The sequence below is a fragment of the Bos mutus genome, chromosome 9, assembly GCF_027580195.1.
Source record: "Bos mutus isolate GX-2022 chromosome 9, NWIPB_WYAK_1.1, whole genome shotgun sequence".
Taxonomy (NCBI): domain Eukaryota; kingdom Metazoa; phylum Chordata; class Mammalia; order Artiodactyla; family Bovidae; genus Bos; species Bos mutus.
In genome coordinates, this window is record NC_091625.1 from 53666932 (window position 1) to 53811110 (window position 144179).

At 38.6% G+C, this 144179-nt stretch overlaps 1 protein-coding gene across 1 annotated transcript; it reads right to left on the reverse strand.

The window, feature by feature from the left end:
• Positions 1 to 101653: 101653 nt before the first annotated feature.
• Positions 101654 to 105163, reverse strand: FUT9 (fucosyltransferase 9). Its single transcript, XM_070377131.1, has one exon. The coding sequence runs from the start codon at positions 105161 to 105163 to the stop codon at positions 104084 to 104086; it is 1080 nt and encodes a 359-aa protein (XP_070233232.1). The 3' UTR covers positions 101654 to 104083.
• Between the last annotated feature and the right edge of the window lie 39016 nt (positions 105164 to 144179).

The window sequence follows — 144179 nt, forward strand, 5'->3', positions numbered from 1 at the left end:
AAAAAGGTATGACACTGAAAGATGAACTCCCCAGGTCTATATGTGCTCAATATGCTCTTAGAGAAGAGTGGAGAAATAACTCCAGAAAAAGTGAAGAGACAGGGCCAAAGAAAAAATAGTGCCCAGTTGTGTATGTGACTGGTGATAGAAGTAAAGGTCAAAGCTGTAAAGAACAATATGGCACAGGAACCTAGAATGTTAGGTCCATGAATCAAGGTAAATTGGAAATGGTCAAACAGGAGATGGCAAGAGTGAACATTGACATTTTAGGAATCAGTGAACTAAAATGGACTGGGATGGGTGAATTTAACTCAGATGAGCATTGTATCTACTACCGTGGGCAAGAATCGCTTAGAAGAAATGGAGTAGCCCTCATAATCAGCAAAAGAGTTCGAAATTCAGTACTTGGGTGTGATCTCAAAAATGACAGAATGATCTCTGTTCATTTCCAAGGCAAATCATTCAATATCACACTAATCCAAGTCTATGCCCTGACCAGTAATGCTGAAGAAGCTGAAATTGAATGGTTCTATGAAGACCTACAAGACTTTCTAGAACTAACACCCAAAAAAGATGTCCTTTTCATTATAGGGGAATGGAATGCAAAAGTAGGAAGTCAAGAAACACCTGGGGTTACAGGAAAACTTGGATTTGGAATACAGAATGAAGCAGGGCAAAGGCTAACAGAGTTTTGCCAAGAGAACAAACTGGTCATAGCAAATACCCTCTTCCAACAACACAAGAGATGACTCTACAATTGGACATCACCAGATGGTCAATACCAAAATCAGATTGATTATATTATTTGCAGCCGAAGATGAAGAAGCTGTATACAGTCAGCGAAAACAAGACTGGGAGCTGACTGTGGCTCAAATCACAAACTCCTTATTGCCAAATTCAGACTGAAATGGAAGAATGTAGGGAAAACCACTAGACCATCCAGGTATGATCTAAATCAAACCCCTTATGATTATACAGTGGAAGTGACAAATAGATTCAAGAGATTAGTCTGATTGACAGAGTGCCTGAAGAACTGTGCCCAGAGGTTTGTGACATTGTACCGGAAGCAGTGATCAAGACCATGTCAAGAAAAAAAAATGCAAAAAGGTAAAATGATTGTCGGAGTAGGCCTTACAAATGATACCTAATGGTGAGCAATGTCAGATTCGTGACCTCCAAAGAAGAAGATTTAGGTCCGAACTAGGGACCAGACTTGATCACTCAAGAGCTCTTGTGTAGCAGAATCATATTAAAGTTAAAAAGGGAGAGAGAAACCTTTTGACATAGGCATCAGAAGGGGGATGGAGAATGCCCCATCCCTAGTCTTAGCAAGGGAATTATATACTTTTTAATTGGTTATTAAAATAAATCAAAAGAATGTCTCAAGGTTGTAACAATCTTACTAGACCCATTTCCATAATATACATTTTAAGATAACAGGATTAGTCAGAAGGTTTTCAGGAAGGAGAAACATGACCTCAAGCAGGATACATTATTGTTATATAATCCTTACTAAAGAATGTAGAAAAATAGTTTATCCTTTCCTCCTCCTTGAGAATTCCAGGCCCCTATCTCCTCCTTGAGAGCCCCAGACTCCTTTCTCCTCCTTGGAGACCCCAGACTTTTTAATCAACCTGCCTAGGAATTGACTCTCTCATTCCCCCTTTGCTTCTAGGAGAATTATGTTGCCAAGGGAAAGGGGCATCGTTTTCATTCCATAACTACTTCCTGCTTTAGAGGTACATGGTCCCTAAATTGTTGAGGCAACATGTTCTCCTAACTCTCATAATGAAGGTCTCTGATTCAGGGACCCCAAGTAATAGAGGAGGCTGTAGCACTCGTAGGAGCCTGGACAGCCATTTGTAACTATATGGTTAGAAGCAAACCACATTTTGCAGTTACAGATGTAAGGCCAAATAATGGTTAAACCAGGTTAAAATGTAATCAAAATTAAGTCACATTATGTCCATAGTTAAGGTACAATATGTCATAGCAGTCCATCTTAGGATTGTTAGATGTCATCAGATCAAGAAGAGGGATCATATATGATTGTTGTTGGTGAAGGTATTTGCCGAGTTGAAGAAAGTCCTTTCCTTGAAGTGGAGAAATTCACCATGTGAAGCCTTCAGTTGATGATGATGAGGAGTGCTCTGCAGACCCAGCAATTAAACCCATTTTGGAGGGTCATCTCCCAGAGTTTTCTAAATGTCTGTTGAAAAGCTGAAAGCTGAGTCACATAGCTAATTCCAAGGTTAAGGATGTATGATAATCTCTGTGCACAAAAATGGTCTGTCATTGAGATAATCCCATTTTTGGGGGACAGTTCGAGCCCTCATTAAAGGTATGGGTAAAATTTTAAGCCAACTGTCTTGTGTTCCCTGAGTTAGCTTATATGAATGTCTTTTAATAATGTCATTAGCCTTTTCAACTTTTTCTGAAGATTGGGGTCTCCAGGAACAGTTTAAGTGATATTCTGTTCCTAGAGTTTTTGACACCCCTTGAATTACAGCAACTTTAAAGATGGAGCATTGTTGCTCTGAATTATAGAGTTTAAGATCCCACTTACACCATGAAAAATCAGTGCACTAAGATTTTGCCCATTAGTAAACTTATGAGCTTTAGGCATTAGCAAAACAATAGTAGCAATTACCCTCAAGCAGTGTAGCCATAGCCTTTTTTCAGTAACAAGCAAACTAAACTCTGATTCATTTCAGTTCAGTTCAGTTCAGTTGCTCAGTCGTGTCTGACTCTTTGTGACCTCATGAATCACAGCATGCCAGGCCTCCCTGTCCATCTTGAACTCTTGGAGTTCACTCAAACTCATGTCCATCGAGTCGGTGATGCCATCCAGCCATCTCATCCTCTGTCGTCCCCTTCTCCTCCTGCCCCCAATCCCTCCCAGCATCAGGGTCTTTCCCAATGAGTCAACTCTTCGCATGAGGTGGCCAAGTACTGGAGTTTCAGCTTCAGCATCAGTCCTTCCAATGAAGACCCAGGACTGATCTCCTTTAGGATGGACTGGTTGGATCTCCTTGTAGTCCAAGGGACTCTCAAGAGTCTTCTCCAACACCACAGTTCAAAAGCATCAATTCTTCGGTGCTCAGCTTTCTTCACAGTCCAACTCTCATATTCATACATGACCACTGGAATAACCATAGCCTTGACTAGACAGACCTTTTTTGGCAAACTAATATCTCTGCTTTTCAATTTGTTATCTAGGTTGGTCATAACTTTCCTTCCAAGGAGTAAGCGTCATTTAATTTCATGGCTGCAATCACCATCTGTAGTAATTTTGGAGACCCCCCAAAATAAAGTCTGACACTGTATACACTGTTTCCCCATCTATTTCCCATGAAGTGATGGGACCGGATGCCATGATCTTCGTTTTCTGAAAGTTGAACTTTAAGCCAACTCTCTTTTTTCATTTTCATCAAGAGGCTTTTTAGTTCCTCTTCACTTTCTGCCACAAGGGTGGTGTCATCTGCATATCTGAGGATGTTGATATTTCTGCTGGCAATCTTGATTCCAGCTTGTGCTTCTTCCAGCCCAGCGTTTCTCATGATGTACTCTGCATATAAGTTAAATAAGCAGGGTGACAATATACAGCCTTGATGTACTCCTTTTCCTATTTGGAACCAGTCTGTTGTTCCATGTCCAGTTCTAACTGTTGCTTCCTGACCTGCATTTAGGTTTCTCAAGAGGCAGGTCAGGTGGTCTGGTATTCCCATCTCTTGAAGAATTTTCCACAGTTCATTGTGATCCACACAGTCAAAGGCTTTGGCATAGTCAATAAAGCAGAAATGTATGTTTTTCTGGAACTCTCTTGCTTTTTTGATGATCCAGTGGATGTTGGCAATTTGATCTCTGGTTCCTCTGCCTTTTCTAAAACCAGCTTGAACATCTGGAAATTCGTGGTTCATGTATTGCTGAAGCCTGACTTGGAGAATTTTGAGCATTACTTTACTAGCGTGTGAGATGAGTGCAATTGTGCAGTAGTCGGAGCATTCTTTGGCATTGCCTTTCTTTGGGACTGGAATGAAAACTGACCTTTTCCAGTCTTGTGGCCACTGCTGAGCTTTCCAAATTTGCTGGCATATTGAGTGCAGCACTTTCGCAGCATCATCTTTCAGGATTTGAAATAGCTCAACTGGAATTCCATCACCTCCACTAGCTTTGTTCGTAGTGATGCTTTCTAAGGCCCACTTGACTTCACATTCCAGGATGTCTGGCTCTAGGTGAGTGATCACACCATCGTGATTATCTGGGTCGTGAAGATCTTTTTTGTACAGTTCTTCTGTGTATTCTTGCCACCTCTTCTTCATATCTTCTGCTTCTATTAGGTCCATACCATTTCTTTCCTTTATTGAGCCCATCTTTGCATGAAATGTTCCTTTGGTATCTCTGATTTTCAGAAGTGAGCAGGCTGCGATGGACTGCGCAGAAGGGTGGCCAAAAGGAGCTACCCCTTACCCAAAGTCAGGGGAGGCGACCGAGAGTGCCAGTCTGTGTCAGCACAGGAGTGGCCAAGAGGAGCTACCCCATGTCCGAGGTCAGGGGTGGTGGCTGTGAGGAACTACCCCATGCCCAAGGTCAGGGCAGCGGCCAAGAGGAGCTACCCCACGCCCGAGGTCAGGGGAGGCTGCCGAGGAGAGCAACCCCACATCCAAGGAGCAGTGGCTGTGCGGGCGAAGGTGGGCCAAGAGGAGCTACTCAGTGTTCAAAGTCAGGAGAGATGGCCGTGAGGAGATACCCCTTGGCCAAGGTAAGGAGCAGTGGCTGCACTTTGCTAGAGCAGCCATGAAGAGATACCCCACGTCCAAGGTAAGAGAAACCCAAGTAAGATGGTGGTGTTGTGAGAGGGCATCAGAGGGCAGACACACTGAAACCATAATCACAGAGAACTAGCCAATCTGATCACATGGATCACAGCCTTGTCTAACTCAATGAAACTAAGCCATATGCTGTGGGGCCACCCAAGATGGGCAGGTCATGATGGATAGGTCTGACAGAATGTGGCCCACTGGAGAAAGGAATGGCAAACCACTTCAGTATTCTTGCCTTGAGAACCCCATGAACAGTGTGAAAAGGCAAAATGATAGGACACTGAAAGGGGAACTCTCCAGGTCGGTAGGTGCCCAATATGTTACTGAAGATCATTGGAGAAATAACTCCAGAAAGAATGAAGGGATGGAGCCAAAGCAAAAACAATACCCAGTTGTGGATGTGACTGGTAATAGATGCAAGGTCCGATGCTGTAAAGAGTAATATTGCATAGGAATCTTGAATGTCAGGTCCATGAATCAAGGCAAATTGGAAGTGGTCAAACAGAAGATGGCAAGAGTGAACGTTGACGTTCTAGGAATCAGCAAACTAAAATGGACTATGCTATGCTAAGTCACTTCAGTCGTGTCAGACTCTGTGCGACCCCATAGACAGCAGCCCACCAGGCTTCCCCGTCCCTGGGATTCTCCAGGCAAGAACACTGGAGTGGGTTGCCATTTCCTTCTCCAATGCATGAAAGTGAAAAGTGAAAGCGAAGTCGCTCAGTCCTGTCTGACCCTCAGTGACCCCATGGACTGCAGCCTTCTAGGCTCCTCCATCCATGGGATTTTCCAGGCAAGAGTACTGGAGTGGGGTGCCATTGCCTTCTCCGAAAATGGACTGGAAGGGGTCATCTGAGTTAAAAATGGACTGGAAGGTGTGAATTTAACTCAGGTGACCATTATATCTACTACTGTGGGCAGGAATCCCTTAGAAGAAATGAAATAGCCATCATGGTCAACAAAAGAGTCCGAAATGCAGTACTTGGATGCAATTTCAAAACGACAGAATGATCTCTGTTCATTTCCAAGGCAAACCATTCAATATCACGGTAATCCAAGCCTATGCCCCAACCAGTAATGCTGAAGTTGAAGGGTTCTATGAAGACCTACAAGACCTTTTAGAACTAACACCCAAAAAAGATACCCTTTTCATTATAGGGGACTGGAGTGCAAAAGTAGGAAGTCAAGAAACACCTGGAGTAACAGACAAATTTGGCCTTGGAGTATGGAATGAAGCAGGCAAAGGCTAATAGAGTTTTGCCAAGAGAACGCACTGGTCATAGCAAACACCCTCTTCCAACAACACAAGAGAAGACTCTACACATGGACATGACCAGATGGTCAACATCGAAATCAGACTGATTATATTTTTTGCAGCTGAAGATGCAGAAGCTCTATATAGTCAGCAAAAACAAGACCAGGAGCTGACTGTGGCTCAGACCATGAACTCCTTATTGCCAAATTCAGACTTAAATTGAAGAAAGTAGGGAAGACCACTAGACCATTCAGGTATGACCTATATCAAATCTCTTATGATTATACAGTGGAAGTGAGAAATAGTTTTAAGGGACTAGATCTGATAGAGTGCCTGATGAACTATGAACAAAGGTCGTGACATTGTATAGGAGACAGGGATCAAGACCATCCCCATATAAAATATTTGCAAAAAACCAAAATGGCTGTCTGAGGAGGCCTTACAAATAGCTGTGAAAAGAAGAGAAGCAAAAAGCAAAGGAGAAAAGGAAAGATATAAGCATCTGAATGCAGAGTTCCAAAGAATAGCAAGGAGAGATAAGAAAGGCTTCCTCAGTGATCAATGCAAAGTAATAGAGGAAAACAACAGGACGAGAAAGACTAGAGATCTCTTCAAGAAAACAGGATTAGTCAGAAGATATTCATGAAGGAGAAATGTCCTCAAGCAGGATACATTATTGTTGTATAATCTTTACTAGGGAATGTAGGAAAAAATATTTGTCTTTTTCTCCTCCTTGAGAATTCCAGACACTTATCTCCTCCTTGAGAGCCCCAGACTCCTTTCTTCTCCTCAGGGACCCTGGACTTTTTATCAACCTGCCTAGGAATTGACTCTCTCGCAAATAGCTGAGAAAAGAAGAGAAGCTAAAGGCAAAGGAGAAAAGGAAAGATATATCCATTTGAATGCAGAATTCCAAAGAATAGCAAGGAGAGATAAAAACTTCTTCAGTGATTAATGCACAGAAATAGAGGAAAATAATAGAATGGGAAAGACTAGAGATCTCTTCAAGAAAATTAGAACTATCAAGGGAACATTTCATGCAGAGATGAGCACCAATAAAGGACAGAAATGGTATGGACCTAACAGAAGCATAGGACATTAAGAGGTGGCAACAATATACAGAAGGACTGTATCAAAAAGATCTTAGTGACCCAGATAACCACAATGGTGTGTGTGATCACTCACCTAGAGCCAGACATCCTGGAATGCGAAGACAAGTGGGCCTTAGGAAGCATCAGTGCAAATAAAGCTCGTGGATGTGATAGAATTCCAGTTGAGCTATTTCAAATCCTGAAAGATGATGCTGTGAATGTGCTGCACTCAATATGCCAGCAAATTTGGAATACTCAGCAGTGGGCACAGGGCTGGAAAAGGTCAGTTTTCATTTCAATCCCAAAGAAAGGCAATGCCAAAGAATGTTCAAACTGCTGCACAACTGCACTCATCTCCCATGCTAGCAAAGTAATGCTCAAAATTCTCAAAGCCAGGCCTCAACAGTATGTGAACCACGAACTTCCAGATGTTCAAGCTGGATTTACAAAAGGCAGAGGAAACAGAGATCAAATTGCCAACATCCATTGGATCATCAAAAAATCAAGAGAGTTACAGAAAAACATCTACTCTTTTCTTTACTGCCTATGCCAAAGCCTCTGACTGTTGAATCACAACAAACTCTGGAGAATTCTTCAAGAGATGGGAATACCAGACCACCTGACCTGCCTTCTGAGAAATCTGTATGCAGGTCAAGAAGCAACAGTTAGAACTAGACATGGAACAACGGACTGGTTGCAAACTGGGAAAGGAGTACGTCAAGCCTGTATATTGTCACCATGCTTATTTAACTTATATATTGAATACATCATGCAAAATGCCAGGCTGCATGAAGCAAAAGCTGGAATCAAGATTACTGGGAGAAATATCAATAGCCTCAGATACACAGATGACACCACCATTATGGCAGAAACTGAAGAAGAACTAAAGAGCCTCTTGATTAAGAGGAGAGTGAAAATATTGGCTTAAAACTCAGCATTCAGCAAACTAAGATCATGGCATCCGGTCCCATCACTTCATGGCAAATAGATGGGAAAACAGTGAAAACAGTGACAGACTTTATTTTCTTGGGCTCCAAAATCACTACAGATGGTGATTGCAGCCATGAAATTAAAAGACGCTTACTCCTTGGAAGAAAAACTATGACCAACCTAGACAACATATTAAAAAGCAGAGACGTTACTTTGCCAACAAAGGTCCATCTAGTCAAAGCTATGTTTTTTCCAGTAGTCATGTATGGATGGAAGAGTTGAAGTATAAAGAAAGCTAAGCACCAAAAAATGGATACTTTTGAACTGTTTTGCTGGAGAAGACTCTTGAGAGTCCCTTGGACTGCAAGGAGATCAAATCAGTCAAACCTAAAGGAAATCAGTCCTGAATATTCATTGGAAGGACTGAGGCTGAAACTGAAGCTCTAATACTTTGGCCACGTGATGTAAAGAACTGACTCATTGGAAAAGCTCCTGATGCTAGGAAAGATTAAAGGCAGGAGAAGGGGATGACAGAAGACAAGATGGTTGCATGGCATCACTGAGTCAGTAGACATGAGTTTGAGCAAGCTCCAGGTGATGGTGATGGACAGGGAAGCCTGGTGTGCTGCAGTCCATTGTAAAGAATCAGACATGACACAGTGACTGAACTGAACTGAACTGAATTCCTTGGCCATAGCTACTTCATCAGTTGTTGCTCTCAAATGTTGTAGTGCTAGATGGTTTTACTGAGCACATCAAGTTTCTGAGGAGCATATTTTCCATTTCTCTATATTCTTCACAGTTTCTCTTGCAGATGCAAATGTAGACTTCTCTCAATAGACTCAAATAAATGTTAAGATAAATGCTGAATGTGACTCAACTAGTTGGTAACAGGCTTACTGGGAAATTTTCTGTGAAATACTGATTCAAATATTTTATAATAAGAATCAAAAGAATAATGAATGATCTTAACTGAATTTTACTGTTTGTTTCTCTGAATCCTACATGGAAGAAGATTGTTCAGAACAGATCACTTCAAAACCTGTAAAAAGACAATAGGCAATCACAGGTTTCCCTCCCAGCCACATAACTCAAGGTATAGACTCTTCTTATCTTAATCTCTTATGTCTCATTCCAAGATGCTCCTTTTTAATCTACAGCCTGCATTCTTGATTTTGATGTTCTATGATTTGTAAGCATGCTGTGCATGACACAGTAATATTATTCTGTGTCTCTTATTCTCAAAGGTGCAAATGGAGACCAGTACTTATTTCCCCATAGGTTGATCTCAATATTTGCAAATATTTTAATAATAACACCACCAAAGTTTCCATAAAATATCTTCTATTTTTGTTGTAGTGTTTTTCTAGTTTTTCCCAGCTAGAAATTTAGTGGTGGGTTTTACCTGAAATGTACAAGTAGATCTTATTTTTTTTTTCACCTGCTTATTTTTACTTAATATTAAATTGCATTTATACTATTTTCAGTGAGAAAATTACTTTAAACAGTTGCTCATTAAGGTTACCATTTATAATCCCCCTTACTATATTATATTTGCACCAGAAAATGATAACCCAGAAATGTTTAGCTATAGTTGGCAAGAAAAAATTTACATAATAGCTGGGCCAATAAAACCCTTCATTTTGGTCCATAAATAGACAGTTTTAATAATTAACTGATTTATGAAATAAGGCACATTATTTTGTAGTTAAAATCATCAGATATTCAACTACCATAAGGAAATTTTTGGTTGATTTGAGCTTGCTTATTTTATCTTAAAAAACATATTTATGATTATATGAATTTTTCAATGTATACTGTCAAGGTGTATATCACATATTATGTTTAAACCCTTGTAAACAAAAGGAAAAAATATACACAATAAGAATTATGTAAGTGAAGTGAATATCTTTAAGCCAGTAGCTAAAAATAACTGAGTTACACAAAGCCACTAATCAAAATCTAAGGAGAAATACTTTCTCAGCACTGTTCTCATTTTCTCCTGGTAATTGGTTTTCTTTTTTCATACCTTTGGAATTAGAGGAGACTTAACAGTGGAAGAAGAAAAGGCACACAGAGAAAATGAGAACTTGACAGACCCACAGGATTAACATCAGCTTTCTCTTCAGTCTTGTTAATGACAGACTTGCTCATAATGCCTGTAACTCTAGGAAATCTCATTCGTTGGTGAGCCACTTTTGGATTTCTTTGTATTTGTGGCAGATCGTATATATTTGACTGGTTTTCTTCCTTGTATTTTCTTCTTTATGTTTGTGTGAAATACTAGTGTTGGATGACAAATATTGAAATAAAAGTTGTCTTTCCCTGGTTTAGCCTTTAAAAAAACGAGAGAAACTTTAAAATGAGGGTAGAGCTTTGTCCTTCTCTAGTACCCTGCTCTGTGTATGTCTCTCTGTTTCCTTTCAAGCAATAATGAACTAAGCATTTCATAATAGATATCAGTAGATGCCTTGAGATGAATCATCACCAACAGAAAAGTCTGGAACTCAGAGTAGTGGAGCAGAAATATCTTTATACAAGGAATCTGGTCAAGTCTCTTGACTCTAGTTTAAAACTTCCTCCTGTGGCTGATTCATGTTGATGTATGGTGGAAATCATCACAATATTGTAGAATAATTATTTACCAATTAAAATTTAAAAAAAGAAACTTCCTTCTGTATGTCACTATTCTTTAATCACTCCAGAAAGCTAGCAATCAATCCTTTATCTATGATTCCCCAGAGCAAAAACCACAATTCTCTTAAACTCTGTAATTAGAATGGTCCCATTTCACTTCTTGAATTTTAATCCCTCATAATAATTATTGTATTGTTACTGTAATACTTGATGATGAAAGTAATATATTTTCTTTAGAGAAAATGTGAAAAATAAAGAAAATAGGGAGAGCAATTAATCCTATCTAAAGATGGGTCAGTAGTAATAATTTTGATACATATATTGCAAGGTTTATTTCTATGCATACAGGTACTTACTGCATATATTAATATCTTCAGGGTGTAGAGGAGTATAGTATATGCTCAATAAATACTTACTGAGTGGACCATTGAATGTAGAGATCATGCTGGGGCAAGGAGAAGTGAAACCAAAACATAGTGACTGTAAAAGGCATAGACCTAAAGAAAATGAACAATGAGGGAAATGATGCAATATTACATCCACAGAATTCCTTCTTTGCCTTACTTGCTAAATTACGTAATATATAGCATAAGGATTGTAGATTCAAATTCCAATCTATTGTTTAATTTCTGGAAATGTTCTAGGGCCATCTGTGCCAGAGGCTGTCTCATCTTCTTTGCACTGTGATCATTTTGTTTGAGGGCAAGATTCCTACTTTCCCTACAGGGTCTCTTTTTATCCTACTCTCTAAGCATCTGATTGGAAGGAGTTTGATATTGCTTCATACAATTCTATCACTTTGAGGAACACAGTAAAGTCTCTGGGGCTAATTTATAGACAGATACAATCAGTTTAAATCCACAGCATGAGATATTCAAATAGAGGTCCAAGTTTGAGTAAGTTTTGTGAAGGAAAACTTGTAAATCTTTTCAAGTACTTCTTAAATTTACTCTCAAGAGAATAGTCTCATTTTATATTCTCCACTGAGCTGCATAAATTTCCTCTGTCAATAAGAGGACCTTTGTCAGAAGCCCTGGTAACTGCCTCACTTTTTCTCCCTTGATCATATGTTTGCTTACTTTGTATTGTGAGCTCTATGCAGTGAATCAGGGATTACACAGAGGTTCAGTCAATTAATGTCTTAGATCAAAGGCATCACTCCACAGCTTCTTACATCATTCCATAAGTTGGCAGTGATTTTTATGGAGAAAGATTACTAGTTCTGAGATTACACAGATTTCAACCTGAGTACTTGGACAAGTTTTCTTTTCTTTTTTTTTTTAAATTTAAATTTATTTATTTTAATTAGAGGCTAATTACTTTCTTGATGCCATAGTTGAGTTCAAAGAGATTTCATTTCATAAAATGACCAGATATTGAAAAATTATAGGAAGGGAGTCAGAGAACTCTAACTGGATGGTATGGAGGAGCTCTCTATGCGGGAGAATATGAGGGAATTCTGAGAGAAGGAGGGTGAGAGGCAACTCTGAGAAAAGGAAGATGTGAGGGAATTCAGAGAGAAGGAAGCTGCTAGGAAACTCAGAGAGGGAAAGTGAGGGAATTCTAAGAAAATAAAGGTAAGAGTTAATTCTGAGAGACGGGGAGTAAGAGGGAATACTGCTAGAGGGAGAATGAGAGGGAAATCTAACTGAGGGAGAGTGTAAGGGAATTCTGAGAGAAGAGTGAGAGGACTATGAGAGGACAGTGGGAGGGAATTCTGAGAGAAAAGGGGAATTCTGAGAGAAGGCAAGTGAAGATATTCTCAGGAAAGGAGGGTGTGAGGGAATACTCAGTAACAGAGTGTGAAAGAAATAGAAGAGAAGGAAAATGAGGGAATTCTGAAAGAAGGAAAGTGAAAAGGAATTCTAAGTAAGGGAATTGTTGTTGTAAAGTCCCTAAGTTATGTGCCACACTTTTTTTGTTTCCAGGCTCCTCTGTCTAAGGGACTTCCCAGGCAAGAATATTGGAATGGGTCACCATTTCCTTCTTCAGGGCATCTCCCCTCTCCAGGGATCAAACTTGAATCCCCTGCATTAAATGCAGGCAGATTCCTTACCTCTGAGCAACCAGGGAAGCCCAAGTGAAGGAGGGTGTCAGGGATTTCTGAGAGAAGGAGGGTGAGGAAATTCTGAGAAAAGGAGGGGGCAGAGAATAGTGAGGTGGAGAGACAGTGTGAGAGAAAGAAAATGAGAAGGAATTCTGAGAGAAGGAAGGTGAGAGAGAATTCAGAAAGAAGGTGAGAGGGAATTCTGAGTGAGAGAGGCTGTGAGGGAATTGTGAGAGAAGGAGTGAGAAGGATTGAGGAGAGGAGAGTTTAGAGAGAAGAAAGGTGTGAGGGAATTCTGAGTAAGGGAGAATGTGTGGGAAGAGTGAGAGAAGGAAGATGAGAGAGAATTCTGAGAAAATGAGAGTGAGAAGGAATACTGAGAGAAGGAAGGAAAAGAGGAAATTCTGAATAAGGGAGAGTGTGAGGAAATTCTGAGTGGAGACTGAGAGGGAATTCTGAGAGGAGGAAGGTGTGACAAAACTCTGAGAGAGGAAAGGTAAAAAGAAATTCTGAGAGGAGAATGAGACAAAATTCTGAGAGAAAGAGGGTGAGAGAGAATTCTGAGTGAAGAACGATAAGAGAGAATTCTGAGAAAAGGAGACTGAAAGGGAATTCTGAGAGAAGAGTGAGGGAATTTTGAGAAAAGAGGTGAGAAGGAATTATGAGAGAGAAAGGGTGTGAGGAAATTCTGAGAGAAAAAACATGAGAGAGAATTTTGAGAGAAGGAACCTGAGAGTGAAATAATGAGGGAGGGTGTGAGGTAATTCATAGTGATGGAGGGTATGAAGGAATTATGAGAGAAGGGATAGGTGAAAGGAAATTCTAAGAAAAGGATGTATGAGAAAACTCTGAGAGAGGGAAAGTTAGAAGGAATTCTGAGAGAAGGAGAGTAGGGGAATTGTAACAGGAGAGTGAGAGGGAATACTGAAAGAAGGGTGAGCGAATTGTGAAAGAAGGAGAGTGAGAGGGGATTTTGAGAGCAACTCACATCCTGGAATGTGAAGTCAAGTGGGCCTTAGAAAGCATCACTACAAACAAAGCTAGTAGAGGTGATGAAATTCCGATTGAGCTATTCCAAATCCTGAAAGATGATGCTGTGAAAGTGCTGCGCTCAATATGCCAGCAAATTTGGAAAACTCAGCAGTGGCCACAGGACTAGAAAAGGTCAGTTTTCATTCCAATCCCAAAGAAAGGCAATGCCAAAGATGCTCAAACTACCGCACAATTGCACTCATCTCACAAGCTAGTAAGGTAATGCTCAAAATTCTCTAAGCCAGGCTTCAGCAATATGTGAACCGTGAACTTCCTGATGTTCAAGCTGGTTTTAGAAAAGGCAGAGGAACCAGAGATCAAATTGCCAACATCCGCTGGATCATGGAAAAAGCAAGAGAGTTCCAGAAAAACATCTACTTCTGCTTTATTGACTATGCCAAAGCCTTTGACTGTGTGGATCACAATAAACTATGGAAAATTCTGAAAGAGATGGGAATACCAGAACACCTGATCTGACTCTTGAGACATTTGTATGCAGGTCAGGAAGCAACAGTTAGAACTGGACATGGAACAACAAACTGGTTCCAAATAGGAAGGGGAGTACGTCAAGGCTGTATATTGTCACCCTGTTTATTTAACTTATATGCAGAGTACATCATGAGAAACGCTGGACTGGGAGAAACGCTGGACTGGAAGAAACACAAGCTGGAATCAAGATTGCTGGGAGAAATATCAATCACCTCAGATATGCAGATGACACCACCCTTATGGCAGAAAGTGAAGAGGAACTCAAAAGCCTCTTGATGAAAGTGAAAGTGGAGAGTGAAAAAGTTGGCTTAAAGCTCAACATTCAGAAAACGAAGATCATGGTATCCGGTCCCACCACTTCATGGGAAATAGATGGGGAAACAGTGTCAAATTTTATTTTTCTGGGCTCCAAAATCACTACAGATGGTAACTGCAGCCATGAAATTAAAAGACGCTTACTCCTTGGAAGGAAAGTTATGACCAACCTAGATAACATATTCAAAAGCAGAGACATTATTTTGTCAACAAAGGTCTGTCTAGTCAAGGCTATGGTTTTTCCAGTGGTCATGTATGGATGTGAGAGTTGGAGTGTGAAGAAAGCTGAGTGCCGAAGAATTGATGCTTTTGAACTGTGGTGTTGGAGAATACTCTTGAGAGTCCCTTGGACTGCAAGGAGATCCAACCAGTCCATCCTAAAGGAGATCAGCCCTGGGATTTCTTTGGAAGGAATGATGCTGAAGCTGAAACTCTAGTACTTTGGCCACCTCATGTGAAGAGTTGACTCATTGGAAAAGACTCTGATGCTGGGAGGGATTGAGGGCAGGAGGAGAAGGGGATGACAGAGGATGAGATGGCTGGATGGCATCATTGACTCGATGGACGTGAGTCTCAGTGAACTCCGGGAGTTGGTGATGGACAGGGAGGCTTGGTGTGCTGCGATTCATGGGGTCGCAAAGAGTCGGACATGACTGAGCAACTGATCTGATCTGATCTGATGAGAGGGAATGCTGAGCAAGGGAGGGATAAGGGATTTCTGAGAGAAGCAGAATGTGAGGGAATTCTGAGTGAAGGAAGGTGACAAGGAATTCTGAGAGGAGGAGAATGAGGGTGAATTCTGAGAGAGGAAGGGTGCTAAGCATAGCAGCACAGTAGGGTAAGAGGGAATCTGAGTGAGAGAGTGTGAGGGAGTTCTGAAAGAAGAAAGGTGAGAAGAAATTCTGAGAGAAGAAAGGTGAGAGAGAGTTTGAGTGAGAGAGGATGTGAGGGAATTCTGAGAGAAGGAGAATGAGAGGAAATTCTGAGAGAAGGAGAATGAGAGGGAATTCTAAAAGAAGAAAGGTGAGGAATTTTGAGTGAAGGAGAGTGAGAGGGAATTCTGAGAGGAGAGTGATAGGGGATTCCAGGAGAAGAAATGTGAGAGGGATTTCTGAGTGAGAGAGTGGGTAAAGGACTCTAAGAAAAGAATGTGAGGGAATTCTAGCAAGGCAGTGTGTGATGTTATTCTGAATGAGGTAGGGTAAGAGGAAATCTGAATGAGGAAGGGTGTGAGAGAATTGTGAGAGGAGTGTGAGGGAATTCTGAGGGAAAGAGAATGAAAGGAAATTCTAAGAGAAGGAGAGTGAGATGAAATATTGAAAGAAGAAAGATGAGGGAATTCTGAGAGCAGGAGGGTGAAAGGCAATTCTAAGAGAAGAAAGGTAAGGGATTCTGATGGAGAGAGTGTGTGATGGCATTCTGAATGAGGTAGGTAAGAGGGAATCTGAATGAAGGAGCGTGGGAGGAAATTCTTAGAGGAGAGTGTGAAGGAATTGTGAGAGGAGAGTATGAGGGAATTGTGAAAGAAGAAAGATGAGAGGGAATTTTGAGAGCAGAAAGGTAAGGTTCGATGCAGGATATGGATGCTTGGGGCTGGTGCACTGGGATGACCCAGAGGGGTGGTACGGGGAGGGAGGTGGGGGGGGTTTAGGATGGGGAACATGTGTACACCCGTGGCAGATTCATGTTGATGTATGGCAAAACCAATACAATATTATAAAGTAATTAGCCTCCAATTAAAATAAATAAATTTAAATAAAAAAAAAAGAAAGGTAAGGGAATTTTGAGTGAGTGTTTATAAGGGAATTCTGAGAGAAAGACATTGAGTAAACTCTGAGAAAAGGAGAATGAAAGGGAATTTAAAAAAGAGATTCATGTTGATATATGGCAAAACCAATACAATATTGTAAAGTAATTAACCTCCAATTAAAATAAATTTATATTTAAAGAAATAAACAGAGAAGAGCAGGAGGAAATTCTAAGAGTATGAGAGTGAGAAGGAATTCTGAGAGAAGAAAGGTCAGATGGAATACTGAGTCAAGGAAGGAGTGAGGGAATTCTGAGTGAGGGAGTGTGTGGTGGTATTCTGACTGAGGGAGTGGAGGAGGGAGGGAATTCTGAGTAAAGGATCTTAAGAGGGAATTGTGAGAGAAGGAGAGTGGGAGGAAATTCTGAGAATGACAGTGAGAGGGAATTGAGAGGGAATTCTGAGAGAAGGAGTGATAGGAAATTTTAAAACAAGAAGAGAGGAAATTCTGAGAAGAAAGTTAAGAGATTTGTGAAGAAAGGAAAGTGAGATGAAATTCTGAGAGAATGAGAGTGAGAAATTGTAAGAGGAGAGTGAGAGGGAATTTTGAGTGAGGGAGGGTGTGAGGGAATTCTGAGAGGAGAATGAAAGGGATTTCAGAGAGGAGAAAGGTGAGAGGGAATTCTGAGTGTCTGAGAGAAGGAGTGTGTGAGGGAATTCTGAGTGAAGATAGGTGACAAAGAATTCTGAGAGGAAGAGAAGAGAGTAAATTCTGAGAGAAGAAGAGTGTGAGGAAACTCAGAGAGACAAGTGAGGGATTTCTTAAAGAAAGAGAGCAAGAGGGAATTGTGAGAGAAGGAGAGTGAGAGGAAAATCTGAGAGAGGGAGGCTGTGATGGAATTCTGAGAGAAGGGAAGTGTGAGGAAACTGAGAGAGAGAAGAAAGGTGTGAGGAAATTGAGAGAGGAAAAGTGAGAGGGTATTCTGAGAGAAAGAGAGTGAGGAAATTTGGAAAGAAGAAAGGTGAGAGGGAATTCTGAGTGAGGGTGATTGTGAGGGAACTGTGAGAGAAGGAAGGTGAGAGGCCTTTCTGAGAAAAGGGGAATGAGGAAATTCTGAGAGAAAGTGTGAGAGGGAATTCTGAATAAAAGAATGTGAGGGGGAATTCTGAGTGAGGGAGTATGTGATGGTATTCTGACTGAAGTAGGTAGGAGGGAATCTGAGTGAGAGAGGGTGTGAGGGATTTCTGAGAGAAGGGAGAATGTGAGGGAATTCTGAGAGAAGGAGAGAGTGAGGGAATTATGAAAGAAGAAAGATGAGAGGCAATTCTGAGAGCAGAAAGGTAACAGGGAATTTTGAGTGATAGAAGGTATGAGGATATTGTAAGAGAAGGAGAATGAGAGGGAATTTTGAAAGAAGAAAGGTAAGAGGGAATTTTGAGAGGAGGATGAGAAGGAATTCTGAGAGGAAATTGTGAGATAAGAAGAGTGAGAGGGAATTCTAAGAGAAGAAATGTGAGAAGGAATTCTGAGTGAGGGAGTCTGTGATGGTATTATGATTGAGGTATAGAGTAAAAAGGGAATCTGAGTGACAGAGGGTGTGAAAGAATTCTGAGAGAAGGAGAGTGAGCACGGAATTTAAAAAAAAGAAGAAGAATGAGAGGGAATTCTGAGAGAAGAAAGGTTTGAGAGGCAATTTTGAGTGACAGAGGGTGTGAGGGCATTCTGAAAGAAGGAGAGTGAGGGAATTCTGAGATAAGAAGGGTGAACAGGAAATTTTAAAAGAAGAGTGAGAAGAAATTCTGAGAGACTACAGGTCAGAGGGAATTCTGAGTGAGGGAAGGTGTGAGGGAATTTTGAGTGAGGGAGGAGGTGATGGAATTCTGAGGATGGAATGTTTAAAAACTATATATATGTATCTCAATCTTTCCATGTTTTTGTAGATTGACATTGATATTCCTTTCTTTTTACATTTGCAAGTAGCACAACTCTGAACACTTTTATACATGTTCTTTGGTAAACATTTCTGTTGGATCTATATACAGGAATAGAATTGCTGATTTGTGAGGATTATATATGTCAAGTTTTAGAAGATACTGATAAGAAGTTTTCCCCAGTTATTTTACTAAATTAGACTGTCACCAGCAGAATAAAAGTACTTTTTACTACCACAACCTGTCAGCATTTGATATTGTCCGCATGTTTTTTCTTCTTTTCAGTCATTTTGCTAGCAGTTTTGTTAGTATTTTATTAGCATTTTCTTAGGAACCATATATATTGAAATGTTTAAAAAGTTAACTGTAGGTGATTTTTCACAGTATATTGTTGTTGTTGTTCAGTCATTAAGTCAAATTGGACTCTTTGCAACCTTATGAACTGCAGCCTGCCAGGCTTTCTTGTCCTTCACTATTTCCCAGAATTTGCTCAAATTCAAGTCCATTGAGTCAGTGATGCTATCTAACCATCATATTCTGCTTTTGCATTCAGTCTTTCCCAGCATCAGGGTCTTTTCCAATGAATCTCCTCTTTGAGTCAGGTGGCCAAAATATTGGAGTTTCAGCTTCAACAGCAGTCTTTCCCATGAATATTCAGGGTTGATTCCCTTTAGGATGGACTGATTTGATCTCCTTGTTATCCAAGGGACTTTAAGTGTTTTTTCCCAGCATCACAATTCAAATTCATCAATTTTTTGGTGCTCAGTCTTCTTCATAGTCCAACTCTGACATTCGTACATGACTACTGGAAAAACCATAGCTTTGACTATATGGACCACTGTAGGCAAAGTGATGTCTCTGCTTTTTAATATACTCTCTAGATTTGTCATAGCTTTTCTTCCAAGGAGCAAGCATCTTTTAATTTCATGGCTGCAATCACCATCCACAGTGATTTTGGAGCCCAAGAAGGTAAAATCTGTCATTGTTTCCCCATCTATTAGCCATGAAGTGGTGGGACCAGATGCCATGATCTTAGTTTTTTGAAATTTGAGTTTTAAATCAGCCTTTTCACTCTCCTCTTTTTTTTCACCCTCATAAGAGGCTCTTTAGTTCCTCTTCACTTTCTGCCATTAGAGTGGTATCATCTGCATATCTAAGGTTGGAATGAAAACTGACCTTATCCAGTCCTATAGCTACTGCTGAGTTTTCCAAATTTGCTGACATATTGAGTGCAGCATCATCTTTTAAGGTTTTTAAATACCTCAGCTGGAATTGCATTATCACTACTAGCTTTGTTCCTAGAAATGCTTCCTAAGCCCCACTTGACTTCACACTCCAGGATGTCTGGCTCTACGTGAGTGCCCTGGGTCATTAAGATTTTTTTTTTCTATAGTTTTGTGTATTCTTGCCATCTCTTCTTAATCTCTTCTGCTTCTGTTAGATCCTTACCATTTCTGTCCTTTATAGTGCTCATTCTTGCATGAAATGTTCCCTTGATATCTCTAATTTTCTTGAAGAGATCTCTAGTCTTTCTCATTCTTTTGTTTTCCTCTATTTCTTTGCATTGTTCACTTAGGAAAGCCTTTCTATTTCTCTTTGCTATTCTCTGGAACTGTGCATTCACTTGGATATATCTTTCCCTTCCTCCTTGGGGCGTTTCACTTTTCATCTTTCCTCAGCTACTTGTAAAGCCTCCTCAGACAACCACTCTACTTGCATTTCTTTTTCTTTGAGATGATTTTTGTCACTGCCTCCTGTACAACATCAAGAACCTCTGTTCATAGTTCTTCAGGCACTCTGTCTACCAGTTCTAATCTCTTGAATCTATTTGTCACCTCCACTGTATAATCATAATGGATTTGATTTAGGTCATAACTGAATGGCCTAGTGGTTTTCCCTACTTTCTTCAATTTGACCCTGAATTTTACAATAAGGAGCTGATGATCTGAGCTACAGTCAGCTTCAGTTCTTATTTTTGCTGGCTGTATACAGCTTCTCCTTCTTTGGCTGCAAAGAATATAATCAATCTCATTTTGATATTGACCATTTGGTGATGTCCATTTGTAGAGTCTTCTCTTGTGTTGTTGGAAGAGGGTGTTTGCTATGACCAGTGTATTCTTTTGACAAAACTCTGTTAGCCTTGCCCTGCTTAATTTTGTACTCCAAGGCCAAATTTCCCGTGACTCCAGGTATCTCTTGACTTCCTACTTTTGCATTCCAATCCCTTATGATGAAAAGGACTTTTTTTTGGTGGAGGGAGGTTAGTTCAAGAAGATCTTGTAGGTCTTCATAGAACCATTCAACTTCAGCTTCTTTGGCATGAGTGGTTGGGAGATAGACTTGGATTACTGTGATGTTGAATGATTTGCCTTGGAAATGAACTGAGATCATTCCCTCCTCTAGTGGACCACATTGTATCAGAACTCTTCGCTATGACCTGTCCATCTTGGGTGACACTGCACAGCATGGCTTATAGCTTTATTGAGTTATGTAAGCTCCTTCGCTATAAGGCTATGAACCATGAAGGTGATTTCACAATGTATACATTTATCAAAATATGAAGTCATACAACTATATGCAATTTTTGTTAACTATGCTTTAAAAATAATGGAAAAAAATAAAAAACTGACTATAGTGCACATCATTTTACCTATTAGAAATACATGGGTACTGAAATGTAGCTTTCCTTATTTTTTAAGCTGATTTCTTCTTTAAAGCTCCACTCCTTCTGTGAGTAGAAAAAGAGCTTAAGACAGCTTATTCAAATTAAGTTAGCCTGTATCATCTTAAACAGTTCTTTTCAGGTCAATATAAACTTTAAATCTTTCTCAGGAATTTCTGACCCCTCCAAATGTCTCCTCATCCCATGATGGTGTCTGTGTAGAAGAATGTGTCCTCAAGATAGCAGTGAATTCCTGTCTTTGCCTTGTCTCCTGGTCTGGAATAGTACTATTTCTTGTTGATCTCTGCTTGATGTGGCTTCACCTTGCCTTGTTTTAGAGGTGCTGCTATTTTTATAGTTTCATTAAAGGATGAAGTGTCAGGTTTATTCTTTCCCTGTGAGACAAACCTTGGAATTTTCTTTTCCTCCTTCTCTTTCTTCTTCCTTCTCCTTTTCTCCTTCTGTTTTCCTTCTTTTCTCCTTTCCACCCTCCCTTCCTTCCTTCCTTTCTTTTTCTTTCCCTGTTTATTTGTTTTCTTCTATCTCTATTCTATATTCCATATGCAATATGTGTTAAATTGCTTTTTAAAAAATGTTTGCATTGTTCCATCAATATTTATTAAATAATTTTTTCCTTGACTCAGTAATTCTATATAGATTAATCTTCCAAACAGTAAAAAAAAAAAAAAGATGTTCTACAAACATATATACTATAAACATATATGCACAGTGAAAAGCTGAAATAGCAAAATGTTTAAACAAAGTGAATGGCAAATTCATTCATACCATCTTATATAGTGAGTAAAAATTTTCCCAAGAATATCTAAGAACTTCATTAAATATTCACGATAAATTAGGTTAAAAAATTTAGACATAAAACTATGAGCTATACACACACACACACACACACACACACACACACACACACACACTATACACATACACACACTGCATAATTTCCTTAACTTTTCTTCCAAATCATCCAGTAGATCTTTTTCAGACATATGTTGTTTGAGTCTCCAAATGCTGTATTTTTTCCCATTACTATGCAATATTTTTTCCTTTATGTTCCATGACTACACTCTTTTCCCCATTACAGATGTTTTAAAGCTCAGATTGTAAGAATATAGAGTGAATAAGTCATCCTTGGTCTTGCTCCTGTTCAAGAGCAGTGGTTAAATCTTTTTCTCAGATTGACAGAGAATAGGTTGATTCAATGCATCCTTCTTATTTCATATTCCAAGATCCAGAACATATTCACAGATGCATCTCTGCTCAATTGGAGGTTTATCTTCCTATTGCCTGTGTCTCTGGCTGTCTGCTTTTCTCAAAGGTCATTAGTCCCTGAAAAATTGCACTATTCTGTATGCATGGCTACAGAGTTCTTCCCACATCTGCTTTCATTATAGTAATTTTGTTTTCTGATTGATATAGGACGTGGGTCTTTAAGTTAGAGATATAAGAAAATGTAAGAAATACGTTGCTGCAAGTTTTAGGCATTTTCTTTCCAAAGAAGCAGAACTTGGAATAGATGCAAAGTTCATTCATTATTGAATCCTATTTGTTTAACTAAAACACATTGCCAACTTGAGCAAATGGGAAGACATTGCTTAGGATGCTAATAAAGTCCTCAAAAACTTGAGAGTTTGGGAATACCAGACCACCTGACTTGTCTCCTGAAAAATCTGTATGCAGGTCAGGAAGCAACAGTTAGAACTGGACATGGAACAACAGACTGGTTCCAAATCAGGAAAGGAGTATGTCAAGGCTTTAACTTATATGCAGAGTACATCATGAGAAACAATGGGCTAGATGAATCATAAGCTAGAATCAAGATTGCCAGGAGAGATATTAATAACCTCAGATATGCAGATGACACCACCTTTATGGCAGAAAGCAAAGAAGAACTAAAGAGCCTCTTGATGAAAGTGAAAGAGGAGAATGAATTATTTGGCTTAAAGCTCAACATTCAGAAAACTAAGATCATGGCATCTGGTCTCATCACTTCATGGGAAATAGATGGGGAAACAGTGGAAACAGTGACAGACTTTATTTTGGGGGCTGTGGTGTTGGAGAAGACTCTTGAGAGTCCCTTGGACTGCAAGGAGATCCAACCAGTCCATTCTGAAGGAGATCAGCCCTGGGATTTCTTTGGAAGGAATGATGCTAAAGCTGATACTCCAATACTTTGGCCAGCTGATGTGAAGAGCTGACTCATTTGAAAAGACCCTGATTCTGGGAAAGATTGAGGGCAGGAGGAGAAGGGGACAACAGAGGATGAGATGGTTGGATGGCATCACTGACTCAATGGACTTGAGTTTGAGTAAGCTCCGGGAGTTGGTTATGGACAAGGGAGGTCTGGCTTGCTGTAGTCCATGGGGTCGCAAAGAGCTGGACATGACTGAGTGACTGAACTGACTCAAACTTGAGAGTATAGTGGAACATAGTAAGTCCCACTACTGTTCTTTGTCAAAATCTTCTCATCCAAAAGCTAGGAATGCATACTTTATTGAAAATAATCTGACTTTTAACTGTCAAAATTCTGGGTTATTGTACTATAAGTGTCCTAAGTAGAGGACATTCTACACAGAAGAAAAACTCAGAGTCTGGTCAAGAAACCCTCTATGAAAATTATACACAGTGTTTTCAGGAGACAGTTGTCATTTGCTAAAATGGAGGGGAAGTTGGGGGAAAGACACATAATAAGTGATGAGAGAGAGATTTGGGGCCAGGTTATGGAAGACATTAAGTGTTTTTATTTTTTCCCTTAATTGAAGCAAACATGGTGGTTTTTTTTTCCTTTGTTTTGTTTGTTTGTTTAGCAGGACTAGAGAGATTGAGTTTTATAAGAGATGGTCAGCATCTTTACATTGCATTTCAAATTGTATGTACAAATCCTGCATGAATTGGGATCTGTTAGCTTGTTCTTCAATATATGCCAAGATCTAGTCACTTTCCATCACCCTCATCTTCACTAGGTAGTTGAACTTACCATCATAGATCATTTCAATTATTACCTTGGACTTCTAACTGGCCTAACTAGATTTTTGGTTTCTTCTGAAAAATCAGAAGACTCTTTTTTTTTTTTTTTAATTTTATTTTATTTTTAAACTTTACAATATTGTATTAGTTTTGCCAAATATCTAAATGAATCTGCCACAGGTATACCTGTGTTCCCCATCCTGAACCCTCCTCCCTCCTCCCCCCCCATACCCTCCCTCTGGGTCGTCCCAGTGCACCAGGCCCAAGCATCCAGTATTGTGCATCGAACCTGGACTGGCGACTCGTTTCATACATGATATTATAAATGTTTCACTGCTATTCTCCCAAATCTCCCCACCCTCTCCCTCTCCCACAGAGTCCATAAGACTGATCTTTACATCAGTGTCTCTTTTGCTGTCTCGTACACAGGGTTATTGTTACCATCTTTCTAAATTCCATATATATGCATTAGTATACTGTATTGGTGTTTTTCTTTCTGGCTTACTTCACTCTGTATAATAGGTTCCAGTTTCATCCATCTCATTAGAACTGATTCAAATGCATTCTTTTTAATGGCTGAGTGATATTCCATTGTGTATATGTACCACAGCTTTCTTATCCATTCATCTGCTGATGGGCATGTAGGTTGCTTCCATGTCCTGGCTATTATAAACAGTGCTGCGATGAACATTGGGGTACACGTGTCTCTTTCCCTTCTGGTTTCCTCAGTGTGTATGCCCAGCAGTGGGATTGCTGGATCATAAGGCAGTTCTATTTCCAGTTTCTTAAGGAATCTCCACACTGTTCTCCATAGTGGCTGTACTAGTTTGCATTCCCACCAACAGTGTAAGAGAGTTCCCTTTTCTCCACACCCTCTCCAGCATTTATTGCTTGTAGACTTATGGATCGCAGCCATTCTGACTGGCATGAAATGGTACCTCAGAGTGGTTTTGATTTGCATTTCTCTGATAATGAGTGATGTTGAGCATCTTTTCATGTGTTTGTTAGCCATCTGTATGTCTTCTTTGGAGAAATGTCTATTTAGTTCTTTGGCCCATTTTTTGATTGGGTCATTTATTTTTCTGGAGTTGAGCTGTAGGAGTTGCTTGTATATTTTTGAGATTAGTTGTTTGTCAGTTGCTTCATTTGCTATTATTTTCTCCCATTCTGAAGGCTGCCTTTTCACCTTGCTTATAGTTTCCTTTGTTGTGCAGAAGCTTTTAAGTTTAATTAGGTCCCATTTGTTTATTTTTGCTTTTATTTCCAATATTCTGGAAGGTGGGTCATAGAGGATCCTGCTGTGATGTATGTCAGAGAGTGTTTTGCCTATGTTCTCCTCTAGGAGTTTTATAGTTTCTGGTCTTACGTTGAGATCTTTAATCCGTTTTGAGTTTATTTTTGTGTATGGTGTTAGAAAGTGTTCTAGTTTCATTCTTTTACAAGTGGTTGACCAGTTTCCCCAGCACCACTTGTTAAAGGGATTGTCTTTAATCCATTGTATATTCTTGCCTCCTTTGTCAAAGATAAGGTGTCCATATGTGCGTGGATTTATCTCTGGGCTTTCTATTTTGTTCCATTGATCAATATTTCTGTCTTTGTGCCAGTACCATACTGTCTTGATAACTGTGGCTTTGTAATAGAGCCTGAAGTCAGGTAGGTTGATTCCTCCAGTTCCATTCTTCTTTCTCAAGATAGCTTTGGCTATTCGAGGTTTTTTGTATTTCCATACAAATTGTGAAATTATTTGTTCTAGCTCTGTGAAGAATACCGTTGGTAGCTTGATAGGGATTGCATTGAATCTATAAATTGCTTTGGGTAGTATACTCATTTTCACTATATTGATTCTTCCAATCCATGAACATGGTATATTTTTCCATCTGTTAGTGTCCTCTTTGATTTCTTTCACCAGTGTTTTATAGTTTTCTATATATAGGTCTTTAGTTTCTTTAGGTATATATATTCCTAAGTATTTTATTCTTTCCATTGCAATGGTGAATGGAATTGTTTCCTTAATCTCTCTTTCAGTTTTCTCATTATTAGTGTATAGGAATGCAAGGGGTTTCTGTGTGTTGATTTTATATCCTGCAACTTTACTATAATCATTGATTAGTTCTAGTAATTTTCTGGTGGAGTCTTTAGGGTTTTCTATGTAGAGGATCATGTCATCTGCAAACAGTGAGAGTTTTACTTCTTCTTTTCCAATTTGGATTCCTTTTATTTCTTTTTCTGCTCTGAATACTGTGGCCAAAACTTCCAAAACTATGTTGAAGAGTAATGGTGAAAGTGGGCACCCTTGTCTTCTTCCTGACTTTAGAGGAAATGCTTCCAATTTTTCACCATTGAGGATAATGTTTGCTGTGGGTTTGTCATATATAGCTTTTATTATGTTGAGGTATGTTCCTTCTATTCCTGCTTTCTGGAGAGTTCTTATCATAAATGGATGTTGAATTTTGTCAAAGGCTTTCTCTGCATCTATTGAGATAATCATATGGTTTTTATTTTTCAATTTGTTAATGTGGTGTATAACATTGATTGATTTGCGGATATTGAAGAATCCTTGCATCCCTGGGATAAAGCCCACTTGGTCATGGTGTATGATCTTTTTAATGTGTTGTTGGATTCTGATTGCTAGAATTTTGTTAAGGATTTTTGCATCTATGTTCATCAGTGATATTGGCCTGTAGTTTTCTTTTTTTGTGGGATCTTTGTCAGGTTTTGGTATTAGGGTGTTGGTGGCCTCATAGAATGAGTTTGGAAGTTTACCTTCCTCTGCAATTTTCTGGAAGAGTTTGAGCAGGATAGGTGTTAGCTCTTCTCTAAATTTTTGGTAGAATTCAGCTGTGAAGCCGTCTGGACCTGGGCTTTTGTTTGCTGGAAGATTCTTGATTACAGTTTCAATTTCTGTGCTTGTGATGGGTCTGTTAAGATTTTCTATTTCTTCCTGGTCCAGTTTTGGAAAGTTGTACTTTTCTAAGAATTTGTCCATTTCTTCCACGTTGTCCATTTTATTGGCATATAATTGCTGATAGTAGTCTCTTATGATTCTTTGTATTTCTGTGTTGTCTGTTGTGATCTCTCCATTTTCATTTCTAATTTTATTGATTTGTGAAAAATCAGAAAACTCTTATGAGAAGCCTCAGCCAGCAGTCAGCTGGAGCTGACTCTGTACCAAGCTCTGTAAATGGGGCTTGTTTCACTTCATTTCATTACCCACTCGCTCTACTGTGTATCTGCTTGCTTCTCTTAGGGATGTTACCTGTCCCAGCCAGAAGAAATGTGTTATGGCCATGGCCCTAGCTGCACTTTTTACAATATGCCAATGCTTTTATATGAATATTTTTTTCAAAAAGCTTCTGTGAAAAGTCACCTAAAAATGTCATGTGTAATTTTGTAAATAAATTTAAATGACTATATAGCAACTTTTATGAACACTTAGAGGTTCCTGATCCAAATCACTTTGAGAATAGACTATATATGAATTGTTCTTTGTCTCAGAACTTCTCAACCGAAAGCTAGGAATGCATATTTTACTGAAAATAATCTTTTACTGTCAAAATTCTGGGTTATGGCACTATTAATATTTTATTTGTTATACTTTATCAAAGGCAGACACAGCCTCTTTATGCTGTAACTTAATTTTTCTTTCTCAGAGATCATATGGAGAAGTTGTTGGGAAAATTTCCCTTGTCTAGTACTGAGGGAGGATATCTTAGCAAGGGCACTCATTGGCTTCTAACTGTCTAGGATCTAAACTGCCAACTTCCTCAGGCTTTGCAAAAATTTGAATTTAAGTTTGGTCTGTCTTCAGCCTTCTAAAGGCTATTTGGCTACAATGGCACAAGAGCAAGAAACACGAGAACATGCCCTACTGATTGATTCCTATGAATTTAATCTAATTGGGTAGAATTGTGATGTTGTAAGGTGACTGGATATCTTTGCTAAAATGTAAAGACTAAAATTTACTGGAGTAGATTGTTTTATTTATGCTGCTCACATAAAGTGACAATAGGATGGTGTGACTGAATGAATGAGTAATTAGGCTTTTGGTTTTCAACAAGTGAATTTAAAAGCGAAAGAACTCCTAACTGACTGAATCTAATGGTAGCAGAAACACCTGTGCCAATCTGGAAGCCAGCACTTTATCTGAGTATGAAGCTTTATTTTAGGCACAATTAGACTAATTACACTGCCAGGTTTTCTACAGGTGATAGACTTTTCTGTAGAATTCAAATAAGAACTTTTGTAATATTGCCTTTTCTGTTTTATACATATCAATTTACCAGGAGATGGATGTGAATTTGAATAGGTTTTAGAAATATCTTCATGATATAATTGAAATAGCAAATAACATATAGTTTCTGTTAGGTCTGCAGAAGAAAGCTTTGTGTTTTTAAGCCAATAAGTATAAAAAATGAACTCTTTTGTCAAGTACCATGATAGAGTTACAGAAAGGTAAAAAATCATATTTAAGATGGCTGTCAGTTATATTCTAGATAGGGTGTGTTACTTTTGAGTAAAGAACAAAAGAAATGGCCAGCTATGTCATTCAATCATTTAAGATATTTCCTAATGTTAAAGAAAAGGGGAGGAAAATATATTAAAAGTAGGTGTTTGATCTGAAAAAAATTTTTCTTACTAATTTATATGATTCTGATATCATTTGCCCCAAATTTAGAGCTCCCTTGTATGTAGCACATCTTTTATTAACAATAAAAATATAATGTGCATCTTCTGTTTAAAGTACATTTAAACAGGATTTATGTTCATGTGCATACATAATTTTGGCTTAATATATCATTTAGTGACTAATTCAAAAGTACCAGTGATTAGAAGAGTCTTTTAAAGGCTTTGACTCAGAGTGAATTTTTGGCTGTCAATGAACCTTCTGAACATCTTTATAGATGTGGTCACTGTGAGGAGACAGAACTCAAGGGGTCATCTACACCTGTGCTTTCCAATATGGACTAACTGAGCTTATTTGTTAGGATTTGCTAGTATTTAAAGATTGCTGTTGGCACTCACAGCAGGCATGTGTGTCATATCTCAGCCCTCATGAGCTATCCTGAGAGAGGATTAGGTATCTTAAAGGTGTTAACACAAGTCCTCTGTGCATCCTTTTGATTTCAGTATATTATGATTTTTGCAATTTATTTGTGCCTGAATAGGTGGATTTGTAGATTGTATTAATTACTTTTGATGAAACTAAGCCTCTCAAATTGAACAAATGGTTTAAAAAATATACCTGCAAAGAAATCAGAGCTTGAATATATTACTAATAATGCAGGTGCAAATAAACCAGAAATGGTGAGCTTAGACTTCTAACACTGATTCCTCTTCAACCACACTTTGAGCTAAAAACAATAACGCCGTAACAATATTTGAGATGTCGATAAAAAATAATTGGAATTATCAGAGACCATTTGAAATTTATACATTCAGTGTATCATTAAGGATGAATCTTGTCCTGTTTATCTAGCCCTGAGTTATTAGCTAATCATGGTATAAAGCCATCATAAACAGCAGGATATTGAAAAAATAATCATTTAGAATTATAAGGTGATCATTTTTCAATAATGTTTAGGACCACATGATCCAGTACTTTATAAAATTTGTGTTTACAGACTCAGTCTCATCTCATCTCACATGCTAGCAAAGTTATGCTCAAAATTCTCTAAGCCAGGCTTCAACAGTACGTGAAACCTGAACTTCCAGATGTTCAAGTTGGATTTAGAAAAGGCAGAGGAACCAGAGATCAAATTGCCAACATATGTTGGATAATCGAGAAAGCAAGAGAGTTTCAGAAAAAACATGTAAGTTTTTTTTCTTATTGACTTTTTTTTTTTACTTTATTTTTAGTTTATTTTTTTACTTTATTGACTAGTCCAAAGTCTTTGACTGTGTGGATCACAACAAACTGTGGAAAATTCTCAAAGAGATGGGAATACCAGACCACCTGATCTGCCTTCTTAGAAATCTGTATGAAGGTCAAGAAACAACAGTTAGAACTGGACATGGAACAACAGACTGGTTCCAAATTGGGAAAGTACATCAAGGCTGTATATTGTTACCCTGCTTATTTAACTTATATGCAGAGTACATCATGTGAAATGTTGGGCTGGATGAAGCACAGGGCTGGAATCAAGATTGCTGGAGAAAAATCAAAACTTCAGATATGCAGATGACACCACCCTTATGGCAGAAAGCAAAACAGAACTAAAGAGCCTCTTGAGGAAAGTGAAAGAGGAGAGTGAAAAAAACTGGCTTAAAACTCAACATTCAGAAAACTAAGATCATGGCATCCAGTCCCATAGTTCAGTTCAGTTCAGCTCAGTCACTTAGTTGTGTTCGACTCTTTGCAACCCCATGAACCGCAGCATGCCAGGCCTCCCTGTCCATCACCAACCCCCAGAGTCCACCCAAACCCATGTCCATTGAGCCAGTGATGCCATCCAACCATCTCATCCTCTGTTGTCCCCTTCTCCTCCTGCCCTCAGTCTTCCCCAACATCAGGGTCTTTTCAAATGAGTCAGCTCTTTGCATCAGGTGGCTAAAGTATTGGAGTATCAGCTTCAGCATCAGTCCTTCCAATGAACATCCAAGACTGATCTCCTTTAGGATGGACTGGCTGTATCTCCCTGCAGTCCAAGGGACTCTCAAGAGTCTTCTCCAACACCACAATTCAAAAGCATCAATTCTTCCACACAGCTTTCTTTATAGTCCAACTCTCACACCATACACGACTAGTGGAAAAACCATAACCTTGACTAGATGGACCTTTGTTGGCAAAGTAATGTCTCTGTTTATTAATATGCTGTCCAGGTTGGTCATAACTTTCCTTCCAAGGAGTAAGTTTTTTTTTAAATTTCATGGCTGCAATCACCATCTGCAGTGATTTTGGAGCCCGGAGAAACAAAGTCAGCCACTGTTTCTAGTATTTCCCCATCTGTTTGCCATGAAGTGATGGGATTGGATGCCATGATCTTAGTTTTATGAAAGTTGAGCTTTAAGCCAACTTTTTCACTCTCCTCTTTCACTTTTATCAAGAGGCTCTTTAGTTCTTCTTCATAATTTCATGGCAAATACATGGGGAAACAATGGAAACAGTGACAGACTCTTTTGGGGGGCTCCAAAATCACTGCAGATGGTGACCACACCCATGAAATTAGAAGATGCTTGCTCCTTGGAAGAAAAGCTATGAGCAACCTAGACAGCATATTAAAAAGCAGAGACAATACTTTGCCAACAAAGTTCTGTCTAGTCAAAGCTATTGTTTTTCCAGTAGTCATGTATGGATGTGAAAGCTGGACTAAAGAAAGCTGAGCACCAAAGAATTGATGCTTTTGGGCTGTGGTGTTGGAGAAGACTCTTGAGATTCCCTTGGACTGCAAGGAGATCTGACCAGTCTATGCTAAAGGAAATCAGTCCTGAATATTCATTGGAAGGACTGATGCTGAAGCTGAAACTCCGATAACTTGGCCACCTGATGTGAAGAACTGACTCCTTGGAAAAGACCCTGATACTGGGAAAGATTGAAGGTGTGAGGAGAAGGGGACCACAGAGGATGAGATGGTTGGATAACATCTATGTACATGAGTTTGAGTAAGCTCCGGGAGTTGGTCATGGACAGGGAAGCCTGTGATGCTGCAGTCCATGAGGTCACAAAGAGTCAGACACGACTGAGCAACTGAACTAACTGATATCCTCATTCATGTCTAACTCCTTGTGACCCCATGGACTGTTGCCTGACAGGCTCCTCTGTACATGGAACTTTCCAGACAAGAGTACTGGAGTGGGTTGCCATTTCTCCTCCAGGAGATCTTCACAATCCAGGGATCGAAACCATATCTGCTGCAGCTCCTGCTTGGCAGGGGGATTCTTTATGACTGTACCACCTGGGAAACTGTATAAAATTTAATCAAATGTAATAAATGTTTGGATGGCAATTTTAAGGTTTCTTAATAGTGAAAAAAAAATGCTGTGTACTATTAGGGAAATGTTTATTCTTGCCCTGGTTAAAAAAATAGTTGAAATGTTATGTAGGAATTAATATGGGACAAACTAAACCACATTATTTGTCAGAAAATTCTACTGGAACATGCATGGGAAACACTGCTTAAAATAAAGTTTAATAAAAGATAAACTTAATGAAACTTCATAAACTTAATTTCAAACTCAATGAAACTATGGGCCATGCTGTGTAGGGCCACCCAAGAGGGATGGGTCATGGTGGAGAGTTCCGACGAATTGTGGTCCACTGGAGAAGGGAATGGCAAACCACTTCAGTATTCTTGCCTTGAGAACCCCATGAACAGTATGAAAAAGGAAAAAAGATAGAACACTGAAAGATGAACTCCCCAGGTCTGTAGGTGCCCAATATGCTACTGGAGATCAGTGGAGAATAACTCCAGAAAGAATGAAGAGAGGGAGCCAAAGCAAAAACAACACTCAGTTGTGAACGTGACTGGTGATAGAAGCAGGGTCCGATTCTGTATAGAGTAATATTGCACAGGAACCTGGAATGTCAGGTCTATGAATCAAGGCAAATTAGAAGTGGTCAAACAGAAGACGGCAAGAGTGAGTGTTGACATTCTAGGAATCAGCAAACTAAAATGGACCGGAATGGGTGAATTTAACTCAGATGACCATTATATCTACTACTGTGGCCAAGAATCCCTTAGAAGAAATGGAGTAGCCATCATAGCGAACAAAAGAGTCTGAAATGCATTACTTGGATGCAATTTCAAAAACGACAGAATGATCTCTGTTCATTTCCATGGCAAAACATTCAATATAACAGTAATCCAAGTCTATGCTCTGACCAGTAATGCTGAAGGAGCTGAAGTGGAATGGTTCTATGAAGACCTACAAGACCTTCTAGAACTAACACCCAAAAAAAGGTCCCTTCATCATAGGGTACTGGAATGCAAATGTAGGAAGTCAAGAAACACCTGGAGTAACAGGCAAACTTGGCTTTGGGGTACAGATGAAGCAAGGCAAAAACTAATAGAGCTTTGCCAAGAGAATGCACTGGTCATAGCAAACACCCTCTTCCAACAACACAAGAGAAAACTCTACACATGGACATCACCAGATGGCCAACACCGAAATCAGATTGATTATATTCTTTGCAGCCAAAGATGCAGAAGCTCTATACAGTCAGCAAAAACAAATCTGGGAACTGACTGTGGCTCAGACCATGAACATCTTATAGTCAAATTCAGACTTAAATTGAAGAAAGTAGGGAAAACAACTAGATAATTTAGGTAGGACCTAAATAAAATCCCTTACAATTATTCAGTGAAAGTCAGAAATAGATTTAAGGGACTAGATCTGATAGACAGAGTGCCTGAAGAACTATGGATGGAGGTTCATGACATGTACAGGAGACAGGGATCAAGACCGTCCCCAAGAAAAAGAAATGCAAAAAAGCAAACTGGCTGTCTGAGGAGGCCTTACAAATGGCTGTGAAAAGAAGAAAACAGAAAAGCAAAGGAGAAAAGGAAAGATACACCCATTTGAATGCAGAATTCCAAAGAATAGCAAGGAGAGATAAGAAAGCTGTCCTCAGTGATCAGTGCAAAGAAATAGAGGAAAACAATAGAATGGGAAAGACGAGAGATCTCTTCTAGAAAATTAGAGATACCAAGGGAACATTTCATGCAAAGATGGGTTCAATAAAGGACAGAAATGGTATTGACCTAACAGAAGCAGAAGATATTAAGAACAGGTGGCAACAATACACAGAAGAACTATACAGAAAAGATCTTCATGACCCAGATAATCATGATGGTGTGATCACTCACCTAGAGCCAGATACCCTGGAATGTGAAGTCAAGTGGGCCTTAGGAAGCATCACTATGAATAAAGCTAGTAGAGGTGATGGAATTCCAGTGGAGCTATTTCAAATCCTGAAAGATGATATGAAAGTGTTGCACTCAATATGCCAGTAAAGTTGGAAAACTCAGCAGTGGCCACAGGACTGAAAAAGGTCAGTTTTCATTCCAATCCCTAAGAAAGGCAATGCCAAAGAATGTTCAAGCTACCACACAATTTCATACATCTCACACACTAGTAAAGTAATACTCAAAATTCTCCAAGCCAGGCTTCAACAATATGTGAACTGTGAACTTCCAGATGTTCAAGCTGGTTTTAGAAAAGGCAGAGGAAGTAGAGATCAAATAGCCAACATCCGCTGAATCATAGAGAAAGCAAGGGAGTTCCAAAAAACATCTATTTCTGCTTTATTGACTATGCCAAAGCCTTTGACTGTGTGGATCACCACAAACTGTAGATAATTCTGAAAGAGATGAGACTACCAGACCATCTGACCTGCCTCTTGAGAAATCTGTTTGTAGGTCAGGAAGTAACAGTTAGAATGGAACAACAGACTGGTTACAAATAGGAAAAGGAGTACGTCAAGGCTGTATATTGTCACCCTGCTTATTTAACTTATATGCAGAGTACATCATGAGAAACGCTGGACTGGAAGAAACACAAGCTGGATCAAGATTGCTGGGAGAGATATCAATAACCTCAGATATGCAGATGACACCACCCTTATGGCAGAAAGCAAAGAAGGACTAAATAGCCTCTTGATGAAAGTGAAAGAGGAGAGTGAAAATTTGGCTTAAAACTCAACATTCAGAAAACTAAGATCATGGCATCCGGTTCCATAACTTCATAACAAATAGATGGGGAAACAGTGCAAACAGTGCCAGACTTTATTTTTCTGGGCTCCAAAATCACTGCAGATGGTGAATGGAGCCATGATTAAAAGACGCTTACTCTTTGGAAGAAAAGTTATGACAAACCTAGACAGCATAATATAAAGCAGAGACATTACTTTGCCAATAAAGGTCAGTCTAGTCAAGGCTATGGTTTTTCCAGTAGTCATGTATGGATGTGAGAGTTGGACTATAAAGAAAGCTGAGAGCCAAAGAATTGATGCTTTTGACCTGTGGTATTGGAGAAGACTCTTGAGAGTCCCTTGGACTGCAAGGAGATCCAACCAGTCCATCCTAAAGAAAATCAGTCCTGAATATTTGTTGGGAGGACTGATGTTGAAGCTGAAACTCCAATATATGGCCACCTGATGCGAAGAACTGACTCCTTGGAAAAGATCCTGATGCTGGGAAAGATTGAAGGTGGGAAGAGAAGGGGACGACAGAGGATGATGTGTTTGGATTGCATCACGGATTCAATGGACATGACTTTGAGTAAACTTGGGAATTGGTGATCAACAGGGAGGCCTAGCATGCTGCAGTGCATGGGTCACAAAGAGTTGAACATGACTGAGCAACAGAACTGAACTGAAAAAAGATAAAATAAACTGTGTTAAATATATTTCATGTAGTTCAGGAAGTTTAATATATAGATGGATATATGCAGAGATTTTTTTAACATTCAGACTTCATGATAATTGCTGGATTATATTTCTTTTTGTGGGCACATAAAGCAGAATATGTTCTCAGCATAAATAACTAGATTTTTAAAAAACTGATGGCACTCTGGGTCAACCCAGAGGGATGGGGTGGGGAGGGAGGTGGGAGGGGGGTTCAAGATGGGGAGACACATGTGCACCCATGGGTGATTCATGTTGATGTATGGCAAAACCCAGAATACTGTAAACAAATAATCATCCAATTAAAATAAATTAATTTTTTAAAGTAAAAAACAAAAACAAAACTAACTGCAAACTTGTTTTATGACAAAATATTTACATATAACTATTGATAAAATTGCTGATTTGTTTGAAATTATTAACAGGGTTCTTAGTTACGGTTAGGCTTCCCTGGTGGCTCAGATGGTGAAGTGTCTGCCGGCAAACCAGGAGACCCCGGTTTAATTCCTGAGTTGGGAAGATCCCGCATGGAAAAAGAAATGGTAACCCACTTCAGTATTCTTGCCTGGAAAATTCCATGGATGGAGAAACCTGGTAGGCTATAGTCCATGGGGTGGCAAAGAGTCAGACACAAATGAGCCACTTCACTTAGTTCACTTGGTTATGGTTAGAGAGTCCTCTTCACAACTTAAATTCATTCTTTCATTACTTGTATAGAAGTATCACTTTCAATGTTATTAGTATAGTTAGCTTTGTAAAAACAAGAATTTTGAATGGTAGAACAGTTTGTATTTTTTATTAAACACAGTAAGAGTGACCATGAATCTTTTTTAACCCAGGAATTGTCTGGTCGTCTCATGGCAAGTGCTTAAAAGAGTTGACAAGTTTTAAAAAAGATCTAATTTTTCTCTTAAAAAATACAAACGTTCCAAATTTGCTGAACTTTTCAGGGACAAGGAGGCATTCCACTATGTGGAAGATATTTTTTTTTTTAAAGAAATAAACACATAATCTATCTCTTCAAGTTAAAGGTGACATTTAAACAAAGACTGAGAAAATGAATCCTTTTTCAAAGAGCCTTTTGTCAAAAGAGAATTTTAATAATAGCTACTTGGAAATGTTAACACTGTTATGTAGCTTTGTTGACAAAAACAGTTGTAAGCACATCACCTATAAACTCTAAAGTCTGCATACCTCAAAACAGAAGTTTCTATCTCTTTAAAATCTCCCAAAGGAAGAGCTTTTAGAGGTTTTATTTCTATGTGTTTAAAATAGAATATTATGTTTGTTGTTTTGTAATATGTGACTGATATCAGGAAAGGTAAAATTTATCAGCTCAATTTCATAGTTTTCCTTTCTGATGGACAAGATAGAAAAAAGGTATTGTGGTTTAGTGATTGGATGAAGCACAAGCTGGAATCAAGATTGCGGAAATATCAATAACCTCAGATATACAGATGAGGGTACAGATATACAGTACCCTTATGGCAGAAAGAGAAGAAGAACTAAAGAGCCTCTTGATGAAAGTAAAAGAGGAGAGTTAAAGTTGGCTTAAAACTTAACATTCAGAAAAGTAAGATCATGGCATCTGGTCCCATCACTTCATGGCAAATAGATGGGAAAACAGTGGAAACAATGACAAACTTTATTTTTTTGGACTCCCAAATTACTGCAGATGGTGACTACAGCCATGATATTAAAAGATGCTTGCTCATTGGAAGAAAAGCTATGACCAACCTAGACAGTATATTAAAAATCAGAGACATTACTTTGCCAACAAATGTCCGTCTAGTCAAAGCTTTGGGTTTTTCCAGTGGTCATGTATGGATATGAGAGTTGGATTACAAAGAAAGCTGGATGCTTGGGGTTGGTGCACTGGGACGACCCAGAGGGATGGTATGGGGAGGGAGGAGGGAGGAGGGTTCAGGATGGGGAATACATGGGTACCTGTGGCGGATTCATTTCGATATATGGCAAAACCAATACAATATTGTAAAGTTAAAAAATAGAATTAAATTTAAAAAAAAAAAGAAAGAAAGCTGAGCACCAAAGAATTGATGCTTTTGAACTGTGATGTTGGAGAAGACTCTTGAGAGTCCCTTGGATGGCAAGGAGATCCAACCAGTCCATCCTAAAGGATATCAGTCCTGAATATTCATTGGAAGGACTGAAGTTGAAGCTGAAACTCCAATATATGGCCACCTGATGCAAAGAACTGACTCATTTGAAAAGACCCTGATGCTGAGAATGACTGAAGGTGAGAGGAGAAGGGGACGACAGAGGATGAGATGGTTGGATGGCATCACCGACTCAATGGACATGAGTTTGAGTAATCTCCGGGAGTTGTTGATGGACAGGGAGGCCTGGTGTGCTTCAGTCCATGGGGTTGCAAAGAGTTGGATATGACTGAGTGACTGAACTAAACTGTACTGTTTGTGGTTTAGTAGAAGCAGCCAGTGAAACACTTTATTAATTTGGATCTATATGTTTTAATAGAGTGTCTTTTCCAGGTATACAGTATATGCCAATCAATCAAGTAGGAAATGAGCTGATTTATAAACCACACCTCAGAATTAGTATATTATAGGACTTAATGCAAATATTAATGCAAATAATTTCAAATATTTTATGTTGGGGTATATGTTCACATTTTCTTTTTTAATCATTTGAGTTCAGAATGAAATATCCAGATACCACTGGTCTATGCATAGCTCCTGCTTCAAGATGCCCCAGAATTGGGTTAACATCACCGATGAGGCCTAATCCTATGGGAGGGGTCCATCACCATCCACAACAAGTTTATGCAATAGCTTATTTCAAAACAGAATATAAAATATTTCTATGTGATATTATTTCTATACCTTTTTCTTTAGAGGAAAGCATTACCCTGCATTAAAAAGAAATTGATGAGTAGCCTGCTTACATTTGTCCCTGTTTTCTTCTCAGAGCTAAATCCCACCTCACCCCTCTTCAGTTTCTCCCTTTGTTTCTCTGCCTTCAAACAATTCTTTTTCATTTTGAAAACGAAGAAACAAACCTTCACGATGTTGTACTAGAATTATCATTTGCTTTGAATTTCCTTATCACCAAAGCACCCACAAATATGGAGTGTATTTACTGTTGCAGTTTCTTCACTACTCCTCTTCACACCCCCTGAAAATATGCATTCCGTTGTTTTTACTCTTTTCTCTTAAAGGTCACTGGATGCCTCCTCAATAAGTGAATGCCCTTGCCCTAATTCTTACTCTCCATAGCCTCTGCAGCATTTAACACCATTTACTGAAAACTTCCTCATCCCCTTTTCCCATCATTTGTGTGATGTGGTGACATCTCATTTTTATAAGACTTCTCATCACTCTTTGTCCTTGTCTTCAAGATACCAAGTGTCAATGTTCAATACTTTCTAGTTCCTCTAGATCAAAGAGGAATCTTTTCTTTATATAAACACCTTTCCACACCCCCCCACCAAATTTTTCCCATCATTTGATTTAGTCATGAAATTGTTAGAAAACGTAATTTACCTCCAGATTATTTAATAAAAGGATTATGGAGGTGTTTGTAGGTTTAAAGGCTAAAAAGAAAAAGAAAAAAAGATGGTGCAGTACTCAGAGAATAATTGTGCTGGGAAATTATCTCCACCTCAAGGGCTAAAGGAAAAGGGGGTGATCTAATGTATAAGAGCCTTGCTGTTGTCATTGTTCTGTCACTAAGTCATGTCCAGCTCTTTGTGGCCCCACGGACTGCAGCACACTAGCCTTCTCTATCCTCCGCTATCTCCTGGATTTTACTCAGATTTACGTCCATTGAGCCGGTGATGCTCTCTAACCATCGCACAGAGCCTAGTGAGGCCAGAAACCTAGCAGGTAGTAACTGCTAAGTGGGAGTTACAATTAGGGAGTAATGCAGTTACTACCCGAAAAGGCAATGGCAACCCACTCCAGTACTCTTGCCTGGGAAATCCCATGGACGGAGGAGCCTGGTAGGCTACAGTCCATGGGGTGGTGAAGAGTTGGACACGACTGAGTGACTTCACTTTCACTTTCCACTTTCATGCACTGGAGAAGGAAATGGCAACCCACTCCAGTGTTCTTGCCTGGAGAATCCCATGAATGGGAGCCTGGTGGGCTGCTGTCTATGGGGTCACACAGAGTCGGACATGACTGATGTGACTTAGCAGCAGCAGCAGTAGTTACTACCAGAAGCCAGATTTGGAAGCAAAGAGGAAGCAAGAAAGAAATTCCTCAACCACTTCCTGCTCCTGCCACCCCTGTTATTCCCTGTCTCTGCCTCCTTGGGTTAAACTTAATTTGAAGCCAACTGGTAAGCAAGACTGGGTGAACAATCTACAGGTATCAGTTTCCTAGCATAAGAGGATGCAGAGAAGAGCAAAACCTGACAGATCTTGGGAGGGGGCAAAGACAGACATTGTATCATCTCTGTGCCAATAACTACAAATGTTTTTTTCCAGTTAGATTGCTCACCTTAAACTAATTTCCAGGTCAACTGCCTTTTGGCTAATTCCACGTGATTTTTGTTGTTGTTGTTGCTATTCCTTCAAACATAAGATGTCTAAAAGCAAGTACCATTTATTTTTTAATAAACTAACCCTGAGTGAATTTCAATTTATGCCAAGCTCTCTTTGAAATTTTCTCTCATCTGTATCTGCTTTCCACTGTTCTAATTCTAGGAGTCCCTTGGTCTGCAAGGAGATAAAACAAGTCAATCCTAAAAGAAATGAACCCTGAATATTCACTGGAAGGACTGATGCTGAAGCTCAATTCTTTGGTCACCTGATGCAAAGAGCCAACTCATTGGAAAAGACTCTGATGCTGGGAAAGAACAAAGGCAAAAGGAGAAGGGGCTGGCAGAGGATGAGATGGTTAGATAGCATCACCGATACAATGTACGAGTTTGTGAAAACTGCAGGAGACAGCGGAGGACCGAGGAGCCTGGTGTGCAGTCCATGGGATCACAAGGAGTAGGACACAACTTAGTGACTGAAGAACAACAATAACAACAACAACACTGCCCTTCTGCCCTAATGCTGAGACTCAGTGTCTACTTCAAATTACACTTCTAGAAGTTTAATGCCTTATTTTATTTCCAATACTCATCTCATCTTGCTTTTTCTATTTCCTATATCCTTGGAGATTGAAGTTCTGTCCCAGAGGCAGGAATGTGGCAACCTGCTGATGGTCTTCTGAGCAGCTGTTGTCTGCCTGGCCTGCTTGGTTCTCTGAAGAGCCTCTATTCTAGGAACCACAGCTGTCCTTGCTGTTCTGCTCATCTTTTCAGGCATCTTCAGGATGGAACTTTCCCAATGTCTGGGCACTCTTTTGTGGCTAGTGTTAGTCTCCAGATACACACAGTGTTCCAGTTACGATTTTCTTTATGAACTTCTATTCAAATCTGTATACTCCTAGTGCCTGCCTGTTCCTGCTAATGAATTGCATTCTGGACATTAGTCCCTTCCAATTGGAGGAGTTAATTGGGTTGTTCAAAATTATGGGACTCTCCTAAGTGATCTAACTTATGAAAAATACTGACATCTTAACTACAGTGTACTAAACCAGACAGTTTTAACATTTATGTTTCTAAAGTAAAAAATGTAATACAATTATCAAAATATTGAATGATAAAAAAATAGAAAACAAATAAAATCTACCTTTATCTATAATGCTAACATCCAGAAACAAAAACTAATAGTGTTTGAGGTTTTTCTAACCACTTCAAATATATTAGACATATATAATATATTGCAATAAATACATCACTCAATGTACAGATATAGGTAAATGTTTCTATAAGGTTTCATATCTTTAGAAAATACTATATGCATACATACAATGTATTCACACAATTCAGTTAGTTGTCTGTCAGTCATGTCCAACTCTTTGCAACACCGTGGACTGTAGCATGACAGGCCTCCCTATCCATCACCAACTCCTGGACCTGGTCTAACTCATGTCCATCGAGTCGGTGATGCCATCCAACCATCTCATCCTCTGTCATCCCCATCTCCCCTTCAATCTTTCCCAGCATCAAGAGCTATTCCAATGAGTCAGTTCTTTGCATCAGGTGGCCCAGGTATTGGAGTTTCAGCTTCAGCATCAGTCCTTCCAATGAGTATTCAGGACTGATTTCCTTTAGGATGGACTGGTTGGATCTCCTTGCAGTCCAAGGGACTCTCACGAGTCTTCTCCAACACCACAGCTCAAAAGCATCAATTTCTCGGGGCTCAGCTTTCTTTATAGTTCAGCTCTCACATCCATGCATGACTACAGGAAAAACCATAGCTTTGACTAGATGGACCTTTGTTGGCAAAGCAATGCCTCTGCTTTTTAATATGCTGTCTAGGTTGGTCATAGCTTTTCTTCCAAGGAGCAAGTGTCTTTTAATTTCATGGCTGCAGTCATTTTGGAGCCCCCAAAATAAAGTCTGTCACTGTTTCCACTGTTTCCCCATCTATTTCCCATGAAGTGATGGGACCAGATGCCATGATCTTCATCTTTTGAATGTTGAGTTTTGAGTCAGCTTTTTCACTCTCCTCTTTCACTTTCATCAAGAGGCCTTTTAGTTCTTCTTTGCTTTCTGCCATAAGGGTGGTGCCATTTGTGTATCTGAGGTTACTAATATTTCTCCTAGTAATATGGATTCCAGCTTGTGCTTCATCCAGCCTGGCATTTGGCATATGTACTCTGCATAGATGTTAAATGAGCAAGGTGACAATATACAGCCTTGATGTACTCCTTTTCCTACTTGGAACCAGTCTGTTCCATGTCCAGTTCTAACTGTTGCTTCTTGACCTGCATACAGGTTTCCCAGGAGGCAGGTCAGGTAGTCTGGTCAGGTAGTCTGGTATTCCCATCTCTTTCACAATTTTCCAGTTTATTGTGATCCACACAGTCAAAGGTTTTGGCATAGTCAATAAAGCAGAAGTAGATGTTTTCCTGGTATTCTCTCGCTTTTTTGATGATCCAGTAGATGTTGGCAATTTATTCTCTGGTTCCTCTGCCTTTTCTAAATCCAGATTGAACATCTGGAAGTTGATGGTTCACACACTGTTGAGGCCTGGCTTGGAGAATTTTGAGGATTACTTTGCTAGCGTGTGAGATGAGTGCAATTGTGCAGTATTCTGAACATTCTATGGCATTCCCTTTCTTTGGGATTGGAATGAAAACTGACCTTTTCCAGTCCTGTGCCCACTCCTGAGTTTTCCAATTTTGCTGGCATATTGAGTGAAGAACTTTCACAGCATCATCTTTTAGGATTTGAAATAGCTCAACTGGAATTCCATCACCTCCACTAGCTTTGTTCATAGTGATGCTATGACTTCGCATTCCAGGAAATCTGGCTTTAGGTGAATGATCACACCATCATGATTATCTGGGTCGTGAAGATCTTTTTTGTATAATTCTTCTGTTAATTGTTGCCACCTCTTCTTAATATCTTCTGCTTCTCTATGATGCCATTTCTCTCCTTTATTGTGCCCATCTTTGCATAAGATATTCCTTTGGTATCTCTAATTTTCTTGAAGAGGTCCCTAGACTTTCCCATTCTATTGTTTTCCTCTATTTCTTTGCACTGATCAATGAGGAGGACTTTCTTATTTCTCCTTGCTCTTCTTTGAAACTCTGCATTCAAATGGGTATATCTTTCCTTTTCTCCTTTGCCTTTAACTTTTCTTTTCACAGCTATTTGTAAGGCCTACTCAGACAACCATTTGCCTTTTTGCATTTCTTTTTCTTGGGGATAGTCTTGATCCCTGCCTCCTGTACAATGTCATGAACATCCACCCATAGTTCTTCAGGCACTCTGTCTATCAGATCTAGTCCCTTAAATCTATTTCTCACTTCCACTGTATAATCATAAGGGATTTGATTTAGGTCCTATCTGAATGGTCTAGTGGTTTTCCCCACTTTCTTCAATTTAAGTCTGAATTTGGGAATAAGAAGTTCATGATCTGAGCCACAGTCAGTTTCTGGTCTTGTTTTTGCTGACTGTATAGAGCTTCTCCATTTTTGGCTGCAAAGAATATGATCAATCTGATTTCGGTGTTGACCATCTGGTGATGTCCATGTGTAGAGTCTTCTCTTGTGTTGTTGAAGAAGGTGTTTGCTATGACCAGTTTGTTCTCTTGGCAAAACTTTGTTAGCCTTTGCCTGCTTCATTTTGTAGTCCAAGGCCATATTTGCTTGTTATTCCAGGTATCTCTTGACTTCATATTTTTACATTCCAGTCCCCTATAATGAAAAGGACATCTTTTTTTGGAGTTTGTTCTAGAAGGTCTTGTAGGTCTTCATAGAACCATTCCTCTTCACCTTCTTCAGCATTACTAATTGGGGCATAGACTTGGATTACTGTGATATTGAATGGCTTGCTTTGGAAACGAACAGAGATCATTCTGTCATTTTTGAGATTGCACCCAAGTACTGCATTTTGGACTCTTTCATTCACTATGAGGACTACTTCCTTTCTTTTAAGGGATTTTTGTCCACAGTAGTGGATATAAGGGTCACCTGAATTAAATTTGCCCATTCCAGTCCATTTTAGTCTACTGATTTCTAAAATGTCAATGTTCAGTCTTGCTGTCTCCTGTTTGACCACTTCTAATTTACCTTGATTCATGGACCTAACATTCATAGACATAAATAGATAAAATACATATGGGAATATACTATGTATTTATAGGTGTGTGGTACATCATTTTATATCCCCATCTTTTTGACCTAGCATTTTGTTGAGCATATAATTAAGTCCTTAGGTCTTTTGAGACATATGATTTTATTGGCCGCATATTACATGTATGAATGCTCCATAGTGCATTTTGTTACTCACTCATTGTTGAGTGCTTATATTGCTTTTACCTTTTCCAACAGCATATATCTTTATTGAAAAGCTGGATTTCCCCCCTTTATTTAGGACAGAATCTTCAAAATGAAATTACTGAACCAAAGGCAATTCAATTTACTGTAAGTCTTATGTATTGCTATGTTGCTGCCTCTATAAACTGGATCAATATGCTTTTCTTATAGTAGTGCTTATGCACACCCATTCCAAAGTTCCTCTCTTGCCAAAGCCTTTATTACAGTGAACTTAAAAAAATTTTTTTTTTTACTTTACAATATTGTATTGGTTTTGCCATACCTTGAATATTTTTACATTTAAAAAAGTCCTCAACTTGTGGGGCCAGAATTTCCTTACCATTTAAATAATGTTTCTCTTTGTCTCAACATAATGAACAAGAAAAGTGTTGAAGGAGCTACATTTCTTATTTTGTTGCCGAGTGAGAACAAAACAGAGGGCACCTTGCCTTTCCCAGGTCACCTCTCCAGTTTATTTTCCATGGAATGTGTTTTATCTGTTTACTTCATTAACAAGAAGTCAGCGAGATTTGTACTCACCTCTGAGTACAGCATCTGAGTACACCATTTGTACACCATCTGTAGTGCTGATCCTGTTCGTGACACAAATTGTTTTGCTGTTCACATTGTCTGCACTGTTTGCTGAACCCGTGGTAGGCAAGACGTGAACTAAGAGGCTGAAGGAGACTCAAAGAGCCATAGGAACTGGAGACACCTTTATTCTCTCCTGGCTGACACTGTAGCCATAGCAGCTGACATAACATAACTGCGCACACTTCAGGACTTTTCCAGGTGGAGTCCATACACACACATCACACACAGCAGTCTGCAAACCAGCGAGTACCTTGTGACACTCATGTTCAGTGCTGAAAGTGCTCTCAGCTGTTACATAGCCATTATTTACAAACTGTGGGGCAAGAGAGTCTGCACACGCCATCCTGACTTATTTGCTCTCTCTACGCACTGTCATATTTTAAAAGTTACCCAGGTATATGTCAGTGCCCATCTTCCAATTTATTCCTCCCCTCCCTTTACCCCTGTTACCATAAGTTTGTTTTCTACACCTGTGGTTCTACTTCTGTTTTGTAAATAAGTTCATCTGTACTTAAAAAAAAATGATTCCAGGGGTAAGCAATAGCACACACTGCTAAATATATAAAATAGATAGCTAATAAGGACTTACTGCATAGCACAGCAAACTCTATTCAGTTTTCTATAACGACCTCTGTGGGAAAAGAATCTTTAAAAAATGAGTAGATATATGCATAGGTATAACAGATTCACCTTACTGTGGCGCTAGTAGTAAAGACCCTAGCTGCCAAGGCAGGGTACTTAAGAGATGCCAGTTCGATCCCTGGGTTGGGAAGATCCCCCAGAGGAGGGCATGGCAACCCTCTGCAGCATTCTTGCCTGGAGAATCCCATGGACAGAGGAAACTGGCAGGGTACAGTCCTTGAGATCGCAGAGTTGGACACGACTGAAGCGAGTGAACACACACATGTACACCTGAAACTAATGCAACATTGTAAATCATCTATACTCTAATAAAAATTAAAAAATACAATGTAAAATTTGTGTATTTAACAACAAAACAAAAAAGCTACCTAGGAATCTTCCTGGACACATGCACTCAGGAGGTTCATGGCACTTTCCACAGTTAGAGGTCTTGACTAGAGTCCTTATCCAGACTGACAGCACTTCATACTAGCTCACAGCATTTCTAGAATTTGGCTCACAACATTTCATACTAGCAAAATACCCACTAAGCTCTCTTCTGTTCTGTAATAAAACATGTAAAGTAACGGAAGCATTTTAATTTCCTTGTGTAGCCTTTTTAAAAAAATTTATTTATTTTAATTGGAGGCTAATCACTTTACAAAATTCTGGTGGTTTTTGCCGTATATTGACATGAATCAGCTGTGGGTGTACATGTGTCCCCCGGTCCTGAACACCCCTCCCACCTCCTTCCCCATCCCATCCCTCTGGGTTGTCCCAGTGCACCAGCTTTGGGCGCCCTGTTTGATGCATCGAACTTGGACTGGTCGTCTTGTGCAGCCTTTTAAAAGCTATCAAAAATAAATAAATAAATAAATAAAAGCTATCTTGATCCTCCCTCTCTATCCCCACTCCTATTTGACTAATGTGATCCTGGTTGATTGAAATGTAAAACAAATGCAGCCCTAAAAATTTCTGTGATACTTAATTTTGAGAACCGATGTGTGAAATTCTTCAAAGTATAGCACTAAAGGTGTATGATGCTGCTCTGTCTTGGAAATTAGCTTAGTAAACCTATTTCTAATGTTGCCCATAAAACAGCAAAGCCATTCCCTTCAATTTGTTCCATGGAGCTTTACTTCCATTTATCAGCCATTCCCTCTACAAACAGAAGAGGATCCTGAAGATATATATGTAGGCATCGCTGTCTCACTTTATTAAAGACAATGAATCCTTCATGTGAGGGTTTATAGTTTGAGTTCTATCATCTCTGTGAGAAATGAAAAGCAAGACAATAGCAGCAAATATTTATCTTAGTCAAAATAAAAGCTCAAAAATACTCTTCCTGTGTTGTTAATTCCTACCTTTCCCTGTCATTAGCTTTGTACTACTTCTTGTCAATTTCACACTGGGAAATAGTGCGAAACAAATGGAAAAGAGTTTCTGGCATTCCCTTTCCCTTAAAAAAAAAAAGAGAAATCCCAACTGAAAGTAACATTTAAGTCAAGCTTATGGTTATTCCTTTTGATATTAAACATGTTTTCTGAGTTGGAGAGTAAAATCATAGATTTAATCAAAAGCTTCTCTCTCTCTCCCTTTTTTTTTTTAATCAGTTTCCATTTATTCCTTTAGAGCATTTGCTAATTTTCAAAGTGAGTGAGTAATTCCCTTGATTTGTGTTTTAAGTCTGAAAACTGTTATCTTGAAAAGGAACATTTTAGAAAGATGATATACATGATACTTAAATCCTTTCCATCAGCCTTTTGTACCATATGTAGTGGATTATGTCCTTCTTGAATTCATAATTAGAGGAAGAAGCAGATGGCTAGGACTTACTGTAAAATTATCTACCCATTAAATAGTAATATGCATTCTCAATGACTACTTTCTGTAGTGAGGTGAGCCAAACATTTAAGGTGATGTTTTATTTTAAAAGAAGAAACAACATACATTTTTTGCTTTTAGATTACTTGCTGTGTACATCAGAATCACTTCACAGTTTACTTTCAAATTACTATACACTAAGAGTGTGGGATTTTTGTTCCAATCCTTTTCATAGACATTGTGACATGGACACTTTTGGAACAACAATCCTTACAATACAACCAGCAAGTTTCCTCCTTTTCACTTATTTTCAAGTCCTTCTTCTATCAAAATTATTTTCAAAGGTATTTGACATACTTCATCGTGATCTTAGGGTTATTTCCAAAAAAGATACATTTGGGCACGTGCCTCATTAGTCCGTGGGTAGAGGCAGGTGAGCTAGCCCATCATTTTCTGGTTTTGTTCTAATTCTACCCAGAAGAATAGAGTAACCAAATGCTGGGGTGAACCCCTCTACTTCCTGGTGTTACCCACACATTCTCAGCCATGACATTAGAGACAGATCAGTAATTCATTCATTCTCATACATAAACCCTTCCACATTTGTTGAACACTTGTGATTAAAAAGCACTCTTTATTTCCTTTCTGTGTATATTTTGGAATTACCTTCTGCTAGCTGTTGATGGACAAAGAATTCTGATTTTATGAGAAATGAGGTCCGAAGATAGTCAAGTACAATGCTTTTGAATATTTTATTATACCTTTAGCATTAAGCTTTCAGTTGGCAGATTCATTAAAGTATGGATTTTATATTACAGAAGCTACATCCCTGGAAGAAAGTTTTTGGAATGAGTTCTCTTTCTATACACTCAGAATTTTGTTGGCCTTGTACCTCTACATTTTCTCCACTTAAATGTTCTTTTAGAGAAACTGTGGGGCCTCACCTGGTGACCAAGTCAATAATTAAAACCATGAATTCCATTTTTATCCAGCTGCTGTGTTCTCCTGTTAGCTAATATATAATTGTTAAAGAGTCTTCATCGAAAAAAGTGATATTTGTATTACATATCAACAATTTCGTGGAAATTCTGGAAATCTCTGCTTTGTCATTTAGTGAAATAAGTATATAGATGCATAAATAATGTTAAAGAATATAATGTAATGTTAAAAAAACAATGTTAAATGAAAGAGGTTGCTCAAAATTCTGATGAGCGTAATATTAATGTCTTCATAACTGTGAAACCAGATATTCTTCACAAAGATCTTTTAAAATACATATTACACATCTTTTATTGAGAGAAAATTATTTCTGAATTACTTTCATGCAAACAATGAAAACAATACAAAGAAGGGAGTGATGTTACGTTTGCAGTAAAGTCTCTTCTGGGCCTTATTGCTATTCTTAGTTTTAACAACCCTTACATATTTAGAACCAACTACTTAAGGAATCAGCTCTGAAAGCAGAAAGTAGATTTTCCTGGAGGATCTCCAAACTGGCCTCAGGCCTGATTTTGTTATCTTCAAGGATTCCACTGTTTAAAGAACAACCAGAAGTTTAGGGAATATGGATACTAGGAGGATTAGGAGTCTGCTATATATTTCTTTCAGGTTCAGATACTTAATGTTAGACTGAAGCTTTCCTTCTATAATCCCAGAGATTGGGATTGACCATTCTTGAACAGACTTGAACTGATCCTAGGAAGCATGTTAAGATTTTTCAATCAGAATTCTCTCTCCCCAGACTTCTAGAGATACCCTTCTTAAAGTGTTAGTTGCTCAGTCGTGTCTGACTCTCTGCGATCCCATGGACTGTAGCCTTCCAGGCTTCTTTGTCTATGGGATTCTCCAGGCAAGTATACTGGAGTGGGTAGCCACTTCCTTCTCGAGAAGATCTTCCTGACCCAGGGATCAAACCCATGTCTCCTGCATTGCAGATGGATTCTTTACCATCTGAGCCAAAAAGTATGCAAATATGAGATTTTAGTGGAAATAATATATCTATTTCTTCCTTCTCTCAACTGGTCACTGTTCTCATCTGACATATACCCCTCTGACTGATACAGCTCTTGTGATTGATACATGAATTTAACGAATCATCGTGTTAGGTAGGTAGAATAGGGAAAAGGAGTCCAAAATGGCGGTGGCTAAAAGACAAGGAAGGTCCGAGGACCAAAGTGAAAACTTCAGGCAGAACAAACAGCACTCCTGGCTAAGCCCAATTTGCATAGGGCAGGCCCAGGTGGAAGAAAAAACATGTAAAAGGAGGAGCCAAAGCGCTTTCTCTCGGACTCTCTCTCCCACGTGTGTACGTGTGCGCTCTCTCTCTCTCTCTCTCTCTCTCTCTCCTCCTATCTTCTAAATAAAATAGAGCTGTAACACTGATTTGCCTAAGAGCTGTAGCACGGTTTGTCCAAGACCCAAGAGCTGTGACGTGCTGAGGGCTTTAATGTCTGTCGCTCCAAATCTTTGTTGTGACGAGACAAAGAACTGAGGAACATACACTCGCGGGACAATTGGATGGTGCTCAGCATGAATAATTGAGGTGGCATTCTACAGAACAGCAGAAAAGGTTGGTGTCAAGGTGGACTTGTGAATCAGCAAAAAGAAAAATCAGTTGTGATTAATATTAATTATGTGGGCTCAGTAAGGGCATAAGCTTTTAGTTAACTATTATATTATGTGAGAGTTTTTATAAATATGTAATATAAAAATATAAATTGCTTATGAGAGAGCATTACATGTATATATTACATATAAATATGTGTATGTTAAATTGACATTTCCATTCTAATCACCTCCCACGCATTCATTCTAAACAGAATATAATATGCCTTATAATAGTGTTTGGGAATTTTTAATTTTGCTCATTACCCTCCCTTAAGATTCTGTGATTTTTTATTTTTGTCTTTCATTTTCCAACTTTATTGTTCTGGATTGTATTTTACGTATAGAGATATGTACTTATGAAGGGAGCTTCCCAGGTGGCATTCATGGTAAAGAATCTGCTTCCCAAACCAGGAGACACAAGAGATGTGGGTCTGATTCCAGGGTTGGTAAGATCCCCTAGAAAAGGAAATGGCAATCCACTCCAGTACTCTTGTCTGGAAATTCCCATGCACAGAGGAATCTGGCAGGTTACAGTCCACGGGGTTGCAAAGAGCTGGACACGACCGAGGATATACTCATGCACTGATTTTATTTTATTGTACTTTGTTCATAGTGCTTCACAGATTTCGCCTTTTTTTTTTTTTTTTTTACAGATTGCAGGTTTGCAGCAGTCTTTCATCCTGCCTGTCTATAAGCACCAGTTTTCCAACACTATTTACTCACTTCATGTCTCTATGTCACATTTTGGTAACTCTTGCAATATCTTAAACTCTTTAATCATTATATTCATTAGGGTGGTCTGTGATCAGTGATCTTTGATGTTACCGTTGCCAAAAAATTACTACTTGCTACAGTTTCAGATGATGGTTAATATTTCTGAGAAATAAAAAATGTTAAAAATAAGGTATGTATTTAGTGCTTTTTTGCACATAATGCTATCGCACATTTAATAAACTACAATAGAATGTAAGCATTGCTTCTATGTACACTGGGAAGCCAACAAATTTCTGTGATGCTGCTTATTGTGGTATTTGCTTTATTGAAATGGTTTGGAACCAAATCTATGATATCTCTGAGTTATGCCTATACTATCTTTTTCTCACATTCATTGCCTCCAATAAACTATAACTATGAAGAGTAAACTAGCCAACATAAAATTGGATTTTATCTTACCTTTTTAATTTTTAAAAAATTGCAGTGGGAATTTATGAAAATTCTAATCTAGGACAGGCATTATGTGAAAAAACTTATATTAACTATGCTATTGATAAGCTTTTTCTCTCAATATTTTAAAAGATTATATTCCTCCAGAATATTGTTCAATACTGAGGGGAAATTTGACAGTAGTCTCAGGAGAAGTAACCTGAAATTTAGTCATAAATTTAAGAAGCAACTGAAAATGTTCACTTAAAACAAAAAGGAACTTATCTAGAGATTGATTTCTAAGCTAGGAACATGTGCATTATCACTTGTCAGTTATACACTCTCTATTTGAGTATACTTTATGCAATAGTCATTTCTGATAAATCTGTGATTAGTACATGGGACTAAAGATTTTCTAGTATACTTCTGACTCTACATAGATCAAGGTAAGGGGCTATTTATTTTTATGATGCTGAAAATATGGATTTCAGAATATGTTCATTAAAAAAACAATAACTCAAACAGGGGCTCTATCAACCTAGAGGGGTGGGAGGGGGAGGAAGATGGGAGGGAGGTTCAAGAAGAAGGGGCCATATATATACCTATGGCTGATTCATGTTGAGGTTTGACAAAAAACAACAAAATTCTGTAAAGCAATTATCCTTCAATTAAAAAATAAGTAAAAACAAAACAAAAAAACAATAACCTCTCAGAAACTGACTACTAAAAATAACGATCTAAACTAGACATTTTCCCCAGGAATTCCTGATTTTCTAGCTTTACCAGAATTAGCAGAATTTCATTTCTGGCTTTCCTCCTTGTGCTGGATGCCACATCAGCAAATCAAGAAGTATAGCTTAGACATCCTTCCTAAATGTTCAGATCCAAAAGCATGGGACCCAAAGCCTGTCTTCTCAGTTTGAGTTTCAGGAACTATTTATTTGGTCAGTCATCATTTGTTTAAGGACTGGTCCATATCAAGGGTACATGATACTGTTAAAATTTGATTATCAAAAATTAGTTATAAATAAAATCCAAAGGATACTCTTAAATACTTGCAAGAATTTAAAAAAGCAATGCATTAAGTTATTTCTCTAACTAGGGGAGAACAGTGGGAGGAAGGAGCATAGGGAGTTTGGGATGGACAGCTGCACATTGCTATATTTAAAATGGCTAATCAACAAAGACCTAATGGATATAGGAAAATTAGGATTATTAGGATAATAATAGCATAATTAGGATTATCCTATATCCATTAGGATAATCCAAAATGGATATAGTACAAGGAACTCTGCTTAATGTTATGTAATAGCCTAATTGGGAAAATAATTTGAAAAAAGAATAGATAACATGTATTTGTACAACTGAAACATTTTGCTGTATACCTGAAACTAGCACAATATAGTTAATCATCTATACTCCAATATGAAACAAAAAGTTTTTTAAAAAAATAATTTTAAGAAAGCAAGGAATAGTGGACATCTGTGTATCTACCATTCAACATAGAAAGAAATCCATTCCCTTGAGGTCACCGACACTCTTTTATGAGTCCCAATTCTATTTCCTTCATCCTCAGATGTAACCGCTGATTTGAATTTCAGGTTTATTATTCCCTTGTTTTTCTAATTTTATATTTAGATCCCAAGCAACCTATTGTTCAGATTAGGTGTTTGAAGTTTATGTGATTCACTTTAATTTTACAGTTATATTAATATATTTTTCTACAATTTTTTTTTGCCACTCAAAATTATTTTCCTTTTACATTATGGTATTTAGTTGCAATTTGTTTATTTTTCTGCTGTATTGGATTCTATTTGCAATCATTTGTAACCATCTATTTACAAATTATGCTGTTGATGGATGCATGGCATTTTGACAAGTTACTTTTTGTGTCCACTTTCATATTCAGTACTTTTTTCATTTTTATTTATTTCCTATTCCAAAATACTAAGTCATTGAGTTTTGAGCATTTTAAAATTGTTATTGAATTGCCCTCTCTAATATCATGCTCTCTCTAGTTTCCTTCCAACCTGAGCAATTTTCGTTCCAGGCATACGTGTTATGTCACCGTACTGTGCACTACTGAGGGCAATGATGTGTGAGAAGACTGGGTGGCAGCCAGGAGTGGAGTTTGGGTAATCATCTGATAATAATAGTTTTAAAAGAGTAATGTCTTATCTTTAATCAAAATGTTTTGCTTTTTCAATTTCAGCAAGTAGTATTTTTAAACAAATAAGATGTCTGGGTGATAAGTTATTTCAATTCACTTAGTTTGATTCCCTTTCCATATATAAATACACAAAGCTTAGGTATTACTGTATAATATACTATATAATTTCCTATGAGTTCATTTGCCTGGCTGGGAGGACCTGAATTTTGTTCTTTTTATCACTTCTATTTAATGGGGAAAAATTGCTGTTGCCACCAAAAGAGAAGGACAATTAGAAGACTTTCTTTTTTCTATTTTCAATGATTTTCTGAGAAAAGAGTTAATTCCCCTGGGATATTAATACTTTATAAAATGAGTAAGAGCTTATTGTGGATCAGGGAGATGTAGTGCTATCTACATAGGGGAAAGTGAAGGAAATTTATAAAGGAGATTAGAAAAGGGGCTGAGATTTTAGCCAAAAAACAGAGCAAGTAATTAACTTCATAGAAGAGTTAACATAGTTCATATAGTCCTTTTTGGGAATGTATGATTTTTCTTTATTGATTGATTTACTGCATTGTATGTGTCAGATAAAATGCAATGAGGCTTAAAATTAAAATGCCTTACTCTGCACATTGAGTAATTTTAATGTACTCTTACCTGCTTCTTGTATTTCAAAGGGCTTCCCAGGTGGCACTAGAGGTAAAAAACTTGACTGCCAATGCAAGAGACATAAGAGATGCAGGTTTGTGTCTTTTATTTCCCTGTACTTGTTTTGAAGACATGTGTGTGCATGTGTGCTAAGTCACTTTAGTTGTGTCCAACTCTTTGCAACCCTATGGACTATAGCATGCCAGGCTCCTCTGTCCATGGGATTCTCCAGGCAAGAATACTGGAGTGGGTTGCCATGTCCTCCTCCAGGGGATCTTTCTGACCCAGGGATCAAACCCGTGTCTCCTGCCTTGTATGCAGATTCTTTACCACTGAGCCACCTGGGAAGCCCTTATTACAGCATTACTCTTGTTAAATTGTGACACTTAATACTGCAAAGGAAGAATTTTTACTTCCTTGTCCTTGTTTCTGTGATGTACCAGCATGGTTCTCTTTCTCTGTTAAAAACAAACCTCAGAACGTGGTGTTGGGAAGGGATAGTCTTGAAAATAGAGGTAACGTGTAATTTCTCATAAATTAAGGGCTTAAAACTGATGACTATTTAGACTGGAGTACAATCTATATTAGTTTGTTTAACTTGCACAGTGATGCTAAGTCACATTCTCAGGAGAGAGCTATTGCTAAAACAGGATGGGGACATTTATTATGGTTGAAATGCCTTTGGCTGGGCCAGAAGGCCAAAGCAAGAGTGCAGAGGGACAATGTGGTACAAACTAGACTGAAAGATGCATGGTATGCAAATGCCCTGGCTCTATGACTATGCCAGTCTACCAGCGGTGTTACATTGATCTTGAGTTAATACAAAGCTTTGCTTTCCGTTTCCTCATCTGAAAATTGCTCAAACCTATACCTGATCTATCTACTTCACAAGATTATTATAATCATTGAATAGAAAAAGACACAGGAAAGATTTGTAAATTTGTACATATTCATTTTAAAAGTAATAAAAATATTGTTTGTGTTCATTTGATTTTCACAGTGGTAGAAAATCTGGTCCAGATGTTTTTTAGATGGAAATGAAGCTCAGAAAGTCAAAATGTCACCTATAATAACACTACTTACATGTTTGGTGTTTCTTTCTAGGGCATCCCCTATGGACTCTATTTATAAAATGTTTCAAAATAGAGTAGATTTTGCTGGGTGGGGGAATTGTTTGGTGATTATATATTAGCTAGAACTCTATTTCAGCTGTCAGTGACAGAAACCCAAAACATGCTGCTGTTGCTAAGTCGCTTTAGTGGTATCGGACCCTGTGAGACCCCCATAGACGGCAGCCCACCAGGCTCCCCCATCCCTGGGATTCTCCAGGCAAGAAGACTGGAGTGGGTTGCCATTTCTTTCTCTGATGCATGAAAGTGAAAAGTGAAAGTGAAGTCACTCAGTCATGTCCGACTTTTCACGACCTCATGGACTACAGCCTACCAGGCTCCTCCGTCCATGGGATTTTCCAGGCAAGAGTATTGGAGTGGGTCTCTATTGCCTTCTCCCAAAACATGCTAGCTTAGAAGAAAAAAATAAAAAGGAATGTGTATTTGCTTGTATAATTGGGTATTCATACTTGAATAATGCTCAGTCACTCCCCATTTCCTCCTACTTAAGCCACGGCTTCCTCCCCACCCACACCGTATCAGGGTTAGTCTGTATGACCAATAGATGATAGTATGTGACTTCTAAGGATAAATTATGAAGGATGTGGTAACTTTGACCTTGCTCTCCCTTAAATTGCTCAATCCAAGGGAAGCTAGGTGCTAAGTAGCTCCTTGGAGAGATCCATGAGATGAGAAACTCGGGCCTTCTGAGAAAAGTCAGTGAAGAATTAAAGCCTCTAGTAAAAGCCATGTGTGAATAAGTAATGTTGGAAAAAATCCTCGAGGCCCAGTCAAGCTTTTAGATAATGGTCTCCTCAAATGACATCTTGTCTGCAATCTCATTATTGCTGTTAGTTACTAAGTCATGTCTGACTCCTTGCAACCCCATAGACTTCAGCATGCCAGGCTTTTCTATCCTTCACTATCTCCCAGAATTTGCTCAAATTCATGTCTATTGAGTCAGTGACGCTTTCTAAACATCTCATCCTCTGCCACCCTCTTTTCTTTTTGCTTTAAATCTTCCCAGTTTCAGGGTCTTTTCCAATAAGTCGGCACTTCACATCAGATGGCCAAAGTATTGGAGCTTCAGTGTCAGTCTTTCCATATATTCAAGGTTGATTTCCTTTAGGATTGACTGATTTGATCTCCTTGCATTCCAAGGGACTCTCAAGAGTCTTCAGTAGGTTTAATAGAGGTTTAAGATGATTCAGTAGGTTTAAAAAATAAATTAAGTGGTAGTGATTATATGTCAATATATAACATAAACTGTCATGAATGGCTAGCTTGGAAATCATACATGTGAAGTTCATGTTAAAATGCTTTAAAGAAAAAAATGAAAAGCCTGAAGTAGACCATGGAGGTCATTCTGGAGAGTGGAGAACGTTTGTGAGTAGATTTGAAAAGGCAGTGAATATTTACAACATTAAAACTTCCCAGGGTCAAATCCCAGGGAATTCTATTAGAACTTAAGTAACTGTATTAATGTTTTATAAATATATTAGCAAAATATATATTCAATACAATGAGCCAGCAGAGTCTCTAAGAACATAAATCAACAGAATCCACACATGTTATTCATCCTTCCCCAGTGCAAATATATAAATATCTTACAGGGATAAAAAGGAACAATGGCTTTGCAAATTTACTTAGACCAATGGAATAAGATAAGATGCTCTTCCCATAAGAAGAAAAAAAATATTATATGGTAATAGGGATTATACAGAGGGAATTTCAGGTCCGAAGGAGAGATTTTTTTGTGATGATACCTGTAATAATATATTTAGCCATTGTTCTATAACTGGAAACTTGGCTTATTTTCTGTTTTTCCTTATTAAAATAGTTCTTTCTAGGATCTTGGCTATTCTTGGCCCTTCATCCTTCCATATACATTTTAGAATCAGCTTTCCATAAATCACAAAAAATTGTGGTTTGTTTATTTTTGGTAGAAATGGTACTGAATGTTTACTTACTATCCATGGAATGGTACATTCCTCCATTTTGTTGTTGTTAAGTGGCTAAGTCATGTCTGACTCATCTGAGACTCCATGGCTTGTAGCCCACAAGGCTCTTGTGTCCATGGGATTTTCCAGGCAAGAACACTGGAGTGGGTTGCCATTTCCTTCTCTAGGGGATCTTCCTGATCCAGGGATCAAACTTAAGTCTCCTGCATTGGCAGGCAGATTCTTTACCACTGACCCACCAGGGAAGCTCATGCCTCCATTTAGATAATTTTAATTTTAATAAATTTTATATCATTTAAATAAAATCTTATATAGCTTTAAGGTGGATCTTAATCTTAGCTGATTGCATTGTAAAATTCTTACTCCTGGTTAATAAAATTTAACTGTCTTTTAATATAATCTATGTTCAAGAAGCTTTAATACTCTCTTACTAAGTCCAATAATTTATCTTTAAATATTTTGATGGTTTTCTACATAGAAAATATTTTAGCTGAAAATAATGACACATTTTCCCAATCCTTATATCTTTTTCATTCAGATCAGTTCAGTTGCTCAGTCGTGTCCAATTCTTTGCAACCCCATGGACCACAGAACTCCAGGCCCTAACTGTCCATCACCAACTCCTGGAGTTTACTCAAACTCATGTCCATTGATCAGTGATACCATCTAACCATCTCATCTTCTGTCATCCCTTTCTCCTCCTGCCCTCTATCTTTCCCAGCATCAGGGTCTTTTCAAATGAGTCAACTCTTCGCATCAGGTGGCCAAAATATTGGAGTTTCAGCTTCAACATCAGGCCTTCCAATGAACACTCGGGACTGATCTCCTTTAGGATGGACTGGTTTGATCTCTTTGCAGTCCAAGGAACTCTCAAGAGTCTTCTCCAACACCACAGCTCAAAAGCATCAATTCTTTGGTGTTCAGCTTTCTTTATAGTCCAACTCTCACATCCATACATGACTACTAGAAAAACTATAGCCTTGACTAGACAGACCTTTGTTGGCAAAGTAATGTCTCTGCTTTTTAATATGCTTTCTAGGTTGTTTGTAACTTTCTTTCCAATGAGTAAACATTTTTAATTTCATGGCTGTGGTCACCATCTGCAGTGATTTTGGAGCCCCCAAAGAACTAAAGTCTGTCACTGTTTCCATTGTTTCCCCATGTATTTGCCATGAAGTGATGGGACCACATGCCATGATCTTAGTTTTCTGAACGTTGAGTTTTAAGCCAACTTTTTCACTCTCCTCTTTCACTTTCATCAAGAGACTCTTTAGTTCTTCTTCACTTTCTGCCATAAGGTTGGTGTCATCTGTGTATCTCAGGTTATTGATATTTTTCCCAGCAATCTTGATTCCAGCTTATGCTTCATCCAGGCCAGCATTTCTCATGATGCACTCTGCATAGAAGTTAAATAAGCAGGGTGACAGATATCTTCAGATATCTGCCACCAGGTGTTTCTTGACTTTGGGTATTAGTTCTAGAAGGTCTTGTAGGTCTTCATAGAATTGTTCAATTTCAGCTTCTTCAGCCTTACTGGTCAGGGCATAGACTTGGGTTACACTGATATTCAATGGTTTGCCTTGGAAATGAACAGAGATCATTCTGTCACTTTTGAGACTGCATCCAAGTATTACATTTTGGACTGTTTTGGTGACTATGATGGCTACTCCATTTCTTCTAAGGGATTCTTGCCCACAGTAGTAGATATAATGGTCATCTGAGTTAAATTCACCCCTTCCAGTCCATTTTAGTTTACTGATTCCTAAAATGTCAATGTTCACTCTTGCCATATCCTGTTTGACCACTTCTAATTTGCCTTGATTCATAGACCTAACATTCCAGGTTCCCATGCAATATTACTTTTTACAGCATCAAACCTTGCTTCTATCACCAGTCACATTCACAACTGAGTGTTGTTTTTGCTTTGGCTCCCTCTCTTCATTCTTTCTGGAGTTATTTCTTCACTGATCTCCAGTAGCATATTGGGCACCTACCGACCTGGGGAGTTCATCTTTCAGTGTCCTATCTTTTTGCCTTTTCATACTGTTCATGGGGTTCTCAAAACAAGAATACTGAAGTGGTTTGCCATTCCCTTCTCCAATGGACCACATTTTGTCAGAACTTCCACCATGACCCATCTGTCTTGGGTGGCCCTACACGGCATGGCTTAGTTTCATTGAGTTAGACAGGGCTGTGGTCCATGTAATTAGATTGGTTAGTTTTCTGTGATTGTGGTTTCAGTCTGTCTGCCCTCTGATGCCCTCTCTTAGCACCTACCATCTTTCTGGGGTTTCTCTTACCTTGGATGTGAGGTCTCTTCATGGCTGCTCCAGCAAAGTGCAGCTGCTGCTCCTTACCTTGGATGTGCTAATTAAATATAGTAGAAACCTAGTTTATAATGGGTTGCCATTGCCTCCTCCAAGGGATCTTCCCAACCCAAGGATCAAAACACGGTCTCTAGCATTGCAGACAGATTACTGCTAGCCATCAGGAAGTTTCTTAAGACAATATTGTTATTTATATTGTTAATTATATTTAAGATGAATTTCTTCTTTTTATCTGAATTTTCAAATGTTTTGACTTAAACTTATTCATAATACTCTTTTAAGTTTAATCTCTCCTGTACCTGAAATTATGTTCCCTTTTCCAGTCTTAAAGAGTGACTAATTGGTGCATTTCCCTTTTATTTTTTCAACAATATTGAAAAAGCTCCACAATTTTACTAGTTTTACCAAAAGCCAAATTTGGCTTGATTATTATTAAATTAACATAATTTAATTTTTTTCCATTTCTTTCATTTTTTCTCATATGTATTAATTCTACATTTTTTCTTTTCAAATTTATGCTCCTCATTAATATTCAGCTTTATTTCTTTTCCAAAATTAATATATGAGAATAAAATTTTCTTAACTACTGATTTGGCTGTGTCCCAATAGGTTCAAAGAAACATTTTCATTATTGTACAGTTCTAATTATTTCCTGGCTTCTATTATAGTTTCTTTTTTCACTTATTAACTACTAACAATTTTATTTAAAAATTTTAAGCATATAATTTTTTTCTTTATTATAGATACAAATCCTTCATTAAGTGTATAATTTATAAATTTTCCTGCCGTTTTGTGTCAGTGTCATCTTTTTAGTTTTTTTTTCCTTTTTTAAATTTCATTTTATTTTTAACTTTACAATATTGTATATTATTTTTAACTTATTGTTATCAATTCTTAATTTAATTGCACTGTAGTCCTTAAAACTTGCTTTATGATTCAGATTCTATTAAACGTGCTGAGATTTATTTTCTGGCCTAGTAAATTATCAATATTTGAAAGTGTTTCATGAGCTTAGAGAAAAAAAGGTTATTTTCCAGTTGATGGCCTTAATGGTTCTATATACCAACTAAGTCAAGTGAGTTGATTGTGATTCTTAAAATATCCAGTCTTAAAATTCATTTGCTTACTTAATCTATCAGTTAGATAAATTCACCAATTTATTCCTGATATCAACACGTCTTTGTTTTATGCATGTTGATTAAGTTCTTTATTATTAAGTTCACAAAGATTTAGAATTTTATCTTCATATGAATTAAAATTTGTAATTTTTTATTATTCTTGATAAAACTTTTTGCCTTTAAGGCAGTTTTATTTGGTGTTAATATGGCTATACTGAGGTTTCTGAGGTTAGTATTTTCTATGTATACATACATTTTCCCTGTCCTTATATTTTCCTATATTACCTTGTCATTATATCTTATGTTTATACCTTGTATGGTGGTGGTTTAGTTGCTAAGATGTGTCAGACTCTTGTTACCTGGCAGGCTACAGTCCACAGGATTCTCTGTCCGTGGATATCCCAGGCAAGAATACTGGAGTGGGTTGCCATTTCCTTTCCAGGGGATCTTCCCGACTCAGGGATTAAACCTGTGTCTGCATTGCAAGCAAATTCTTTATCACTGAGCCACCAGGGATACCTTATACCTTGCATACCAATGACACTATACTTTTTATAATGTTGTTTATGATTATATAGCTTTATTACTCAGGTTGCTATTTTTCTTAGTTTACCAGTTTTTTAATCCCTGACTTTTTTCTTGATTATTATTTTTTATTTCTTAAATAGATTCCTTAGAACTCTCTTTTGTGAACCACTAATAGCAAACTTTCTTTTTAAGTATGTGAAAATATCTCTATTTCAATCTTACTTTTGAAAGACTGTTAGCCAAATACAGATTACTAGTTTGACAGTTAGTTTCTCTCATGTATGAAAATAGCATTCTTCTATTTTTATCATAGTTATTGAGGAATTATAAATCATTGAGAAATTGGAAATCATTCTAATCATATTTACTTTGAATCAACTTTGTACCTAATCTCTTAAAAATTGATAGCTGTTTTCAGTACCTTCCCTTTGTCTTCTATAGTTTACATTTTTAGTATGATATGAGTTGGTATAAATTTCTTTTTTATTTCCCCTGTTTAGGTTTCATTCAAGTTTCTGAATTGAAAATTACACTCTTGCTTCAGTTTTGGAAAGTTCTCGATTACTATCTCTTTATATTCTCTCCTTCTGATACTCTAGTAGGTCTTATATTGCATATTCTTGCTCTTTGAATTTCCTGTTTATCTTTGTTTTTCCTGTTTTGTAATCTTTTAGATTCATTTTTCAGTTTATTTCTACCTCTTTCTAGTCTGCTGTTAATTCACAACATTGCTTTTGTTTGCATATTTGCATCTCATATTTCTATTTTGCTTTTCAATATTCTGGTCAATTATGATAGATTCTTATTCTTTCATCATACATTTAATTATTTCCTTTATTTGTCTGTATGCATTAAAATATTTACTTTATATTTAGTACTGGAAAATTCTAATATTACCTTTCCATTTTGGGCAGATACTATAGTTTGTTCTTGTTGATCATCTTCCTATCAGCTTGTCTTCTAATATGATTAGTAAGTTTTTATTATGAGCTCATATTTCCTGAAACTCTGTGGTGATTCTTTGATTGCTAAATTCTGTGTATCTCCATCCATCTGCTTCCATCTGTGCATGGAAACAACAGAAACGAGGTGGTAAAATTTCAGTTTGGATTATTTTAGGGCCATTTGGGTAGGATGAAATCAGAGGCAAATCTTTATGAATGGGGACTTGTAATTTCAGTAGATATTTTTTTTCTTTGTCATCACAAAACCCAGAATCAAGTTCAAGTTTTGTCTTTTCCTCCAGAGTCTCTCTCTTTGGGAATCTGGTTTACCCACTGAGTCATCTAGGTTCCAGGGACTCCACTGTTATCAGCATTCTCTAATCAAACTTCCTAGGTTTTCTCCTTAAAGTTCTCAGTGCGTTCAGCTTGTTAAATCCCAGATCTCATCTACCTGGGATGGGCAGACAATTTCAGGGTTAATGCAGTCCCCAAACTCAAATTTAGATTCTTATTGTTTCTGACTTCAGTGGATTTCCTTTACTCTGATTTTTTAAAAAAGTGTTATACTTGGATATATTTCTCTTTATATCTTTTCTGCCATTATGTTAAAATGGAAGATGTAGGTGTTCTTGGAAACAAGTCATGTTCCTCTCCTACTGAAACACTCTATTGTGACTCATCCTATTTAGAATAAAATTAAAAACCTTTCCATGACCTGTACAACTTTATATAGATGGATCTCTAGCTACTTCTCCATCTCTTTCCCCGCAACTCTTACTCTTGTTCTCTCTACTTCAGTCTCAATGAACTCTTTGATTTTCCTCTATCATACTAAGCTTACATTCACACTGAGGCTTTTTAATCTGTTTTTCTATTGAGTTTGAATGTTCTTCTCCCAACTCATGATGTGGCTCCTCAGTTCATTCAGAAGTATATTTGAGGCAGGAAGTAGATAGGCCCCTCCCACAGTAAAGCAATAGGTGATTCATTTCTTGTGGACCAAAACTCTAAGGTGAGAATAGCAAGAAAATTAAGAAAGGAGGCTGGGCCCTTCCCAGACCGCATATTCCTTGTTCTCAAAGTCAGGAGATCTCCCCAATCACACATGTGTAGACAGGCTCCTTAGAGGTCGAAGGAGAGTGATACTAACTGATGCTCTACCTGTAGCCCTCTAAGAGAATCCATCTTAGCTAAGAGATGCACTCGCACACATGGGAGAATCCTGAGATTTAAAAAATATGGACTCGGGACTTCCCTGGTGGTCCAGTGGCTAAGACTCCACACTCCCAATGCAGGGGGCTCAGGTTCGATCCCTGGTCAGGGAACTAGATCCCACATGCCACAACCAAGACCCATAGCAGGCAAAAAAAAAAATATATAAAAAAATAATAAAATAAAAAATATGGACTCAACCAGGAAAGTTAAAATGATTGGCCGAAGAAACCTGGAAGAAATGCCCCATAAAAGTAATTCAAATTGCCATAAGGGAGCAACTCAGGGGCTTTCCCTCTGAGTCTGCCCATATGTTTATCCACATGGACTGTACTGTTTCCTCCTAATAAACACTTTGTTTCACTACTTTCTGTTTTTGTGGGAATTCTTTCCTGCAAAGTGAAAGGGCCAGGGCCTTGTCACTGACCACTGGACTGGCAGCTAGGATCTGGTGCTCTCACTGCCGTGACCTAGCCTCAATATCTGGCTGGGGAACTTCAAGCTGCTGCAGGCTAAGGCCACCTGAGATCATATTCAGTGTGTGTATATCACTGCACATAAGTTTTCCTTATCTATCCAGCGTAATATAGCATCCTCTTCCACTATTCCTGTAACTTGACTTTTGTTCATTGTGCACATCATCGCCTGACATTTACACACACACACACACACACACACACATACACGCATCAGCTTTTTAAATCCTGGCACAAAGTAATCATTCAATGAGTATTTGCTAAATTGATTAGTTGATGCCTTCAATTCTGTCACTTTTTTCTTGTGGATTCTTTGTTCTCACGTCAATTTTATATAAATTGTCTTCTGTATTTTACCTTGTTTTATGATTTTGTTTAGCTACTATATACTGTGTTCTTCCTATATGTTAAACAGACACATGTATCATTTTACTTGATTTGAAAAACAACTGAGCCCTGAATTATTTCCCTTATTTCACAGTGAGGAATCTAAAGCTCAGGAGAAAGAATAAAGCACCTAAGGTTATGCACAGCTGGTTTGAGTAGCCATCCAGATTACATTTGTTATCACCTCAAAGCGATATTCTTTACAAAACCTGCTGCACTTATCCTCCGTCTGAAATTTACTGGGCTTCCCAGATGGCTCAGCAGTAAAGAAGCCGCCTGCCAATGCAGCAGATGCAGGTTTGATCCCTGGAGAAGGAAATGGCAACCCACTCCAGTATTCTTGTCTACAAAAACCTAATGGACAGCGAAGTCTGATGGGCTACAGTCCATGGGGTTGCAAAGAGTCAGACACAACTTAGCAACTGAACACACACACGCACACATATACACACACAGAAATTTACTACAGTGATCAATCAATATAAATGGAAAAACTGGTGAAATCCAAATAAAGTCTGGAGTTTTGTTAATTTAAAAAAATCAACTAGTATAAGCAATGACATTGATAAAACTCAAATTATGCCAAGTGAAAAAAGCCATATATTTTTGTTCACATACCAAATAATGCAATTTACATGAACTTCTAAAATGTGCAAATGACAGAAAGCACACCAGTGGTTGCCTGGATCCAGCAAGTGGAATGGAAATTAACTGAAAATAGGCCTGAGGGAATGTTTTAGTGAGAAGGAAATGTTCTATATCTTTTTGTGGTGGTTACACATGTGTCCACATTTTCAAAATTCATAGAAATGCCCAATTGAAATAGAAGCAAGTTATGGTACATAAATCATATCTCAATAAAGTTGATTAAAAATACATAAACCAAATATTTCATACTTGTGAAAAGATCTTGAGTTAAAGCCAATATTTTATATTTTGTAAATATCAGACCTTTGAGATCAGCAGGCTGGAAATAGGAGTCCTGTTTGCATCACTGAATGAGTTTTCAGCAGTTCTCTTAGTTCCTCTGGCTGTGGTTTTATAATCTACAAACCAAAGGGGTTCCTACAATTTCCAAGGTTCTATCCACTCTGCAGTATTTAGATACAACTCTGGTAGAGGTGGTATTGTTTAGTCCTCCATGACTTCTGGAAAATCTACTTTACAATTAGTCAAGCAACATTAGTCAGCTAACTATCCAGAGAAATGGACAGAAGTAAGAACATGTGGGGGTGCCCATAATCTAGTGAGCAGTTTAGTTAGACTATTCTGGTGTTGTGTTTGTTTTCTGTGTGTGTGTGAGTATTCAGGATTTGGAGTGGGCTAAAGACATTCTGGTAGGCACTATGTGAAGGTAATATAGAATTCGGCTATCCCAGATATGACTATATATTTTTCATTATAAGACATGTCTCCAAAAGTTATATACAAATGATAAATAGTTGTAAACAATAAAGAAAATGTGACGGTATAGAATTAGATTTTTTTTTTAAGTAAAATTATATTTTGATTACAATCCACATGTGTTTTTTTAATGCATCATTTAAATGTACTAACAAGTGAAAACAGCAAGTTGCACAATGATACAAAGAAAAGGACCTCATTTTAGGTTTTTATTATTATTATTTTTTCTGGGTGTTTGTATTGGCTTTATTTTTTAATAGCAGGAATTATTATCATTATTATTATTTAAAATTGGTCCTTATTGGTTATCTATTTAAAATATAGCAGTGAGTACATGCCAGTTAGAATTAGATTCTTAAGATAAAGAGTGCCTATATGTCAACAAACACAGTCTTTGTACCCCGTCTTTTACTGAGAAAAGGGAAGGAAAGGAGAAGAAATGTATTATACATGGCCTTCAGAAACTTACCATATAGAGAATAAAGGAGATAAGACACATTTCCAATTTGTCACATTGAAATAGGTGTAACAGTAGAGGTACTATACCCATGGGAGTTTAGGGAAGAAAAATAATTCTGAATAGGACATCTGGGAAGCTTGCTAAATATTCATTATTTACACTGGACTTTGAAGAATGAGGAAGGCTTTCAGAAATGACTATAGGAAGGAAGGTTATTTCAGCAAGCACTCTAGAGAGACTGGGAGGCCTGTGGGAGACTTCCCAGAGGGACTCAAACAATGAGTTTGAAGCAGGTTAGGCCATGGTCTCAACCCTCCTGTACTGTGCTTTAGAAGACATTACACAAACAAGCACAGGATTTTTGACCAGGAACCTTATTTGATGTTAGGATATGGGTCTTGTTGAAACAATTTTATTTTAGCTTTTAGGATTTATTGGGAATCTATGTAAAAGTGAGCCACATTTCCTAATTCAAACTTCTTGATAGTTCAAGGGAAAATGATTTTATTCCAGCAGCTACGCAGCTGTACTGTGGAAACAATAACAAATGTTCATCCTTATTGCCACAAATGAGTTTGTATGTGTTCAAGTCCCTAGTCTGCAGCCATTTGGGAGAAGCACGGTGAAACTGACAGCACTCCCTGAGATTGAGGTGATTGGAATGTCTTCTTTCAAAGTGTGCATTGAATTGGAGTTTAGAATGCAAAAATGGAGGCAGTCAGGGATTGGTATTTTTGTTGTAATTCACATCCAAGCATTATTTTGCATTGGTGGTCATTTTGAAAAAAATTATTTTCCCTTTTGCTAGATCACTCCTCCTTTGGCTCCTGTCATTCTTAGAGGCCTTTTAATGGAACTTTGTCAGGAAGCAGTTCTTAATCAGCTTTCTTCAGATTTGAAGTTTTAGCTAATGGTCATCTGAATGTATTTTTCTGAAGCAGCCTGCTCAGCAGGCAGTCTGCAGGCAAGGTGATGTGAAAAAATATGTGCCAGTTTTCAGGAGAGGCACTCTCAAATTCAATTCTCAGCTCTTCTGCTTGTTGGCACTGTGTAAGGGTAGTCATATAATTTCCATTTTTACGTGGATAAGATGAGACTAATAATTCATTCTCTCTACACACAGTTGTGAGAGTTAATTGTGCAGATTGATATTAGCAATCTAACAGGACTCCACTCCTCCCCGTGGCAGTGTACTTCTCTATATCTGATTGCAAAGGTGATTTCATTCTAGCCTCATGTTGCCCTGGCATAGCTTTGATCACTGAGCATTTTTCTGCTCTTTGAATATGACTTTTGCACTCCACCCCACTCCAGAGATGTTGCAAATATTTATCTTTCTGAAACTGTTCCCTCATAACACTTGTCACTGTTGGCAATTTCTATTTATTGGTGTGATTATGAGTTTGTAAACTTGATGAGGGTAAAAATCAGGTCTGTTTTCCTCTCCATTGCATGGCAATTCTCTATCTATTGCTTGGCACTTAGGAGTCTCAGAAAATACTTGTTGATTTTATAATTGAATAAAGTGGAAGAGCAGAACTTTTCAGTTTTAATATAAGATATTTCAAAACCCTTGTAGAGAAGTTGAGCATTCTGAATAAACAGGACACTGGAGTCACAGAAAGCTGACTTATTCTCTGCCAGATATCTTTAGACAAATTATCCTCTTTGAAGTTCAGTTTCTACATCTGAAAAATGAGGCTAAAACATTCACCATATAATTTGTTTTTAGTATTAAGTAGGATAATGTCAATGAAAAGGCCTTGCATAATGTGTCATATGGTAGGCATGCCATAAATGATAGTTTCAAATACAAGCAATAGTAATAATGATAATGTTGCTAATAACAGTGTATTTTAAACAAATAATATTCTAGATTGAGTTTAAAAGTTCCATTCTAAATAAATAAATAAATAAAAGCTCCATTCTATGTTGTAATTAATGAAATTTGCTAATAATCATTAAAATTTAGTGTAGAGCAATGACATTTAATGCAGGGCTTCCCAAGTGGCACAGTGGTAAAGAATCCACCTGCCGATGCCAGCAACGCAGGAAATATGGGTTTGATCCCTGGGTTGGGGCGGTCCCCTGGAGAAGGGAAATGGCAATCCACTTCAGTATTCTTGCCTGGAAAATGCTATGGACAGAAGAGCCTAGCAGGCTATAGTCTATAGGGTCTCAAAGAGTTGGACATGACTGAGTGACTGCGCTAGAGCCTCTGGAAGAAGAATGCTATTTATCTGAATACAAGAAGACAAAGCTAAGTAGTATTCTTTGAAGACAGTTTCCAGAACTTCGGACACATTTTTTTAGTAACTGACAAAGTATAATAGCATAAACATTTGAGGGAAGAAAGTGTTTGAAGAACAGAGATGAGTTATTAATTTGTGGTGAAAGACATCACCACAGGAAGCAACAATTATAACTGGACATGAAACAACAGACTGGTTTCAAATAGGGAAAGGAGTACATCAAATCTGTATATTGTCACCCTGTTTATTTATCTTATATGCAGAGTACATCATGAGAAACGCTGGAAGAAGCACAAGCTGGAATCAACACTGCTGAGAGAAATATCAATAACCCCAGATATGCAGATGACACCACCCTTATGGCAGAAAGCAAAGAAGAACTAAAGAGCCTCTTGATGAAAATTAAAGAGGAGAGCAAAAAAAACTGGCTTAAAACTCAACATTCAGAAAACTAAGATCATGGTATCTCGTACCATCACTTCATGGAAAATAGATGGAGAAACAGTGGAAACAGTGACAGACTTTATTTTTCTGGACTCCAAAACCACTGCCAAAGATGACTGCATCCATGAAATTAAAAGATGCTTGCTCCTTGGAAGAAAAGTTATGACCAACCTAGACAGCATATTAAAAAGCAGAGATGTTACTTTGCCCACAAAGGTCCATCTAGTCAAAGCTATGGTTTTTCCAGTAGTCATGTATGGATGTGAGAGTTGGACTACAAAAAAAGCTGAGTGCCAAAGAATTGATGTTTTTGAACTTTAGTGTTGGAGAAAACTCTCGAGAGTCCCTTGGATTGCAGGGAGATCCAACCAGTCCATCCTAAAGGAAATCAGTCCTGAATACTCATTGGAAGTACTGATGCTGAAGCTGAAACTCCAATACTTTGGCCACCTAATGTGAAGAACTGACTCATTGGAAAAGACCCTGATGCTGGGAAAGATTGAAGGTGGGAGGAGAAGGGGACGACATAAGATGATATGGTTGGCTGGCATCATCAACTCAATGGACATGAGTTTGAGTAAACTCCGGGAGTTGTGATGGACAGGGAGGCCTGGCCTGCTGCGGATGGGGTTGCAAAGAGCTGGACACAACTGAGCGACTGAACTGAACTGAAAGACACCAGTATTAAGTCCATTTTATGGAAGATGTTTCTGAGGGATGAAAAGTCAGATTGCAAACACATTTGAGAGCTGAACAGATCTGCTCATTGTCTCTATGCCCCTGCTTTTTGCAGGTTTATGAAGCTTCTTGTGCTCAGAAAGGATTAACTTATTGGATACTTTTGTCTCTGTATTGGAGTGTTTTGAACAAGGAGGAGCCATTGATCAGCTTTCTCCTTGTGCCAGCTTCTATCATCATCTCTGTCAGGTCTACTGATTTGGCTGGCAAAGAACCTCTTTTGAGATGGCTTATGAATAAGCCCATGAGATTTTTAATAATAGAAAGACCTGTGGGCTGGGCAAGATATTAACAACAGAAAGCATAACTAAATCTCTACATGGGAAATTTTTGGTCATACTGTTGCTTTGGATTACTCATGGTGTAACTCGAGTTAGTTCTAGCTTTTTAATGAGGAAAAAAATACTCATAGCAGAAAATCTGCAGCCCAGGGAACACTTGGATACTACTTGGTATGCAGCATGCTTTACGGTCTTCCAATGGCAGAAGAGCCACTTTAGAATTTATTGTATACATTAATTTGATTGCACAGTGATATATTTGTTAGACAAATTACCCAGGTCTAATTAAAAGGCAGTCTTAAAGCCACCTGATTACTGATTTACATTACATTCATTCGATTCCAATGTATTTGTGGAGATAAATTAGATGTAATTTCCAAGTAATAAAACTTAAATGGCGTAAAATCTCAAGGTTACTAGATCAAAATGAATGGAAAAACTTAACCGCATACTGGATAATGTGAGTCATTGAATGAGGTATTGTGTATCAGCATATAAGCAATGTATTCGATCAAGACACTGTTTCCAATATCTTTTTTGTTGCTGACTTGTGGAATCTACACACATCTTCCTGTTAGACACTTCAGTGTCTTCATTTGAAAATGAGTTGTTTGGATTTACTGTCCAGGGTTGTTTGTAAGAAAATAAATAAGATGCGGAAGTGCTCTGTATTCCCAGGGATATATGATGACAGATGATGAAAGCTATCTCTTCTGATGAATTTGTGAACCCTAGACCACCAGAGCTGAAGAAGCTGGTGGGCTACAGTCCATGGGGTCACAAAGAGTCGGACATAACTAAGCTACTAGCACACACATTCTAGAGCAATCTGGAATAGATTTGTGGTATCTGAGTTGTTTATCCTGTTGCCTGCACCTGAAGACAATCCATAAGTACATAAATAATAATTTGCCATAATACCAGTAAACATCTGGAGAAAATACATATTTATTAATTCTAAGCTAATGACTAAATTAAACATAGTATAAAGATAACCCACTATTTATATCCCTGAAAACATAAATTATTTTCCAGCTATTCCAAATCCAGTAATGGTTGAATTATAATATTAAATACTCATCTTTAAAACTAAAAATGAGTTTGTGATAGAAAGATGGATATCTGTCAGTGTTGATGTTGTGTCTTCATCCTGACTCATTAATGCAATTTACTGATTCTTTTTTTTTTTTTTCATGTTGTGACACTGATAGGTTTGAACTAATTTACCAGAACATGGGCAACACTTCAGACTTTTAAACTAGTCCATGAGAAGATGGACAAAATTAATGGGGAAGGAAACTGCATTAGAAGGTGGATAGGAATGCTCTTGAGAGTTCTTGTAACAAGAGACCATCCAAAGGAAATGTCTTCCATGTTAGGAAAGTGAAGGCATGCACATCTGTCTACTTGCCCCATTTCTGTGTGTGTGTGTGTATGTGTGTGCAATTATAATGTAAGACATTTATGCTATGCTATGCTATGCTAAGTCACTTCAGTCGTGTCCGACTCTGTGCGACCCCATAGACGGCAGCCCACCAGGCTCCCCCGTCCCTGGGATTCTCCAGGCAAGAACACTGGAGTGGGTTGCCATTTCCTTCTCCAATGCATGAAAGTGAAAAGTGAAAGTGAAGTCGCTCAGTCGTGTCCAACTCTGAGCGACCCCATGGACTGCAGCCTACCAGGCTCCTCCGTCCATGGGATTTGCCAGGCAAGAGTACTGGAGTGGGGTGCCATTGCCTTCTCCGAAGGCATTTATAGAGGATTCTTTTTTCTCATCTTGCCTGCCTGTGGTGCTGGGAACCTTAGGTTGTATGGGTAGCCCCATGCTTACTGATTTTGCCGTCTGGTATTTGAGTAAAAAGTGATTCTTTATCTTTTATTTAAGATGTCTCTCTATCCTCATTTGTCTTTCCTACTAAAACCTCCAAGCTATTTATATGCATGAAAGAAGATTTTCCTTCTGCCTGTGGTTAAATTTTTCTTTCTTTTTTTTTTGTTTCTAGTAATTTATGCTCCTTGAGTGTCTCTTCAATCCATCGTAACCAGTCACCTTCATAATTTATTTATTCCTTTCCCCAAACTGGAACATTTATTTTCTACACATCTTGTCTCCTTAAAAGAATTATTTCCACTGTCCTCACTTTTTTATTATCACTCCTCATTTTATTTCAATCATCAGATTTGTTTTTTTTTTTTTTTTCTAGTGTGGGACCTGGTTTGTGACACATATTAGCAAATTCAGTAACTAGTTTAGGCTGGGAAGTGGAGATAAGCTGAACTGTAGATGACTAAGATCTTTTTTTATTTGTAACACTTTCTAAAGTTAGATTAAAATGTTTTCCTTTTGAAAACATTATCAGTAAAATCATTCAGGGTGTGTCTGATTATGCAGATATCAACTTGAGAACCCAATCCTGGGGCTCTAAATTTTCAGATACATGTATTAAAATATTTTGAACCATCTCTGGAAGGGGGCTTCCCTGGTGGTTCAGAAATAAGAATCTGCCTGTGATCCAGAAAACCTGGGTTTGATCTGTGGGTTGGTAAGATCCTCTGGAGAAGGGCATGATACCCACTCCAATATTCTTGCTTGGAGAGTTCCATGGACAGAAGAGCCTGGGCCACAGTCCATGGGGTTGCATAGAGTCAGACACAATTGAGTGACTAACACTTTCACATCTCTGGAAGGAATAAGCCAGACTTAAGAACTGTATTTCCATTCTCACCATAATAGCCCTAAAGCTGTGAATAATCTCTGGGTGATAGTTTCTTAATTAATAAATTAAATACTAGAACTTAGTAATTTCTAACATCTCTTCCAGCTCTAAAAGATGACTGGATTCATGTTATGATTTTATCACTTTATTGTTCAATTTCTATAGATATTTTTTAGTAATAAAGAATGAAATGAATACTTCCTAATAAAATGAGATTATAATACTAGCCATGCATTCATATAAAGACAGTGATAATTAAACACTGTGGATGAATTGTTTTGGTTGAAATGGAAAATTTTTTTAAATCACTTAAGGTGTTATTCTTTTGTCAGAATTATATTTACAAAGAAATTTTGACTGATTTTAGCTTGAAAGACAAGAAGAATAATAGCAATGCAATACATGCATTTCAATGCAATACATGAAATTTTTATTTTGCCACTGGCCAATCATGAATATGGTCTTCCTGGTGGCTCAGACAGTAAAGAATCTGTCCGCAATGGAAGAGACCTGGGTTTGATCACCGGGTTGGGAAAAGGGAATTGCTACCCACTCCAGTATTCTTGCCTGGAGAATTCCATGGACAGAGGAGCCTGGTGAGCTACAGCGTATGGGGTTGCAAAGATTCGGACACAACTGAGGAACTAATACTCATGAATATAACTGATTTCCTTACAAATAGAGAGTTTTAAAAAAATCTTTTAAAAATGTCTTTTGTGCTTCGCTTATAGCTAACATTTGGCCTTGACAATGATATAAAAGGTTTTTGTGTGTGTGTGTGTGTGTGTGTGTGTGTGTGCGTGCATGCTCAGTCACTCTCTGCAGTCTCATGGACTGCAGCCTGCCAGGCTCCTCTGTACATGTAATTTTCCAGGCAAGAAAACTAGAATGGGTTGCGATTTCCTCCTTCAGGGCATTTTCCAAACTCAGGATTAAACCCGCCTCTCCTGCATTGGCAGGTGGATTCTGAGCCACCTGGGAAGCCCTCTATGGGTTTATAGTAGCTCCATTTTGTGCCTTCTCTTATTTGACTTGATTGAAAACATAATAGGAAGATAAATGGGCACAACACTGGAAATTAACAATCTAGTACTGATTATGCCAACCATGGACTATACAACCTTGAGAAAGTCACTTGATTTTTCTGAACTCTAATTTTATAAAATGAAGAAATTGGACGAGGTGGCTGAAATTATTTCAGGCTTTGTGAAGCAGTGAGCATTTCTGTTTTAATGTGACCACTTTGTATTTTATGCTATTTACTTTTTCTCTTTACTTGAATTTGTTCCATGATAACCTCTGAAGGAGATTAATTTGTAAGATATATTTGACATCAAAGTATTCTGTAAACATGTTCAGGTTCCACTTAGATTCCATTTGTAGTAAAGATTCTATTCTAGACTTTGTATTGGAATTCATCATTGTTTTCTAAGTTATTTGAATTCTCAAATTAGGTTTTTTGTTCATTTTAATAATAATTTGTGAATAATAGCTTTAAGTCACACACTAGTAAGTAAACACTAATATTAGTTTTAGCTTAAAGTCTATACATTCCCCTCAAAAGTCAACTTCTTCAAAATACTAGAAGCAACTGTTTTTAACATCATATTTATAACAAAGGCAAATTTAGTAATGTTGATAACTAAAATTAAAGTTTCATGATGCAATGTAAAAACAATCAATTTCTAATATTATAATGTTTAAAATAGCTACTTAGCTCTGATAGGCTTGATTTACCTAGAAATTCACATTTTTGTCTATAAAAGTTAATAATAATGATAATAAATAAATTACTAATACTATAAATACATGTTCTCCTAGCAATCCTATTAGGTAATGTTCAACACATTTACAAGATTTAAGAAACTTGTATGAAGTCTTCAAAAGGATCCATAGACTTATAATGCACTAAGTTGTAGCCTGTTAAAATAAATAATCTGCTAGAAAAGCTGAAGTTATCTGAATGTGTATTTCTGCAATACAAATTGTGTTACAGGTGATCAGCAAACAGGGAAATGTCAATTTAAAAATAAGCAAGTGAGTTTTCCTAGGGTGCAAACATGTTCGAAGCATGTGGAAACAACATTCACACAGATAGAGAAATTTTTAACAATATGTAGTGTTAGTGGTTTTCAGAAGCACTGAGTGCTTTATTCAAACTTGATATTTGATGCTGCCTCTGTGCATGCTGGGGGCTTCCCAGGCAGCACTAGTGGTAAAGAACCTGCCTGCCAATGCAGGAGACTTGAGACACGTTTGAACCCTGGGTTGGGAAGAACCCCTGGAGGAGGGCATGGCAACTCACTTCAGTATTCTTGCCTGGAGAATCCAAAGAACAGAAGGGCCTGGCAGTCTACAATCCGTAGAGTCACACAAAGTCGACTGTGACTGAAGTGACTTAGCATGCACTGCACACACTGTAAGTGCAGAAGAAGAAACTGTAAAGATAATTGTTAAGAGGAACAGAGGGAGAGAAATTAAAAAAAAAGAAACCCGGAATCTTGATACTAATTTTTACTTTATTTTATTTTTTTAATTTAAATTTATTTATTTTAATTAGAGGCTAATTACTTTACAATATTGTATCAAACAAGAATCTATTGAAAGCAAACACATTCAAAGACCTACATCTCCAATAAGGATTAATTGACCAAGGTGGTGGGTGCATATTTCTGTTGCTCTTTAACTATGTGAAGATTTCTAATCATTATTGCTTTTTTACCTTTTTCATTAGGCTTGCTATTTTTGTGCACAAGGCATAATGCAACCTTCACAGCAGAAAATTCCTTAGTCACCATCTCTGTTACATTCATATTCATAACCACTTAGCTCAGGTGATAAATGTCATGTTAATGAGATTATCATCTAGTTCAAGGCTTCACACTGTTCTAAGGCTGTAGTCTATACTTAAGATCCTTGATGAAATTAGAAAAAAAAAAAAGAATGTAGATGAATTGATGAATTAGTGCAAATTAGTCCCCATTAACAGAAAAATCCTTCAAAGAATTAAAAAATTTTAAGAAAAAGAACCTACATTATAAGAAACATTTAGATCAGGAGGAATGCCTTTTTAAAATGAAAACAAATGCAAACAGTGACATTACCAAATTTAAAATCACCAATATTATCTCCATCATAACTAAACTGTTATTATTTTAACATATTATATCCGGACTTTGTCATTTCTCTTATTAATATATATGTATATATATACCTTTAAAACAGTTGTAATTATAACATTCGTAATTTTTTTATTTGTGCTTTCACTTGTTCAGTTACTTACTTTCTTCTTCTTTTTGACTTACAAGTAGTTTCATAAAGCATCAGAAATATGATTTGTAAAACCTCTCCTACTGCTTTGTATTTGAATGATTTCCATTTTTTTCTATCATACTTAATGAAGAAAACATCTTGGTCAAAATAGCTCTGCATTGTTAAATCATTATCTTAGCACTTATGATAAAACTAAAGATTACTGAATAAATGAATATTTCTTTATAGATAAATAAAACTATTTATTAGAGCTTATATATTTTACAGTATTATTTTCCATAGTGGGTGAAAAGTTTAGAATTCCATCAGCTGTACATAAATATGTTTGTCTCACCACTACATTGTCAACATTTATTTGACCTTTTTATGTTCAAAATTGATGAGAAATACAAAACTATATTTCAATATTTCCTTTATTTGCATTTTTACTAAATGCTGGACAGCTTCCTATAAAAATTCTCTATTTACTATTTATTGGGCATGTAAATTTTTAAGTCTTTTAAAAATGGATTATTAGGATATAACTGACATACAGTAAACTGCATGCATCTATGGTATAAAATTTTATAAGTTTTGAACTATGTATACACTTCCATCACTGCAGTCGAGAACAAGAACATATTTTTTTCAATATCTGGAAGATTTTATATAGAATTGACATTATTACTTCCTTCAAGGGATGGGCAAGGATGTGGAATAGAAGGACATGTGCTCATCTTCTCCTGTGAGAACTCCAAAATTACAACTTTCTGCTGAATAACCATTGACAGGAGAATATTGGATCCCACCAGCTTCCCCAACAGTCAGTCTCTCCCATCAGAAAGCTTCCATAAGCCTCTTATCCTTCTCCATCAGAGGGCAGACAGTCTGAAAATCACAATCACAGAAAACTAATCAAACTGATCACATAGACCAAAGCATTGTCTAACTCAATGAAACTATGAACAATGCCATGTAGAGCCACCCAAGAGAGATGGGTCATGGTGGAGAGTTCTGACAAAATGTGGTCCACTGGAGAAGGGAATGGCAAACCACTTTAGTATTCTTGCCTTGAGAACCCCATGAACAGTATGAAAAGGTAAAAAGATAGGACACTGAAAGATGAACTCCCCAGGTCAGTAGGTGTCCAATTTGCTACTGGAGAAGAGTGGAGAAATAACTCCAGAAATAATGAAGAGATGAGGCCAAAGTGAAAACAACACACAGTTGCAGATGTGACTGGTGATGGAAGTAGAGTCTGATGCTGTAAAGAACAATAAAGGTATCAGGGTAAATTGGAATCAAGGTAAATTGGAAGTGGTCAAACAGGAGACGGCAAGAGAGAACATTGACATTTTAGCAATCAGTGAACTAAAATGGACTGGGATGGGCGAATTTAACACAGATGACCACTATATCTACTACTGTGGGCAAGAATCTCTTAAAAGAATGGAGTCGCCCTCATAGTCAACAAAAGAGTCCAAAATGCAGTACTTGGATGCAATCTCAAAAATGACAGAATGATCTCTGTTCATTTTCAAGGCAAACCATTCAATATCACAATAATCCAAATCTATGCCCCAACCAGTGGTGCTGAAGAAGCTGAAGTGGTCCAGTTCTATGAAGACCTACCAGACCTTCTAAAACTAACATCAAAAAAAGATGTCCTTTGCATCATAGGGGACTGGACCACAAAAGTAGGAAGTCAAGAGATATCTGGAGTAACGGGCAAATTTGGCCTTGGAGTACAAAATGAAGCAGGACAAAGGCTAACAGAGTTTTGCCAAGAGAACAAACTGGTCATAGCAAACACCCTCTTCCAACAACATAAGAGAAGACTCTGCACATGGATAGCACCAGATGGTCAACACCAAAATCAGACTGATTATATTCTTTGCAGCCAAAGATAGAGAAGCTCTATACAGTCAGAAAAAATAAGACCAGGAGCTGACTGTGGCTCAGATCATGAACTCCTTATTGCAAAATTCATACTTAATTGAAAAAAATAGGGAAAACCACTAGATCATGCAGGTATGATCTAAATCAAATCCCTTATGATTATATAGTGGAAGTGACAGATACAAGGGATTAGATCTGATAGACAGTGCCTGAAGAACTATGGACAGAAGTTTGTGACATTGTATAGGAGTGATCAAGATAATCTCCAGGAAAAAGAAATGCAGAAATGCAAAATGGTTGTTTGAGGAGTCCTTACAAATAGCCAAGAAAAGAGAAGCTAAAAGGAAAGGAGAAAAGGTAAGACATACCCATTTGAATGCAGAGTTCCAGAGAATAGCAAGGTGAGATAAGGAAACCTTCCTCAGTGATCACTGGAAAGAAATAGAGGAAAACAATAGAATGGGAAAGACTGAAGATCTCTTCAAGAAAATTAGAGATATCAAGGGAAAATTTCATGCAAAATGAGCACAATAAAGGACAGAAATAGCATGGACCTAACAGAAGCAGAAGATATTAAGAAGAGGTGGCAGGAATACACAGAAGAACTATACAAAAAAGATCTTCATGACCCAGATAACCACGATGGTGTGCTCACTCACCTAGAGCCAGACATCCTGGAATGCAAAGTAAAGTGGGGTTTAGGGAGCGTCACTACTAACAAAGCCAGTGTAAGCAATGGGATTCCAGTTGAGCTGTTTCAAATCCTAAAAGATGATGCTGTGATAGTGCTGCACCCAATATGCCAGCAAATTTGGAAAACTCAGCAGTGGCCACAGGACTGGAAAAGGTCAGTTTTCATTCCAATCCCTAAGAAAGGCAATGCCAAAGAATGTTCAAACTACTGCACAATTGCAGTCATCTCACATGCTAGCAAAATAATGCACAAAATTCTCCAAGCCAGGGTTCAACAGTTCATGAACCATTAACTTCTAGATGTTCAAACTGGATTTAGAAAAGACAGAGGAATCAGGGATCAAATTGCCAAGATCCTTTGGATAATGGAAAAAGCTAGAGAGTTCCAGTAAATCATTTACTTCAGCTTTACTGACTATGCAAAAGCCTTTGACTGTGTGGATCACAACAAACTGGAAAATTCTGAAAGAGATGGGAATACCAGACCACCTAACATGCCTCTGAGAAACCTGTATGCAGGTCAAGAATCAACAGTTGGAACCGAACATGGAACAACAGATGGTTCCAAATTGGGAAAGGAGTACATCAAGGTTGTATACTGTCACCTTGCTTTAACTTATATGCAGAATACATCATGTGAAACGCTGGAATGCATGAAACACAAACTGGAATCAAGACTGCCATTGAAAATATCAATAAGCTCAGATATACAGATGACACCACACTTATGGCAGAAAGTGAAGAACTAAAGAGCCTCTCGATGAAACTGAAAGAGGAAAGTGAAAAAGTTGGCTTAAAACTCAACATTCAGAAAACTAAGATCATGGCATCTGGTCCCATCACTTCAGGACACATAGATGGGAACCAATGGAAACAGTGACAGACTTTATTTTGGGGGGCTCCAAAATCACTGCAGATGGTTACTGCAGCCATAAAATTAAAAGACACTTGCTACTTGGAAGAAAGGCTGTGACCAACCTAGACAGCATATTAAAAAGCAGATGCATTACTTTGCCAACAAAGGTTCATCTAGTCAAAGCTATAGTTTTTCCAGTAGTCATGTAAGGATGTATGAGTTGGAGTATAAAGAAATCTGAATGCTGAAGAATTGATGCTTTTGAACTATGGTGTTGGAGAAGACTCTTGAGAGTTCTTTGGACTTCAAGGAGATCAATCCAGTCAATCTAAAGGAAATCAGTCCTGAATATTCATCTAACTCCAGTTTGGCCACCTCATGCAAAGAACTGACTCACTGGAAAAGACCCCAATGCTGAAAGATTGAAGGGAGGAGAAGAAGGGGACAACAGAGGATGAGATGGCTGGATGGCATCACTGACTCAAAGGACATGAGTCTGAGCAAGCTCCGGGAGTTGGTGATGGACAGGGAAGCCTGGCGTGCTGCTGTCCATGGGATAGCAAAAAGTCGGACACGACTGAGCGACTGAGGTAAACTGAATTTCTTTAATGTTTGGTAGAATTTGCCAATAAGCCATGCTTCTCTGGAAAGTTCTTTGTGGAAACATTTTTAACTACAAACATAATTTTTGAAAAAAGATATGAGTTTATTCAGATTATTTCTTTTTTATTTAAATGAAGTTTGTGCTTAAAAGTTTGTGCTTTTAAAAGATGTGTACAATTTATATACATTTTGAAATTTATTGGCACAGGATTTCTTATTGTATTCCTTAATTAAGCTTTCAGTGTCTTTAAAATCTGTAGTTATGTTACTCCTTTCAGGCTTATTGTTGTCTTCCCTTCTCCATGATCACTCAAGTCAGAGATTTTTCAGTTTTATTCATTATCTCCAGAACCAGTTTGTGGTTTCATTGATTTTTTCCCATTAATTTCCCTTTTTCTATTTCTTTGATTTCTGCGCTTATTATTACTTTATTTTCTTAACTTGGATTTAACTTTTGGTTTAATACAAATAAAATTGTAATATTTTATCTTATTGTGGATCATCAGCATTTTTTATTCTTACAGATATTCTTGAGTTTTTTTTCAGACACAGTAACTTGGGAATAGTTTGATCCTGTGGAGGCTTACTTTGAAACTTTGTTAGGTAGAATCAGAGGAGCCTTTAGTTGAGGACTACTTTTTTTATTTTCTAGGACACTACATTCTGAGTCCTTTAACCAAAATCCTGTGAACCTGAAAGTTTTTCTCTTCTCTTTGATGGGAACATAAACAAATCTCAGCCTTACAGTATTTCCAAGCATTGTTCCCTCTGATTCTTTCAGGTAGTTTTCCCTCTTGTCTCAGGTAATTTCCTCACACACATATACCGGTCAGCACTCAGCTTAATACTTAGAGGACCCCTCTGCAGATCTGCGGATCTCTCTGCTTCTATCGATCTCTGTCTCTCTGTCTCTGTCTCTCTCTGACTCTTTCCTGTTTTTTACTTGGCCCTGCATATATGTCTGTCCTTGTCTCTCCAGGCTACCAACTCTGTCTCTCTTTGTCCTTATATCTCTTTCTGTTGACTTTTCAGAAGTGGTATTGCTTGATTTTCACCTATGACTGGTCTTCTCACTTATCTATTTGTTTTTGAGCAATAGGTATTATATAAGGAATATTATTGATGGTAATAATTGACAACTTGGGATGATTTATCTTTCGACTGAGCAACTGAACTGAACTGAAAGATTTTTTTTGCTAGCCTCATTTCTGGAGTCACAACCAACCTGTATAACTTGACACTGAGATTTCAATTTGAAGTTTTCTGGTTTACCCAGATGACCTGGCTACAGTCTGTGTAAGAGTAGTTACCTCTTTCCTCTCAAAGTGGCTCTTTAAATCTAACCCAAATCAGACAGTGAAGTTCAGTAAGATTATACATATCATGGGTCTTAAAGGCTGATTTTCATCACTCAAGACTGCTGCTGCTGCTGCTGCTAAGTCACTTCAGTTGTGTCCGACTCTGTGCGACCACATAGACAGCAGCCCACCAGGCTCCCCTGTCCCTGAGATTCTCCAGGCAAGAACACTGGAGTGGGTTGCCATTTCCTTCTCCAATGCATGAAAGTGAAAAGTGAAAGTGAAGTTGCTCAGTCGTGTCCAACTCACTCAAGACTTGTGATGATGTTAAAATGTATACAATAAGAAGTAGCTTGGTTTTGGTAGCTCAGATGGTAAAGAATCTGCCTACAATGGAGGAGACTGAGGTTCGATCCCGAGAAGAGCCTCTGGAGAAGGGAATGGCAATACACTCTAGTATTCTTGCCTAGAGAATCCCATAGACAGAGAAGCCTGCTGGGCTACAGTCCCTGGGTCTGCAAAGAGTCAGACATGCCTGGGCAACTAACACTACTACGGCTTTTGGTAGTGATCAATTTATAATTGGATAATGCCCCAGGGAAAAATGCTCCCAATGTTCTTTTAAAAATCTCTGGATGCACGTCTTTTCCAGGGTCTTGGCATTTTAATTTCTTACCACCCAACTCTTTGATAACTTTTGGAAGATAATTTCTTATGTTTCACTCATCTTTTCCTAGTTATGCTCATTGGAAGAGTTTTTCTGAAATATTTAGCTCACTGACTAATAATATTTTCCCTTTGAAATGTCAATAAGCAGTTTGTTATGGCTATAATGTCACTGTCTTAAATGGTAAATGTAGTATTACATAAAAATTCTTAAATTATTACTATACTCTATCCAACATTAAAATAATTGTGACAATTAAAAATGTCTCTTGGGCAGTCCTGAGATGGTGGAGGAATAGGACAGGGGGACCAATTTCTCCCCCACAAATTCATCGAAAGATCATTTGAACGCTGAGCAAATTCCACAAAACAACTTCTGAACACTGGCAGAGGACACCGGGCACCCAGAAAGGCAGCCCATTGTCTTCGAAAGGAGGTAGGACAAAATATGAAAGATAAAAAGAGAGACAAAAGAGTTAGGGACAGAGACCCATCCCGTGGAGGGAGTCTAAAAGAGGAGAAGTTTCCAATTACCAGGAAACCCTCTCACTGGTGGGTCTGTGGGGAGTTTTGGAATCTCAGAGGGCAACATAACTGGGAGGAAAAATAAATAAACAAATAAATAAAACCCACAGATTATGTGCCTAACTGCAACTCCTAGTGAAGAAGTTGCCTAGACGCTCGCATCTGCCACCAGCAAGTGGGGGCTGAACAGGGAGGCGTGGGCTGCATTGCTTAGGTTAGGGACCGGGCCTGAATGCCCTGAGGACAATCTGAGGAGGCTAATGTGAGATAGCAACCCAAACTGTGGGATAGCCAGAGAGAGAAAAAAGAGAGAGAGAGAACTTTCCTGGGAAAAGCTCTAACCTAAGGCACTTCTGGGCCTGCTCACAGAACAAAGGACTGAGCAAACACCAGAGGAGAGCTAGTCAGCTGCGGACTGGCCCATCCCCCGCTGGAGGCAGGGAGGCAGTCAGGCAACAGCCAGAAGCAGAAAGGGGCAACCTGGGCCCCAGAGACGGCATCCTCTACCAAACTGTGAGCAGGCTCCCAGTTGCTAACCAAGTTTTCCTGGGATCCTGGACGGTTGACATCTGCCGGGAGGGTTGCAACCAGAGATCAGCTCCCCAAGGAGACACATGGCACACCTGAGATGGCGCTCCTGCTGCGCACCTGGGAAAGGGGCTGGGACCCGGGAGGTAAGGTGCCCCGCCCCGTCTGGGGAGTGTGCATTTGCCAAGTACCTGGTCACCTGAGCTGCTCAGACCTGGGAAGGGCACAAAACATAGGCCCACCCGAGTCTGCACATTTGTGGCGTACCCCAGAACCTGAACATGAGCAGCTCACACCTGGGAAGTGCATGCAACCCAGGGCCCACTTTAGACAGTTCCCCTGCAGAGCAACCCGGAGCCTGAGCAGTGTAGACTGGGAAAGCACACATGCCATGAGCCAGGGCAAACCCAGCATGGCCCAGACACTGCGAGCACTCCCCACACATGCCGGTGATATTTGTTTGCAGTGTTCCTCCCTCCCCACAGCTCTACTGAACAGATCAGATCAGATCAGTCGTGTCCGACTCTTTGCGACCCCATGAATCGCAGCATGCCAGGCCTCCCTGTCCATCACCAACTCCCGGAGTTCACTCAGACTCACGTCCATTGAGTCAGTGATGCCATCCAGCCATCTCATCCTTTGTTGTCCCCTTCTCCTCCTTCCCCCAATCCCTCCCAGCATCAGAGTCTTTTCCAATGAGTCAACTCTTCGCATGAGGTGGCCAAAGTACTGGAGTTTCAGCTTTAGCATCATTCCTTCCAAAGAAATCCCAGGGCTGATCTCCTTCAGAATGGACTGGTTGGATCTCTTTGCAGTCCAAGGGACTCTCAAGAGTCTTCTCCAGCAAAACAGTTCAAAAGCATCAATTCTTCGGTGCTCAGCCTTCTTCAAAGTCCAACTCTCACATCCATACATGACCACAGGAAAAACCATAGCCCTGACTAGACGGACCTTTGTTGGCAAAGTAATGTCTCTGCTTTTGAATATGCTATCTAGGTTGGTCATAACTTTCCTTCCAAGGAGTAAGCATCTTTTAATTTCATGGCTGCAGTCACCATCTGCAGTGATTTTGGAGCCCCCCAAAATAAAATCTGACACTGTTTACACTGTTTCCCCATCTATTTCCCATGAAGTGATGGGACCAGATGCCATGATCTTCGTTTTCTGAATGTTGAGCTTTAAGCCAACTTTTTCACTCTCCACTTTCACTTTCATCAAGAGGCTTTTGAGTTCCTCTTCACTTTCTGCCATAAGGGTGGTGTCATCTGCATATCTGAGGTGATTGATATTTCTCCAGGCAATCTTGATTCCAGCTTGTGTTTCTTCCAGTCCAGCGTTTCTCATGATGTACTCTGCATATAAGTTAAATAAACAGGGTGACAATATACAGCCTTGATGTACTCCCCTTCCTATTTGGAACCAGTCTGTTGTTCCATGTCCAGTTCTAACTGTTGCTTCCTGACCTGCATACACATTTCTCAAGAGGCAGATCAGGTGGTCTGGTATTCCCATCTCTTTCAGAATTTTCCACAGTTTATTGTGATCCACACAGTCAAAGGCTTTGGCATAGTCAATAAAGCAGAAATAGATGCTTTTCTGGAACTCTTGCTTTTTCCATGATCCAGCGGATGTTGGCAATTTGATCTCTTGTTCCTCTTCCTTTTCTAAAACCAGCTTGAACATCTGGAAGTTCACAGTTCACATATTGCTGAAGCCTGGCTTGCAGAATTTTGAGCATTACTTTACTAGCGTATGAGATGAGTGCAATTGTGCGGTAGTTTGAGCATTCTTTGGCATTGCCTTTCTTAGGGATTGGAATGAAAACTGACCTTTTCCAGTTTGTGGCCACTGCTGAGTTTTCCAAATTTGCTGGCATATTGAGTGCAGCACTTTCACAGCATCATCTTTCAGGATTTGGAATAGCTCAACTGGAATTCTATCACCTCCACTAGCTTTGTTTGTAGTGATGCTTTCTAAGGCCCACTTGACTTCACATTCCAGAATGTCTGGCTCTAGGTGAGTGATCACACCATCGTGATTATCTGGGTCATGAAGATCTTTTTTTATATAGTTCTTCTGTGTATTCTTGCCATCTCTTCTTAATATCTTCTGCTTCTGTTAGGCCCATACCTTTTCTGTCCTTTATCAAGCCCATCTTTGCATGAAATGTTCCCTTGCTATCTCTGATTTTCTTGAAGAGATCTCTAGTCTTTCCCATTCTGTTGTTTTCCTCTATTTCTTTGGATTGATTGCTGAGGAAGGCTTCCTTATCTCTTCTTGCTATTCTTTGGAACTCTCCATTCAGATGTTAATATCTTTCCTTTTCTCCTTTGCTTTTCACTTCTCTTCTTTTCACAGCAAGTGACCACCTTCGCCTCCTTGAGTCAGGGCGGAAATTAGACACTGAAGAGACTTGCAAACAGAAGAAGCCAAAATAAACAAGGGTGCATCACTTTGGAAGTGACAGGTGCAACAGATTAAAACTCTGTAGTTAGCACCAACTACACTGGAAGGGGCCTATAGACCCTGAGAAGTATAAGCTGAAACAAGGAACTATCTGAAATTAAACTGACCCCACACTGCCTGCAATAGCTCCAGATAAATTCCTAGATATATTTTTATTATAATACTTTTTAAAATTAAAAAAATTATTTTTACATCCTTTATTACTTGTTTAATTTTCATTTGTATAACCTACTATTACCTTGCCCAAAAAACCCCGATTTTTAAAGCAAATTCATATATATATATATATTTATAATTTTGTGATTTTTTTTTTAATATTGTATTTTTGAGAATCTAACCTCTACTCTATATTTTTAATCTTCACTTTTTGGTATTTGCTATCAATTTTGTACCTTTAAGAATCCAATCTTCAGTACTTATTTTTACTTAGGAGTGTAATTACTGGCTTGATTGCCCTCTCGCCCTTTTGACACTCCTTTTTCTCCCCTAGGTCACCTCTATCTCCTCCTTCACCCTTCTCTTCTCTACCCAACTTTGTGAATCTCTTTGGGTATCCTGGGCTGTGGAGAACATTTAGGGAACTGATTACTGGCAAGATCTGTCTCTCTTCTTTTGACACCCTCTCTTCCCCTCCTGGTCACCTCTATCTCCTTCCTCCCTTTTCTCTTTATGTAACTCTGTGAACCTCTCTGGGTGTTCCAGACTGTGGAGAGCACATAGGGATTTGATTACTGGCTAGATTGCTGTCCCTACCCCTTTAAAAATATACATATATATATATATATATATATATATATATATATGATTTCCTTTTTAATGTTTAAAAATTTTTATATATTTTTAAAAGATTACTTTACATTTACAGTTATTATAAAATATTGGCTATACTTCCCATGTTATACAATATGTCCTTGAGCCTATTTTACACCCAACAATTTGTATCTCGCACTCTCTCACCCTTATATTGCCCCTTCCCTCCACTGAACCACTATACTGTTCTCTATATATGAGTCTACTTCTTTTTTAGTTATACTCACTAGTTTGCTGTATTTTTCAGATTCCACAAAAAAGTGATATCACATAGTATTTGTCTTTGTCTGACTTATTTCACAGCCTAATGCCCTCCAAGTCCAAGCATGTTGCCCCAAATAGTAAAATTTTGTTCCTTTTAATGACCAAGTAGTATTCTGTTACACATGTATGTATGTGTGTGTGTGTGTATATATATATCCCACATCTTCTTTTCCATTCATCTGTTGATGGACTTAGGTTGCTTTCATATCTTGGTGAGTGTAAATAATGCTGCTATGAACATTGGGGCACATGTACCTTTTTAAACTAGTGGGATTTTTAAAAGATATATAACCAGGAGTAGAATTGCTGAATCATATGATAGTTCTATTTTTAGTTTTTTTTAAAAACCTCATACTGTTTTCCACAGTGGCTGCACAAATTTACATTCCCACCAACTGTGTACAAGGGTTTCCTTTATTCTGTATCCTCATCAACATTTGTTATTTGTGTTCTTTGTATTATTTGTGTTCTTATTAATGACAGCCATTCAGACAGGTGTAAGGTGATATCTCATTGTAATTTTTTAATATACATTTATTTATTTTAATTGGAAGCTAATTACTTTACAATATTGTAATGGTTTTTGCCATACACTGACATGAATCCACCATGGGTGTACATGCGTTCCCCATCCTGACCCTCCCTCCCAGCTCTCTCCCCAATCCATCTCTCAGGGTCATACCAGTGCACCAGCCCTGAGCATCCTGTCTCATCAATCGAACCTGGACTGGCAATCTGTTTCACATATGATAATATACATGTTTCAATGCTGTTCTCTCAAATCATCCCACTGTCGCCTTCTCCCACAGAGTCCAAAACACTGTTCTATACATCTGTGTCTCTTTTGCTGTCTCGCATAGGGTCATCGTTACCATCTTTCTAAATTCCATATATATGTGTTGCTGCTGCTGCAGCTAAGTCACTTCAGTTGTGTCCAACTCTGTGTGACCCCATAGACAGCAGCCCACCAGGCTCCCCCGTCCCTGGGATTCTCTAGGCAAGAACACTGGAGTGGGTTGCCATTTCCTTCTCCAATGCATGAAAGTGAAAAGTGAAAGTGAAGTCCCTCAGTCTTAGCGACTCTTAGCGACCCCACGGACTGCAGCCTACCAGGCTCCTCCGCCCCTGGGATTTTCCAGAGTACTGAAGTGGGGTGCCATTTCCTTCTCCATATATGTGTTAGTATACTTTATTGGCCTTACAAATAGCTGTGAAAAGAAGAGAAGCGGAAAGCAAAAGAGAAAAGAAAAGATATAAGCATCTGAATGCAGAGTTCCAAAGAATAGCAAGAGATAAGAAAGCCTTCCTCAGCGATCAATGCAAAGAAATAGAGGAAAATAATAGAATGGATAAGACTAGAGATCTCTTCAAGAAAATTAGAGATACCAAGGGAACATTTCATGCAAAGATGGGCTTGATAAAGGACAGAAATGATATGGACCTAACAGAAGCAGAAGATATTAAGAGGTGGCAAGAATACAGAGAAGAACTGTACAAAAAGATCATCATGACTAAGATAATCACGATGGTGTGATCACTCACCTAGAGCCAGACATTCTGGAATGTGAAGCCAAGTGGGCCTTAGAAAGCATCATTATGAACAAAGCTAGTGGAGGTGATAGAATTCCAGTTGAGCTATTTCAAATCCTGAAAGATGATGCTGTGAAAGTGCTGCACTCAATATGCCAGCAAATTTGGAAAACTTAGCAGTGGCCACAGGACTGGAAAAGGTCAGTTTTCATTCCAATCCCAAAGAAAGGCAATGCCAAAGAATGCTCAAACTACCACACAATTGCACTCATCTCACATGCTAATAAAGTAATGCTCAAAATTATGCAAGCCAGGCTTCAGCAATATGTGAACCGTGAACTTCCAGATGTTCAAGCTGGTTTTAGAAAAGGAAGAGGAACCAGAGATCAGATTGCCAACATCTGCTGGATTATGGACAAGCAAGGGAGTTCCAGAAAAACGTCTATTTCTGCTTTATTGACTATGCCAAAGCCTTTGACTGTGTGGGTCACAATAAACTGTGGAAAATTGTGAAAGAGATGGGAATACCAGACCACTTGACCTGCCTCTTGAGAAACCTATATGCAGGTCAGGAAGCAACAGTTAAAACTGGACATGGAACAACAGTCTGGTTCCAAATAGGAAAAGGAGTGCATCAAGGCTGTATATTGTCACCTTGCTTATTTAACTTATATATTTACCTAAAGAAACAGAAGACTTACATATAGAAAACTATAAAACACTGATGAAAGAAATCAAAGAGGACACATATAGATGGAGAAATATACCATGTTCATGGATCAGAAGAATCAATATCGTGAAAATGAGTATACTACCCAAAGCAATCTATAGACTCAATGCAATCCCTATCAAGCTACCAACTGTATTTTTTCACAGAACTAGAACAAATAATTTCACAATTCGTATGGAAATTCAAGAAACCTGGAATAGCCCAAAGCAATTTTGAGAAAGAAGAATGGAACTGGAGGAATCAACCTGCCTGACTTCAGGCTCTACTACCAAGCTACAGTCATCAAGACAGTGTGGTACTGGCACAAAGACAGAAATATAGATCAATGGAACAAAATAGAAAGCCCAGAGATAAATCCACACACCTACGGACACCTTATCTTTGACAAAGGAGGCAAGAATATAAAATGGAGAAAAGACAATCTCTTTAACAAGTGGTGCTGGGAAAACTGGTCAACCACTTGTAAAAGAATGAAACTAGAACACTTTCTAACACCATACACAAAAATAAACTCAAAATGGATTAAAGATCTAAACGTAAGACCAGAAACTATAAAACTCCTAGAGGAAAACAGGCAAAATACTTTCTGACATATATCACAGCAGGATCCTCTATGACCCACCTCCCAGAGTAATGGAAATAAAAGCAAAAATAAACAAATGGGACTTAATTAAAATAAAAAGCTTTTGCACAACAAGGGAAACTATAAGCAAGGTGAAAAGACAGCCTTCAGAATGGGAGAAAATAATAGCGAATGAAGCAACTGACAAAGAATTAATCTCAAAAATATACAAGCAGCTCTTGCAGCTCAATTTCAGAAAAATAAACGACCCAATCAAAAAATGGGCCAAAGAACTAAACAGATATTTCTCCAAAGAAGACATACAGATGGCTAACAAACACATGAAAAGATGCTCAACATCACTCATTATCAGAGAAATGCAAATCACAACCACAATGAGGTACCATTTCACACCAGTCAGAATGGCTGCGATCCAAAAGTCTACAAACGATAAATGCTGGAGAGGCTGTGAAGAAAAGGGAACCCTCTCACACTGTTGGTGGGAATGCAAACTAGTATAGCCACTATGGAGAACACTGTGGAGATTCCTTAAAAAACTGGAAATAGAACTTTATGTCATATGACCCAGCAATCCCACTGCTGGGCATACACATCGAGGAAACCAGAATTGAAAGAGACACGTGTACCCCAATGTTCATCGCAGCACTGTTTATAATAGCCAGGACATGGAAGCAACCTAGATGTTCATCAGCAGAAGAATGGATAAGAAAGCTGTGGTACATATACACGATGGAGTATTATTCAGCCATTAAAAAGAATACATTTGAGTCAGTTCTAATGAGGTGGATGAAACTGGAGCCTATTATACAGAGTGAAGTAAGTCAGAAAGGAAAACACCAATACAGTATACTAACACATATATATGGAATTTAGAAAGATGGTAACGATGACCCTGTATGTGAGACAGCAAAAGAGACACGGATGTATAGAACAGTGTTTTGGACTCTGTGGGAGAAGGCGACGGTGGGATGATTTGAGAGAATAGCATTGAAACATGTGTATTATCATATATGAAACAGATCGCCAGTCCAGGTTCGATTGATGAGACAGGGTGCTCAGGGCTGGTGCACTGGGATGACCCTGAGAGATGGGTTGGGGAGGGAGCTGGGAGGGAGGGTCAGGATGGGGAACGCATGTACACCCATGGTGGATTCATGTCAGTGTATGGCAAAACCACTACAATATTTTAAAGTAATTAACCTCCAATTAAAATAAATAAACTGAAAAAAAAAAAGAATATACTAAAAGCTAAAAAAAAAAAAATCTCCTTATTTGCCAAATGACTCCTCAGGAGCATAATCACTCCTGGTGAGGAGTTACAGCTACTAAAATCTGGACAAGTCTTCCAGGCTCCACAGATAATCATCACATTGCCTCATTTTCATGGTAGGTTCTGTCCTAGGGTAGGCAAGTTCTATTCCGGTTTCCAGAAAAACCTGCGTATCTCACTGCTTACACCTCCCCTGGGAGACACAAGACTGTAATTAAACTAAATTATGTTTTTTTTTCTCTGTACTTCACATGTACTCTGTCCATATCACTCAGTTCCCTTTCCTGTCATTCATGTCCTGCTCTTCCTAAGACCCACCTGTCCACATTAAATGACATTCTTTTCTGTAGCCTTTCTTCATTTTCTTCTGTTCATTTCTCCCTCCTCTGAATGCAGTTTCTCTCCTAAGGGTATGGGTTATCTGAGGATAAATTATGGAATATAAAAGAGAAGAATTTGTGTCTTATTTATCTGTCCTCCTCTAAAATACAAAAGGTTCCTGCATCCAGGAGGCACTAAATCAATGTTTGTTGAATGAATAAATCACTGTTTTGTGAAAGAAGATAGTGATCTTCTTTCATATAGAAAGAAATTGCTTCCTTAGCTTCCATTTTAAAGTTACTATAACATTTATCAGTAAAGAATTTAATGAAATTATATGCTTCCTAAAAGTACCTGTTTCTTTGAACATATAATTTCTTGAAGCATTATGACATATACATGGGCTGCTTGCTAGTTAACATTTTGCTTTCATTTGTTTATCTGAAAATGAGCTGTTCTTTTTCTTTACAACTGATTTTTTTTAATTAAAATTTGTTTTGTTGTATCACACAATTCAGTTTTGTCTATCCATATTGACATTTTCATTAATTTTAGGACCTGTAGGAAGATAGTTCTATACCAATTGATATTAAACTAAAAATAAATGCACTTAATTTTTGCTCAATTTTCCTTATGGTTCATTTGCTTCCTGTGTATTATTTTATTAACCCAGAACAAAACAAGTTATAGGAACATTCTCCAAAGAATGGTCTATTGCTTTCAGTTATTCCCTGAAAATAAGAAGTTGATTTACATTTTCCAAAGGAAACTTTGGAAACTTTATGCTCTATCCTGATCTGGAAAATTCATAATTCACAGCAACACATTAAGGTTAGTAAGGAATTCTTTAAGATCAATCAGCCAATCATTGCTTCAGCCTCTTTTAACCCATTGTTTCTAACCAGTAGAACTTAGTGGTTAAGCATTGAAACCTGGGATTAATTGCTTGGCCTCAAATTTCAAGTCTATCCCTTTGCAAATGTGTCAACTTGGGTGAGTGTCCCAACTTTTTGGCTGGGAAAAATAGAGGTATTGTTAGAACTGGTAGAGTGCTATAAAGATTAAATGAAAAAACATATCAGGTACTTAGAATATTGCCTGGATTATTGAAAGCCTTTGATATATATTTACTACTATTATCATTTATATTTGACCACAGAATTTACAAGAACTACTTGGGATCACTATAGGGTCTGTTTCAGAGATTTTGGGAGGATTGTTATAGACGTATTTGGTGCAGTATCCACTCATGGGATGTCTGCCCAGATGAATTACTTTTTATCTCTGAGTGCTTGCCTACCTGGAGAAGGGATAGCTAACCTAAGTAAGAATGGCCAGTTAATACCTGTATGTGGTTGAATCCAAGTTGTAAAGTTTGGACTGAGGAGTTTTGATTTCCCTCCATGTTTGCTGAAATATACTATCTGCCCAAAGACAAGAAAGAAGTAAGAAACCAAGAGAAAGAAAAAAAACACTCCCTCCTCCCCACACACAGCAGAGATATACAAATATACACATGAGCACACAAAACACAGACCCACACATCGAGATATACATGCAGGCATCCAAACTCACACAAGATCTACTCACCCTGTAGAGTACTGTTGAGGTTCACGTCATTTTTTGATTTGGTATTTTTAATGAATGTATAAGCTGTAAGATTTATTTAGCTTTTAAATTTTATTTCAGTGTATTCAGGGAATCTAGATGTTAATGTAAGTGGAAAGAAATTTCCTCGAATGAATGATTTTGAATGTGAGCATTATAAATAACCAGCAGTAAGTATTGCACATTTAAATTGAATTCTTTTTATTTTAAATATTCACAGTACAGAGTTCATTAGGCCTGAATAGAACATCGTTATTTACACATCCAAGGAATAATTCTAGTGATAAATCAGTGAAGTACTTACACTGAATATAGGAAATATGATTGAAGAGATTTCTGCTTACATATACAGGCTCAAATCTTTTATACATTTATTTCTGCCTGGGGATCATAGCACAGATTGAAGTCACTATTAATTGGTAAACAAAATTTCACAAAATTATAACTATAGCAATTACATCATATATTTATAAGCCCAGAAATACATCAATGGCAAGGAATCCAAATTATAATGGCATTTTTAAGGGAAGAAAATCTCAAATGACATCTCCAGTTTAATTTGTGGAAAACACAAGTTCTCCAAATAGCTGAATATACAGATCTTCAATGGCATTTTGCCTCTCATGGCTTATTAACATATTTGCTTAGCTGCCATAATGTGTTATGCTATTTACAGGTTGAATCAATATAGGGGACAGTATGGTAGCAAACTAAGAGCCCAGATTAATGTTTGCTAAATGTCATAAACATACAACATCCTGGTCCGGGAAGTTGGCCTCCACATTGCTGGGACTTGTTACTCATTATTTGGATTACTGCTTGACTCCAAGATGTAGCAAGACTCAGTAGCAAGATTTTCACTTGGAATAGTAGCTAGAGTCAGGTTTTCATACCACTATATTAACTTCACTGAAGCTGTTAAAATAACCTGAATGAACCAAATGTCTGTAAATAAATAAATAAATGTATAAATAGGATCCCCACTGTTTTAATAACATAGCAGTGAAAGTACCTTCCAACAGTATAAATGTTACCTTGATGTTTAAGTCACCAAGTGCTATGTTCTAGCCTTACCATATTATGGTGAATAACTAATTTCATTGGGTGTGGGTGCTGGTTGTTGGTCCACATTTATGATCAGTTTGGAATTAAGCCTTTCAAAAAGCATATTTTCTGAAAAAAGAACACAAAAGCAAAAATAAAAATAAGACTTTGCTGAATGGAGTACTTTCTGCTCACATGGACTATTGCAAATTATCAGCATGCAGAGACTTTGTCTTGCAGCCCAAATTCACATTTTTTCTTTACCCAAGTTACTGAGGAAAAGATTGGGTTTATCTTTTTTCCTCCTACCAGTTACACTGATTGGCTGTCCACACTGCCCGGATGTTCTGTGTTATTGCCCAGTTTAGTGTTGTGCAGATCAGGCCTCAAGTTTTTTTTTTTTTTTAAATAACCCCACTGGCAGTAGTACTGATTTTGGCAGTGTCAAAAAAAAAAAGACATACCATTCTTGATTGTAGAAAAAGCTGCCAGAATATTGTGTTCATAGTATGGAATGAATTGAGATGAATTTTTTTTCATGCTTTATAATAGGAAAATGCTATACAGTAAATTGTATCATTTGCCAACAAGTGATTTTGTTGTATTTTATTGCCAACAAGAAACTCCAAGAAGAAAATTGGGAAGAGTGGAATTTACCACAATACACTGCAAAGTTAGAAAATAAGCAAAGTAGCATTGTCTATGGGCTCATTCACACCAAGAGTAACATTTTCACTTCTAAAGTTTAAAAAGGACTTTTGAAAGAATGTGAATCATGCACACGGAATGAGATGAAGCCTGTGGATGAGCTGTCAGTGTGAATCTCCCCAAAGTTGTGTGATTCACTAACGGCATGCATTTTTCACCCAATATAACAGAACCTTAATATTGTCATATAATTTCTAGCACATCTAGTTTCAAGCATGCACTGGCTACTAAAATAAGATTTTAAAGAAAAGCTGATGTTTGATATAAAATAATCATGTTTTTTTCAAGTGTGGAAAAATACTCTACAAAAAAATAAGTACAAAAGTGATTTCTGATCAATGTATGATTTTATCTACAAAATTCACATGATCAATTAGTGTGCTTACAACAACCCTATTGGGTTTGCATGGCAATAATACACATACAGAAAGTTAAGAGCCTTAAACAACTATTAGCACAATGCAATTAAATCCTTATCAGAAATAACATGAACCTGTAAACTGTACATTTGGCATTTAGGTTTCAGGGTGTTTTTGAGTCTGTTTAAATATGACAATACAATAGTGCAAAATCACATTACATGAATAAAATACACAATTACCATCCAAATAGTTTGTGGATTACTGACCCTTACAAGTCACGTATTGGCTAGAATTGGCACATTTTGTTTCAGCATGATAGTTTGATCGTCCTTACTTGAGTATATGTCATTTTATTCAAAGTTACACTTAACCTACATTAAAAAAAAAAGATATGGGTGACTTTTTATGTGTGTTCTTGAGGATATTAGGTAAGAGAAAGTATATAGAATCCCTATTCTTCACCTGTACATCTCTTTTGTTGCTTTCTTCTTTAGCAGCTCTTTAGTTATTGCCTGTCAACTTTTTTCCCTATGGCTCACTGACCATCCACGTGACCACAAGGAGGGGAGCAGGGAGAAAAGAAGAAAAATTCTAGATGAATATATTACAGCTCATGTCCTGTGCCAGGCTAATTAAATCAGGATGTCTAACCAAAAAATTAAAATTTGTAAGAGCTTCTCAGAGGATGATAATGTAAAGTCCACTGAAATCAGTTAACAGATGAGAAATCTGTGGCTCAGAAAAGCTAGTGAATTATGCAATAGATTGTGTCAACTAGAGTTTGAGTTCTGATTCACTATTCCTTTCCTTGTTTCTTGTCATCATTTTTCTCATTCCTGAGCTTTGTGAACTTCAGTCTACCTGCAGACTTGCCAGCTCTTTATTTTTTCCCTTTAAAAACACTATACACAAGTTGTTTTGGATTCAGAATAAATCACAGTATTACAATGAAGATGGTAAATCTCAATAATTCCATTCAAATAATTTTGACCAGCTGCATTTCCTTTAGGAAGCATTACTTCTTACTTTTATCTGACACAAGATTTATAGAAAAAATTTACAATGACTCCACTAACCTTGACTCCTACTGAACCTAACCTTAAAAAAAAAAAAAAAAAAAAAAGAATTCTCTGATTGCTCTAGAGATTAAATTTTTTATTTTAAGAGTAAAAAGACATGTTGCTGTTTTCACAGTCCCCCACCCTCCCCCCGTCTCTATTTCCAATGGATTCCACATAATTTGCTAATCTTCCAGGGCAAGAGATTTTATTGATTTGAGTGTAGAGCATCTACAAACTAAAAGAGACTTTTTGTTTTGTTTTCTTGATGTTCTTTGTCCATGGATTCATTATGTTAAAAATATGTAAAATATGTGAGATATGTCATCTGTTATCTAAGAAGTGCACTGCTCCTGGTTTTATACAGACAACCAGATATTCTCAATTTGCTCAAGGGCTTTTGAAAACCAGTAAAGAAAGGCCTGATCTTATTACAGTCCCTGGAGACATGTATCCTACATTGGATGATAGTGAGCTCTCTTGCAGCAAAATTGTCTTGGATGAGGATGGCATCTTCAGGATTGTCTCATCTGAGGGACCAAAGGTGGCTAATGAGGCCCATCTGAGGTCAGGGGATGCACTGTTGTAACTCTGGCACATATTTCTTGCATAATGAGTAGTACTGGGTTGTTAATTTAGTCTGGGTACTGTTTCTGCCGAGCCTGCTTTTCCATCTCCTGCACTCTCATTAATCAAAATGGAATGCAGTCATGTGTAGAAAGCAACCACTGTTAATGTACCTCTGTGTAGAAATAGCTTTTAAAATATTTCAGATAAAACTTACGTTTTTCACAATGAGATTCAAAATTTTAGATGAATATATTACAACATATTTTATATATACACTTAGTTCAACAAATTGGTTGCCAGAGAACTCAGAAAAATGACTTAATTCAGTTTTTGAAATTTTCTGTTGTATCTGAAATGATAAATGTTTCTAATATTTTTTAAAGCAATGCAACTAGAAACTACTTAAAAATACTATTCTGAATATCATTTTTTTTACACATTAAAGTTTTTCCTTAAGTCTAAGTTTTTGTGTTCTTATAGTATAACTTAGAAATTGTGCACACAAACAACTGAGATTATTCATGTCAAAACTCTTTTTATTATGAAACTAGCAATTAGAGGAGTCTTAAGCACACTCTGGTTAAGAATTATTTTATTTCTGCACCACTAAACAAATATATTCCTGCTTATTGAATGTATACCCTAATATTTTAAAAGAATCTTTTAGCATTTTTTAAAAACTTTATGAAAAGAAGACTTAATTCTCTTTCCTAACTTGTATCATAACTAGTTCTGTGGCTAAACTCCTGGACAACTGAAATGAGCGATTAAGTCAAGTTGTTGAATATTTCTAGGCCCCTTTCCTTACCAGATAATGATCTCTGAGAATCTTCCTGATATTCCATTAACTGATTGAGCCATACCAGCAAAATTGACTATTAACTTATTGATTGTTCGTAAGTATGGAGAGAAAACTAGGTCTGCTTTGGGTTCCAATGATTTTAAGAAATGATGTATATGTTTAGTAATGCAAATCATACCAATATACGATGACTGTCAGCTTCCCACACCCCATGCATTACAGAAGATGTGAATGCACGCTTCCACACTATATTTGTTACACCTCTCCTAAAGATTATTCCTGTGGCTTCTTTAAATTTGCAATGATTCTTATACACTGTCTTCTTAGTGTTTTCAGAGTCTCAGAAATGAGATTGTGGAAATAATTTTGGATTCCCCACAATGACCTTTCTTTATAGTGGTGGTGGTAGTTTAGTCACTAAGTCATATCTGATTCTATCTGACTGTAGCTCACCAGGCTCCTCTCTCCATGGAACTTTTCAGACAAGAATATTGGAGTTGATTGCCATTTCCTTCTCTAGGAGATCTTCTCAACCCAGGGATTGAACCAGTGTCCCCGGCACTGCAGGCAGTTTCTTTACTGCTGAGTCACCCAAACCATATTCATTGGACACCTTGTATAGTCACTTAAATAACATTTCATTTGTCCTCACACACACACACAAAAAACCATCAGGAATATGTTACCTCCACATGCATGTTACCTCCACATGCAAAATCTGAGGCTAAGAGAAGTAATTTAACTTGCATATAGTGAATGGAAGAGCTAAGATTCAACTCTAAATCTGTGGTCATCAAAAATCCACATACTGTACAATATAAACTTGTTGTTTATTGTGTACATCATAAGAAAAGATAGCCGTTATTTTATAATGTAACTTTAAATGGCATAAGTCTATAAAAATGTTGAACCACTATACTGTACATCATCTACTCTATGTATGCATGTATGTTATGTTGCTTCAGTCATGTCCGACTCTGTGACCCTATGGACTGTAGCCCACCAGGCTCCTCTGTCCATGGGATTCTCCAGGCAAGAATACTGGAGTGGGTTGCCATGCCCTCATCCAGGAATTGAATGCAACCCAGGAATTGAATCCTCATCTCTTATTGTAAATCAATTTTCTATACTTCAATTAAAAAAATTTATGTACTCTACCTTGCTACTATTTTCCAATTGCAAATTACTTTCTATTCATCAAGCAAGGACTTTGGAATATGGGAAAGCTTATCCTTTATGTGTCTCTTAAACACATATAGCAGATAAGCAGATTACAGAAGCTTAAATTTTTATGGCTATAAAGAATTTTAGTAATCAGATAGTCTAGTCCTTTCATTGTAAAATATAAACATGAAGTTATAACCCCGAAAGACAATGAGAGGTTTTTTTCAAGATATACAACCTTTTCTTATCCTACTAATTCCTCCAGGCCAAGAATTGCTTATGTCTTTGGCGTAGACGGTGGCTTTCAGAGGTGGCATCACCTGTGGAGACCCTGCATGGAATAATTAGGCACAGACAATGCTTTGGATCTTGAAGTAGAGGAATGAATACTTTACTGACATATTTGAAAGATTCCAGTTTGAACTCAAGAAAGGTGATAGCTCCTATCAACTGAGCAATAGAATATTTCCCATTTAACAGGTGGCTAAGAATCAGACTTCAAAATTGAGAGTGTATCAGAACTATCTGGGGAGATTTTACAAATACAAATTTCAGCTCCCATCTCAGACTCAGAGAATCAGAAGCTCTGCATTATTAACACTTTTTCAAATGATTCTCATGAAGTTCCAGAAACATGTGTGTGTTGGAGAACCATTGTCTTATGATGGTTCACAAAATATAGCGTGGAAGAATCTAACTTAGGACATGCATTAAAAGCATTTTTTTTTTAAACTTATATGAAGAGATTCCAATTGCATAAGCTGGGCCTAGGAATCAGTATTGTTCATAAATACCTCTGGTTTTTCTAAGTTAGGTGACCCAGGAACCAGGCTTTTCACTAATATTGACAAAGGCAGCTACTGTTTGAGAGGTTCTTTTAAAATTCTTCTTTAAAATATATTTAATTTAAGTCAAATGAACAAATATATATTAGCCATGAGTTTAAAAAATAGCTCAATTGTCCAGATGTATTCAATCTGGCTTACTCAAATTAGCTCCACTATTTTACTATCACCTGGGAATTGACTATGCAGGTCCACTGCTTTCCTGAAATTTTCACATCAGTAAAAATTCTACATTATTCTGATAAGAATGTGGATAGTATAGAAAAATCTAAAATATTTTAAAATAATGCCCAATATATGGTTATTTTTCTGCAGGCAATTAAGGTCTCAGGGAATAGTGAGTACATGAATTGCAAAGGAAGTAGGTAGAGAATTAAGAGGAGGAAGGAGTTAAAGAAGCAGGCTTAGTTAATTGAGTACTTGCTATATTCAAGCACTGGATTAGGGTTCTTTCCAAATATTAGATTAATAATCAGTTTTATGCTTTAAATGCCTATTCAGAGAAGTAAAAGGCAATTCTCTTGGAATATTTACCTTTAAAATATTTTTTATGATGGTCATTGGAATTGCATTTGCAAACACACACAAACATCAATTTAGATCTTAGATGAGAGAGTAACAGAGCTAAAAGGAACATTACAGACAGCAAGGTCCAGAGAGGTTAAGTGGTCTTCTCAAATTATAGTTTTTAGGACCAATAACCCAGCCTAGCATTACTAGTTCTGATTTAGCAGGCAAAGTCTCATTTATGTTGCTGTTGTTGCGTTGCGTGTGTGCTCAGTTGTGTCTCTTTGCGACCCCATGGACTGTAGCCCACAAGGCTCCTCTGTCCATGGAATTTTCCAGGCGAGAATATTGGAGTGGTTCATTTATGCTGTAAACTGCTTTATATAATGCTTGTGGATATGAATTCATTCAATATGAATTACTGAGAGGAAGAAGACTTTTGGTAGTAGTGGAGCTTACCCATTTGTAAAATGCTATAAAATCTCTAAATGAGAGACACCAGGAAAAAAAAAAACCATCTTAATTGACTGATGTTTGTGATGTTAAAAAAAGTGCAGTTAGGGAGGAAAGAAAGATATTTCTCACAAGCACAGTTTGGGAGAAACTTGCTTTATATTCTGCTTGCACTTTATATTCTTCTTAAAATTAATTATTCTTCCTATTAGAAACAGGTAGTATGTTAATATTTGAATAGAATTTCAACATGTTCCAAGTTCTTAATCTTTCTTGCACTGTTACTTCTTTGGGGGTCATAGAATGCACTAAGACGAGAAAGACCTTAAAATGGCTTTCTTTTGCACTTAGGCAGCAAACTGACCAATGAAATAAGTATATCACCTCAGGTGGGTACCAAGAAGCTGGAACTCATCACATTTAAAAAAATATTTTGCATGGTCTCTAATGCAATCTGTTTATTCTTTCAAAAAATATTTGTTGAGACCCTCCTGTATATTAGGCACTAGATTTATCTTTTAGATTCTAAAGTTTATTGTGTTTAACAGCTTGATTATAGTTAATGCAGTAAGAAATTCCCTTAAACAAGATCAGAATTTAAGGGCACTCAAAGATATGATAAAGCACAAAGTCATAATGTAAGGATCTAAGCCTTGTTTTGGTAATTAAGTCATACAAAGACATTTTATGGATGATTACCTCAAGACTCATGGAATCTAGTTTGAAAACAGGTAGGCAAAAAGATCTCAAAAGTATAGTTTCCAATTCTTTCCATATTTAACCTCCAACTGAAGACAGGAATTTAAAGGGTCAGCAAATAATTTCTAAATATTTGGTTAATTTATACCTCAAATGCTCTGAGCTTTCTAAGCCCTCACAACAGAAGGCATTTCTATACATTCTGGGATTATCAGAATTTATGTAGTAAATATATAATTTTTAAGTGGATAGTAGTTTCTTATTTAGATAATTCTTTTCAGTTTGTACTTCATATTGTCAAATTTATGGCTGTCATAAACTATGACTGTCTTTTTTTTCCAGATATGCCCTACTCCTGGATTTGGAGAATTAAGTACATGTTCTTATTAATAAGGCCCATAATAATTAATATTTATATTTCTTTATTAGTAAGGCCTATAGTGAATAATATTTAAATATTTAGATAATTGAAAGTAAAATATTTTTATATTTTTAAATAAAACATTTTGAGTGGACTATTTTTTTTTTTTTTTATTCACAGTTTACCTCCTGGCAAGTTTGTTTTTATAACCAGCAGTTTTGCCAAATCTTTATCTTTCACCATGAGATAACCTTAAAAAGAATTGTAATCCACAGGATTTATTAAAGAAGTAGCAAAGAAATAGTCACCATCTTGAAGGTTGCATTTCACTTAAAATGTAGTGAAAGCCTACTTCCTTCTGCTCAACTCCTAAGATACTTAAGCCAGAAAGAATGCTAACAAGTTTCATGTTGTATTGACCATATGTATATATTTTTTAAGTCAAAATGCTTCCACACAGAGTATAACATTTAAAACCCATAATAATTCCAATAAGATAGTCACATTTTTAGAATTGAGATGTACTTCAGTGATAAGGTAAGAATATGATGAAAAAAGAACACAAAACTGAGGGAGATAGTACTCTGAAATTCTAATCTTGGCTATGTCAATATAGCTGTGGGGTGTTTGTGTGTGTGTATGTGTGTGTGTGTGTGTGTGTGTGTAGTATGTGAACATATGTCTTAAATAAATATTATCTTTGAATCTAGTTACCTCATAAGTAGAATGAAGGGATTTGCTTGTAAACATTGCTATAATTACTTCCAGTCCTAAAACTCACTGATCAATGGACCTAGAACTGAAGTTTTCATTCATTTTTGGCACTTCAAATTAAGAAAACTTATTCTTTGGAGGCTTGAGAATGGATTTTTAATATACAGATGTGCTAGTTAGTCACTTAGTATTATTGCCTTAGCTTGAGCCATATTATCAGAATGTAATTATAGTCTCAGACTGAGAAAGAGACCAAACTCATAGTTAACAATAAGGGTACTGCCCTCAGGTTTCTTGGTTCTTTGCAATCATGAGCATCCAAGGCAGTAAAGGCTTTTTATTGAATGCTTTTCTGCTTTTGAAGAAAGTAGATATTTCTAAATTTGTTAGTAATGCATTCTTTTTAGATCCCTACACTTTTTAGTAGGTCAAAAAGATAACAATGTAAACATAAATGTTTGATCTATTTGAACATGATGAAATAAATGAGGGTGGAAATCTTTCCTTATCTACGAGGGCACCTACACAGACATGCCATTTCTGGATGCTATCCAGTTATAAGAGATAATATGACAGGCATCTTCCATTGGGTCAAATGAATAAACAAAGTCTGTGGCTCATAAACTGGCCAAATAGCTAATCAGTTGGAGAAATTTATTATCTTATTTTCATTAAGTCAGCAGTGACTCATATAAATTTCATTCAGAGTATATGTGCCTAAACATAGACTCAAAGGAAGTTTTCCTTATCTCTCGACTTAATGTAAGTTTCTTTAAGGCAGTGATGGTACCTTGTTCATCTTTTCTCTGGTCAGGGCCTTGCCTGACACAAGGAGCCTGTTCAATCATGGGTAAAGGAATGAACCTGAAGATCAAACAGTCCTTCAACCAATGCAGTAATTTTCCTCTGTTCAAATCCTTCTAGTGGTACTGAGAGCTCCTTTCCTCAGAAGGCAGCCTGGATTGTTGGACATAAACTCCTGCTTTCTGAATCCAAATTTGCCTCTCTGTCTAGCTTACATTTGATGTAGAAAATTGTGGATTTGAGTTCTATTGATATAGAGGACTATAAGAATAATCCACAAACAGACTCAAATAGATGTCATTAGTACATTCTAACACTTTTGATGGGTTTTTGGTCTGACTGGAATAAAGTCATTAAAGATTCTTTTGGGAAATGGTTTATTTGAGAATCCCTAGAGTCCCATCATTTCACATTTACTGTTCTCTGCTTATATCCAGCCCTTAACTGTATGGAGGAGAAACACTGTACAGCAACTGCAAGTTCAGGGGTGAATTCTCTAAAAACTTAGTGTAATGAAAGTTTACTCAGGTTCTGTAAAACCCTGAGGGTGATGGTCATATTGCCATTTATGGATAATTACAAAAATGGATATAAAACATCATCTCAAGTTAGAAACTCTAGACTAGAGCTGTCACTTTATTGGAATAAGCAAAGCTTTTCTGATGACATTAAATGTCATCCATTTATTAACTCAACAAATATGCATTGAAGTCTCATTTTGTGTTAGCATGTGTTCCCTATTGACTCCCACTTTATTATGTTTAACATTTTATACTTAACACCTTGATGAAAATTTTATTTAGCCAAGTTGCTCAGTCGTGTATGACTCTTTGTGTCCCCATGGACTATACAGTCCATGGAATTCTCTAGGCCAGAATACTGGAGTGGGTAGCCTTTCCATTCTCCAGGAGATCTTCCCAACCCAGGGATCAAACCCAGGTCTCCCACATTGCAGGCAGATTCTTTACCATCTGAGCCACCAGGGAAGCCCTAATTTTATTTAGGCTCTTTTAAATAATAGGACAAACATCTCAAATATTCAATTTAGATGTCCATAGGTATGGGAAAATGTTTTAGACATTGGGCCTTTAGAAAAAAATATTTTAAATTGATATGTTAGAAACTGTACATAAATGTACCATTTATAAACATGACTTGTATCTACACTTACCCTTTTCCCTTGTCATTTGATGAGGTTATTTGTTTTATTATAATAATGAGTGTTAAGATCAGGAAGAAAACTATCTTAGCTTTTCTTAAGTGTTACTAGGATTATTTCCCAGGCACCAAAAATTGCCCCAAATTGGATATTTAAAAATACTTAAGTAATTTAGCTTAATATCATGAGAACAAGTGACTGCATTTGCAAGTCAACTTAATGAAAATAAACGAGAAGCCTAATAGCTTCCTGAATAGAACAGTTCTGCTCCACTATCTGGCTTATTCACTACATGAATAATTCTGCATTCACAAACGTATCAAACAGGTGAAAAACAGATCAAATAGAGAGTTATACATTGTTCAACTTCAAAGTCAAAGAGGTTAGAATTCAATTACAAATTGATTTTCCTTTGCTTCATTATGCCAACTGGGAACTAGAGATGATAATGTTTAATGAAAATATTTCATACTTGAAGATATGTGTCTTCATTTACCAAGTGGATGAAACAACTGATCAGTTTAGGAACAACAATCAAATCACAGTTACATTAGAGATAACAACAAAAACATGAAAAAAAAAGAGGTTTACAAATGATAGAGAATAATGAATTATTTTTCAGGGCACATAATTAGGTATATATAAGATAATTTAAAACCAAGTGGAGTGATTGCTGATGCTGCACTCTTAAAAATCTCCATCAAAATATACATGTCACCCGAGAGAGTGATACAAATAAATTATGACACAAAAGCAGAATAATGTCTCTTCTCATCCTTAAAACCTGGATAATATCTCATCAAAATGATTTGTCAAATGTGTATATGATGGAAAACTTTAATTCCAAAACCATTTCTCTAAATTACCAACGGATTTATACTCTTGATGCCTTTTCACATGGTCACAAGCCAAGCATGCATGTGATTCCCAAAATCGAGGAAGATTTACTGTGAAATCTTTCCTCCAGTTAAAGTAACTAAGGTATAATTTATTGTTTTTGTCTACTTCCTTCAGATACTTAGCTAGCTCACTGGGAGAGTTATAATCTTCCACATGAATGAATGAATCTGCTGGAATATAATTCTCATAGTTTTCCCTAGATGGCCCCAAAACAACAGGCACAGAGCCAGCCAGAAAAGCATTGTAGAGCTTTTCTGTGATGTAATCTTTGTGGATTGAGTTTTCAAAGGAAAGATAAAATTTGCAAGTAGATATGGTAGGAATCAAATTTTTATCAGTCACGTATTCTCCAAATGCTTGCCCATAGGTATGGATTTCAATGCTTTTGCTTAGCTCATTGTAATACTTGACCCTGGCATGCTCAGGGTTCCAGTTACTTACAACCCAGCACACTAACTTCTCTTTGTTTGGCACTTCAAACACGAAGGGGTTTGTGCTTACGGTCAAGAAACCATAAGGCACTTGGATATCTGAGTCACGGCGATAAGTCAGAGTCAGGTTGAACAGGTGCTCAATGCCACTCTTCTGTGGTGTGTGAGTCGGTGATTCCAAATTCATCCAAATCCATTTCTGGAAGGGTGGCCTCGCCTGCTGAGGTAAATTGGTCAGATCCCAACTGATGTCTCGGTGGTGGATCAGAACTGCGTGAGACTTGTTGTACAGAGAACGGTCTGTCGTGAGATGGCATCCTTGGATGTTGAACATTGCTTGGCAAGATGTAAGGTCAAAGGTCTGCCCAAATGGCCACACCCAAATCAGAATAGTAGTTTCATTAAAATCACCAGTTTTGGTGGAGAAGAAATTTTTCATTTTCAGCACTGAGCTGGCTGACTCCATCGGGCTGAAGATCCAGCTGTTGGTGGGCTTGATGTAAATGAACAGACACACCATGAAGCAGGCCAGGATAATGCAGACAATTAAAAATGGGCGGAGAATTCCTTTGGATGCTGAGGTCATAATTTTTTCTGTGAAACAGAAAGGGAAAGAAAGATAGAGGAGTAGGTAGAGGTAGGGATGAAGAGTTAATCACAAATACATTTTGAGATAAATAGCTGGTACATCCTAAAATACACTTAATCACAAAATCAACTGCATTTTCTTTTCCAGTGTCACCAAAAACTAAACATAGTGTCTGCTCAATAAAATCAAGTTGCAAACAGTACCTGTTTCCTAAACACTCACTCTCAACTAGGCTTGGTGCCAAGCACTTTGAACACATTACCCCTATCAATGAGGTCTTTTATCCCCTCTTCTCTGCAGAATGAGGAAATTGAGGGCCCAAAATAGGTAGCTTACCCATTGAATTATGCTGTTTCTTGCCTTCTAAATCCTCTTTGAACAAGTAATACAAGCATCAGTAATCCATTGAGGTACATTGCACATCAAGTTTACTGTCTTGATTTCTCTAATCTCTGCCCTTTATATAAGTGAGGGCTTCCCTGGTGGCTCAGTGGTAAAGAATCTGCCCGCCAATGCAGGAGATGTGGGTTCAATCCCTGGGTCAGGAAGATGCCTTGGAGAAGGAAATGGCAACCAACTCTAGTATTCTTGTCTGGGAAATCCCATGGACAGAGGAGCCTTGTGGGCTACCATTCATGGGGCTGCAAAGAGTTGGACACTATTTAGTGACTAACACTACCACCATTTACCCATGAGTCAAATTTTGATCAGTTTCCCTTAATAAGAACAATACCTGACAGTTATCTGGTGCTCCTTAGTGCCATGCATTAATATGAGGACTTACATTAACAACATATGTATTAATTTATATATTTACATGTGTGTGTATCTCTGTGTAAGTATATGTACTAACTCATTATATTTTCATCTCATTCATGAAGAAATTGAGGTACCAAATGGTTAAGAAACTCCAAAGTCATGCATAGTCAGTGGCAGAGCATTCTTTTAAACACAGGCTCTGGGTCCAGAATCTAGGCACTTGATGACTCCATTTTTATAATCATTGATTCTCTAGGCTGCAGCCAGAGAATACAGTCATCTTGATGATACCAGAACGTAAACTTCATGAGAAGCTTTGTTTCTCATGGCTATATCCTCATCACCAGGTTACAGTAGGTGCTTAATATATGCTTAGTAGATGCTATATATACTGCATAAATGAATGGGTGGATTGCTGTGTACCTCAGGTGGATTCTCAAGGTATAAGCATTGGTAACTAGATAAATAAAAATAAACAAAGTATGAATGAATGAAATTATACTTAGTTGCTTTATTGGTATATTTAACACATATCACTCTATAGAATGAAATGACTTACAGGTATTCTTACCAGTAGTTGAGCAAATTTTCCCAGTTTTGACTCTCTTTGTTGCATCCCAAAGTTGGCATATAGTACATTTTAGTCCCACAACACTTTATTTGGCCAAATGGGAAAAACTGGTTGCTAGGCAGACACAATATTCCTTCCATTATGTGCCTCTAAATTTTCCTGATTCCTGGACATTTTGAGTTTCTTGAGGTTCTTCTTGTTAACTCTCTGCATATCATCTATGCTCTCAACTTTCCACTGGTATTGGGGTCAATTACTAAACAACAGAGCTGTTACTCAGTAACACCTGCTTTTTACAGAAGCTGTCAGAAAACTTTGCCCCTTGGAGCCAAATTGACTTCCCTTTGACAAGAACTTTTTCACCTATTCCTCATTACTAAAATTCAGTTGGACACCTAACATGTCTTGAATTTCTCATATAACCTATATTTTAAGGACTTGCAGTTTGTTACGATAGGTCTCACCAGAGATAGCAATACACATAAACATAAAGTTAATTTTAACAATAAAGAGTATAATTAAAGTCTTTAAATCATTTTAATACTTTAAAGTAATATGAAGAAATATAGTTTAAAGACTACAGCATTAAAAATAACAGAAACTTCAGTAAAAGTACTACTTGTAAGAATTGGCATGTGTATAATTGCATTCTCCATAAAGAGACCTTTGGTCATACTTTAAGAATGATCTACTGAGCATTAAAGGATAGAAGAACTTGGAAAAGAAAAGGTTCATGTTGTGATTTTCAAACCATAAATATACTTCAAGGTATTAGGGACAGAAACGTGAAACTAAGAACAGGAGACTTCTTCAAGGTGTGGTAATTCCACTTAGGCATGTGTGTGTTTTGAACCTTAACTTTAAATGGAAACAAACAGGAATATGCCTGGAAAAGATCTAATCTGAAAAGATACATGGACCCCAGTATTCTTAGCAGCACTCTTCACAATACCAGAGACATGGAAGTAACCTAAATGTCTGTTGAAAGATGAATGGATAAAGAAGATGTGACACATATATAAAATGGAATATTGCATAGCCATAAAAAAGAATGAAATAATGCCATTTGTAGCAACATGGGTAGACCTAGAAATTATCATACTAAGTGAAGTAAGTCAGACAAAGACAAATATCATATGGTACTATTTATGAATCTAAAAAATGGTATCAAAATATCCTATTTACAAAATAAAAATAGACTCACAGAAATAGAAAACCAACTTATGTTTACCCAAGGTGAAAGGGAGGCAGGGATAAATTAAGAGTTTTGGATTAACAGATAAACAATGCTATATATAAAATAGATAAACAACAAGGTTCTACTGTATAGCACAGGGAACAATAACATAATGGAAAACAATCTGAAAAAGAATTCACTTCAGTTCAGTTCAGTCATTCAGTCATGTCTGACTCTTTGCAACCCCATGGACTATAGCCTGTCAGGCCTCCTTGTCCATCACCAACTCCTGGAGTTTACTCAAACTCATGGCCATTGAGTTGGTGATGCCATCCAACCATCTCATCCTCGTTTCCCCCTTCTTCTCCTGCCTTCAAATTTTTTCAGCATCAGGGTCTTTTCAAATGAGTTAGTTCTTTGCATCAGGTGGCCAAGTATCAGCTTCAGCATCAGTCCTTCCAGTGAATATTCAGGATTGATTTCCTTTAGGATGGACTGGATAGATCTCCTTGCACTCCAAGGGAATCTCAAGAGTCTTCTCTAACATCACAGTTCAAAAGCATCAATTCTTCGGCGCTCAGCTTTCTTTATAGTCCAACTCTAACATCCATATATGACCACTGGAAAAACCATAGCTTTGACTAGATGGACTTTTGTTGGCAAAGTCATGTCTCTGCTTTTTAACACGCTGTCTAGGTTGGTCATAGCTTTTCTTCCAAGGAGAAACATGGTTGCAGTCATCATCTGAAGTGATTTTGGAGTCCAAAAAAATAGAGTCTGCCACTGTTTCCACTGTTTCCCCATCTGTTTGCCATGAAGTGATGGGACCAGATGCCATGATCTTAGTTTTCTGAAAGCTTAGTTTAAGCCAACTTTTTCACTCTCCTCTTTCACTTTCATCAAAAGGCTCTTTAGTTCTTTGCTTTCTGCCATAAGTGTGGTGTCATCTGCATATCTGAGGTTATTGATATTCCTCCTGGAAATCTTGATTCCAGCTTGTGCTTCATCCAGCCCAGCGTTTCTCATGATGTACTCTGCATATAAGTTAAATAAGCAGGGTGACAATATAAAGCCTTGACATACACCTTTTCCCATTTGGAACCAGCCCATTGTTCCATGTCCAGTTCTAACTGTTGTTTCTTGACCTGCATATAGATTTCTCAGGAGCCAGGTCAGGTGGTCTGGTATTCCCATCTCTTTCAGAATTTTCCAAGCTTGTGGTGATCCACACCGTCAAAAGCTTTGGCATAGTCAATGAAGCAGAAGTAGATGTTTTTCTGGAACTCTCTTGCTTTTTCAATGATCCAGCAAATGTTGGCAATTTGATCTCTGGTTCATCTGCCTTTTCTAAATCCAGCTTGAACATCTGGAAGGTCATGGTTCACATAGTGTTGAACCTGGCTTGGAGAATTTTGAGCATTACTTTACTAGCATGTGAGATGAGTTGCAATTTTGCATTAGTTTGAACATTCTTTGGCATTGCCTTTCTTTGGGATTGGAATGAAAACTGACCTTTTCCAGTCTTGTGGCCACTGCTGAGTTTCCCAAATTTGCTGGCATATTGAGTGCAGCACTTTCACAGCATCATCTTTTAGGATTTGAAATAGTTCAACTGGAATTCCATCACCTCCACTAGCTTTGTTCATAGTGATGCTTTCTAAGGCCCACTCGACTTCACATTCCAGGATGTCTGGCTCTAGGTGAGTGATCACACCATCATGGTTATCTGGGTCATGAAGATCTTTTTTGGATAGTTCTTCTGTGTAGTCTTGCCACGTCTTCTTACTATCTTCTGCTTCTGTTAGGTCCATACTACTTCTTTCCTTTATTGAGCCCATCTTTGCATGAAAAATTACCTTGGTATCTCTAATTTCCTTGAATAGATCTCTAGTCTTTCCCATTCTATTGTTTTCCTCTATTTCTTTGCACTGGTCACTAAGGAAGGCTTTCTTATCTCTCCTTCCTATTCTTTGGAACTCTGCATTCAAATGGGTATATCTTTTCTTTTCTCCTTTGCTTTTCACTTCCTTTCTTTTCATAGCTATTTTCAAGGCCTCCTCCGACAACCATTTTGCCGTTTTGCATTTCTTTTTCTTGGGGATGGTCTTTATCACTGCCTCCCATATAATGTCATGAACTTCTGTCCATATTTCTTCAGGCACTCTGTCTATCCGATTTAATCCCTTGAATCTATTTATCACTTCCATTGTATAATCGTAGGGGATTTGATTTAGGTCATACCTGAATGGCCTACTGGGTTTCCCTACTGTCTTCAATTTAAGTCTGAATTTGGCAAAAAGGAGTTCATGATATGAGCCACTGTCAGCTCCTGGTCTTGTTTTTTCTGACTGTATAGAGCTTTTCCATCTTTGGCTGGAAAGAAAGAATCAATGTGATTTCGGTATTGACCATCTGGTGATGTCCATGTGTAGAGTCTTCTCTTGTATTGTTGGAAAAGTGTGTTTGGTATGACCAGTGCATTCTCTTGGCAAAACCCTATTAGCCTTTGCCCTGTACTCCAAAGGCCAAATTTGCCTGTTACTCCACTTCTTGACTTCCTACTTTTGGATTCCAGTCCCCTATAATATAATGGACATCTTTTTGTGGTGTTAGTTCTAGAAGGTCTTGTGGGTCTTAACAGAACTGTTCAACTTCAGCTTCTTCGGCATTCCTGGTTGGGACATAGACTTGGATTACTGTGATACTGAATGGTTTGCCTTGGAAACAAACAGAGATCGTTCTGTCATTTTTGAGATTGCATCCAAGTACTACATTTTGGACTGTTTTTTTTGTCTTCTGTTTCATTGAAAAATAATATATATATATAGCCTTAATCTGAAATTAACACATCATTATAAAGCAACTATACTTCAATTTTAGAAAAGAAAGAAAGAAATAGGGATATACTATGGAGTATTATACAATACTTGCCTAAAAGCTTAAGATAGAACAGAATAGTTAGGTTTGTAACTTGCCACTTGGTCTTTATTCCTAGATTGCAGTCACTACATCCTCTTCAATCCACCTCTCTATTTCACACTAGCTAGGATGTGGGGTCGGAAGAAGTTCTTCCCTTGTGCCATTATGAGTCCTTGGGTCAACATCTTTGATAATCCCTATTTGGTACCTTTTCTATATGTTGTGAAAATTCATAATCAAACTACTTCTGTTAAGGCAAACTTTTTAATCTTCAGTAAAAATGCGTAAAAATCACAAACCCTTTGAACAGAACTTTGGATCTACTTGGGCATCTATAGATCAACTCAGATCAACCCCAAAAACCTGAAATGAATCACCAAAAATTGATAGGTGGATTGAAATTAGAAATAGTTTAAAAAACAAGGATTGCCATATATATTCACATTGCAACTTTTTCCTGTTATAGAAAGTAAAAATTTTAAGGTGCTTCCTATAGTGCCTGGACCATGCTGCTGCTGCTGCTATGTCGCTTCAGTCATGTCTGACTCTGTGTGACCCCATAGACGGCAGCCCACCAGGCTCCCCCATCCCTGGGATTCTCCAGGCAAGAACACTGGAGTGGGTTGCCATTTCCTTCTCCAATGCATGCATACATGCTAAGTCGCTTCAGTTGTAACTGACTCTGTGCGACCCCATGGACAAGCAAGAGTATTGGAGTGGCAATTACAAGTATTGGAGTGGACAAGCAAGAGTATTGGAGTGGCAAGTACAGGCAAGAGTACTGGAGTGCATTGCCATTTCCTTCTCTGCCTAGACCATAGAAAGCATGTGTTTGCTATTACATTATTATTTCTTATTAGTCAAGAATCAGAGTTCTCATAACAGCTGAAATCTTTTGGAATAATAGATTCTTTCTGATTTCTGTGCAAATTATTACTATTTCTAACTACATACACACAATCTCCCCTAAGTACAAAACATAACTCATTAGTATTAATGTCTGGATACAATACATAAGGAAACAAATTATAGTGAACTAGCAGCAGCAGCAGCAGCAAGCAGAGTCTTTCAATAGATCATGAAATCAGCCTTTTCACAAAAGTTTGCTTTGTAAGCATATTGTGTCTAGATTCTGTGGCAGATATTTCCTGGTTTTTACTGTCTGGCAACCACTCACTTTTCTTCTGATAATAGCATCCCAATTGCCTATCAGGATATACCTCTCCTCTCCTGTGTGAAATCTTTGTGACTTTTTCTTAACCACTATTGAGGATGGATGCCAGATCATTCAAACTCTCTCTCTCTCTGGGACTTTAAAACTTGCATGTAAGGGCCAAGAAAGAAAAATGTTGGAGATAATTAATCACACTGGAGTTCCCTGAGAAGACTTATATGAACTCTGCTACCTGCCACCAAGAAGCTACTCAGGACACTGCCTTCCTGGGCTTGGTTCTTGAGATACGCCTTTAGCTCCAAGAGCTACTCCATAAACATAAAAATTGTCTTTTTGTTTATATTAGTTATAATTGATTATATTTCTTGAGACAAAGAAATCAAAACAAACAACAAAAACAAAAGCCATAATCAAGCCAAAAATGAAAAAAACAAAGCCCCAATTGATTCTTTTTTTTTTTTTTTTTCAGCTTTTCTTTCTGCAGTATATGAAGTATCTAACTTAAACCTTTCAAAATATATCCACAATTATCTGGATCATGGTGGAGAGTTCTGATAAAATGTGGTCCACTGGAGAAGGGAATGGCAAACTACTTCAGTATTCTTGCCTTGAGAACCCCATGAACAGTATGAAAAAGCAAAAAGATAGGACACTGAAAGATGAATCCCCCAGGATGGTAGGTGCCCAATATGCTACTGGAGATCAGTGGAGAAATAACTCCAGAAGAATGAAGAGAGGGAGCCAAAGCAAAAACAACACCCAGTTGTGGATGTTACTGGTGATGGAAGCAAGTCTCTTTACTGATGCTGTAAAGAGCAACATTGCATAGGAACCTGAAATGTCAGGTCCATAAATCAAGGCAAATTGCAAAGTGGTCAAACAGGATATGGCAAGAGTGAACATTGACATTTTAGGATTCAGCAAACTAAAATGGACTGGAATGGGTGAATTTAACTCAGATGAGCATTATATCTACTACTGTGGGCAAGAATCCCTTAGAAGAAATGGAGTAGCCATCATAGTAAACAAGAGTCTGAAATGCAGTATTTGAATGCAATCTCAAAAATGACAGAATGATCTCTGTTCATTTCCAAGGCAAACCATTCAATATCATGATAATCCAAGTCTGTGCCCCAACCAGTAATGCTGAAGAAGCTGAAGTTGAACAATTTTATGAAGACCTACAAGACCTTCTAGAACTAACACCAGAAAAGATGTCCTTTTCATTATGAGTGACAGGAATGCAAAAGTAGGAAGTTCCTTGTGGCTCAGACAGTAAAGCGTCTGCCTACAATGAGGGAGAGCTGGGTACAATCCCTACATAGGGCAGATCCTCTGGAGAAGGAAATGGCAACCCACCCCAGTACTCTTGCTTGGAAAATCCCATGGACGGATGAGCCCGGTAGGCTACAGTCCATGGGGTCACAAAGAGTTGGACACGACTGAGCGACTTCATTTCACTTCACTTCACTTCAAGAAACACCTGGAGTAACAGTCAAATTTGGCCTTGGAGTACAGAATGAAGCAGGACAAAGGCTAATAGAATTTTGTCAAGAGAACACACTGGTGATAGCAAACACCCTCTTCCAACAACACAAGAGAAGACTCTACACATGAACATCACCAGATGGTCAATATCAAAATCAGATTGATTATATTCTTTGCAGTCAAAGATGGAGAAGCTCTATATAGTCAGCGAAAATAAGACTGGAAGCTGACTGTGGCTCAGATCATGAACTCCTTATTGCCAAATTCAGACTTAAATTGAAGAAAGTAGGGAAACCACTAGTCCATTCAAGTATGACCTAAATCAAATCCCTAACTATTATACTACAGTGGAAATGAGAAATATATTTAAGGGACTAGATCTCATAGACAGAGTGCCTGATCAACTATGGACAGAGGTTCATGACATTGTACAGGAGACAGGGAGCAAGACCATCCCCAAGAAAAAGAAATGCAAAAAAGCAAAATGGCTATCTGAGCAGGCCTTACAAATAGCTGTGAAAAGAAGAGAAGTGAAAAGCAAAGGAGAAAAGGAAAGATATACCCATTTGAATGCAGAGTTCCAAAGAATAGGAAGGAGAGATAAGAAAGCCTTCCTTAGTGATCAGTGCAAAGAAATAGAGGAAAACAATAGAATGGGAAACACTACAGATCTCTTCAAGAAAATCAGAGATACCAAGGGAACATTTCATGCAAAGATGGGCTCAATAAAGGACAGAAATTGCACGGACCGAACAGAAGCAGAAGATATTAAGAAGAGGTGGCAAGAATACACAGAAGAATCATGTAAAAAAGATCTTCATGACCCAGATAACCACGATGGTGTGATCACTCACCTAGAGCAAGACATCTGGAATGTGAAGTCGAGTGGGCTTTAGGAAGCATCACTACAAAAAAAGCTAAGGGAGGTGATAGAATTCTAGTTGAGCTATTCGAATCCTAAAAGATGATGCTGTGAAAGTGCTGCACTCAATATGCCAGCTAATTTGGAAAACTCAGCAATGGCCACAGGTCTGGAAACAGTCAGTTTTCATTCCAATCCCAAAGAAAGGCAATGTCAAAGAATGCTCAAACTACCGCACAATTGAACTCATCTCACACGCTAGTTAAGTAATGCTCAAATTCTCCAAGCCAGGCTTCAACAATACATGAACCATGAACTTCCAGATGTCAAGCTGGATTTAGAAAAGGCAGAGGGACCAGAGATCAAATTGCCAATATCCGCTAGATCATTGAAAAAGCAAGAGAGTTCCAGAAAAACATCTATTTCTGCTTTATTGATTATGCCAAAGCCCTTGACTGTGTGGATCACAATAAACTGAAAAATTCTGAAAGAGATGGGAAATACCAAACCACCTGACCTGCCTCTTGAGAAATCTGTGTGCAGGTCAGGAAACAACGGAACTGGACATGGAACAACAGGCTGGTTCCAAATAGGAGAAGGAGTATGTCAAGGCTGTATATTGTCACCCTGCTTATTTAATGTATATGCAGAGTACATCATGAGAAATGCTGGGCTGGAGGAAACACAAGCTGGAATCAAGATTGCTGGGAGAAATACAATAACCTCAGATATGCTGATGACACCACCCTTATGGCAGAAAGTGAAGAAGAACTAAAGAGCCTGTTGATGAAAGTGAAAGAGGAGAGTGAAAAAGTTGGCTTGAAACTCAACATTCAGAAAACAAAGATCATGGCATCTGGGCCCATCACTTCATGGCAAATAGATGGGAAACAGTGACAGACTATTTTTTTTGGGCTCCAAAATCACTGCAGATGGAGACTGCAACCATGAAATTAAAACATGTTTATTCCTTGGAAGAAAAGTTATGACCAACGTAGACAGCATATTCAAAAGCAGAGACATTACTTTGACAACAAAGGTCTGTCTAGTCAAGGCTATGGTTTTTCTAGTACTCATGTATGAATATGAGAGTTGGACTATAAAGAAAGCTGATAGCCAAAGAATTGATGCTTTGAACTGAGGTGTTAGGGAAGACTCTTGAGAGCCCCTTTGACTGCAAGGAGATCCAACCAGTCCATCCTAAAAGACATCAATCCTGAATATTCATTGGAAGGCCTGATGTTGAAGCTGAAACTTCAATACTTTGGCCACCTGATGCGAAGAGCTGACTCATTTGAAAAGACCCTGATGCTGGGAAAGATTGAAGGCAGGATGAGAAGGGGACAGCAGAAGATGAAATGGTTGGATGGCATCACTGACTCAATGGACATGAGTTTGAATAAACTCCAGGAGTTGGTGACGGACAGGAAGGCCTGGTGTGCTGCACTCCATGTGGTCGCTAGAGTTGGACATGACTGAGCGACTGAACTGAACTGATATATAAATTAGGAAAAGAGCAAACAAATTTCTTCACTTTACATTAAGCTATAGACTTCAACCAAAGCTTAGCTATTTGGTGGCAGGTGATGTGGAAATCAGTCCTGAATATTCATTTGGAAGCACTGATGCCAAAGCTCCAATACTTCGGCCACCTGTTGTGAATAACTCACTCATTAGAAAAGACTGTGATGCTGGGAAAAATTGAAGGCAGGAGGAGAAGGGGGTGACAGAAAATGAGATGGTTGGATGACATCATTGACTCTATCAACATGAGTTTGAGTAAGCTGTGGGAGTTGGTGATGGACAGGGAAGCCTCTCGTGCCACAGTCCATGGGATCACAAAGAGTCGGGCATGACTGAATGACTGAAATGACTGACATATGTTAACTTGGGCTTCCCTGATGGCTCAGCAGTAAATATCCTGGTTTGGTCTGGGTCAGGAAGATATCCTGGAGGAGGGCATGGCAACCCATTCCAGAAGTATTCTTGCCTGGAGAATCCCATGGATAGGGGAACCTGGGAGGCTACAGTTCATGGGGTCTCAAAGAATTGGACAGGACTGAAGTGACTTTGCACACATGCACCCATAATGTCTAACTTAATGATTAGTAGTCTCTTTAGCCAGGCTCAGATAACAATTGCTCCCTATATAACCATTATGGTGTTTAGTGTCATGATATTAGTATCTAGGATTCTGCAAAAGTCTTCTGAACACTACACTGTTTGTTCATAGTTAAAATTGCCCCTCTAAAATAATTGTTTTTTTTTTTTATTTAGTTTTGTTTGCTTTTACTCTTCCTTATAATTTTTATGCTAAAATCCTTTACAAGAATAAAAATATAAGCTTTCTACTTTCTACACTATATATTGAATTATATTCTGCCTCAAAGTACTGTAGAACTTTATATATTCATCGCTTTTACTATCAAAGACTCCCTTGACACCTCACATTCCACTAAACCTTTCTCATGGGAATTCCCGCTCTGAGTTTCCACAATTCTCTGCATTAAGCTCCTGAGCCAAATGCCTCCTGCCTTTGGGAGAAAAGCCATTTACTCTTTGGCAAGAAGACACTGGTTAATTTCTGGAATGCTATCAAATTGTGAACCGTTTTCAAAGACCTTTGGATACAATCTCTGGTATTTCTAGGCATATGCTTGTGTTTTACTTCCTCCAAACACCAGAGAAGCTGCCACCAAAATATGCCAGCTTTGGTCACCAATGCTTTTCCTGAGTATTTCTTAGAATATATTCTGACAGAACCAACAATTTCCTGACCTATTTCTATAGTGGTTTCATTGATCTTACCTCTAAATTCTCAAAGACTTCTCTCTACCCCCTACCTCCAGCCCTGCCCCGCCACCTCCACTTTCATTTTTGTCTCAGACATTTGTTTCCATTGGAGTGCAAGCTGCCAACTGTCACTTCTCCTGCATTGTACACTTTTTTATCTTGGGAAGTTCCTACATTCAGTCTCTGAAATTTTCTTTTCAATTCAGGGATTAACTTTTTTTCTTTTTTTTTAGTTTGATCTTTTATCTGCTCTCTTCTCCTTACTTGTAATCACTAGTTCTTAATCACTGTCTCGATTCCCTTTAGAAACTCTATTTACCAGCTTTGTCTGCAGCTAGGACAATCAGATCTGACTCTGAGCCCAAGTGTAACTTGGCCCTTGCGCCACCTAAACATAAGAACACCCCAGACAGGACAGGGGCTGGTTTCTGGCATTTGCTCAGAACACGCTTTCTGGCTTCCCTTGAGGCAGTCTTTTCATAATTTGTCCATCAGCACAGTGCTTTCTAAGGGTTTCCCTGGTGGCTCAGACAGTAAAGAATTCGCCTGCAATGCAGGCCTTGCGGTTTGATCCCTGGGTCAGGAAAATCCCATGAAGAAGGGAATGGCAACCCACTTCAGTATTCTTGCCTGGAGAATTCCATGGACAAAAGAGCCTGGCGGGCAACAGTCTATGGGGACGCAAAAGAGTTCGACACAGCTGAGCAACTAACACAACAGCAGCAACAGTGCTTTCTACGATTGTTGTCAGATTTTAGAACATAGCAGCCAGCCACCAAAGGTCAAGAAGCCTTTAAAACAACAACAATAAAAAAGTCAAAATTCTCATTTTGGACCAATACATTACTATGTGTTTCTGACTCTGAGAGTTCCTTCCTTTCCAATGACAAAGTAAAGCAATTAACTCAATGGAATTTTCTTGATGTTTTCCTTTCCTTTAAATCCATACCCAACCCAGCGCCAGACCTGCCAATTTTGCCTCCTCAATGTTCCTTCAGTTGGTTGACTTCTCATTTCCCCAAGTTAAAATGCACATCATTTCTTGTATGGACTATTGTCAATGCTTTTTTAAGAGGTCCACTTAGCACTCACTTTTGGTCCTTTTAGTTCATTCACAATGCGGTAGACCAGTGGTTCTCAAAGTGTGTTCCCAAGACCAGAAGGGTCAGCATTAGCATCTCCTGTGATCTTGTTAGAAGTGCAAATTCTCTCTCCCAAATCTAGACATACGGAATCAGAAACTATAGGCTGAAGTCGAGCAATCCATTTTAAAAAGTCCTCCAAGTGATGCTGGCATACACTTTTCAAACCACAGATCACAAGTTATACTTCTGTTTAAGGGCATGAATTCCAATTGCTTTTAGGATAAAGTAAAAAAAAAATCTTAATGTAGTGTAAACAGTTTTGGATGATGGGGACTTTGCCTCAGTCTCCACCCTTAATGTATGACCCTTCTGCATTGTCTGCAATGCTGTCCTTGGCCTTCTTGCATGGGATCACTACACCAGCTCTTCTGTCTCCCTGGACAGTTTCCTGATCTCTTTCTTGATTTACTTTTCCCTTTTCAGGTCCAGCTCCACTGGCAGTTGCTTGTGGAAGGATCCCTGACAATCTCCCAACACCTCCTCCCCACCCCGCCCCCACTGCCCAGCACACACACACCCAAGTATGTATCTCAACCATGTGTCATTTTTACACAGCACTTAGCACAGTAGCAAGTTTACCTTAACTTGCGTGGGTATTTGATAAATATTTTGCCTCTGTTCTACCTCAAATGTTAACTTGTATGGTAATCATTGGGTGTTTTTCCTCACTATTTAATCCCTAGTGCCTAGTCAGACCTGGCATATCCTTGTTCTCAACAAATGTTTTCAGAGTGACCACATAACTAAAAATTACTGAGCATTTGCAGGGTTCGGGGTACCAGGCTAAAAGTTTTATATAGATTTTATCATGTTGCGCTCAGGAAAAATATACTTCTTTTTGTTAATTTAACAAATAAGTATGCATCACTGTCTCTGTGACATCATGGTTCTAAGCACTTAACAAATATTAACTTCTTTAGACCCACAATTCTCAGATGAAATATACTCTACAACTATATTCATTTTTATAGATGAGGAAACCCATGCCTATCTATCTGTCTCATTTCATACAGTAAGTGGTCAGTCAAAATGTGGACACATACCTGTCAGTCCAGTGGTTAAGACTCCTTGCTTCCACTGCAAGGGACATGGGTTCCATCCCTGGTTGGGGAACTAACATCCCATATGCAGTGCAGCATGGCCAAAACAAACAAACAAGAAAGATGTGGACTCTAGTGGCTTGACTCAAAGTGTGTTGCTTTAAAAATACATGTTAAGTATTGAGGTTCCAGCTGATAATTGCAGAAAATGCCTTGAATTATAGGAATAAAGTTTTATGACATATATTATTCTGGAGCCATTGTTCATTGGAATAAACTAGATTCATCAACAATTCTCTCCTGGCTTTTATTCTGGAAAACAATGTCTGGGGACAGTGGATCTGGAGTACTAGCAGTTTAGGTAACTCTCCTCCTGCCCCTAAGAGAGTGTGGAGAGGTAAATCAGAGCAAGGGTGAGTCTAGGTTTTTTTTTTTTTTTTTTTTTTAAATGATTTGGGTGTTTATAAAGCAATTCAAGAAATACCAATGATATTGACACATTTGTTATTGCTAATCCAAGGCCTCTCTGATGATTATATTTCTGCTAGCCACACTCTGTTTCAGATGAATTCCTTACATGCTGCTTTGTTGACTTAGCTTTGAAATTCAACTAACTTCAAAGAGTTAAACTGGTTAAAAACAATAAGGGTAGAGAAAAGAACTCATTTAAATAAAATTTTCAGTTCTATCCAATTTTGTCCACATAATGTCCTCAGTTAATATTTTTAAAGGATTTACAAGTATTTATTTTAACCATTCCTTCAAACTTGATATGGAATTCCTTCTCTATAAATTTTTATATTCTTAATTCTCTAGCTCTCACCAGATTACTATATAAGGCCATACGATATGCTTTGAATCACCACAATTTGATAGTTTGATTTCCATTAGTCTTACTACTAGGAATGTCTCTTCTTCAAGATGTCTCTCAACTGTTCCTGTGAAAGACACCCTAGTTTCATATGGACCCCAAATGGTCTGGCAGCAGCAGCCCCCATCTATGGTTTGTCCTTCTTCATCAAGTGGATCCACTAGTTTGAGAATCCACTTGATGCAGCCTCACTTCTCCTCCTAATCACCCAATGTATGGACCTAGACACACAAATGCAGATTTTCCCTGACCTTGAACCATCTGAGTACCAGTTTCTGGGTTCATGTCACAGTTGGAAAACCAGCTACTTGAATCAAGCTTTGTCGCTGACTCCAGTATTTTTGAATGCGCTGAGACACTCACAACATCTCTCCCAGAACATTTCCTTCAATTTCTGGTCCTTTGTCTGCTAACACTATAGGCTTTATTTTAGTTTACAGGGCAAGCGAGTGAATCCACAGAAAATAAACAGCTTTATCTTCCCTGGCTATTTCCTATACGCTTATCCCCAACATTAAATTCTTGTTCTTCAAGCTACAAAAAACAGAAATGGAAACAAAAACAGAATATCATCATGCATATCAAAGGATGTTAACAGATACTAAGAAAGAGGCTGTCAGAATGAAAGAGAGAATATCTACCTATAGACAGAAGCATTGTACTAGATGGGGCATTGCCATGACAACAGTTTCTGCACCACATCAAATTTTGCAGGCTGATCATCTTTTGAACTCATTAGCACCAGCTTTACTGGGATTAAATAAAAACAGATCAGTGTAGTTAATGAGGAGCTTCTGAAACTTCAAGTTAAATCTACAATAAAAGGATTGGCCAGTAAGAACTAAAATAGAAAGAATGAGCCACAAGAAGTCAACAGTTTAAGAGACAATATGATAAAAGCATGGCTAAGGAGATTACAGAAAAAAGGAAGTTGCAAGTTTAATCAATTTGCAACTGAATAATTTGAAAATCAGCTGATTGATTAACATATTAAACAGAAGATAATATTATTAGAGGGAAGGTAGAAAGGGAGAAATTAGGAGTAAAAATTCCTGGAGTGAGAAATTTTTAATCTTGGAGATATAAGTATTACAGTCCTTGGAAGTGAAACAGAGCAGGACCTTATGGTCCTTCCCCCTCATGTCCTCTGCCTGCCCTTTGTCTGTGGAAAACTTTAGTCAAATAATAAGTTTAATCAGAGAAATGAGAACATGCAGAAAGAAAGGAAAACAGTCAAAGGAGACCAAGTAATAATAATAAGTACTCATTAAGCAGAGTCAAGGACTTTTAGTTCCTTCTCAAGGACTATAGATAATATTCTGAGCCATATCCTGTGAGCTGTCTAATAGATACTGAAACTTTCACAAGGTGGAGAAATACATGATGACCAGACTTTTCTCACAACATGAGCTGTCACAGTTCCAAGAACTGACCTCAAAGAAATGGAAACAAACTGTAGATATCAGGCAAGCATATGCTCCTTGGTTCTGTCTCGTCACAACAAAGATTTGGAGCGACGGACATTAAAGCCCTTGGCGTGTCACAGCTCTCAGGTCTTGGACAAACTGTGTTATAGCTCTTAGACAAATCAGTGTTACACCTCTATTTTATTTAGAAGTTAACAGGAGAATCCATCCTCGAAGTATGAGGGCATGCCAACCCAAAGACGCGAAGAGAAGAGAGTGGAGGAGTGCGCCAGTGCGCCGGAAAGAGAGAGTGCTTTGGCTCCTCCTTTTATATGTTTTTTTCTCCCCCTGGGCCTGCCCTATGCAAATTGGGCCAGCCAGGGGTGCTGTTTGTTCTACCTGAAGTCCTCACTCCAGTCTTCGGACCTTCCTTTGACCTTCCTTTGTTCTATTTTCACGGGCTTTTCCCTTCCTTGTCTTTTAGCCACCGCCATTTTGGACTCCTGTTTCCTATTCTAACTACCTAACATTCCCCCAAGAGATGGGAGGCCTAATTCTTTGGGAATAGGGGCATCCAGGTCTTTCTGGATACTTCCTGCTGAACTGGGATGGCGAGGGGTATTGGGCCTCCCCCTCTTGCTAGTCTCCAGCCTCAGAGTCCTTATAGTGGTGTCCATTTAAGGGTGAGTGATATTTTCCATGGTTAGCCATAGTTTTGTATCTTTGTTGAACTGGCACGGCATGTTGTAGCTTATTGACGTGGGAAGAGACAAAACAGGTTAGACAATTGATAATACATGGAGCAATCATAAGCAGCATCAATATGGTATAACAAGGACTAGTAGGGGCATTAGCCAATTCCAAATTCACATCGCCAGGATGGCTCAAGTCCCTCCCTGTTCAGGGATCAGAAGATCCATCTCCTGTCTGTTTTGGATTATAGTCCCTGCCAAGCTGTGTTAGCTCTTTAGAGCTATCCTGAGAAATCTTATCCCCAGAAACCAGATTTTGGGGGTGTTCATTAGAATGGCACTCATTTGTAGTCCTGAATAGGTATCTGAGATCTCCCAGGTGTATTGAGTGTCCTCTTCTGTTTTCTTCCATGGCTTGACTCCTGAGTAGTGAATTCAGGAGTCATGTCCTGGTACCTTGACTGCTGGTGGCAGAGGCTTAGCCTCTATGATCTCAAAATTGGAGACTACTGCATATCCAGCTCTTCTTTTTCCATCTAAGACAAAGCTGCTTCCATCAGTGTACCAGATTTCCTCAGGATTGGTCAGAGGGTCTTCTGACAATCCCTCTCAGGGTTTTGTCCAGTGGTCCAAGGTTTCTAGACAAGAGTGAAAGGGGAGAGAGCCCTCGGGGGTAGGCAGGAGGGTGGCTGGGTTAAGAACCTCACAAGGGGATATAGTGAGGCCTGGATTTTCCATCAGCATTACTTGATATCTGAGGATTCTTTGATCAGACATCCATAAATGGCCTTTCCCATTTAGGAATTGCTTTACTTCGTGGCTGGTAAAAATAGTTAGTTTTCCTCAAAAGGAGAGCTTTAAAGCATCTTCTATCATGATTGCAATAGCTGCAAGATTTTGAAGGCCGGGGGGCCAGCCTTGGGCGGTTGGATCGAGTCTCTTGGATAAGTAAGCTACAGGCTGGGGCTCAGATACTAATCTTTGAGTTAACACTCCCAAGGCTATTCCCTCTCTTTCATGGACATAAAGTTGGAATGCTTTTTCTGGATCTGGCAACCTCAAGGCAGGTACCTGAATTAAGGCCTGTTTTAGTGTAGCCTCTGCCTTCTTTTGAGGAGTTCCCCATATCAGTGGGATTGAGTCATCCAGTCCCTTTAAGCTTTCATGTAAGGGCTGGGCAATTAGACCATAGTTGGGTATCCAGATTCTACAATACCCAGTTAGTCCTAAAGCTCACAATTGTTTTCGAATTGTGGGGGAGGGCAACTGGAGGATTCCTTGTACCCAATCAGAGCACAGCTTCCTAGACCCATGTGTAATCTGAACTCCCAGATAAGTGACTTTTGTCTCGACCATCTGTGCCTTAGCACGGGAGAGTTTATATCCCCTTTCTGCCAAAAAGTTTAGAACCTGAATTGCATGTTGTTGGGCATTTTCCTCATCTGGAAAGCAGATTAGTAGGTCATCTACTTATTGTAATATTTTCCCATTAGGTCCCAGGTCCAAATCTAGGAGATCCTGGCTAAGGGCCTGTCCAAACAAGTAGGGGCTATCTCTGAACCCCTGAGGTAATACTGTCCAAGTCATCTGTTGGTGTTTCTCTCTTGGGGCCTCCCACTCGAAGGCAAAAAGATATTGGGATTCTTTAGCCAGTGGTATGCAAAAAATGCATCTTTGAGATCCAAGACTGTAAACTACTTGGCACTGGGTGGGATTTCTCCCAAGATTACATAGGGATTGGGTACTGTGGGATGGAGAGGGACTACAGCTTCATTTATGATCCGGAGATCTTGAACCATTCACCAGGTTCCATACTTTTTCTTTATTGAGAGGATTGGGGTGTTACATGGTGAATTGGTGGGGACCAATAGCCCACAAGCAAGGAATTTATGTATTAAAGACTGTAGTCCCTCCCAAGCCTCTCTTTTGAGAGGATATTGTTTCCGGTTAGGAAACCAAGTGGGACCTCAGAGGACAATGATGACCGGTTCAGCTTGGTGGGCTCGTCCAGGTATCCCCTGGTCCCACACCTGGGGGTTAATTTTGTCTTCCCATAGTTTTTGGTTCCTCTCTATTGGACAGGGTGTAATGGGTTCTTTAGTAGGAACCAGGAGCTGTAGAGCTCTAGGGGCTGAAAAACTTCCCAACCCAAGGGTTGTCCCCAATTTAGTGAGTATATCTCTTCCCATTAAGGGAGTAGGACACTCAGGGACCACCAGAAACTGGTGGAAAAATATTTGTCCATCCCAGCAACAAAGAAGTGCTTGGGTGAATCTTTTAGTAGTTGCTTTTCCTGTAGCACCCAAAATGGTACAGGTTTGGGAGGAGAAGCCTCCAGAGTAGGAGATCAAGACAGAGTAGGTAGCCCCTGTGTCAACCAAGAAATTCTTGGACCTACCTGCCACATCCAGTTGCATCCTTGGCTCCAGTCCCGTGATGGTTATCTGTGACAGGTGGTCTGGCTGGAGCAGGCTGCTTCAGTCCTCTTGAATTATCGTGAGGGAAGGCTTGGCACTTGACCGTGAGGCTCTTGAGTCCCAAGGGCAGAGTGCTGTCCAGTGTTCCAGTTGATGGCATTTGTAGCAGGCCGTTTTAGGAGACTTGTCACGGTTTGGACACTCTTTGGCCCAATGCCCAGTCTGTCTACAGATTGGGCATTTGCCTGATGCCTTGTCCTTCAAGGACTCAGGGTTTGCCATAGGGCTTCCCTGGAGGGTGGCCAGCATCTGGGCATACCTTGTCTCTTTCCTTCTCTCCCTCTCCAGGGCCTTGGCCTCCTTCTTCTCCTCTCTGTTATAAAAGGTATTGGTGGCTATCTAGATCATCTCATCTAAACAGGCAGCAGAGTCCTGCTGCTATAGCTGTTGTAACTTAATTCTGATATCTGATGCACATTGGGAGAGCAATTTGTCCTTTAAAATCACCTGTCCCTCATAAGAGTCTAAATCCAGATTGGTAAACTTTTGGAGGGCCTCTTTTAGCCTTTTCAGAAAGGCAATGGGGTTCTCATTGGGCTCCTGAGTTATTGCTGAGACTGGGCACAGTCCCACAACTAATTCTATTTCCATGGGGGGAATTCCTTAGGGGTGAGTCTTTCTGAAGCTTATTCTACCCAGTACTGTTGGCAACCCGAGAGCCAGGTGACCCCAGATCAGGGTGCAGATTCCCAGGCAGGCTGAGGCATGACAGCCTCCTGGAGATCGAATCCCCAGGCAGGTTGAGGCGTGACGACCTCCTGGGACCCCTGGACTGGCGGATCCCCAAGCAGGTTGAGGTATGGCAACCTTTCGAGGACCAGATCCCTAGGCAGGTCGAGGCAGGTTGACCTCCTGGGATCCCTGGACTGGAGTTGGGCATCCCCAAGATCTCCAGCGTGATCAGTGCTGAGTAGGATTAAGGGGTTGGATATTATACAGTCTTTCCCTCCCAAGGCCAGCTATTTTCTGGTTGTCCCTCCAGAAGATTGTAGAGGCAACATTGTGCGCCCGGATGGGGCTGAGGAAAGGAGCATGAAACAGGAGGGAAGGAGGCAGAGCACAACCTTTGAAAGAGTGACATAGCACAAGAGCATAATGTAAACCGATTAAAATCAATTGGGTCCAACATGACAAGGCAAATTCAAGTAAACCTTAATCCCCAATCTGTAAGCCAAAAGACACACTCAGAGGTGGCAGGACAGCTCTAAGGCACTGTCAAAAGAGTGAGGAGTGGGTGGTTCCCCAATGGTTGGGATGATCCTCCCACTTATTAGCATATGAATTCACCCCACTGCAAAACCTAGCCAGGCCACATTCCAAGGCCAGAGCCCTTGCCCTGGGCAATGGCCCACCCCTGAATTGGCTTCTCTCTGTTCAGTTCAATTCAGTCTCTCAGTCGTGTCCGACTCTTTGTGACCCCATGAATTGCAGCATGCCAGGCCTCCCTGTCTATACCAGCTCCCGGAATTCACTCAAAATCATGTCCATCGAGTTGGTGATGCCATCCAGCCACCTCATCCTCTGTCGTCCCCTTCTCCTCCTGCCCCCAATCCCTCCCAGCATCAGAGTCTTTTCCAATGAGTCAACTCTTCACATGAGGTAGCCAAAGTATTGGAGTTTCAGCTTTAGCATCAGTCCTTCCAAAGAACATCCAGGACTGATCTCCTTTAGAATGGACTGGCTTCTCTCTGAATCCTAACAAATCCACCTCTTACTTATCACTTTGTCTCTCAATGAATTTTTGAATTTTTGCACTGAGACATCAGAGCCTGAGCTTCATTAGGTCCTGAAGCCAGGCATCCTGGGTTTTGGCCGGGCTTGAGTCCCAGGAGAGAGCTGAAGGACTGGAGGAAAAAGCAGTGGGAAAAACATGCCAAGGAATCCCCTTCATAGCTTGCGGGAAAATCTGCTAAATTCCTGACCTGTGCTCACAGTTTTCATAGGCCTGATTCTTGGCACAGAGAAGAGTAAGGACAGAAGAACCCCCACCGGCTTGGGTAACAGCTACTGGGACCCAGCAGATAGTGCCTTTGGGACATACCAAAGAGTAGCCTCTCCAGAGTCCCTCAATTGTGCCCACTGCTGCCCGCCTGTTCACAGAGGGTTCAAGGAAACAAGAAAAGAAAGATTGTAAACCAATTAAGATTTTGTTAGGCATGTCCCTCCAGCCATAGGAGTGAGGACCTTAACCGGAGGTCTTCTGGAATCTGAGGCTGAGCCGCGTGAGCTTTCTGCTGAGTTTGTTTTTCACTGTCCTGGTCTCAAGCACGATGGGCCTCTTTGTCAGTTCCCTAGCTCTGGATTTTCTTCGCTTTCCGCCTCAACCATGGGAGCTTTCGCTGAGTTGGGCTCCTGCTGTGCATGGCCTCCTCCTTGTGGGAGCCACACCAAGGTTGTTTCAGCCAGGTTAAACCCGAGTCACAGCACCATAGATGTCAGGCAAGTGTATGCTCCTTGGTTCTGTCTCATCACAACAAAGATTTGGAGCGATGGACATTAAAGCCCTCAGTGCATCACAGCTCTCGGGTCTTGGACAAACCGTGTTATAGCTCTTAGACAAATCAGTGTTACAGCTCTATTTTATTTAGAAGTTAGCAGGAGAATCCATCCTCGAAGCGTTGAGTGCATGCCAACCCAAACAAGCTAAGAGAAGAGAATGGAGGAGCGTGCCAGCACACCGGCAACGAGGCGGTGGGGGGGTAGGGTTGGGGAGTGGGTGAGGGGAGGCGGAGGAAGAGAGAGAGGGAGAGGGAGAGGGAGAAAAAGAGAAAGAGTGCACGCATGCGGGGGAGAGAGAGAAAGCACTTTGGCTCCTGCTTTTATAGGTTTTTTTCCCTCCCCCTGGCCTGCCCTATGCAAATTGGGCCAGCCAGGAGTGCTGTTTGTTCTACCTGAAGTCCTCACTCCGGTCCTCAGATCTTCCTTTGACCTTCCTTTGTTCTATTTTTGCAGGCTTTTCCTTTCCTTGTCTTTTAGCCACCGCCATTTTGGAGTCCTGTTTCCTACTCTAACTACCTAACATTGACTCTGGAACTGAAGATCAACTATACCTGAAACAACCAAAATGACACTGGTCAAACCACTGATGACCAATTTGAAAATGACCGTCAGAGCTGGCTGTGCTGTTTCTGCATGTAGCCCACTCCTTCTGTCTATAAAAGCTCTTGCCCCACTGGTTGTCAATGGGAGGAGTCAGCCTTTAGACAGGTGTTCTCCCTTCCCCTCCTTCCCCCTAGTTTGCTGAAATAAAGCAAACTTTCCTTTCTACCAACCTGGCTTGTTCATTGGCTTTGGGGCAGCAAGCAGCCAGAACACATGCCTTTTGGTAACAGAAGGACCATATCTTGGTGATTCACCTGGCCTCTTTGGTTTCTTTCTCTGTAGCCTGAATGAAACATCCTCAGGGGTCACCTGTCTTATTCTGATATCATTCCTAATAAATAATCTTTTGAATATTTAGTTTAACACGTAGTTGGATACTCAGAAGAAAATGTAATTATTTGGTGAACATGACAGAGAAAATCAGTTCAGTTCAGTTGCTCAGTCATGTCCGACTTTTGCGACCCCATGAATTGCAGCACGCCAGGTTTCCCTGTCCATCACCAATTCCCGAGTTCATTCAAACTCATGTCCATTGAGTCGGTGATGCCATCCAGCTATCTCATCCTCTGTTGTCCCCTTCTCCTGCGCCCAATCCCTCCCAGAATCAGAGACTTTTCCAATGAGTCAACTATTCGCATGCGGTGGCCTAAGTATTGGAGTTTCCGTTTCAGCATTATTCCTTCCAAAGAACACCCAGGACTGATCTCCTTTAGAATGGACTGGTTGGATCTCCTTGAAGTACAAGGGACTCTCAAGAGTCTTCTCCAACACCAAGTTAAAAAGCATCAATTTTTTGGCGCTCAGCTTTCTTCATAGTCCAACTCTCACATCCATACATGACCACTGGAAAATCCATAGCCTTGACTAGACGAACCTTTGTTGGCAAACTAATGTCTTTCCTTTGGAATATGCTATCTAGGTTGGTCATAACTTTCCTTCCAAGGAGTAAGCGTCTTTTAATTTCATGGCTGCAGTCACCATCTGCAGTGATTTTGAAGCCCCCAAAATAAAGTCTGACACTGTTTCCACTGTATCCCCATTTATTTCCCATGAAGTGATGGGAGATGCCATGATCTTCGTTTTCTGAATGTTGAGTGTTAAGCCAACTTTTTCACTCTCCACTTTCACTTTCATCAAGAGGCTTTTTGGTTCTTCTTCACTTTCTGCCATGAGAGTGGTGTCATCTGCATATCTGAGGTTATTGATATTTCTCCTGGCAATCTTGATTCCAGCTTGTGCTTCTTCCAGCCCAGAGTTTCTCATGATGTACTCTGCATATAAGTTGAATAAGCAGGGTGACAGTATACAGCCTTGACGTACTCCTTTTCCTATTTGGAACCAGTCTGTTTTTCCATGTCCAGTTCTAACTGTTGCTTCCTGACCTGCATATAGGTTTCTCAAGAGGCAGGTCAGGTGGTCTGGTATTCCCATCTCTTTCAGAATTTTCCACAGTTTATTGTGATCCACACAGTCAAAAGCTTTGGCATAGTCAATAAAGCAGAAATAGATGTTTTTCTGGAACTCTCTTGCTTTTTCGATGATTCAGTGGATGTTGGCAATTTGATCTCTGGTTCCTCTGCCTTTTCTAAAACCAGCTTGAACATCTGGAAGGTCATGGTTCACGTATTGCTAAAGCCTGGCTTGCAGAATTTTGAGCATTGCTTTACTAGCGTGTGAGATGAGTGCAATTGTGTGGTAGTTTGAACATTTTTTGGATTTTGTTTTTCGGGAATGGAATGAAAACTGACCTTTTCCAGTGCTGTGGCCATTGCTGAGTTTTCCAATATTGCTGGCATATTGAGTGCAGCACTTTCACAGCATCATCTTTCAGGATGTGAAATAGCTCAACTGGAATTTCATCACCTCCACTAGCTTTGTTCATAGTGATGCTTTCTAAGGCCCACTTGACTTCACATTCCAGGATGTCTGGCTTTAGATGAGTGATCACACAATCATGATTATCTTGGTCATGAAGATCTTTTTTGTACAGTTCTTCTGTGTATTCTTGCCACTCTTCTTAATATCTTATGCTTCTGTTAGGTCCATACCATCCTTTATCAAGCCCATCCTTGCATGAAATATTCCCTTGGTATCTCTAATTTTCTTGAAGAGATCTCTAGTCTTTCCCATTCTGTTGTTTTCCTCTATTTCTTTGCATTGATCACTGAGTAAGGCTTCCTTATCTCTTCTTGCTATTCTTTGGAACTCTGCATTCAGATGCTTATATCTTTCCTTTTCTCCTTTGCTTTTCAGTTCTCTTCTCTTCACAGCTATTTGTAAGGCCTCCCCAGACAGCCATTTTGCTTTTTTGCATTTCTTTTCCATGGGTATGGTCTTGATCCCTGTCTTCTGTAAAATGTCCTGAACCTCAGTCCATAGTTCATCAGGCACTCTATCTATCAGATCTAGTCCCTTAAATCTATTTCTCACTTCTACTGTATAATCATAAGGGATTTGATTTACATCATACCTGAATGGTCTAGTGGTTTTCCCTAAGTTCTTCAGTTTAAGTCTGAATTTGGCAATAAGGAGTTCATGATCTGAGCCACAGTCAGCTCCTGGTCTTGTTTTTGCTGACTGTATAGAGCTTCTCCATTTTGGCTGCAAAGAATATAATCAATCTGATTTCAGTGTTGACCATCTGGTGATGTCCATGTGTAGTGTCTTCTTTTGTGTTGTTGGAAGAAGGTGTGTGCTATGACCGGTGCATTCTCTTGGCAAAACTCTATTAGCCCTTGCTCTGCTTCATTCCATATTTCAAGGCCAAATTTGCCTGTTACCCCAGGTGTTTCTTGAACTCCTACTTTTGCATTTCAGTCCCCTATAATGAAAAGGACATCTTTTTTGCCTGTTAGTTCTAAAAGGTCTTGTAGGTGTTCAAAGAACCGTTCAACTTCAGCTTCTTCAGTGCTACTGGTTGGGGCATAGACTTGGATTACTGTGATATTGAATGGTTTGCCTTGGAAACTAACAGAGGTCATTCTGTTGTTTTTGAGATTGCATCCAAGTACTGCATTTCAGACTCTCTTGTTGACCATGATGGCTACTCCATTTCTTCTAAGGGATTCCTGCCCACTGTAGTATATATAGAGGACACCAAAAGAGAATACTTGTCCTTCCTTCCTAACAATGAAAAAGACATTTGGCTTCACATCTACAGTTTATCCCTCCTCATAATTTTGAAATCTGAATGAGTAAAGTGACCTCATTCCATTTATTATGCCTGATTTTTCCTACAGCATCAGTTTGGACATATCTCTAATTGTTGTTTTCCATTAGTGTTTAAATATAATGACAGTTCTCTTATTTTCTATTAAAGAACTTTTACCATCTTTAGGAAGGCACAAACAAAACTTTGTGTGCACCAGGACCCAGAAGAAAGGAGCAATGACCCCACAAGAGACTGAGCCAGACTTGTCTGTGAGTGTCCAGGAGTCTCTGGCAGAGGCATGGATTGGCAGTGGCCTGCTGAAGGTTCGGGGGCACTAAGTGTAGCAGTGCATAAAAGGGACCTTTTGAAGGAGGTTAACATTATTCTCATTATCTCCACCATAGTTTGGTCTCAGGTCAAACAACAGGGAGGGATCACAGCCCCACCCATCAACAGAAAATTGGATTAAAGATTTACTGAGCATGGCCCTGCCCATCAGAATAAGACCCAGTTTCCCCCTCAGTCAGTCTCTTCCATCAGGAAGCTTCTTATACTTATTCATCAGAGGGCAGGAAGCCTCTTATCCTTATCCATCAAAGGGCAGATAGAATGAAAACCACAATCACAGAAAACTAATCAAACTGATCACATGGATCACAGCCTTACCTAACTCAATGAAACTATGAACCATGCTGGGTAGGGCCACCCAAGACGGACAGATCATGGTGGACAGTTCTGACAAAACGTGGTCCACTGGAGAAAGGAATGGCAAACCACTTCAGTATTCTTGCCTTTAGAACCTCATGAACAGTATGAAAAGGCAAAAAGATAGTACACTGAAAGATGAACTCCCCAGGTTGGTAGGTGCTCAATATGCTACTGGAGAACAGTGGAGAAATAACTTCAGAAAGAATGAAGAGATGGAGCCAAAGTAAAAACACCACCAAGTTGTGGATGTGACTGGTGATGGAAGTAAAGTCTGAGGCTATAAAGAACAATATTGCACAGGAACCTGGAATGTTAGGTCCATTAAACAAGGTAAAATGGAAGTGGCCAAACAGGAGATGCTAAGAGAGAACACTGACATTTTAGGAATCAGTGAACTAAAATGGACTGGCATGGGTAAATTTAATTCAGATGAGCATTATATCTACTACCGTGGGCAAGACTCCCTTAGGAGAAATGGAGTAGCCCTCATAGTCAACAAGAGAGTCTGAAATGCAGTATTTGGATGCAATCTCAACATTTCCAAGGCAAACCATTCAATATCACACTAATCCAAGTCTATTCCAACCAGTAATGCAGAAGTAGCTGAAGTGGAACGGTTTTATAAAGACCTACAAGACCTTCTAGAACTAACACCAAAAAAGATGTCCTTTTCATCATAGGGAACTGGAATGAAGAAATAGGAAGTGAAGAGAAACCTGGAGTAATAGGCAAATTTAGCTTGGAGTACAAAGTGAAGCAGGACAAAGGCTGACAGTTTTTCCAAGAGAACGCAGTGTTCATATCAAACGCCATCTTCCAAGAATACAATAGACAACTCTGCACATGGACATCACAAGATGGTCAATACTGAAATCAGATTGATTATATGCTTTGTAGCTGAAGATGGAGAAGCTCTCTACAGCCAGAAAAAACAAGACTGGGAGCTGATTGTGGCTCAGATCATGTACTCCCTATTGCCAAATGCAGACTTAAATTGAAGAAAGTAGGAAAACCACCAGGCCATTCAAGAATGACCGAAATCAAATCCCTTTATAATTATACAGTGGAAGTGACAAACAGATTCAAAGGATTAGATCTGGTAGACAGAATCCCTGAAGAACTATGGACAGAGGTTAGTGACATTGTACAGGAGGCAGTGATCAAGACCATCCCCAAGAAAAAGAAATGCAAAATGGCAAAACTGTTGTCTGAGAAGGCCTTACAAATAGCTGAGAAAAGAAAAGAAGCTAAAAGCAAAGGACAAAAGGAACAATATACCCCTTTGAATGCAAAGTTCCAAAGAATAGCAAGGAGAGATAAGAAAGCCTTCCTCAGTGATTAGTGCAAAGTAATAGAGGATAACAATAGAATGGGAAAGTCTAGAGATCTCTTCAAGAAAATTAGAGATACCAAGTGGCAATTACATGCAAAGATGAGCGCAATAAAGAACAGAAATGGTATGAACCTAACAGAAGCAGAAGACATTAAGAAGAAGTGGCAAGAATACATAGAAGAGCTATCCAGAAAAGATCTTAATGACTCAAATAACCACGATGGTGTGATCACTCACCTAAAGCCAGATATCCTAGACTGTGAAGTCACGTGGGCCTTAGGAAGCATCACTATGAACAAAGCTAGGGAGGTGATGGAATTCCAGTTGAGCTATTTCAAATCCTAAAAGATGATGCTGTGAAAGTGCTGCACTCAATATGCCAGCAAATTTGGGAAACTCAGGAGTGGCCACAGGACTGGAAAAGGTCAGTTTTCATTCCAATCCTAAAGAAAGGCAATGCCAAAAAATGTTCAAACTACTGCACAATTGCACTCTTCTCACATGTTAGCAAAGTAGTGCTTAATTCTCCATGCCAGGCTTCAACAGTATATGAACCATGAACTTCCGGATGTTCAAGCTGGATTTAGAAAAGGTAGAGGAACCAGGGAGCAAATTGCCAACATCTGCTGGATCATCGAAAAAGCAAGACAGTTCCAGAAAAACGTCTACTTTTGTTTTACTGACTCTGCTAAACCTTTGATTGTGTGGATCACAACAAACTTGGAAAATTCTGAAAGAGACTACCTTACCTGCTCCCTGAGAAATCTGTATGCAGGTCAAGAAGCAACAGTTAGAATTGGACATGGAAAAATTAAAAGCATCAATTTTTTGGCGCTCAGCTTTCTTCATAGTCCAACTCTCACATCCATACATGACCACTGGAAAATCCATAGCCTTGACTAGACGAACCTTTGTTGGCAAACTAATGTCTTTCCTTTGGAATATGCTATCTAGGTTGGTCATAACTTTCCTTCCAAGGAGTAAGCGTCTTTTAATTTCATGGCTGCAGTCACCATCTGCAGTGATTTTGAAGCCCCAAAATAAAGTCTGACACTGTTTCCACTGTATCCCCATTTATTTCCCATGAAGTGATGGGAGATGCCATGATCTTCGTTTTCTGAATGTTGAGTGTTAAGCCAACTTTTCACTCTCCACTTTCACTTTCATCAAGAGGCTTTTTGGTTCTTCTTCACTTTCTGCCATGAGAGTGGTGTCATCTGCATATCTGAGGTTATTGATATTTCTCCTGGCAATCTTGATTCCAGCTTGTGCTTCTCCAGCCCAGAGTTTCTCATGATGTACTCTGCATATAAGTTGAATAAGCAGGGTGACAGTATACAGCCTTGACGTACTCCTTTTCCTATTTGGAACCAGTCTGTTTTCCATGTCCAGTTCTAACTGTTGCTTCCTGACCTGCATATAGGTTTCTCAAGAGGCAGGTCAGGTGGTCTGGTATTCCCATCTCTTTCAGAATTTTCCACAGTTTATTGTGATCCACACAGTCAAAAGCTTTGGCATAGTCAATAAAGCAGAAATAGATGTTTTTCTGGAACTCTCTTGCTTTTCGATGATTCAGTGGATGTTGGCAATTTGATCTCTGGTTCCTCTGCCTTTTCTAAAACCAGCTTGAACATCTGGAAGGTCATGGTTCACGTATTGCTAAAGCCTGGCTTGCAGAATTTTGAGCATTGCTTTACTAGCGTGTGAGATGAGTGCAATTGTGTGGTAGTTTGAACATTTTTTGGATTTTGTTTTTCGGGAATGGAATGAAAACTGACCTTTTCCAGTGCTGTGGCCATTGCTGAGTTTTCCAATATTGCTGGCATATTGGTGCAGCACTTTCACAGCATCATCTTTCAGGATGTGAAATAGCTCAACTGGAATTTCATCACCTCCACTAGCTTTGTTCATAGTGATGCTTTCTAAGGCCCACTTGACTTCACATTCCAGGATGTCTGGCTTTAGATGAGTGATCACACAATCATGATTATCTTGGTCATGAAGATCTTTTTTGTACAGTTCTTCTGTGTATTCTTGCCACTCTTCTTAATATCTTATGCTTCTGTTAGGTCCATACCATCCTTTATCAAGCCCATCCTTGCATGAAATATTCCCTTAGTATCTCTAATTTTCTTGAAGAGATCTCTAGTCTTTCCCATTCTGTTGTTTTCCTCTATTTCTTTGCATTGATCACTGAGTAAGGCTTCCTTATCTCTTCTTGCTATTCTTTGGAACTCTGCATTCAGATGCTTATATCTTTCCTTTTCTCCTTTGCTTTTTCAGTTCTCTTCTCTTCACAGCTATTTGTAAGGCCTCCCCAGACAGCCATTTTGCTTTTTGCATTTCTTTTCCATGGGTATGGTCTTGATCCCTGTCTTCTGTAAAATGTCCTGAACCTCAGTCCATAGTTCATCAGGCACTCTATCTATCAGATCTAGTCCCTTAAATCTATTTCTCACTTCTACTGTATAATCATAAGGGATTTGATTTACATCATACCTGAATGGTCTAGTGGTTTTCCCTAAGTTCTTCAGTTTAAGTCTGAATTTGGCAATAAGGAGTTCATGATCTGAGCCACAGTCAGCTCCTGGTCTTGTTTTTTGCTGACTGTATAGAGTTTCTCCATTTTGGCTGCAAAGAATATAATCAATCTGATTTCAGTGTTGACCATCTGGTGATGTCCATGTGTAGTGTCTTCTTTTGTGTTGTTGGAAGAAGGTGTGTGCTATGACCGTGCATTCTCTTGGCAAAACTCTATTAGCCCTTGCTCTGCTTCATTCCATATTTCAAGGCCAAATTTGCCTGTTACCCCAGGTGTTTCTTGAACTCCTACTTTTGCATTTCAGTCCCCTATAATGAAAAGGACATCTTTTTGCCTGTTAGTTCTAAAAAGGTCTTGTAGGTGTTCAAAGAACCGTTCAACTTCAGCTTCTTCAGTGCTACTGGTTGGGGCATAGACTTGGATTACTGTGATATTGAATGGTTTGCCTTGGAAACTAACAGAGGTCATTCTGTTGTTTTGAGATTGCATCCAAGTACTGCATTTCAGACTCTCTTGTTGACCATGATGGCTACTCCATTTCTTCTAAGGGATTCCTGCCCACTGTAGTATATATAGAGGACACCAAAAGAGAATACTTGTCCTTCCTTCCTAACAATGAAAAAGACATTTGGCTTCACATCTACAGTTTATCCTCCTCATAATTTTGAAATCTGAATGAGTAAAGTGACCTCATTCCATTTATTATGCCTGATTTTTCCTACAGCATCAGTTTGGACATATCTCTAATTGTTGTTTTCCATTAGTGTTTAAATATAATGACAGTTCTCTTATTTTCTATTAAAGAACTTTTACCATCTTTAGGAAGGCACAAACAAAACTTTGTGTGCACCAGGACCCAGAAGAAAGGAGCAATGACCCCACAAGAGACTGAGCCAGACTTGTCTGTGAGTGTCCAGGAGTCTCTGGCAGAGGCATGGATTGGCAGTGGCCTGCTGAAGGTTGGGGGCACTAAGTGTAGCAGTGCATAAAGGGACCTTTTGAAGGAGGTTAACATTATTCTCATTATCTCCACCATAGTTTGGTCTCAGGTCAAACAACAGGGAGGATCACAGCCCCACCCATCAACAGAAAATTGGATTAAAGATTTACTGAGCATGGCCCTGCCCATCAGAATAAGACCCAGTTTCCCCCTCAGTCAGTCTCTTCCATCAGGAAGCTTCTTATACTTATTCATCAGAGGGCAGGAAGCCTCTTATCCTTATCCATCAAAGGGCAGATAGAATGAAACCACAATCACAGAAAACTAATCAAACTGATCACATGGATCACAGCCTTACCTAACTCAATGAAACTATGAACCATGCTGGGTAGGGCCACCCAAGACGGACAGATCATGGTGGACAGTTCTGACAAAACGTGGTCCACTGGAGAAAGGAATGGCAAACCACTTCAGTATTCTTGCCTTTAGAACCTCATGAACAGTATGAAAAGGCAAAAAGATAGTACACTGAAAGATGAACTCCCCAGGTTGGTAGGTGCTCAATATGCTACTGGAGAACAGTGGAGAAATAACTTCAGAAAGAATGAAGAGATGGAGCCAAAGTAAAAACACCACCAAGTTGTGGATGTGACTGGTGATGGAAGTAAAGTCTGAGGCTATAAAGAACAATATTGCACAGGAACCTGGAATGTTAGGTCCATTAAACAAGGTAAATTGGAAGTGGCCAAACAGGAGATGCTAAGAGAGAACACTGACATTTTAGGAATCAGTGAACTAAAATGGACTGGCATGGGTAAATTTAATTCAGATGAGCATTATATCTACTACCGTGGGCAAGACTCCCTTAGGAGAAATGGAGTAGCCCTCATAGTCAACAAGAGAGTCTGAAATGCAGTATTTGGATGCAATCTCAACATTTCCAAGGCAAACCATTCAATATCACACTAATCCAAGTCTATTCCAACCAGTAATGCAGAAGTAGCTGAAGTGGAACGGTTTTATAAAGACCTACAAGACCTTCTAGAACTAACACCAAAAAAGATGTCCTTTTCATCATAGGGAACTGGAATGAAGAAATAGGAAGTGAAGAGAAACCTGGAGTAATAGGCAAATTTAGCTTGGAGTACAAAGTGAAGCAGGACAAAGGCTGACAGTTTTTCCAAGAGAACGCAGTGTTCATATCAAACGCCATCTTCCAAGAATACAATAGACAACTCTGCACATGGACATCACAAGATGGTCAATACTGAAATCAGATTGATTATATGCTTTGTAGCTGAAGATGGAGAAGCTCTCTACAGCCAGAAAAAACAAGACTGGGAGCTGATTGTGGCTCAGATCATGTACTCCCTATTGCCAAATGCAGACTTAAATTGAAGAAAGTAGGGAAAACCACCAGGCCATTCAAGAATGACCGAAATCAAATCCCTTTATAATTATACAGTGGAAGTGACAAACAGATTCAAAGGATTAGATCTGGTAGACAGAATCCCTGAAGAACTATGGACAGAGGTTAGTGACATTGTACAGGAGGCAGTGATCAAGACCATCCCCAAGAAAAAGAAATGCAAAATGGCAAAACTGTTGTCTGAGAAGGCCTTACAAATAGCTGAGAAAAGAAAAGAAGCTAAAAGCAAAGGACAAAAGGAACAATATACCCCTTTGAATGCAAAGTTCCAAAGAATAGCAAGGAGAGATAAGAAAGCCTTCCTCAGTGATTAGTGCAAAGTAATAGAGGATAACAATAGAATGGGAAAGTCTAGAGATCTCTTCAAGAAAATTAGAGATACCAAGTGGCAATTACATGCAAAGATGAGCGCAATAAAGAACAGAAATGGTATGAACCTAACAGAAGCAGAAGACATTAAGAAGAAGTGGCAAGAATACATAGAAGAGCTATCCAGAAAAGATCTTAATGACTCAAATAACCACGATGGTGTGATCACTCACCTAAAGCCAGATATCCTAGACTGTGAAGTCACGTGGGCCTTAGGAAGCATCACTATGAACAAAGCTAGGGGAGGTGATGGAATTCCAGTTGAGCTATTTCAAATCCTAAAAGATGATGCTGTGAAAGTGCTGCACTCAATATGCCAGCAAATTTGGGAAACTCAGGAGTGGCCACAGGACTGGAAAAGGTCAGTTTTCATTCCAATCCTAAAGAAAGGCAATGCCAAAAAATGTTCAAACTACTGCACAATTGCACTCTTCTCACATGTTAGCAAAGTAGTGCTTAATTCTCCATGCCAGGCTTCAACAGTATATGAACCATGAACTTCCGGATGTTCAAGCTGGATTTAGAAAAGGTAGAGGAACCAGGGAGCAAATTGCCAACATCTGCTGGATCATCGAAAAAGCAAGACAGTTCCAGAAAAACGTCTACTTTTGTTTTACTGACTCTGCTAAACCTTTGATTGTGTGGATCACAACAAACTTGGAAAATTCTGAAAGAGACTACCTTACCTGCTCCCTGAGAAATCTGTATGCAGGTCAAGAAGCAACAGTTAGAATTGGACATGGAAAAACAGACTGGTTCCAAATCAGGAAAGGAGTATGTCAAGGCAGTACATTGTCACCCTGCTTATTTATCTTATATGCAGTGTACATCATGCAAAATGCCAGGCTGGATGAAGCACAAGCTGGAATCAAGATTTCTGGGAGAAATATCAATAATCTCAGATATGCAGATGACAACACCCACATGGCAGAAAGCAAAGAAAAATGTAAGAGCCTCTTGATGAAAATGAAAGAGGAGAGTGAAAAAGTTGTCTTAAAACTCAACATTTAGAAAACTACAATCATGGCATCTGGTCCCATCACTTCATGGGAGATAGATGGGGAAAGAGTGGAAACAGTGACAGACTTTATTTTGGGGGGCTCCAAAATCACTGCAGATGGTGACTGCAGCCATGAAATTAAAAGACACTTGGTCTTTGGAAGAAAAGCTATGACCAACCTCAGATCAGATCAGATCAGTTGCTCAGTTGTGTCCAACTCTTTGCTACCCCATGAATCGCAGCACGCCAGGCCTCCCTGTCCATCACCAACTCCCGGAGTTCACTCAGACTCACATCCATCGAGTCAGTGATGCCATCCAGCCATCTCATCCTCTGTTGTCCCCTTCTCCTCTTGCCCCCAATCCCTCCCAGCATCAGAGTCTTTTCCAATGAGTCAACTCTTCACATGAGGTGGGCAAAGTACTGGAGTTTCAGCTTTAGCATCATTCCTTCCAAAGAAATCTCAGGGCTGATCTCCTTCAGAATGGACTGGTTGGATCTCCTTCCAGTCCAAGGGACTCTCAAGAGTCTTCTCCAACACCACAGTTCAAAAGCATCAATTCTTCGGTGCTCAGCCTTCTTCACAGTCCAACTCTCACATCCATACATGACCACAGGAAAAGCCATAGCCTTGACTAGACGGACCTTTGTTGGCAAAGTAATGTCTTTCCTTTGGAATATGCTATCTAAGTTGGTCATAACTTTCCTTCCAAGGAGTAAGCGTCTTATAATTTCATGGCTGCAGTCACCATCTGTAGTGATTTTGGAGCCCCCCAAAATAAAGTCTGACACTGTTTCCACTGTTTCCCCATCTATTTCCCATGAAGTGATGGGACCAGATGCCATGATCTTCATTTTCTGAATGTTGAGCTTTAAGCCAACTTTTTCACTCTCCACTTTCACTTTCATCAAGAGGCTCTTACATTATTCTTTGTAGTGTTAAAAAGCAGAGACTTTACATTGCCAGCAAAGGTCAATCTAGTCAAAGCTGTTTTTCCAGTAGTCATGTATGGATGTGAGAGTTGGACTATAAAGAAAGGTGAGTGCTGAAAAATTGATGATTTTGAACTGTGCTGTTGGAGAAAACTTTTGAGAGTCCCTTGAACTGCAAGGAGATCCAACTAGTCAATCTTAAAGGAAATCAGCCCTGCATATTCATTGGAAAGACAGATGCTGAAGCTGAAACTCCAATACATTGGCCACCTGATGCAAACAACTAACTCATTTGAAATGACCCTGATACTGAGAAAGATTGAAGAAAGGACGGGAAGGGGATTACAGAGGATAGATGGTTGGATGCCATCACTGACTCTATGGGCATGAGTTCGAGCAAACTCCGGGAGTTGGACACGGAAGCCTGGGGTGCTTACAGTCCATGGGGGTTCCAAAAAGTTGGACACGAGTGAGCGACTGAACTGACTTACCGGCTGACTCTTTCTCAAACTATGCCTTTTTTCTATCTTTGCAAATAGTCACATCATCCATATACCTGATTAAGTCTCCAACTGGAAATCATGATTTATTCCTTCCATTCCCTTAACCTGACATATAGAAGATTACTACACTTCCTCAGTTAAAATGCTGCAGCATTTATTAAATCTCACTCTCCTCCATCTTTTTGCAACTTCATTGTTTAAGTCTGCATCACTTATTTCCTGGATTATAGTAATCGTTACCAATGCTACGTGTCTTGCTTTCCTCCAAAACACTGTGGCTTCTCCCCTACCTCCACCTTCCTTTCATTCTCTCTCTTTCAAAGAAGTTTTATTATAGAAATTGTGTTGGGGAAGAAGGGATTAAAGCAGCTGGCCTGAGATTCCTCCTGATTACCAGGGAGATGCTCCTAGGGAGTAGGAAGGAAGGCAGGCAACCTGGTCTAATGTTCTTAAAAACGTGACAACTTGACATCTGGGCCAACAGACTAATGTTTGCTGGAAGGGAGAATTTTTACCTATAAAATACTTTCAGGAAGATGTTCTTGATTTAGAATTGCTTACTGTAAACAAATGTACACTTAGGTGGATTTATGAGGCATGGCTCCCTGGAGAATGTCACATAATCTATACAACTCTCTTAAGTTAAAATAGAGATGTTTTCTTTTGCACACTGTTTTACGATGCCTTATTTACCAAAACATTTTCAGGTGTATGCCTGAATTTACTTCAAGGTTATCTATTCTATTCCACTGATCTGTCTGTTGATTATAGCATATTTTAAATTGTTTATATAATTTTCCTCCTCATAATTATTTCCTTTAATTGTATATAACCTACTATTCTTCCAGATAATAATAGATGTATTTTCATCAAGCCCATCTTTGAAAAAATTTCTGTTAGTATTTTGGAGAAATATTTCAATGTGTCCATTTAAATTATTGGAAAAAGATAATATACCAAAAGTATTTGTTCTTCTCAATGAAAACATGCTATGCCATTATTTTAAAATGGTTTATATTCTGGATGAAGTTTGCTGGAATCTTATGTATAGAATATTTATTTTTCTGAGGCATTTCATGTTCTTGCTGGCTTTGTCACTGCTATGTAGAATATTTTTTTCTTTCCCCTCATGTTACTTGATTATTTCTGAAATAGAAAAAAACTAATGATTTTACATTTTTACATCTTATTGAAACAGTTTACAGAACTCATTAATTTTAAGATTTTTTTGTTGTTGATTTTACTGAGTTATCAAGATATATTAGCCTTTGTAAATAATAATATTTTCTTTACAATTTCAATAGATAAAATACATAGTTAATGGCTTAGAATTTTTGGAATGACATTAAATAATAATAATGGTTGGCTTTTTGGGCACATTTTTATTTGTAAGGACTGTGTCACTTCTGGCCATTTTATAATATAGAGATACTGTTGTCATGTTAAGTCATGTTAAGAAAGTTACTTTCTAGTTCACCTTTAAATCAATTACTGAAGCTAGTTTTTCATTTGTTTACTTTAAGTGCTTTTTCTTCTACTAAAAGTACCATATGATTTTTAATTAGGTCTTTGATTTGTTATGATATTAATATATTTCCTTATTTAAATCTTCCTTAAATTATTGGCATGCCACTATTTTTCTGTACAAATTAGTACTGATTTTTATTTAGGTATTTTTGTCTACATATCCAGAAGTGAGTATATATTATTTTGTTATGGGGCCCTCTTCATTAAGTTTTGATACTAAAGCTAGACTATCTACACAGAGGATTAGATAATATAAGCATTGCACTGTTCCTAATACATTCTAAGTACCAATAAATACCAACTGTTGTTATTAATATGTTTCAGACATTGGGTTGTATTACTGAGAAACTTTTGTAGCATGAGGATTATTTTTCCTTGAGAATTTTAAACCAATTTATTTATCCTGATCCCCTTCTTAGTTATTTGATGAGTTCCAATTTCTTTTATTTATAATATAATTTTTTTCTATTACTTGAGTTAATTTTGATCATTTGCATTATCCTAGAATTTTCCATGGCATCAAGATTTTAAAATATTAACATCTCATTGCATGTAGTATAATACATTTAAAAAATAACAACAGCAGAGCAATAACAATAACCTCCTCTGACTTTGTTCTTATGTCATTTCCCCTGTGTCTAATTTTATTTATCCTTAAAGAAATCAGATGCAACATCACCTTATGTTATAGATTGATGTTTATGTCCTCTCAAAAGTTATATGTTTAAGCCTTAATTCCCAGCATGGTTGTATTTGGAGTTGGCTCCTTTAAGGAAGTAATTACAATTAAATGAGGTTGCAAGGGTGGGACCCTGGTCCAAAAGGATTAGTGTTCTTATAAAAGAGATACAGAGAGCTCTCACTCTTTCCCCTGCCCTTGCAGACCCACACAGAGGTGGCCATGTGAGCACACAGCTAGAAGGTGGCTGTCTGCAACCCAAGGGGAGAACTCTCACCAGGTACCAACCCTGTTGACACCTTCATGTTGAACTGCTAGCCTCCAGAATTGTGAGAAAATACATTTCTGTTGTTTGAGACCACTCCCAGTCTGTGGTTTTTCATTATGGCAGCCCTAGCAAACTAGTGTATCTCCTCATTCAAGTCTTTTACTTGTTGACACTTCTTTTATCATCAACGTTTGTCATAGCTCTTTATTGTATTGCTCAATCAATACATCTTATATGAATGAAATAAACAAAAACTTATATCCCTCCTTTTGGTTGAATAAACTTACCATTCAGTTACTTGTGTGTATATGTTAATGTCACTGATTACCTCTAGGTGCATTATCAAAATCCTGAATGTCTTCCCTTTGGAGTCTGAGGGCCAGTAGGTGCCAATGTCATCTATTTGTCTCTTCAAAAGTAGTACATACAAAGGTAACAAATGATTCACTCACTTTGTGTTCATCCATGACTCAAACTTGTTTCTTACTTTTATACAAGTGCTAGCTTGTATCTTCGGAGAAGGCAATGGCACCCCACTCCAGTACTCTTGCCTGGTAGGCTGCAGTCCATGGGGTCGCAAAGAGTCAGACACAACTGAGAGACTTCACTTTCACTTTTCACTTCCATGCATTGGAGAAGGAAATGGCAACCCACTCCAGTGTTCTTGCCTGGAGAATCCCAGAGACAGAGGAGCCTGGTGGGCTGCCGTCTATGGGGTCGCACAGAGTCAGACAGACTGAAGTGACTTAGCAGCAGCAGCAGCAGCTTGTATCTTTAAACAACTGTAAAAAGGAAAACCACCCACTGGCTTGTGGCCCCTGTGCGGAACATGCACATTATTCTGTGACTGAGAACATCTGCTCTGCACACAGTAGGCCATTTCCAATTCTGAATCTACCCCTTGCTCTCTGTGAAGCTATATAGCAATATCCTCAACCCTTCCACATGTCAGTTATTCATCTAAAAAAATAAGAATGTCAACCTGTCAGACTTGTGCATGTAAACTGAATTGATACACGTAAATTACCTGGAATAACCCCTGACACCTAGCAAGCACCCAGTAATTACGGAAACTGTAATATTTGCTACATATACATGTGCATATACATTTATATCCATTAATGAATATAAAATTGCCACATATAGCAGTAGCAA

Excerpts from the sequence above, each read along its gene's own strand:
- FUT9 (XM_070377131.1), bottom strand. The coding sequence starts at position 105,163 with ATGACCTCAGCATCCAAAGGAATTCTCCGCCCATTTTTAATTGTCTGC.